Genomic DNA, 144,179 nt, shown 5'->3' with positions numbered 1-144,179 from the left:
GGGCCTCCCTGTCGCTTGCCATTTTAACACTCTACCCTGCTCTCTTGCGCACATGTCTGTCCTTGGCTTGCTGCATTGTTCCAGTAAAGCCCAACGCAAACTGGAGGAACAGCACCTCATCTTCCGACTAGGCACTTTACAGCCTTCTGGGCTGAATATTGAATTCAACAACTTTAGATCTTAAACTCCCTCCCCCCATCCCCACTCCGTTTCTTCCCCCTCCCTTTTGTTTTTTTCAATAATTTATATCGATTTTTCTTTTCCCACCTATTTCCATTATTTTTAAATCTACAACTAATACCTTGTCAGTCTTTCCACCCCACCCCAACTAGAGCTGTACCTTGAGTGTCCTGCCATCCATTCTTAATTAGCACTTTTCTTAGATAATATCACCACCTTCAACACCTCTTTGATCCTTTTGTCTGTGACATCTTTTGATTATCTGCTCCTATCACTGCTTGCTTGTCCCTACAACCACCCCACCCTCAACTTCTCTCCCCCCGCCCCCCACCTTAAACCAGCTTATATTTCACCTCTCTCCTAACTACACTCAGTTCTGTTGAAGGGTCATGTGGACTCGAAACATCAACTCTTTTCTTCTCCACCGATGCTGCCAGACCTGCTGAGTTTTTCCAGGTAATTCTGTTTTTGTTTTATGCTTTCTCTGTAACCTGTTTAGATATAGTACTAGCAAACAAGTGTCATGCAAGTACCAGAGTTTGACGACAGTCTGTCCAGTAACCAAGTACAATGCCTAGAGTCCACAGATAAGCAGGACCATCTCAAAGCATGGTGGCAGCAATGGAGACATTATACATCAGAATTATCGAAGGAACCACAGAGTGAAGGAAAACTCGATAGCAGCTCACACTTACGACTTGACGGAAGAGGCAGCAAACTGGAGAGAGGTAATGACGACTGTACCTGGTGATCAGTCCCTGCCCTTACCCCACCCATTTGGCTGACCGAGGGCCTGCAGAGAGGCCAGCAGTGGGAGTTATGGAAACGCCATTTCCTTTGATATCAAACAGCATTGGGCCATCACGTTAAAGAGCAGAAGCATCAAGTCAGTTCCTGTCTTTATGCTGAGGGTCCAGTAGCAGACAACGCTCTCCTGAGGCAGGAAGTGGAGGAGTCCACTGCAGACTTTGAGACCACTTTCAAAGCCTTTGACATCTATTTTACAGAATCACAGCATTGTTATGGCGCAGAAGGAGGCCATTCAGCCCATTGTGTCTGCACTGGCTCTCCAAATGAGCATTATGACTTAGTGCCATTCTTCTGCTTTCTCCCTGTACCTTGCACACCGTTTCTGTTCAGATAATCATCTATTGCCCTCTTGAATGTCTTGATTGAAGCTGCCTCTAACACACTTACAGGCAGTGCATTCCAGACTCGAATCACTTGCTGTATGAAAAAGTTTTTCTCACATCACATTTGCTTCTTTTAAATCACTTTAAATCTGTGCCCTCTCATTCTCGATCCTTTGATAAGCGGGAACAGTTTCTCCCTGTCTACTCTATCCAGCCCCCTCATGATTTTGAACACCTCTATCAAAGCTCCTCTTAGCCTTCTCCTCTCCAAGGAGAACAGTCCCAACCTCTCCAATCTATCTTTATAACTCAGATTTCTCATCCCTAGAACCATTCTTGTAAACCTCTTCTGCACTCTCTCCGATGTGATCACATCTTTCCTATAATGTGATGCCCAGAACTGTACACAATACTCTAGCTGAGGTCTAACTAGTTTCTCATATAAGCTCAGCATAACCTCCCTGCTCTCGTACTCAATGCCCCTATTAATAAAGTCCAGGGTGCTGTGTGCTTTATTAACTGCTCTCTCCACCTGTCCTGCAACCTTCAGTGATCTATGCACATATACACCCAGGTCCCTCTGCTCCTGCACACCCTTAAGAATTGTATCCCTTATTTTATATTGCCTCTCCATGTTCTTCCTACCAAAATTAATCACCTCATGCTTCTCCACATTGAACTTCATCTGCACCTATTTGCCCACTCCACCAACTAGTCTCCACCAACTAGTCTATGTCCTTTTGAAGTCCTATACTGTCCTCCTCAATGTTTGCAATGCTTCCAAGTTATGTGTCATCCGCAAACTTTGAAATTGTCCCCTGCACACCAAGATCTAGATCATTAATATACATCAGGAAAAGCAAGAGTCCCAATATCAACCTCTGGGGAACCCTACTACAAACCTTCCTCCAGCCTTAAATATATCAATTGACCATTACCCTCTGTTTCCTATTACTCAGCCAATTTTGTATCCATGTTGCTACTGTCCTTATAATTCCATGAGCTATAACTTTCCTCACAAGTTTGTTGTGTGGCACTGTATTGAATGATTTTTGAAGTCCATGTACACCACATCAACAGCATTACCCTCATCAATCTCTCTATTACCTCTTCTAAAAACTCCAGCAAGTTAGTTAAACATGATTTCCCCTTTATAAATCCATGCTGGCTCTTCCTAATCAATGCACATTTTTCCAAGTGACTACTAATTCTATCCCGAATAATTTTCTCTAGGAGCTTCCCCATCACTGAGGTTAAACTGACTGTCTATAATTGCTGGGCTTATCCTTACAACCTTTATTTGAACAATGGCATAATGTTTGAAATTCTCCAGTTCTGTGGCATCTCTTCTGGGTCTAGGGAAGACTGAAAGGTTATGGCCAGTGCCCCTGCAATTTGCACTCTCACTTCCTTCAATACCCTTGGATGCATTTCATCTGGTCCCCGTGCCTTGTTAACCTTAAATACAGGCAGTTTATCCAACACTTCCTCCTTATCAATTTTGAACTCTTCTAGTGACAGAGTTTCCTCCTCTGTCACCGTGGCCTCGGTAGCATCTGCTTCTTTGGTAAAGAAAGATGCAAAGTATTCATTTAACACCTCAGCCATGCCCACTGCCTCCATGTGTAAATCCCCTTTTAGGTCCCTAATTGGCCCTACTCCTCCTTTTACCACCATTTTACTATTTATGTGCCGATAGAAGACTTTGGGATTCCCCTTTATGTTGGCTACCAGTCTTTTCTCATGATCCCTCTTTGCTTCCCTTATTTGCTTTTTCACCTCCCACCTGAACCTTCTGTATTCCACTTGGTGCTCAGTTGTATTTTCAACTTGACAGCGGTCATAAACACACTTTTTCTTCTTTACCTTGATTTCTATCTCCTTTTTCATCCAGGAAGCTCTGGATTTGTTTGCCCTACCTTTCCCTTTTGAAGGAATATACCTTGACTGTGCTCAAACCATTTCTTCTTTGAAGGTGGCCCATTGTTCAGCTACAGTTTTTCCCGTTAGCCTTTGGTTCCAGTCTATTTGGCCCAGCTTTATTTTGCCCCATTGAAGTCGGCTCTCCCTCAGTTAATTATTCTTACTCTGGATTGCCCATTGTTCTTTTCTACCATCATCCTAAACCGTAAGATACAATGCTCACTGTCTCCTAAATATTCCCCACTGACACCTGATCTACTTGGCTCAGTTTATTTCCAACAACCAGGCCCAACAGTGCATTCTTTCTTGTTAGACTGGACACATACTGCTGTAGAAAATTCTCCTGAACACAATCTTGGAACTCTTGCCCCTCTGCTCTTTACACTCCCACTGTCCCAGTCTACATTTGGGTAATTAAAGTCCCCCATTATAACTACTTTATAATGTTTACATCTCTCTGTAATTTCCCTGCAGATTTGTTCTTCTACATCCTTTCCACTAGTTGGTGGTCTATAGACTACACCCAGCAATGTAATTGCATCCTTTTTGTTCCTTAGCTCTAGCTAAATTGATTCTGTCCTTGAACCCTCTGGGACATCCTCTTTCTCCAGCACTGCAATGCTCTCCTTAACCAATATAACCACCCCTCCTACTTTTCTTCCTTTCCTATCTTTTCTGAACATCTTGTACATGGGAATATTTAGCACTCAGTTCTGCCCTTCCTGGAGCCAGGTCTCTGTTTTCGCCACTACATCATATTTCCACATGGCAATCTGCACCTGTAACTCCCCAATCTTATTTACGATAGTCCGGACATTCACATACATGCATAGTAATTGTGATTTAGACTTCATGACTTTCTCCCTCACTCTGACTCCACCTATTAACTTACTATTCTCTATACTAGTGCTATCTGTCTCTCCCAGTATTTTATGCATCCTGGTATTCCTCTCTAATACTCTCTCCTGGTTTCTACACCCATGCCAAGTTAGTCTAAAGCTCCTCCAACAGCATTAGCAAAACGTCCCCCAAGGAACTCAGTCCCAGCTCTGTTCAGGTACAACCCGTTTGGCTTGTACAGGTGCCATCTCCCCCAGAGCCAGTCCCAGTGTCCTAGGAATCTAAAGCCCTCCCTCCTGTACCATCTTTCAAGCCACGCATTCATCTGCCTTATCCTCCTATTTCTCTATTCACTTGCATGTGGCACTGGGAGTAATCTGGAGATTACTACATTTGAGGTCCTGCTTGCTCATTTTTGTCCTAGGTCCCTAAATTCTGATCGCAGGACCACATCCCCCTTCCAACCTAAGTCATAGGTACTAATGTGGAGCACAACCTCTGACTGATCAACCTCCCCCAGAAGAGTGTCCTGCAGCTACTCAGTGACACCCTTGACCCTGGCACCAGGGAGGCAACATAGTATCCTGGAGTCATGTCTACAGCCACAGAAATGCCTGTCTGTTCCTCTAACTAATGAATTCCCCATCACTATTGGTCTTCCAGTCTTCTTCCTCCCCTCCTGTCCAGCTGAGCCGCTCATGGTGCCACAAATTTGGCTATGACTGCACTCTTCTGAGGAACCAACACCCTCACCATATGCAAAATTGAAAACCAATGTGAGAGCGAGATCCCAGGGAACTCCACAACTACCTGGCACTTGGACCACCTGGTGGTCACCCATTCCCTTTCTGCCTGCATGCTCCTAGCCTGCGGTGTGACTACCTCTCTGAACATGCTATCCACGTAGCTCTCAGCCTCGTGGATGTGCCATAGTGACTCCAGCTGCCACTCGAACTTCGAAACCCAGAACTCAAGTTTCCGCAGCTGGTAGCACCTCCTGCATATCTGGTCGTCTAGGACACCAGCAGTGTCCACGACTTCTCACATATTAGAGGACATGCATTCCACACGACTGAGCTGCCTTGCCATGTCTTAACTTTACTTTCCTTATGTTAACTTTAATGTACTTTGGTTTATTTATATCACTTTATTTTACTGGCCCTGACCTAAATTTACTCCCTTATACTGAATGTTTCTTACTTAAATCCAAGTAGCTACTTCTTTAAAGATAATATGCTTTTCTAATTTACAGTTATTTAAAGACACTCATTAACAACTGTTTCTCACCAACCAATGAACCTATGATTTTTCTGTGATATCACTCTTCATTTTCTTTCTTTAAACCCGGAATTCTAGAAGCTGAAGCAGCTGTCTCCTGTGCGTTCTCTAACCATGTTCACTCTCTGCCTCTCTCCTGGGTAAATGTAGGCCCCGAGCTCCACACTCTCTATATATCCTCATTGTCTCCTGTGCGTTCTCCAGTCATGTTCACTCTCTGCCTCTCTCCTTGGTAAATGTAGGCCCCGAGCTCCGCAATCTCTATATATCCTCACTGTCTCCTGTGCATTCTCTAACCATGTTCACTCTCTGCCTCTCTCCTGGGTAAAAGTAGGGCCCAAGTTCCGCTCTCTCTATATATCCTCACTGTCTCCTGTGCGTTCTCCAACCAGGTTCACTCTCTGCCTCTCTCCTTGGTAAATGTGCCCGAAGCAAAACTTAATTACGGAACAAACCCATTTTAACCAAAGGTCCCAACGATCTGGAGACTCAATTGAATTATTTCTAACTGACCTATATCACCTAGCTAGTTTTACTGGATACAGGGTGTTGAAGGATGAGGTAATTCATGATTGCATAGTTGTGGGTGGCTGAGATGAAAACTCTCTGACTTTCTGCAGAACAAAGATGACTTCACTTTGGATCAAGCAGCCCAGTATGCGAGGCAGGCTGAACTTCAAGAATTTAACTGGGCTATAATTTGGCGCGACTCTGAGGCCTCGTGTGACTCCATTGATCGGTTAGGCCCACAGGCAGTGGCCACAATCAGAAGAAAGCCTGCCAAACTGGGCGATAGGGCAGGAAACTCCACGCTGGTAGCCACTTTGAGATGCTTGCGTTGTGGTGCGAAGAACCAACATAGATGCCAGGACAAACCAGCAGTGGGTGGGGGATGTTTACAGTACAGCAATTTTGGAAATTTCAAGCATTTCTGCAAATCCAACAACTTTAATCAAAGTGGAAGACAAGAAAATATTTATGAAACATACCCCATCCAAGAAATTGGGAATCAAAATAAAGACGAAATTACAGAGTTCCTAGAGGAAGTTGATAAATAGTCTTAGTCCAGACTATTGGTCAGTTGCAGTGCAAGTTAAAGACTTTGTTATCACCTTTAAAGTTGATACCGAAGCTGCTGTTAGCGTAATAGCAGGTGATCTCAATGGGCTTCAGCCAATGACCCTTCATCCATTAGATATCAGGTTACAAGGTCAGGCAGCATAGACCTTTTAATTAAAGGCAGGATTATTTTTCTCTTCATTATGAGGGGCAACAGGTCATTGCTTCTCTCTATGTTGTCCACAATCAAAGCACATCCTTATTGAGTGGCGGTGTTGGCATACTTCTAGGAATCCTAAAAAATACAGATGATGCCCAGCATTTGAACAACAACATAATTCATGGAACAATCTTCAAACTTTTATTTAGAACCAGTGGAACTTTAGCCTGCAGTAGCTGAGGAAGTTTATTCAACCAGCAGCAAGTCCCTTTCTTTCATAGACCACCATCCACTCGACCCGAGGCAGAGATTGAAGTTATGAATCTCTCAGTTCTTCATAAAATCTGGCCAGAGGTGGCGGATACAGAAGACACTGTGGCAGACGGTGACCATCTGCTGGATCTGAATTGGCTCTTTCCAGAAGAAAGTGATGAGGAAGAAGCCATCGCAGCAGTGAGTGATCTGTTGGAGGATGAGATCCTAGAGATTGGTCTGTCTTTCCAGGTGACAGTTGCACCATATGAAGTCTCTGTTGTATTTTATGAGAAGTCAGCTATGTTTCTAACAGCTAAGCAGCATTCAGACCTTTGTTCCACTGAGCTTACCAATGTATTGCCTAGTCTATCTCTCATTGTCCATGAAGAGTCTTCCAGGGAGGATGACTTGCCTGATACCATGTCAGTCTATGGAGGATCACACTGCAAAGTTGCTGGTGGCTTCCAGGGGTAAAAGTCAAATGACACCTGTACTTCAGTCCCAACTGAAAGTCTTCCTCCCTCCAGAGCTGGATGTCAGCACAGAAATTGCGGCAGAATCTTTAGCCCTTCTGAAGCTGCAGAATCCTGTACAGAAATCTTGTTTCCAAGTTATCGTCTACAGGAAATTCATCTCATTACAGAAGATGATACTGTCTTGTCTGCATATTTTCAGCAATTCTTCCCATTGCCCAGAGTGGAGCAGCCTCACACAGAGAGAAATATGGTTCTTTTACCATTGCCCACAGAAAGTAGACAGTCCTTCCAAAATATCATCAGGAAATCATCTCTTTTTCTCTCCCTGAAAGGCTTGCAGGAATTTTGTTGTTCTTTTCCATTGTCGTTTAGGTTCATCGAAATCTCAGATCTTTAATACCTTTCCAGTCTTTGATGTGGCAGAGAATGACACGCTGTGACAGTCTTTCCTGGAGTTGAAGATCATTCCTCTTCTGAAGGCCTTTCCCTGTGTGCTTTGAGGGAGCAGCAAGTTCCTCAGAGCCCTGAATTCTTCTCTTCTAGTCCCAGAGAGTCCAAAGGTTGATGCTCTTCAGTCTTCTCTCTTGCATCAGGTTTCCATTGAAAAGTTTTTGTTGTCCTTACAATTCAGTCATCCTAAAACCTAGGCCAGAATTGTCCGGCTGACGTGCAGGTGGCAGAGCCCGCACGTCAGCACTTAAAATGCCGCGTGCCGACGTCAGCGCGCGGCATCGCGATATTTCGGTTGGCTGCCATTTAACTGCCATTAATTGAAGGGCTTGTTAAGGCCCTTAACTTGCCAATTGTCCAGGATTTTGAGAGGCCCGTGCGAATTTCGGGTTGGCGCATGGGCCCAATGGGCAGTCGGGGAGGATATTTTTTAATAAAACTCATGCAATGTCGGGATATGTGGACTCAGAGGGGTTGTTCATGTTTTACACAAAGTTTTAATTGCTGAAAGTGTTTTAAAGTTGCCTGTGTGATTGTTAGCAGTTCTCGTCGATTTCCATGAGCTTTTTGTGTACTTTGAAACCAGTCTGCAGACAGTAATCCTTCTCGAGCCTGCAGCTTTCCGGAGGCCTCCATTTAGCCTGGGGATATGGGTTCTGACCTCTCCACTGGAGGCAGCTCCCCTGAGGAGGAAGGGAGGGAGAGAATAAGGAGGAGGCCAGGACTGGACAATCAGCCTCCAGGGGAGCCACCTTTGGGAGGCCAGGCACAGGCACAAGGGGCCGCAGAAGACGCCACTATCCTGCTGCCAGGGTATACAGGCGACGAAGCAGCTACCTCAATATGCCTGAGGTGCAGTGCCAAAGGAGGCTCCAACTCTCAAGGGAGACAGTCAACTATAAATGCCAGATGATTGGGCCTGAGATCTCCCCTAACTGTGTGGGCGGACACTGCATGCCAGCGGCTCTGAAGCTCCCAGTTGCCCTCCAATTCTATGTCTCTGGCTCCTTCCAGGGCTCGGTGGGTGATCTTTGTGGTGTTTCCCAATCAACTGTCCACACTTGTGTCAAGCAGATTACAGACGCCCTGTTCAGATGGGTATCCACCTTCATCCACTTCCGCTGCGACCAGGCAAGTCAGACACAGCGAGCCAGAGGCTTCGCAGCCATTGCTGGCTTCCCCCGTGTCCAGGGTGCAATAGACTGTACACATGTGGCCATCAAGGCGCCAGCAGGTGATCCCAGTGCCTTCGTCAACAGGAAGGGCTTCCACTCCATGAACGTGCAGATAGTGTGTGATCACAGGATGCTGATTCTACAAGTCTGTGCAAGGTACCCAGGCAGCTCCCATGACGCCTACATCCTCAGACACTCCCAGGTGCCAGGGCTCTTCAGTGTTCTGGCTCGGATGGATGGTTCGCTGCTGGGTGACAAGGGCTGTACCCTGCGAAGGTGGCTCATGACGCCTCTCCACTGTCCAAGAACAGAAGCTTAGTAGCGGTACAATAGGAGCCACGGCACCACAAGGGCTGTGGTGGAGAGAGCCATCGCTCTTCTCAAGATGCGCTTCCATTGCCTGGATCGCTCAGGGGGTGCACTCCAGTATCCCCCAGATTGCGTCTCTCTGCCATGGTGCACTGCCTCAAGCAGGCTGCCTGGCCACTCTTTATCCAGACTGCCCGTTCCCCATTGGAACCATCAGTCTGAGGCCGCCCAACCCCGCGACTATTTTCCCGTTCTCCACAGGAGTCGCTAACCCGCTGGCTGGGCCTTAATTGGCCTGCCTGCGGAAAATGGCGGCACGGCCCTTTTTGCCAGCGGCAATCGGCCGCCCGCCCGCCGTCGAGTCAGTCGGGCCCGCCCAACCAACAAACGGAAAATTCTTGCCCTACTCCCTGCTTCCCAGCAATGCTGATAAATTAATGTCCCATTCTGCTGCTGATGATGATGTCCTCCAAGATGAAGACAAAAACTCACATGTCTCCAAACATCTCCCCTAAGGACCAAGAATACTGTGGGAGATTAAATCCCTCAGGACTGTGACTTGGAGAGGAGAAGAGTAGGAGTTGGAGTTGGGTAGAACCTGTAGTTATAAAAAGAGAGTTACAGAAATGCAGTGTAAATAGTTAAAGATATAGTTTCACATTGCTGAAATTTGGATAGTATGCTTGGGGGGAAGTGTAGTATAAAGGGTTAACAGATGGGCTATGCCAATGTATGATGTAGATGAGGAGGTATCATTAACATCAGTCAGTTATGTGTTACAATCTCGAGAGAGAGGTTGGAAAACCATGCCTAGGGGCAATATCCTACTCTGTAATCTGTTTGGATGTAGTACTAATGAACAAGTGTTAAGTAGATACCAGTGTATGACTTCAGCTTGTCCATTAACCAAATACTACGCCTAGAGTCCACAGATAAGAAGGACCATCTCAAAACACAGATAAGTATATGAGAAGAAAGGAATATAAGGATATGCTGATAGGGTTAGATGAAGAGAGGTGAGAGGATTATTTGGAATATAAACGCCAGCATCGACAAGTTGGGTGAAACGGCCTGCTTCTGTGCGTAAATTCTATGTAATTCAATATAACTGACTTGAAACAGGAGAGGCGATGGTGTAGTGATAATGTCACTGGACTAATAATGCAGAGGAAAAACTCAGCAGGTCTGACAGCATCTGTGGAGAGAAAGACACAGCAATATGTTCTGAAGAAGACTCATATGGACTCAAAACATTAACTCTGTCTTTCTCCACAGATGCTGTCAGACCTGCTGAGATTTTCCAGCAATTTTTGTTTTTGTTCCAGATTTCCAGCATCTGCAGTATTTTGCTTTTATAATAATAATCCACAGGCCCAGGCTACCGCCCTGGGGACTTGGGTTCAAACCCACCATGGCAGCTGGTGGAATTTAAATTCAATTAATAAATTTGGAATTAAAAACTTGTCTCGCTTATAGCGGCCGTGAATGTCGATTGCCATAAAAACCTATTTGGTTCACTAATGTCCTTTAGGAGAGGAAATCTGCTTTCCTCACCTGGTATGGCTTACATGTGACTCCAGACCCACAGCGATGTGGTTGATTCATAAATACCCTCTGAAATGGCCTAGTAAACCACTCAGTTGTGTCAAACCACTATGAGGTTAAACAAAGAATGAAACTGGACGGAGCACTCAGCATTCAACCTAGGCACCAGAAACAACAATGGCACATTCAGCCCTGTCGACACTGCAAAGCCCTCCTAACACTGGGGGCTTGCGCGAAAGTGGGAGAGCTGTCCCACAGACTAGTCAAGCAACAGCCTGACATAGTCATACTCACTGAATCATGCCTTACAAATAATGCCTCAAATACCGCCATTTGGATCAGTGGGACAGGACATGCCCACCAGAGGTAGCAGCACAGTGGTATACATCTCAGGGAGTAGCCCTGGGAGTTCTCAACATTGACTTCAAACACCATGAAGTCTCTTGACATCAGGTCAAACATGGGCAAGCAAAGCTCCTGCTTGTTAGCACCTACCATTCCCCCGCCCCTCAGCTGATGAATCAGTATTCCTCCATGTTGAACACCAATTGGAAGAAACACTGAGGGTGGTAAGGGTACAGAATGTACTCTGGGTGGAGTCTTCCATGTCCATCACCAAAAGTGCCTCTGTAGAACCACTACTGACTGAGCTGGCTAAGTCCTAAAGAACGTAGTTGCTAGATTAGGTCTTCGGGAGGTGATGAGGGAACTGACATGAGGGAGAAAATAACTACTATACCTCGTCTTTCCCAATCTACCTGTCACAGATGCATCGGCCCATGACAGTATTGGCTGGAATGACGACTGCACAGTCCCTGTGGAGACGAAGTTGCGTCTTCACATTGAGGATACCCTTCATCGTGTTGTGTGGCACTACCACCATGCTAGGTTGGGTAGATTTCCAATAGATCCAGTAACTCAAAGCTGGGCTTCCATGAGGCACTGTGGGTCATTAGCAGCAGAAGAATTACATAGTACCACAATCTGTAACATCATGGCCCAGCATATCCCCCAATCTTCCATCATCATCAAGCCGGGGGATCAACTCTGGCTCAATGAAGAGTGCAGGAGGGCATGCCAGGAGCAGCACCAGGCATAACAAAAAATGAGGTGTCAACCTGGTGCAGCTAGAACACGGGACTACTTGCATGCCAAACAGCTTAAGCAGCAAGTGATAGACAGAGCTAAGCGATTCCACAACGAATGGATCAGATCTAAACTCTGCAGTCCTGCCACATCCAGTTGTGAATGGCGGTCAACAATTAAACAGCTCACTGGAGGAGGATGGTCCATAAATATCCCCATCCTCAATGATGGGGGGAGCTCAGCACATCAGTGCAAAAGATAAGGCTGAAGAATTTGCAACCATCTTCAGCCAGAAGTGCCTTATGTATGGTATATTTTGGCCTCCTCCTGAGGCCCCCAGTATCACAGATGCCAGTCTTCAGCCAATTCGATTCACTCCACGTGATATTAAGAAATGGTTTGATGCACTGGACATTGCAAAAGCTATGGGCCCTGACGACATTCTGGCAGTAGAACTGAAGACTTGTGTCCCGAACAAACTGTGCCTCTAGACAAGCTGTTCCAGTACAGCTACAACACTGACATCTACCCAGCAATGTGGAAAACTTCCCAGGTATGTCCTGTGCACAAAATAAAAGGACAAATTCAACGCGGCCAATTACCGCCCTGTCAGTCTACTCTTGATCATCAGCAAATGATGGAATGGGTCATTGACAGTACTATCAAGAGGCACTTACTCAGAAATAACCTCCTCACTGATGTTTAGTTTGGGTTCTGCCAGGGCCATTCAGTTCCTTGGTCATTATTGCCTTGGTCCAAATGTGGACAAAAGAGCTGAACTCAGGAGTTGAAGTGAGAGTGACTGCCCACGACATCAAAGCAGCATTTGACTGAGTGTAGCATCAAGAAACCCTAGCAAAACTGGAGCCAATGGGAATTGGGGTGGGAAAATCTCCACTGGTTGGAATCATTCCTAGCACTAAGGAAAATGGTTGTGGTTATTGGAGCTCAATTATCCCAAGACACTGCTGCTTACAATGCCATCTATTTTAGTGTCATTGGAAAATTTGGATCTGTGGCTTTTTATCCCGTCAGCCAAGTCATTAATAAATACATAAATAGTTGAGACCCCAACACAGATCCTAGCAGCACACCCTCTAGTCACATCCAGCTAATTACAGTAAATGCCCATTATCCCTACTGTCTGGGCAGATGTTCCCCATTTCCAGGATGTTGGGAATGGATGTGGTGCCTGGATGTGAGTGGGCTGCTGCTGGGGAGGTTTCCCAGGAGCAGGCAGGAATGAGGATTGGCTGCCCACTGCAAGGAGGTGGGAAACCAATTTAAATGATTAATGCCTCAATAAGGATGATATAGAAGACCCAGCAGCATTTTGCTGAAGATGAAGTGTCTCCCTACTGTATGCGGAGGCCACCACCTCAATGGAGGAAGCCAGTCTACAGCAGGCTGGCCAGATCATCAGAGCCTGGGGCTCTAACCCCAAGGAAGAGCCCACTGGCAGCAAATTCCACCGCAATGCCCTCGTGTTTTCACCTGCCTGCCTCAGAGCATCCAGCTCCCTCAGTGGGGCCTCCGAGATTCTAGAGCTGCCAGTCCTGTGATTGGGCATGCAGTAGCAGCAGCCTACCCACCATCTTGGGTAGCGAGCTCAGAGGCAGACAATTAGGAGGCCTCCTCTGGGAAAATAGTCCCCCTGGCCTGGTTCCCAGCAAGAGCGGGCTTTGGGAACTGTATTTGGTCATGGCATTGGGGTCCCAAAGCCCGCGGCAAAACCTAGCCTTCTGCCCCCTGACGTTCAGACAATTACTTAACTAGGTCAATATTTTTTTCTTCAATTCCATGAGCTTCAACTTCGGTTCAAAATCGCATAAGAGGGACGTTATCAAATCAAAGTCCATATACATAACATCCATAGACATTCCCCTGTTGACTACTTTAGTCACTGCTTCAAAAGATTCATCAACTTCATCAGGCATGACCTACCCTTTACAAATCCATGTTGGCTCTCCCTGATCAACTGAAAAATTACAAGGCATTCCGACAGCCTTAATTATAGACCCTAGTAATTTCCCAACAATAGATGTTAGTCTAACTGGTCTATAATTCCCTGGTTTCCCTCTCTCATCTCTCTTAAATTGTGGAGTGACATGCACTATTTCCCAGACTAAAGGAACAATCCCTGACTCAAGAGAACTTTGGAAAATTATAGTTAGCACATCTGTAATGTTCTCACTTATTCCTTTAACTCCTGGGACCAAAACCATCTAGACATGGGGATTTGTCACGCTTTAGTGCTATCATTTTCTTCATCACTGACATTCTGCTCATTTTAGTTTTAATAAGTCCTTTACTGTGATTCAATATTAGTTTTCATGGGAGGCCTGGCATGCTAACTTCTTCCTCTACTGAAAAGAATTATTCAGCATGTTCACCATTTTATTATTTTCATTGATAATATCACCATTATCAAATTTCAAGGGACTCAAATTGCTCCTGACCACCCATGCTTTCCTAATGTAATTGTAAAAAATGTTTGTGTTGATTTTGATATTCCTTGCAAGTTTCTCTTCATATTTCCTTTCTGTAGCTCTTAACTGTCTGTTTTGTGACTGTTTGCTGTTCTTTGTATCTTTCCAATTCACCAGGGTCTGTGCTATTGTTTGCATTTTTGTATTTTTTTTAGTTTTATATTGTCTCTTACCTTTTGTTTTCTTTTTGCCCCTTATGGGCTTAAACTGGCTCTGTATCATTTTAAATTATTTTTTGAACACCTCCTACTGACCTTCTGACTTTTATCATAATTTTAACATGAACAGATTTGCTCAGTTTACTGCTGATAGTCACTGTCCCATCTCATTGAAGTCAGTTGTACCTAAATCATAATGGTTCGCATTTTTCTCTTTCAAATGTTGAATTCGATCATATTACGATTGCTGTTAGATAAATGTTCATGCACCATTAATTAAAGCTGGCTCATTACTTCTTACTAGATCTAATATGGTCTGCTTCCTTGTTGATTATGGGATGCATTGTTGCAGAAAGTGTTTTACTGAATTATCTATCTTCTACTTAAACAATGATAAACTCACCTATATGATGAACAATATTGATGTTTCCAGGAAAACTATTTCACTGTCAGATATATTGATGCCTTAGTGTCATGAAAATCTTTAGCTTATTGGGGTAAAATAAATGTTAATTTAGGTTGATTTTGTGACAATATACGAGTTGATAAATGAACAAGAAAATAACATTGGAAAACTTTCTTAGCATGCATGATAGAGTTTGGGGTGCCCCACTGATTCTGCTTAAAATAAGAAGCTATAGTTCAATCAGAAATAAGATAATATATGAGGGTAGATTTTTCAATAACTGTGATAGTGGCATTTTAGAGGCACAAGTCAGAATTCCCTGTTTCCAATAAATAGTGTTAATCTATCAAACAGGATGTAATCAATACTTTCAACTGGTTAGATTGATCATATGATAGTCAAATGAACTTTGGAAAATCAATAAACCACATAATCCTCCAAATATTAAACAGACTTAAAAATGTTTTATTTTTTTGCTGCCCTTTTCTAATCTGATTGGCTGCCTGTGCTATTTAAGATCTGAAGTATATTCACCGAGATTCATGAAAATGCTTACAGGAATATAAATAAACTCTTGTCTGGGAGAACCCAACTTACATTTTCACAAAATTGAACTTCACTTCTTCAGCTCAAATCCCTCATTTAGATTTTCATATTTGGTGCAGTTCGATTCCCAAAAAGCAGATTTAGGTGTTGTTTGCCACAGCACCTGCCTTGTTACCTGAAAGCTGGACAGCTGAAATCTGAATCTCTTAATGTCATGAATTTGTCATTGAGTTTCCCAGTTGGATTTCTAGTCAGAAGAAGCTGATAAGAATTGGTATCACTGAAAGAGTTGGCGGGATACTAAATAGCTAAACGCTGCAATGATAATTTTCAAATCTTGTCAGTCAGCAACTTAGCCCCAACATTTCAGGGTAATTTTTTGAACCTTTTCTGGTGGCTCGGGGCTTGCGACACTGGGGAACAGATTTTCGCCAGGACAGAGAGGTTCTCTGATAAAAGCAAAATACTGCGGATGCTGGAAATCTGAGACGAAAACAGAAAATGCTGGAAAAGCTCAGCAGGTCTGACAGCATCTGTGGGGAGAGAAACAGAGTTGGTGTTTTGAGTCCATATGGTCATAGGTAGCTGTGGGAGTCAGTGAGCTTGTAGTGAATATTGGAACCTTCAAACAACAACTTATATTTGTATAGCGCCTTTAACATAACGAAATGTCCCGAGGCACTTCAAAGAAACATTGTAAAGCAAAGTATGACACTGAACCACATAATGAGGTATTAGGTCAGATGACCAAAAGTGAGGCGGAGGGGTGTAGGGAGGAAATTTCAGAGCTTGGAGCCTAAGCAACTGAAGGCATGGCCACCGATGGTGGAGCAATTATAAAATTAAATGAATGTGGAGCCCGGATGAGCAAGAGTGCTCCTATAGATTGCCACCGCTTCAGGCCACCACCCTTGGCCCTTACCTCCCATATCCAAACAGTTTCTCTCCCATCCTTCCCTGTCTTCTCAAAGCTTAAGAGGCCAACTTCCTGCTCCTTTGATCATTTTCGAACCCAATCACAAACTATTTAACTCCCCCTCCTGGCCCTGCATTTTCGTCCTATGCTTTGGCACCATCCTTCTCCTGTTCAACCTTTGGCCCATGCATGTTGCCTTATCCTTAGTTTTTCTTTCCTCTTTACGATCATTGAGAGTTACCTCCTCCCAACCCTATGGGCAAAATATTGCCGTCAGCATGTGGGGGCAGGCCACTTGCCATGTTTATGTCTCTGCTGTAAGGATATCCATCATAGATGAGTTAAAATTCTCACCAACTTAACGTTAGGAAGATTGAAGCCTTTTCTTAAGTTTCCACCATACCCTCTTATCTCTTGTTGCTGATCCCATTCCCCTCCCTGGGCCATTCACTTAAATTGACCAAATCATATGAAATCTTGGCATTTGGTTTGACCCAGAACTTAGATTCAAATCCCATATTGTATCTATCTTCAAAGATTGTATATGTCTACCTTTGCAATATCTCTTGTCTCCCTCTTTTTTCAAGCTCCCAAACACGCCTGAAATTCTTAGCGAGGAATTTTTATGAATAGGCTTAATTTCTTCAAAGTTCACCTCACTGCCCACCATTGTCGATCTTCCAAACTTAACTGGCCATGTTCTGGTCTGCACTATGTACTACTCACCCATTATTACCATCACTATTGAGATAAATTGGCTCCCAGCCCCAAAGAATTACATTCAAAATTCCCAGCCTTATCTTCAAATCTCTTCTTTACCTTACCCAATCTATCTTTGCAACCTCCTCTCTCTATATACTCTCACAGCCTGGCCTTCTACTGCATCTGTAAGGAAAGGACTAAAGTTATGTCCAGTTTCACTCAAGGTTCAGAATTTCACAGAATCACAGAATTGTTACAGTGCAGAAAGAGGCCATTTGGCCCGTCATGTCTGCACCAGCTCTCCAAATACACAATTAACCTAGTGCCATTCCCTCGCTTTCTCCCCCTAATCCTGAACATTCTTCCTTTTCAGATAACAATCTAATTCCCTCTTAAATGCCTCAATTGAACCCGGTTCCACCACACTCTCAGACAATTCATTCCAGACCTTAACTACTTGCTGCTGTCTCGATTGTTCCTTTTGCTAATTACTTTAAATCTGTGACCTCTTGTTCTCGATCCTTTCACAAGTGGAACAGTTTCTCCCTATCTAATCTGTCCAGTCCCCTCATGATTTTAAATGCCTCTGTCAAATCTCCTCTCAGCCTTCTCCTCTGCAAGGAAACCAGTTCCAACTTCTCCAAGATAAAAGCAAAATACCGCAGATGCTGGAAGTCCAGAACAAAAACAAAAATACCTGGAAAAACTCAGCAGATCTGACAGCATCTGCGCAGAGGGATACAGTTGATGTTTAGAGCCCTTATGACCCTTCATCAGAGCTAAGACATATAGAAATGAGATGAAATATAAACTGGGTTAAGAAGGTGGGATAGGAGAGCTCGATAGGGGGCCAGTGATAGGTGGAGGCCAAGAAGAGACTGCCAAAGATGTCATAGACAAAAGGACAAAGAGGTGTTGATGGTGGTGATATTATCTAATGGATGTGCTAATGGGGACATTGAGGGTAGCAAGCAAGTCAAGCTAGTAGCAGATGGCCCTAGTGGGGGGAAGTGATCGAAATGGGCTAAAAGGTGGAGATGAAACAATAGATCGAAATAAATATAAAAATAGGAGGGAAAAGAAAAATATATACGTAAAAAAAATTATAAATTATTGAAAAAGGGGGGTTCGGAAAGGGGGTGGGGATGGAGGAGAGAGTTCATGATCTGAAGTTGTTGAATTCAATATTAAGTCTGGAAGATTGTAAAGTGCCTAGTCGGAAGATGAGGTGCTGTTCCTCCAGTTTGCATTGAGCTTCACTGGAACATTGCAGCAGGCCAAGGACGGACATATGGGCATGAGAGCAGGGTGGAGTGTTAAAATGGCAAGCAAAAGGGAGGCCTGGGTCATGTTTGCGGTCAGACCGAAGGTGTTCCGCAAAGCGGTCACCCAGTCTGTGTTTGGTCTCTCCAATGTAGAGGAGACCGCATTGGGAGCAGCGAATGCAGTAGACTAAATTGAGGGAAGTGCAAGTGAAATGCTGCTTCACTTGAAAGGAGTGTTTGGGCCCTTGGACGGTGAGGAGGGGGGAAGTAAAAGGACAGGTGTTGCACCTTCTGCGGTTGCATGGGAAGGTGCCATGGGAGGGGGTTGAGGTGCAGGGGGTGATGGAGGAGTGGACCCAAGCATGACCCAGACCTCCCTGTCACTTGCCATTTCAACACTTTTTAGCTCATTTCGATCCCTTACCCCCACCCCACCCCCACTAGGGCCACCTGCCACTAGCTTGCTACCCTTAATGTCCCCTTTAGCACATCCTTTAGATAATATCACCACCATCAACACCCCTTTGCCCTTTTGTCTATGACATCTTTGGCAGTCTCTTCTTGGCCTCCACCTATCACGGCCCCCCTATCGAGCTCCACCTGTCCCACCCCCCTCTACCAGCTTATATTTCATCTCATTTCTATATGTCTTAGTTCTGATGTGGACTCAAAACGTCAACTGTATCCCTCTCCGCAGATGCTGTCAGGCCTGCTGAGTTTTTCCAGGTATTTTTGTTTTTGTTCCAACTTCTCCAATCAATCTTCATAACTGAAGCTCTTCATCCCTGGTACCATTCTCAAGAATCTTTTCTGCATTCTCTCCAACGCATTAACATATTTCCTAAAATTCAGTGCCCAGAACGGGACACAATACGCCAGCTGAGGTCAAAGTAATGGGCAAGATATTTAGGTCAGCAGGCTGGTGTGATCGACGGGTCTGGGATTGGCCAGGAAGACCGCCGACTGTGGCCCCCGACCGCGAATTCATGCTGGCTGCCGATTAATGGCCAGCCAATGTGAAGTGTGCACTGAAATGCTCAGCGCTGCTGGGGTGGGGACGGGAGGAGTGCGGGTGCTGAGGTCAGCGCGGGCATTGTCGAGAGCTCACAGAAAGCTCCCTGAAGGCAAAGAGCTGCCTCAAGGAGCTGAAGACCTGAAGAACCTAAAATAAAGGTCACAGAAACCAGAAAAAAGTGTCCAGGCTCCATAGTCAGGCAGCTGAAAATGTAGGTAATAAAAATGCTGCCCACAGAAATTTATTTTTATTTCAGTTTATCACGGAAACCTCATCCTGCCTGTGGATGAGGCTTTATGAAAAATCCAAAGTCCGCCTGGCCAATTTGCACGCCTGCCAACTGTGACGTTGGATGGGCAATGAAAAATCTCTGTTAACTGCGCTGTTAAAGGGCTTAATTGCCCTCTTAATTGTCAGCGGGCACACTTCTGAGTTCAGTGCGCACCTGCCGACTGAAATTACTTAATGGCCAGCAAGTGTGACACGCGCGCTGAAATGCTCAGCGCTGCTGGGGTGGGGGCGGGAGGAGGGCAGGTGCTGATGTAAGCGTGGGCGTGGGGGAGCGCGGAATGAAAGCTCCCTGAAGCCAGAGATCTGCCTCAGGGAGCTGAAGAATTTAAAAGCAATGAATTAAGATTTCAAAATCCAGAAAAAAATGTCCACGCATCAGAATCAGTCACCTGAACATATAGATGATGATAATTCGGTCCAAACATTTAAAAAAAATTAATAACAGAAGCCTCATCCTGCCCTTGGATGAGGTTTCATCAAAAATGCAAAGTCCACCTGGCAGATTCGCCTGTCCGCCAACCAAAACGTTGGACGGACCATGAAAAAATCAGAGTCAATTGGAACTTTAATGTGCTTAATTGCCCTCTTAACTGTTGGTGGGCAGGCTTCCGACTTTCGCGTGTGCCTGCTGACTGTAATATCGCGCAAGTGCAGGATGGCGTTGGGAAGCTCGCCCGACGTCACCGCGCGCTACTTTACGCTTGAGCGGGTCGGGCGTGCACCCGCACGCCAAGCTAAAACTTCTGTCCCACGTTTCTCTGCAATGAACTTCAGTTGCCATTTGTGCATCCACTCCACCAACTTGTCAATGTCCTTCTGCAGTTCTATATTATCCTCCACACAGTTCACAATGCTTCCAAGTTTGGTATCATCCGCAAATTTTTAAATTTGTGCTCTGCACACCAAGATCTAGGTCATTAATATATCAGGAAGAGTTAAACTAGTGCAAAGAAAATGACACCAGAAATATGATTTACAATAATCACCTAACACGTTTCCATCCAGGTATAGGCAAGAATGCACAGACTCAGTTGCATGGGTAAGGGGGGAAAAACCTGTACTTCAGGAAGTCTTATTTGTGGAGGGCAAATAGGCAGGTATAATTTCCCAGCTTAAAACTAGGGGTAAAATTTTACGTCCCGTGGGTGGGCGTGTGCACGTCCCGATCGGGCGTAAAATAAGGTGCGATGACGACGGGCGAGTGTCCTGATGTCATCGTGCACTCGCCCGATATTTCGGTTGTTGGGTACGCGCAAGAGTCAGCAGCATGCCCTCCGACAATTAAGAGGCCTGTTAAGGCCATTAATCAATTAATTAAAAGCTATTTTTCGCTGGCCGGCCAACCTTACGGTTAGCGGGCGGGTGAATTGACCAGGCGGCCTTCAGGTTTTTTAGGGAACTTCGTCCACAGGTGGGATGAGGTTTCAACAATTAAATAAAAAATAAATATAAATTTTTGGGCAGAATTTTTATTCTGTTTATGTTATTGTGAGTGAGTCCTATTTTGGGACATTTTTATTAGATTTTAAAAATCTTTCTTCTTGATTTCAAAATTGTTCAGCTCCCTGAGGCAGTTCCCTGCCTTCAGGGAGCTTCCTGTGCATGCTCCCCCACGCCTGCCCAGACTTTTGCCCTCGCACTCCTCCCGCCCCCCCACCCCTGCAACGCTGAGCTTCTCAGCGCACCTTTCATGCTGGTTGGCCGTAGGCTGGCTGGCCATTAATTAGCCAGCCTGCGTGAAATCGCGGTCGGGGGCTGATCTCGAGTAGCAGACCATTACCCAGCCCTTCCCGGGCCCATCATTGCACGATGCTTCCCCACCTTTCCATCCCTCTAGTATGGACCTTTACAGCAACCAGTTGGCTACAATCCTGAAATAAAAAAACCAGCAAAATAACCATTCCAAACCAACGTTATCTAAAATCATATCCACATTCTGTACAACACACAGTTAATCACCCCTTGTGCGTTCCCTTTGTGTCTGTCTTGTGGATGCCTCTGTCTGGCCTAGTGCTCCTATGCTGTGCTAACCTTGTGCCTGCAGCATGGCTGATAAAAGGCAGCTCTTGTAGGACACCCTCCAACAGCTCTGGGATGTGAAGTCTGGGTTTTGGACTGCACCACTTCCTTCATCAATCTCACAGTGAATATCTGCAGAGGAGGAGGTGCTGGAGTCTCAGTTTGTTTGATTGCTGGAGACCGGAAGAGGAGGGGGGGTCTCCTTTTTTAAAAAATTTCATTTTATGGGATGTGGCATCGCTGGCGAGGCCAGCATTTATTGCTCATCTCTAATTACCCTTGAGAAGATGTTGTTGAGCTGCCTTCTTGAACTGCTACAGTCCATGTGGTGTAGGTACACCCACAGTGCTGTTAGGGAGAGAGTCCAGGATTTTGACCCAGCAGCAGTGAAGGAATGGCAATATATTCCCAAGTAAGGATGGTGAGTGGCTTGGAGGGGAACCTTCGGGTGGTAGTCTTCCCATAAATCTGCTGCCTTTGTCCATCTGATGGAGGTCTTGGGTTTGGAAGGTGCTGCCTAAGGAGTCCTGGTGAGTTCCTGCAGTGCATCTTGTAGATGGTGCACACTACTGCTACTGTGCATCGGTGGAGGGAGTGAATGTTTGTGGAGGGGTGCCAATCAAGTGGACTGTTTTGTCTTGGGTAGTGTCAAGCTTGATGAGTCTTGTTGGAGCTGCACTCATTTAGGGCAAGTGGAGAGTATTCCTCCACACTCCTGACTTGTGCCTTGTAAATGGTGGATAGGCTTTGGGGAGTTAGGAGGTGAGTTATTCACCACAGGATTCCTAGCCTCTGACCTGTTCTTGTAGCCACAGTATTTACATGGCTAGTCCAGTTCAGTTTCTGGTCAATGGTAATTCCCAGGATGTTGATAGTGGGGGGTTCAGTGATGGTAATACCATTGAACGTCAAGAGGTGATGGTTTGATTCTCTCTTGTTGGTGATGGTTATTGCCTGGCACTTGTGTGGCATGAATGTTACTTGTTACTTATCATCCCAAGCCTGGATGTTGTCCAGGTCTTGCTGCACTTGGGCATGGGCTGCTTCAGTGTCTGAGGAATCGCGAATGGTGCTGAACATTGTGCAATCATTAGTGAACATCCCCACTTCTGACCTTATGATGGAAGGAAGGTCATTGATGAAGCAGCTGAAGAGGGTTGGGTCTAGGACACTACCCTGAGGAACTCCTGCAGTGATGTCCTGGAGCTGAGATGACTGACCTCCAACAACCACAACCATCTTCCTTTGTGCTAGGTATAACTACAACCAGCAGGGGTTTTTCCCCCTGATTCCCATTTACTCCAGTTTTGCTCAGGCTCCTTGATGCCACAGTTGGTCAAATGTGGCCTTGATGTCAAGGAGAAGTCACTCTCACCTCACCTCGGGTGTTCAGCTCTTTTGTCCATGTTTGAACCAAGACTGTACTGAGGTCAGGTGCTGTGGCGGAACCCAAACTGGGCATCAGTGAGCAGGTTATTGCTAAGCATATGCCGCTTGATAGCACTGTTGATGACCCCTTCCATCACTTTACTGATGATGGAAAGGAGACTGATGGGGCGGTATTTGGCCAGGTTGGATTTGTCCTGCTTTTTATGTACAGGACATTCCTGGGTGATTTTCCACATATCCGGGTAGATGCCAGTTTTCAAGCTGTAATGGAACAGTTTGACTAGGAGCATGGCACGTTCTGGAGCACTATTGCTGGAATATTATCAGGGTCCATAGCAGTGCCTTCAGCGTTTCTTGATATTATGTGGAGCGAATCGAATTATCTGAAGACTGGTATCTGTGATGCTGGGGATCTCTGGAAGAGGCTGAGATGGATCATCCACTCACACCTCTGGCTGACAATTGTTGCAAATGCTTCAGCCTTATCTTTTGCACTGATATGCTGGGCTCCCCCATTATTGAGGATAGGGTTATTTGTGGAGCCTCCTCCTCCAGTGAGTTGTTTAATTGCCCACCACCATTCTCGACTGGATGTGGCAGGATTGCAGAGCTTAGATCTGATCCATTGGTTCTGCAATTGCTGAGTTTTGTCTATCACTTGCTGCTTATGCTGTTTGACATGCAAGTAGTCCTGTATTGTTGCTTCACCAGGTTGACACCTCATTTTTAGGTATGCATGGTACTGCTCCTGGCATGCCCTCCTGCACTTTTCATTGAACCAGGGTTGATCCCCTGGCTTGCTGTTAATGGTAGAGAAGGGTATATGCCTGGCCATGAGGTGACAGATTGTGGTTAAGTACAATTCTGCTGTTGCTGATGGCCTACAGTGCCTCATGTTTGCCCAGCCTTGAGCTGCTAGATCTCTTTGAAATCCATCTCATTTAGCACGGCGGTAGTGCCACACATGATGGAGGGTATCTTCAAAGTGAAGACAGGATTTCGTCTCCACAAGGAATGTATGTTGGTCACTCCTATCGATACTGTCATGACAGATGAATCTGTGGTAGGCAGGTTGGTGAGGCTAAGATCAAAATTGTTTTTTCCTCTTGTTGGTTCCCTCACCACCTTCCGCAGACCCAGTCTAGCAGTTATGTCCTTTGGACTCGGCCAGCTTGGTCAGTAGTGGTGCAACCGAGCCACTCTTGGTGATGGACATTGAAGTCCCCCACCCAGAGTACATTCTGTGCCCTTGAAACCCTCAGTGCTTCCTCCAAGTAGTGCTCAACATGGAGGTGTACTGATTCATCAGCTGAAGAGGGGTGGGGGATACGTGGTAGGTTTCATTGCCCACGGTTGACTTCATGCGGTCCGGAGTCGATGTTGAGGACTCTCAGGGCAACTTCCACCCAACTGTATACCACTGTGCTTCCACCTCTGCTGGGTCTGTCCTGCTGGTGGGGCAGGACATACCCAGGGATGGTGATGGTGGTGCCTGTGACATTATCTGTAAGGTATGATTCCATGAGGACGACTATGTCAGGCTGTTGCTTGACTAGCTTGTGAGACAGCTCTCCCAATTTTGGCACAAGCCCCCTGATGTTAGTAAGGGGGACTTGATGGGGTCAACAGGGCTGAGTTTGCTTTTGTCGTTTCCAGTGCCTAGGTCGATGCCAGGTGGTCTGTCTGGTTGCATTCCTTTTAGACTTTTTAGTGGTTTGATACAACTGAGTGGCTTGTTAGGCCATTTCAGAGGGCATTTAAAAGTCAACCACATTTCTGTGGATCTGGAGTCACATGTAGGCCAGACCAGGTAAGGACGGCAGATTTCCTTCCCTAAAGGACATTCGTGAACCAGATGGGTTTTTCTGACAATCGGCAATCGTTTTATGGTCATCATTAGACTTAATTCTAGGTTAGCCACCTGGTGACAGAATTAAATATTACACAGTCACATGGCATACAACACTCAGTTCTGTTGACTTGATCTCAGCAGCCGGTAAAATATGATCATGTGCTTAATGATCAATTAAAACATTCTTATCTTGACTGTTCCAATTCATGTCTTTAGTCTCCCACAGGCCCTTCAAGCATTTCACAGGAGGTATTCCAAGAAGACAACATTTCTCAGAGGAGATCGCTCACTCTGAGGGTGCACCATCATGGGACTCGTCCAGATAATATACCAGCTCAGATACTCACACTTTGTTGGTACTGTGAAGGAAGATAGTTGAGTTTTCACCCAGCGATTCACACATCACAAGTAGCAAGAGCGAGTGGTGGAGGCCGGGACTGCAGTGGAAAATCTGCATTGAAGGCCGCAGGATGCTCCTCTCTGTTCATCTGGACTCAGGTGCTGAATCTCAGGGGCTGTCGACTAAAAGGATACATCTGCAACAACAGCAACAAATATGCAATGTACTGACAAGCTTTCCAGCTGTACTGCATATTTTTGAAGAAAGATTAGAGGAATCCACCTCAAACAGGAGTGGCATGATGATCCAGGAACTTGTGATGATGTCTTCATCCATGGAACCAGTGGCCACCTACATGGAGCATCAAATGTGGCAATCAAACCAGTGCATGCAGGCTTTCACCGATGGTTTGCCCACAATGAATGCCACCTGAGGACTGATGAAACCGTAGCCTTGGCTGTTTCTTGCTCCACTGATCTGCAGCAAAGTTCTCCAAGTTCATAACAGGGAAATGGGAGTAGGTCATGGGAGGGATGATGATGAAAGGGGACATGGAATTGGGGACTCATTCCAAAACACTTTCACTTTTAAGGTTTGAATATCCATTCATGGTGTATATTAGAAACGCCTTGTTTAATGTACAGATTTTTGTTCTCAGTGGGAATCAATAACCAATTGGAAAATTGAGCTATTTTGCTGTGTGGGAATTGTTATTGATGATTTAAATGCTGCATGGCATGATAGCCATGTCCAATAACAAAATAATATTTTACTGCAGTGAATCATCACTTAGCTGGCAGTATTCAGGGAATTGCTGTTCTCTCATTGGATATGAAGACTTTCATAAGTCTCGTATCTGGGATACTCAAACAAATCAGAGCTGAGGAAACTGAAAGAATCTCTTAAGTTTTGGATTGAGTCTCCATTCTAGTGACACACCTACGAAATCCTGAGAGAATGTGAGAAACTGTAAGAAAAAAAACTGTAAAATGTAACAGCACTGTAAGAAAGGCTGTCTTTCAGGTTTGACATTAAACCAAGGCATTACTTGCCTGCTCTGGTTGATTATGTAGCTGTCAAAGCACTGTTTGAAAAAGATAACAAACACCTGCAAAAATCAGTTTAATTGTTCATTCATCTCATTGCTCTGTAGGTGATATTGCTACAACTGTACAAGGCTTGGTGAGGCCGCACCTAGAGTACTGGGTACAGTTTTGGTCTCCTTACTTAAGGAGCGATATACTTGCATTTGAAGCAGTTCAGAGAAAGTTCACTTGGCTGATTCCTGGAATGAAGCGGTTGTCTTTTTATGAGGAGAGGTTGAGCAGGTTAGGCCTATACTCCTTGGAGTTTAGAAAAACGAGAGGTGATCTCATTGAAACATATAAGATCCTGAGGGGGCTTGACAGGGTGGATGCTGAGAGGATGTTTCCCCTTATGGGGGAGTCTAGAACTAGGAGGAACAATTTTAAAATAAGGGGTCTCCTTAGAATTCTCTTCCCCAGCGAGCAGTGGAGGCTGATTCATTGAATATATTCAAGGCTGAGTTGGACAGATTTTTGATCTACAAGGGAGTTAAGGGTTATGGGAGAAGGCAGGAAAGTGGAGTTAAGGCCACAGTTAGATCAGCCCTGATCTTATTGAATGGCAGAGCAGGCTCAAGGGGCTGAATGCTTTTCTCCTGCTCCTATTTCTTGTGGTCTTATGGTCTTATAGTGTCATTTTGGTGAAGACCGTGCCCGTGAAACCCAGGTTGGTTGCATGCTGCTGTTGGAGGGGATCAGGCTAAATCCTCCCTGGAGATTCTGATGGCGATGGAGAGAGCCTGCAGGAACTTTTAATTTCCAGAGAGTAGGAGGAAGAGGCCTGCCAGTAGACTAAGCAGGCATGGCTTGAAGTCACTCGAGAGCTGAGCAACCGTTGTGTAGTGAATAGGATGCGGGACCAGTGCAGGAAGCACTTCAATGACCTTCTGAGGTCTGGCAAGGTGAATAAGATGCAATGGATGCAACACCCTCCTGGCATCCATGAAGTAAATACATGCTGAACTCACCTTTGAGCAGAAAGGCTGCAAGGCAGGCATCGAGTGGGAAAAATTAGGACATGTATGGCCATGTCAACTCTTCATCTGAGGAAAGGGCTCACAGCCACGTAGCTTTTGGAAGATGTAGAGTTAAGCCCATTGATAGTAAGTTGTCACAATAATTATGCATGAATGTGCCTCATGACGCTCTGATGGAAAATATCACAGTCTTAACACCCTTATTTGCATCTTGCAAGAAAAATGAGAACACAACACCCAGGAAAGGAGTTATTCTGGGATTGGAGTGGCCTACCTGGCAATTTTGACTTTGGTGGAGGACTAGCCCCTTGACCTTGGCAGGTTGGCTGCAGAACAGGTAGTCGCTGAGGGAAAAATGGGTATCCAGCAAGGACAGAGTAACTGATGTGTTTGTTCTTCCCCAGAGTCAATGCCAGAACAGCAGCAGGCAATGTTGGCGGCTGTGCCAACCTCAGAGGAAGAGCTGCACTCTGAGGGTTTACAAGAGTCAAGTGCACTCTCCATCACCACAGATATGCACACCTCAGTGGGGCCTCAGGAGTGTTTAGAACAGGTAGCAAAAGGTGACCATCATGTCACATGTTAGCAGGATCAGATAATGGAGGTAGTGGCAGGTGTGCATAGGCCCGATCAGAGGATATTGGACATATATTGGACATATATATATAGCCATATTCACCTAGCCGGAGATGCTGAACCTTGGGGGTCATATACAAACCAGGTGGAGCAGTAAGGGGAAATGTGAGGGAACACAGAGTGATCCTAGGACAGAGTGCTTCCTGGACCGAGTGCTAAACTGGGAATTTGGTGCAGGTGGGAATTCAGTGCAGATGGGGACGGAGGTTTTGCTTTTTACATCTTTATTTAATCTCCAGTAGCTGGAGAGTGTTTTTCTTTCTTCTGCAACCAAGGAAACTGTATCTTACTATTACTTTAGGTGTGTAAATTAATGACTAATTAGCTAGTTAAATAAATGAGGTTGGACAGACATGGCAGGTGTGCTGTGATTGCAGCATGTATTGCAGTCCCGGAAAACCATATCTGCGGTACGTGTCTGCAGTTCGAGCAAATTTCACTCAGAGTTGCTGAACTGAAGTTTGAGTTGCAGGCATTATGGGGAGTCAAAGAGAGGGAGAGTTACCTGGATACTTTGTTCTGGGAGGCACCCCATAGGTTAGCTAGAACTTCAGAGCTGGTCAGTGGTCAGGGACAGGAAACTGTGACTGTGAATCACATGGGTATTGGGATCCAGCATGTAGTAATGGAGGAATCTCATCCCTTGACTATGACCGCTGGTATGAGGTGATTGCTACCTGTGTAGATGAGAACAAGAATTGCTGGGTGAATGAGCAGACTGACAATGGCACCATGATGCATGAAGCAATTCAAGTGGGGAGAGCAAAAAAGAATGTGGTGGTGAGAAGAGACAGCATAGGCAGGGGGATAGATACAGTTCTCTGCAACCATGATCAGAAGTTGCGAAAGCTGCATTGCCTGCCAGGTGCCAGGATTAAGGACATCTCTGTGCAGCTGGAGAGGAACTTGGGGTGGAATTGTCCACTCCCATTTGCTGTTCGTGTCAGGGCAGAGGGGGAAGAACTCGGTGAGAGGGGCAGAAATCGGCTTCATGCTGGCATGAAATCATAGCGGGATCATCCAATGGTGTCCTCCATGGCGGATCGGTGTCCTCCATGGAGGCCAGCATGAACCCAATTTGCATCCCGCTAATGGAATGCAAAGTAAGGCCCAACAGTAATCGCCCCCACCCATGCCAGATTTACTGTTACGACGACAGGAAAACATGCCGGCCCAGAACACATCTGGACAAGCGTGCCGTGCAGAAGTTGGGACTTATCTTTAGGGCCTGTTCAGATCGTGGATATCCGAGGGGAAGAAGATGCTGGAGGCCTACAGCTACCGGACCCTGCAGGAATACGTGCATCACATGCTGGGTGGATCCTCATGCACATAGCGTCACTAAATTTGAGGGCTGCCATCACCTTTGCTACCGGGGCCATCAGCTACGTCCTCTGTGGGTAGCCCTTGGGCCTGAGGGGGAGAACCCTGCAGCCTCTTTAGATGCTGGAAGATGTCAGGGATCTGAGACCTGCTAAGGATGTAGGAGTTGTGGATGCTCCCTGGGAATCCCTGGGATGTGTTTGTGGTGGTCGTACATCAGCTGAACATTCAGTGAGTGCAAGTCCTTGTGGTTGACATAGCTGACTGCTTGTTGTTACGGAGATCTAAGCGCCACTTGAGTGTAGTCGATGGCACCCTGCACCTGTGGAAAACCTGAGATCTGCACAAACCCCAGCGCTCTTGCTTCCTGGCTTTCCTGATCCCAGGCGAAATGCACAAAGTTCTGTGCCTTCGCCAAGGTGGCGTTCAAGACCTCCTGGACCCACTTGTGTGGAGGCTTGTGAGATCCCACACAGGTCACTTGTGGAGCCCTGGAAGGAGCCACTAGCTTAAAAATTGAGTGCTGCTGTCACTGTCACGGCCACTGGAAGTGGATGGTCTCCAAGTCCCCGTGGCACCAAATTGTGCAACAGGTGGCATGTGTGACCGACCAGTTCCCTAAACATGGGCAGCCTTCAGTGACAATGGTTCTCAGTCATCTGCAGGAATGACAGGCACCATCTGGGTCTAGTGAGGCGCCTATGAGTGACGGCTCACTGCGGATCTTCATACGGACATACAAACATAGGAAATAGGAACAGAAGTCGGCCATTCGGTCCCTTGAGCCTGCTCTGCATGCAATAAGATCATGGCTGACCTTTTTGTGCTTTGAATTCCACACTACCTTCTACCCCCGATAACCTTTGATTCCCTTGCCTAACAAGAATCTATATACAAAACAGAAATAAAAATACCTGGAAAAACTCAGCAGGTCTGACAGCATCTGCGGAGAGGAACACAGTTAACGTTTCGAGTCCGTATGACTCTTAGTTCTGTTGAAGAGTCATATGGACTTGAAACGTTAACTGTGCTCCTCTCCGCAGATGCTGTCAGACCTGCTGAGTTTTTCCAGGTACTTTTATTTTTGTTTTGGATTTCAGGCATCTGCAGTTTTTTGCTTTTTGCTAAGAATCTATTTACCTCAGCTTTAAAAATATTCAATGATCCCACCTCCACCGACTTTTGAGACAGTGAGTTCCAAAGTCGCACAACCCTCTGAGAGGAAAGAATTCTCTTCATCCCGGTCCTAAAAGGGCAATCCCTAATTTTAAAACAGTGCCCTATAGTTCTGGACTCACCCACAAGAGGAAATATCCTTTCCACATCCACCTAGTCATTAACGTTCAGGACCTTATATAATTAAGTCAAGTCACCCCTCACTCTTCTAAATGCCTGTGAAAACAAGCCCAGTTTGTCTAAACTTCCCTCATAAGACAACTCGCTCATTCCAAGTATCAATCTAGTAAACCTCCTCTGATCCGCCTCCAACGCATTTACATCCTTAGATAAGGAGACCAAAACTGCACAGAATATTCGAGATGTAATCTCACCCTATATAACCGAATGCCCTATATAACTGAAGCATAACATGCTTACTTTTATGTTCAAATCCTCTCGTAATGAAGGATAGCATTCCATTAGCCTTCTTAATTACTTGCTGTACCTGCATACTAACTTTTTGTGACTCATGCACTAGAATGCCTAGATCCCTCTGCACCTCAGAATTCCGCACCTGTCCTCTATTTAAGTAATACTGTTTTTTTATTCTTCCTGCCAAAGTGAACAACTTCACATTTTGTTATATTATACTCCATCTGCCCAATTTTTTGCCCACTCACTCAATCAATCAAGATCCATCTGCAACCTCCTTATGCCCTCTTGGCAACATATTTTACTACCTATCTTTGTGCCATCTGCAAGTTTAGCTACCATACCTTCACTCCCCTCATCTAAGTCATTGATATAAATTTGAAAAATTTGAGACCACAGCACAGAACTCTGCGGGACTCCACTCATCACATCCTGCCAATCAGAAAAAGAGCCATTGATTCATACTCTCTGTTTGCTGCCAGCAAGTCAATCTTCTATCCATGTTAATATGAAACCCCCTATACCATGAGCTTTTATTTTCCGCAATAACCTTTGATGTGGCACCTTATCAAATGTCTTCTGGAAATCCAAATACAGCAAGTCTACAGGCTCTCCTTTATCCACAACACATGTTACTCCTTCGAAGAACTCCAATAAATTGGTTCAACATGATTTCCCTTTCACAAAACCATGCTGACTCTTCCCAATTACCTTGAGTTTCTCTAAGTGCCCGGCTATAACCTCCTTAATGATCGACTCTAACATCTTCTCCACGACAGACGACAAGCTAACTGGGCTATAGTTCCCTGTTTCCTGCCATCGTCCCTTCTTGAATAGTAGGGTTATATTTACTACTTTCCAGTCTGATGGAAGCTTCCCAGAATCTAGGGGATTTTGGATAACTAACACCAATGCAGCTTTACCTCCTTAATAAGCCACAGATGGATCTTTCTTGCTGAGTTTTTGTTTTTCAATGGAATATATTTTTTGAATATTTTGAATTGTTTCTTTAAATGTTTCCCATTGTTTATATGCTGCCATATTTTTTAGTCTATTTATCCAATCAATCTTAGCCAGGCCTCATACCTACGTAATTAGCATTGTTAAGTTTCTTGTTTGAAACTTCAATATGTCGCTGGATATTCACTCGGTAGAGCACTGTCGACCTCACTGTCAGCACAGGAATGGTCCAGGTCATCACCAGCCATGAATGACTCTATTTTCAAAGTCTGTGAGGCACTTGATGCCAGGCATTCCTCCACCTAGTTTGCAACCTCTCCATTTTGTTGTGTGCCAGCTTGTCCTGCAAGAATACAGATGGAGAGAGTGCAAGCAGGATGCCTGCCAAGCCTGATGAGAAGGATGCTTGGCCTGTGTGGATGGTGAATGGTGCCATAGATGGGATCAGGACACGATCCGCAGGGCAGATGAAGGTGTGTGTGAGAAAGTGAATGGTGATGTCCGTTGAATTAGCAGTGACTGAGATCCCTATGGGTGTGTGATGGGCTTGTGAGTGTGTGAGTTGAGAGTGATGAGAAGAGTGACTTACCCTGGTGGAACAGAGGAGATCATTCATCCTCTTTCGGCACTGGGTGGCTGTCCTCTGTTGCAGGGCATTGGTGCTGATCACAGTGACACTTTCTACCATGCTTGATTTGTCACATTGCTTGCTGGCCTTTGCCCAGATTGGGGGTAGAGGACTTCACGGTGGGACTCCACTGCATCCAATAGGCACCCGAGGGAGGCATTGCTAAATTTGGGGGCAGCATGTTTCCTCCCTTTGGCAGCCATGACTTTCCAGCAGCTTTTGATGTCTTAGAGGGAGCTAGCTCTGTGCAGGGGCACCCTTTAAATATGGTGCCTGGATTGCTGAAGGCCTGAAGTGACTGCGGGGTGTCCGAATCAGAGGCTACCCTGCCAGTGACCCAGCATGTTTCCCAGGAATGCATTATTAATGAGGCCGGGAATGGGACGATACAGTGCGATATGGTGCGAAAAGCCGCCATTGTGGCCGGTGGGTAAAACATCCATTTTCCTGCCCGCTACTGCCATTTTGCAAATCTGGGATGATTCCGGCCTTTGTCTCTGTCTTCACAATAGAAGACACAAGTTACATGCCAAAAAATGGAGGGTAAACTCGGAGCTAAAAAGAGTGGCAAACTTAAGGCAATTAATATCAGTACAGAAAAAGTATTGGAGAAGATTGAGGGACTAAAATCTGACAAATCTCTGGGACCTGATAGCCCATATCTTAGGTTCTACAAGAAATATCTGCAAAGATAGTGGATGCACTGGTTATGATTTTCCAAAATACCCTAAATTCTGGAGCAGTCCCAGCAGATTGGAAGTTACCAAATGTAACCCTGCTATTCAAGAAAGGAGGGAGAGAGAAACAGGGAGCTACGGGCCAGTTAGTTTGGCATCACTCACTGGAAAAGTGCTGGAATCTATTATTAAGGAATTCTTAACGATGCATTTAGAAAACCATAGTCTCATCTGACAGTCAACATGGTTTTACGAAAGGGAAATTGTGTTTGATAAATTCATGTATTAGAGTTTTTTGAGGATGTATCATGCAGGGTTAATAAAGGGGAACGAGTGAACGTAGTATACTTGGATTTCCAAAGGCAATTGATAAGGTGCCACATAAAAGGTTAATACACAAGATAAGGTCTTATTGAGTTATGGGTAATATATTCGCATGGATAGAAGATTTGTTAATGGACACGAAGCAAAGAGTAGGGATAAACAGGGCATTTTCAAGTTGGCAGGCTGTGACTAGTGGAGTGCTGCAAGGATCAGTGCTGGGGCCTCAGCTATTTACAATCCATATTAATGACTTAGATGAAAAGACAGAGAGTAATGTATTTATGTTTGCTGATGATACAATACTAGCCGGGAATGCAAGGAGGATACAAAGAGGCTGCAAAGAGTTATAGACAGGTTAAGTGAATGGGCAACAAGGTGGAAGATAAACTATAATGTGGGGAAGTGTGAGGTTATTTACTTTGGTTGTGAGAATAGAAAACCAGAATAGTTTTCAGAAGGCGTGAAACTTGTAAGTGTTGATTTTCTGACTTGTGTACCCTATTCTGGGGTATCGCTTCCTTAGAGCAGGAGCTCTCTGTCCATCCCCTCTGTCCTGTGGAGTGGCAAGTGACTGGAAAAGGCAATCGCAATTGATGTTGTTGCTGCTGCTTCCGGAGCTGCTTGCGCTGTTGTTTTCAGTGTGGCTTCGGGTGCTGGTGTTGGTGTGGCTGCAACCCTTGTTTCTTGTTTATAGCGGTCCGTGCTATAGCTACATAAGTTGCTGCCATGCTGCAGAGGTGGCTGACAGCAGGGAAGGTCAGATCATGGTGAGTAAAGTCCAAGGTGAAATAACTCCCAAGAAGTTGGAAATCACCCGTGAAGCAGTGAACTCAGGCTCTCAAAACAAGTGCTGTGAGCACAAGCTTTGCACATTGGGAAGGGCAGCAGCTATTAAAGCCCATTAGTTTCATTGATCAATGAATCTCCAGTACGCTATCACCTTGCTGACCCTGGTGAGTTTCACATGGCCTGGGAAACTTGGGCCAGAACTTTCCTGTCCCTGATCAGATGGGAATGGCAAACAAAATGGCCACCAAGCAGCGAGGCCAGAAATCCCAGCTACCTTTCCACCCTCTCCCAATTTCCCAGGTGAGATAGGAAGTGGGCCTTGGAACCTGCCAGCTCCCATTAACAAGGCAATTTAGAACATCGTGGGCTCAGTCCCCAGTATTGTTTTCCAGTTTTCAGCGAGGTGCCCAGAGTTCCACAACTGTCTGGTATCAAGACAATTGGTGAGAAGACGTGGCTGAGGTGGGAAAAGTTTTAAAAATGTCTATTTGCTGCAAACAGTCTTCCATAAATGTAAATTTTGTAAAATGCAGCATTAAAAAGTACAGCTCTCAATTTCTGGGAATGTCATATAATGAAGATGATTAGGTTTAAAAAGTTGCATTTCTTTTGAAGGAACTGTTATTGGAAAACCATGTTCTATAAATTTATTTCCAAATGTCGAGAACAGAATCATGCATTTTCAGGGATTAAGCTCACTATTTTAAATAAGCCTAACTTCTGATCACTCTTTAGAAAACATCCTCTACTTCTTGCTTCCAACATCCATAGTTCTCAAAGGGCTTATCAGCCTTGCTTTCTGACAATAGTGTCCAGTCACATGCACATAGACTCATTGCAAATAGCCCTTACAGAATTAATAGCCTCAGCTTCTGACTCTCCCTAATTATCATTCTCCTCAAAAGAATCTCCATACAGTTCTCAAAGATTTAAACGGAATTATGAATCTCTGTGCATGAGTTCTGAAAAAAAAGCCTCTCAAAATGTAACAGGTGCTAATTCTAATTCTCCCTGTATTGCACTTAGTCTTTGATAACTGAGCAGTTTTAAATTATTCTCCTTGTATCTAGTTCTCAAAGAAATAAATGGTTTCAGTTTGCGGCTTGACAATACTTGACAAGTACAGTCTTTACCCATATATTTTCACTTTGAGTAAAATTTGGGTATCCCATCCTTTGAATCAGAAAATACTAGCATTTTTTCCTTGCTTCATTTTTTGCCTATTTAATTGTAGTTGTAAGATTTTTGGATTGGGGGCCACAGGGACTGAAGATAGGCAGTCGATTATTTGTAAGCAATTTTAAGATAGTTTATTAAGAAGCATCAGTTTAGATAACAGGTATTAATCAATTAGAGAAAAAAAGTTGAGAGCGGTTTACCGATCCCAGAGGACGAACGGATGGTTGGCACAGAGGGTGTTGATCTCAGGAGCTTGTGAAAGCAGCTTTCTGCTCTCCAGTCAAAGTGTTAGGAAATTCTACCCTTGGTCTTCCTCCTCCTTCTCTTCTTCCTCTTCCATCTGAAGAATACACTACCCGACAAGCACTGCCACCCCCCAGCCCTGCCCCCTCACCCTGGATACTTGTTAATATGTCCTTTTTCTGGGGGCTGGAGGCTTACCCAGTGTCAATCATCTATTCAAACTCTACTGACCAATGGAAACAAGACAGGTACCCAAACTACTCAGTTCATCACCCTGCTCAAGGTCAGCTTTTAAGTTTACATCATGCTGAGAGTCATTTCCTGGCCCTCTCTAAACACTTGCATAGATAGGGGTATACAAAAGATCAACTTAGGAATGTCAACAAGGGAGCCTTAACCAAATGACCTTGCCATTTTCAGGGACTGTTTAGAAGTCAAAGTGTTTAGAAATAGAGAGGGAATCAATGCTGTTTAGTTAATTTCATAAAAGTTCTATGCTATGCAGAAAATACCAGATTATTAAAGACCTCAATTACTTATAACTTCGAACGACATATTCTCTCTTCCTCTGGGGATATACCAATCCTGAATTGTTTTTATGTTGTACTGTAAATCGAAGACTACGGGTGGAATTTTCCATGCCCACTGGGGTTGGGTGTTTTCGCTGGTGTGGGTGGACAATATGGTGAGAAAGCCAGAAATCAGTTTCACAATGTTGTGAAACCAGTTTGCGACCGTCCGTTCAACCCGTCGATGGCAGGCCGCGTTTCCCGCCATCGGACATCGGGAACCTCATTGTAATACATCGGCATACCATTATAAGGCCAGCCTGCTGGAATTTTCCCCCCATTGCTGGATCATCCGCCCACATCAATGTGATTGCACGCTGCCGTGTTTCACAACAGCATATATATGGTGTGCATCTGTGGGCTGCACTTTGAAGACAACTCGGAGGTGAGTGCACAGTAACGCTGCGCAGCATTTGTGAGGGTCGCCTTTTGGACTTCAAGGCTGATGTGCCAACTTGTCCTGCATGAATAGAGATAGAGAGAGTGTAAGCAGGACGCCTGCCAGGCCAGATGATAAGTATGCCTGGTATGTGTGGGGGCTGAGTGGTCCCATGGCCTGATTCTGCCCTATGGCTGGGGTTTTCCGGTACTGCCAAGAGCTGGATCGCCAAAGTTTCCCTCCTGCCCACATCCCAGCCTATATAATTTTGCTTTTTGGTAGCTAGCATTGTTGTTTTAGGCCAGATTCTCCGGTCCAGAATCAGGATGGAACAGAGGCGGGCCTTTTAATCTGCCTGCTCCAGGGTCGACCTGCTTCTGTTCCTGTCCTGCATCTGTCTAATTGGATGGTAAACCAGCCTCCTAGCCTGATTAAAGCCTGACCCCTGGAAAATCCCGCTTCCTGACAGGCTTGCAATGGAGGCAGGTTCGTGACAAGGAGTTGAATCCGCCTTCCGATTACCGCCTCGGAAGGGAATTTCTGGCCCTTGGTGCACTGTCTGTTAAAGTCAGAATTCATGGTGAATGACTCTATTAATTAATTATTTAAGTATTTAAATGAATGACCCAACAGCTCCATGGGTAAGATTCCTGCTCAACTCCAAATGTGCCTCAGTAACCCTGGAAGTGGACCGGATCCTGTTAGGTTTCCAACTGGTTGGTATTTTTCAAGCCTTTAAATCCTGCCCTCATTGGCAGTTAAAACCCTGCCCAATGCCTTTAGTCTTTGCAATGGAGGAAATTGCAACTTATCTAAAGCTGAATGTTGGACAAGCTCTCTGATTGCACAGAGGCAATAGAGAGGTCAAGCAAGGGAGTGGCAAGGCACAACTGCATGTCATCAGTGTACATGTGAAAATTGACCACTTGCATGGTAGATCCTTGGAGAAACTCCAGAAGTAATGGTGAGGGAACAGAAGGCACAGGTAGGGGTGCTGTTTATGATCCTGTAGGAAGAATAGAACTAAGCAAAATCAATTCCACCACTGGGCAACAGAGGTGGGGTTTTGGAGGAGGATGGTGTGGTCAACTAGTTTAAAAGCCACAGAGAAGTTGAAAAGGTTGAGGGAGGAGAATTCACTTTGATCATAATCACAGAGGAAGTTGTTTGTGGCTGGTTAGGGCTGTATCATTGGCTGTGATCGGCACAGGAACCTGTTAGAGAAGTTTAGACATGAAGTTGCAGGAAAGAAGGACATGGATTTGGATAGCAATGCCAATTTCAAGGATTTTGAAGAGGATATGAAGATTGAAGATGGGGCAGTAGCTTTCAAGGATAGAAGATTAAAAGCTTGATTCTTCCAGGAGTTTAACACCAACAGTTATCTCTCGACTTAGATTTGGAACTCAATATTCAATTGAAACCAGTGAAATGTAGATACAAGAGGCTACTGCACAGTAACATTATGTTACTGTGCAAAATATTTGTCTATCTTTGACTATTTTGCAAGTACCTCGATGAGTCTGCTGTTAGTGTTAAACGTAGCCAATGCTAGTTATTCCTTGATAGCAACAGATATCCTCAAATATGGCAGTTTATGAAGTAAATTTTCATAATAAGTTATGGGAGATGATGAAACCATCTATTACTGAAGATATGTGTGGTGAATTGGCACAGCAATGTTCTACTTTTTAGATAGCTCAACGAGTCAAACAATTCCAATGTGCATTATTGACATAGCAACAATCTTCAATGAACACAAAATAAAGGAAAGGTGTGAGAACACAGAGTCCATAGTCACGTCATTTTTATTTACAAATGGAAATTAATTTATTTTATGCTTTAACATAGCAAAAAATTGTGAATCATTTTATGGCCACATATGCAATCTTTTAATACAATATTGAATTAATAAATGTTAGCCAATGGAGAGTGGTGCAACTAGGTATATTGCAGATAATTCACTTGGGAAATATTATGTCAAATGCAACACAATAAAATAACTGTACATCAAGTCAGAAAGAGAAAAATTAAGTTAAATAAGTCAGTAAGGCATTCTCACTTCAGGAACAAAGACAAGGCCAGCTAAACCACCAAAGATCACTTAGCGATCTGGATCACCTGATAAATCCAGATTTTGAAGGACTGCCGTGCTGGGGAATGTTGCACTGTGAGATCAACCTCAAAAGCCTAAGCTGTTATCAGTAACAATAATTGCAGTGGGCTGCAAATCTGCTTCTGCTGTGTTTTTTTTTTCATTGGTTTCATTGATTCAACTCCACAATCCTAGCCCAGAAGGTTCTAGTTGACAACCGTTTCATCCAAATACTTGATGAAACTGCTGTCCAAACGTTCACATCAAATCTGTACTCCACTGTCATTTTGGACATTGCCAAATAGCTGGTTTGCTTTCATAATGGAAATTCTACTTTATGTTCCTGATGCCACAGCTCCTTATAATAATTGTTTCACAGTATAAAATTAATCAGTAAAGCTTTAAACATTCTTCTGACTGGCAAGGGAATATTTGATAAATCTCTTAAAACCTTTCATTGTTTTAGTTACATTTTGGCTTATTTAGACCTCCTCTGCAGCAGGCATATACACAGGAAAAAGTTCAAGGCATTTTATGTAGCTTTTAATTCCAAATATAAAAAGGGAAATTTAAGCAATAGAGAAACACTTCAAAAAGTGTTCTCCTAATTAAATGCAATCAAGGCTGTCGAGTAAGATTAATTGAGTGACAGAAACCATACACAAAAATGTCACAGAAGAAACCATCCATCATTGAACAGGTATTCACTTGAATAAGGCTTGTTAGAATCCTTTCAGCTTTGTGCTTGTGAACTAAGCAGGAGTCTATGTCAGACGTCATTCTTTCTATTTAGGCACAAAATTATGAAACATGCGTCCTAATTTAAACCATATTATTTTATTCTCCATGTGTTGCACACTGGAATATTGAAATGCCGTACATACATTTTCTATCCTTTTAATGAATTCCTAATGTTTTTGGATGTGCACTAAAGAAAGACAACGTGAATAAACAACCATCATTTTTATTTACTGTCAAAATAATTTGAGAAATATAGGTGTAATGTTAGTCAGAAACCTGGAATATACTGGAGACACAAATTTTCATAGTCGGGATGAATTACCAGGACTGGATGCAAAGTTGTGGATAACTTTCTGAGTTGCATTCATTTTGGAGCACACTCTGGGGCAAAGCTTGTCTGTACATGAACAAGATGAAAGGAGCCCTCTTTAAATAAGCTGCCATTTCTCCTTCATTTCTTGATACATCAAGCCTCGTTTCATTACTGGGCTCCATTTTTGATAATTAAAATTCAGTGAAAATTTCAAGCAACTTTTTAATAATAAAAAATGAATCCAATGATTTGAACAAAGTGTTTTCTCTGCAGTCTTTACAAGTTGACATTTAAGAATCGTCTCCAAGTAAATGGAGCCCAAATAATCCTTGAAGAACTTGGCAGACCCACTTCTGTATAAAATTAAATGGTTCCTATTCATTGTTAAAGTATATCTGCAAAGTTGGGTGCTTATACCCATGGACACCGCATTTGTGTATATTGTGAATGTACTTGATGACGATGATGAAGATCTATGCTGTTGATCTGTGCAGACCTAATTTATAATAAATTCAAAATTACATATATAGTTCTCTCTCGCATAAAGCCTGTCAAAAGCAGAGCTTCTGCTTTGAGCACAATTGGCAATTCAGGTGCATAGGGTGTTCACAATTGATTTATGGTTCAAGTTTCCACTCAAACAAATTTGCATAAACACAAATGTAAAATCTTCCATGAACCAGTGCAATAGGGCAGTGTTTAGAATGTAATTGTGTATTTTTTCTTGCATTAAAAAGATTCATTATAAAATATATTTAGTGTAGTTTAAATGATATGGGGGAAAATTGATTTATCATGAAAAATAAGCATTTTAATAATCGTTCTGTCTATCACCTGTAAGTAACCCAATTTTAAATGATAATATTTGCAGATGACTTTAACTAACTATATAGAACTCATTAGAGTACAGTAGTCGATTTCCTAGTAAATTAAATATTTCCTCAGTGGTTAAAAGCTTTGAAAAGGTGCTTGTGGTGCCCTTACACTTAAAAAAGAAAGCTTAATTAATTGAAAGCTGGCAAATGGGTAAAATGAGTGGAAGCTTGCGTGGTGATTAATTCTATCCAGGTCATTACCAGTTTTGTGGGTGCGGCCGGCTTCCAGCACAACATTTTTAAACTAGCGAATACGATTTTGGAAATTTGATTTGTGCTGGATGGAACTTGCGCTTGACATTCCTTCATATTTTTGGATTGACTGATTTCCAGCAAATTATGCTACCTCTTAAACCTTGTAAACCTTTAACTTTTAAAAGAAATGCACGTTTGTTCAATGGTTTTCCATTGAGCAGCACTATTTTAAATGAATGCCTGAATTACCTGTCCCCAATTGCCTATCTCCACGATGGCTTGGTTATTATCTATATTCTCTCACTTCGAACTAAGCCATTTGGAGTAACAAGGACTCATGTTTGATCCCTGTACTGAGTAGGGTGCTACAATTAGACTCCACATCTCTGGATTAGCAAGGGGAAAACTCAGCTAGAGTTCCTAATGTTGATTGTTACCCAGTATTCCTACTACAAACCTGTACAAATGTAGATGTTTGGTGAGGATAGAACTGAGTTTGGTTATGATGGCTGAATAGGCTAGTGACATTTTATTAATAGTATGGGAAAGACTTGAAAAATTGGGGCTTTTGCATCAGAACAATACAGATTACAGTGCAATATGATAGAAGTATTTTAAATTAGGGTGGATAGAACTAAACTGTTTCAAGTAGTTGAGGGGTCTAGAATAAGCAGCCAGGTTCAGAATAAGAAACTTAGAACTGAAAGAAATAGAAACACATTTACACAGAGTTGTGGACTGTGAAGTTCATTTTCATGGTTAGTGGTTGAGGCAGAAACATTCAAGGTTCGATTGGATAGGAAGACCGAGGGAAAGGGGATAAATTAATGAAGGGATATGGGAACCAGGCATGTAATTGTGACTAGGACTGCTTGCTATGTGCAGGTTAAACAACCGACCGGGACTTTCCCTGAAATCGGCAAAGTCCGATATCAGGCGGGGAAATCGGTGTTTGACCTACCGATGGCAATGGTGGAATTTCACTCTGTATCGTGTGGAACACTGTGAAAAAAAATCAGAGGCACGGGTTTTGTGTTAGATTGCTGGTGGGCAGCCTCAGATTCGCCTGCCCCACCGTGACCTTAGGCCTTCAGTAATCCGAGTAATTCAATGGCCGCCTCTCCAAGGGATAGGAAGCTGCTGGAAACTGAGGGCTGCCAAAGCTGGAAACATGCTCTCCCCAAATTTAGCGACGCCACCCTCAAGTGCCTACTAGAGGCAGTGGAGGCCCGGCGCCAGGTTAACTATGCTTGCTCTGGGTGAAGACTAGCAAGCGAGGTCACTAATCAAGCATGGGAGACAGTGTCAGCGGTGGTCAGCACTAACGCCCTGCAACAGAGGACAGCCGCCCAGTGGCGAAAGAGGATGAATGATTTCCTCTGTTCCACCAGGGTAAATCATTCTTCTCATCACTCTCAACTCACACACTCACAAACCCATCACACACCCACAGGGATCTCACTCTTTGCCAGCTCAAGGTTTATCACTGCTTACATTCTCACACACACCTTCATCTGACCTGTGGACCGTGTCCTCATCCCATTCATGGCACCATTCATCACCCACACATGCCAGGCATCCCTATCACCTGGCCTGGCAGGCAGCCTGCTTACACTCTTTCCATCTGTCTTCCAGCAGGACAAGCTGGCACACAACAAAAGGGAGAGGTCGCCGACTGGTGGAGGAATGCTTGACCTCAAGGTCCTCACAGACTTTGAAAATAGAGTCATCCAGCTGGCCGGTGAAAATCTGGACAATCCCTGTGTTGATGGTGAGGTCGGCAGTGCTCTACCAAGTGAGGTTCCACCACTGCAACATCCATCAGAAAAACATGCTGTAAGTGATGTGTCCTGTTTCATAGGCCTCTGTCATGCACTAATTATCTCTCCTCTCTTTTGCAGGCACATGTGGGAATCAGCTGAGGGGTTCCACGTGCTAGGTCCTTGACTCCAGCCCCGAAAACACCGTGGAAGAGGAATCCTCAGACACCAACATAGAAGACATGTCACAGCGCTCACCCACACCCTCCATCAGCGCAGAGACACACGCCTCGGTGGGAACTAGTTCTAGAGTAGCCTCACATGAGCACATCACACTTCTGATCCACAGCAGGCAAAGGCAGGGACATCCCAGGGTGCCAATACTCGGAGGGTTACTGGCGGCCAGGAATCTACTGAGTCTGAGTCAGATGAGAAGCCTCTGTACTCGGTCATACCTCAGTTGTTGGAGCCGCAAAGGCAAACTCGGGGACATCGAGGAGGGATGTTTGCTGCACTCCTCAGATTGCAAGGCACGATGGAGGAATCTGTCCTCCTTCAGACCAAAGTGATAGTGCCGGCATGCCAACGCACTGAGGTCAACACTGGTAGGTTGGCGGCTGCTGTGGAGACCTTGGTCCAGGACACTAGCCCTGCACTGCTGCAAGAGCTGCACTCCATCACTGAGGCATCCACAGTCTTTGAAAATAGAGTGTCAATGTGAAAGAGGGAGATGGGGCATCTCAACCTCAATCCAGCTGCCCCTCCCTCTCAAGGAGTCAGCCCGGGGCCATCCACCCAGGTGACTCTGGGAATATCTGGCCCATCCGAATCCCCTCTCCTTATGACCCCAGCAGCTCCAGCTCCACAGGCTGAGGAAAGTGGCACTGCCACACATCAGGACCCTGAAAGAAGGCCGGCACCCTTCAGGTCTCCGCTCTCCAGAGGACGCCCGCCAAGGTCAACATAGATGTAGCAGGTCACCTTCACCTCCTCTGTGGATGTCGGGTATGCACCAAGATGTAGTGGCAGTGTTAGAAAGGTCAAGAAGACGTAGTTGTATAATGTGGACAAAGGTGTTAATCACTTGAACATAATGTTGACATAATGTTGTCAATACGCTCCCAAGAATGTCTCCCTGTCCACGGCTCCTTGATATGATGAACAGTGTTTGACATGATTGACACAATCAGATGAGAGACTTTATTTCCTGCACAAAACAAAGGCTACTATTGTAGTCCAGGGCTGCTCCCCTGTGCCGTGCGTAACCTTTTGAACACAGTGATTGCCTGGCTTCAAAGCCACTCTCCAGATTAGTGATGCATGCACCTCCATGTGGCTTGTGTTTGCTGAAAGAATCTCATACCCAAGTGCCACCAGACTTTGTGATGTTCTCTGGGTGCTTTCAGTACCTTAGCGCAGGGGCTGGCCCTCAATCTCATCAGCATACCTGACAGGTGAAGGTGTGGTGCTGAAGGGAACAGGTGATGAAGCCTGCCAAAGAATCAAGTTATCTTAAAGTACATGTGCTGACTGTATCTCAGCAGAGTCTCCATGATATGAGCCTCTTCACAGAGCGTATGTGCGCTGCCCTCAGCCAGACAGGCGTCAGACATTCCCAGATGCAATGTGAAGTTCTCAGGAGTGTCCTCACTGCATCTCATCATCATCCTTCTGGAATCATGTGGCAATGAGGGCCTCACTAGTACGCCTGCCTCATCTGGCCAGTGCAATGGCCTCATTGCCTCCACGCTCACTTTCCAGGACCTCATCACCCTCATCCCCTTCGAATTCCTCCTCATTGGAGGAGACGTGCAGGTCTTCCATCTCATCATCCAGGTCCTTCCCCCTTTGCATCACCAGGTTGTGTAGTGTACAGCAAGCAACTATGATGCGTGGTGCCCTCTCGGGAGTGTACTGGAGTTCTTCGCCAAATCTATCAAGAACCAAGTGGTGGCAGAACCAGAGCCAGAACCAAAACTCCGGGTTGCGGCATGAGTCTTATTGTACCTTCTCTCACCAGGAGTCTGAGGCCGCTGCACATATAAGAGATATAATTGAAAGGCAATCAGCATGTACTTCCCCATTGAAGGAATTTCTGAGATGCTGGGCTGTAGAGACAAAATGGGGCAAAGTGTTAAATACACCCACAAGGCATCAAGAACTTGCATTGCCTTTAATGTAGTGAAACATTCCAAGGTGCTTCATAGGAGTGCAATCAGAAAACAATTGCCAGTGAGCTACAGAAGGAAACATTAAGACAGGTAATTAAAAGCTTAGTCAAAGAGGTAACTGAAGGAGTACCTTAAAGGAAGAGAGAGAGAGAGATAAAGTGGCATATGGAGGAAATTACACAATTTAAGGGTTAGACAGCTGAAGGCACAGCGACCAATGGTGGCATGAAGGAAGTCAGGGATGCACAAGAGGCTAGAATCAGAGGAATGAAGGGTTTGTGAAGGATTGTAGGCCTGAAGGAGGTGACAGAGCGAGGGAGGGGCCAGGCCCTGGTGGGATTTGAACGCAATGGCCTGAATTTTACCCTAGGCGGACGGGCGTGATTGGCGGGTCTGCGACCAGATGGGAAATGGGCCACCACCTGTAATTGGCCTCTGACTGTGATTTCATGCTGGTTGGCCAATTATGGCCTGCCCAACGTGAAATGTGGCTTTGCAATGGTCGGGATGGGCTGGGTGGAGGCGGGGGCCTGTCAGCCACTGGGCCCAATGGTGACCCGGCAGCCAGATTAGAAACAGCACAGGCAGCTCCTTGAAAGCTGCCAGGGAAGAACGTATTTGCAGCGTTCTGAACACCAAAGTTATGGCCTCAAGTGTGGCTGGAGATGCCAGGCGGGAGGACAGGTTCCGTGGGCACTCGGCCCTGCTGGTTTTCAAACGAGTGCCTCGCGGTCCTCCTGGAGGAGGTGGCTGCCAGGAGGGACACCCTTGTCCCCAAAGATAGAAGGAGGAGGCCACCGCACCTAACAAAAAGAGCTTGGGACGAGGTGGCAGCGCAGGTCAGCAGCCACAACGTTGTGCGGCACACATGGGTGCAGTGCCGCAAAAGGTTTAACGGTCTGCTGTGCTCGGGAAGGGTGAGTACCGTGTTGGCATGGATCAGTGTGGTGAAGTGTGAAGGGCTGGCTCAGAACAGAGAGAAGAACATAAGAAATAGGAGCAGGAGGAGGCCATTTGTCCCCTCAAGCCTGCCCAGTCATTCAAAAGATCATGGCTGATCTGCCCCAGGCCTCAACTCCTCTTTCGTGCCAGTAACAGATGAAGCTGTCAAGTTTAAATAAGCAACCAGCCGCAAGCTATCTCCTAAACTCTTCACAATTCACAATGGCAATGCTGCTGACCCTTTTTATTCTGCCCTTGGATGAGGTTTTGCAAAATGTGGGCTGCCCGCCTGCCCATTTTGCCCGTGCGATGAGTGCGAAATCACATGGGCAACATAAAATTGGGTTCAATTGGGTTTTTAATGGCCTTAAGTAGCCTCTTTATTGATGGCGGGTGCAGCTCTGACACCTGCGCGCACCCGCCGACCAGAAGATTGCGTGCGTGCGGGATGACGTCGGGACGCTCGCCTGATGTTTTCTTGCGCTATTTTAAGCCCGATCGGGTCGGGCTTTTGCCCACCCGCGAGGCATCAAATTCTGCCCAATATGAACATTTCAAATCAAGGCACTTGGGGTCCAGGAGCCAACATGGATCAGTAAACATAGGAATGAGGGGAGGACGCAACTTGGTTTAAGCATGTAATTAATTCCAACTTTGAAACAAAATGCTGGTAAGAATTTGGTATGACCGCATTTAATATGCAATGGAATATTTTAATAAATATTTTATGGTGGAATAAAGAAATTCAAATTTACTCTATATCACAACACATATCTCTGCATTAAAAGCACACACCTCAAAGACAATGAAAATATAAAAAATAAATTTTACAGGAATAACTCACATTTAAGCTGTTGTGAATTTGACCTGTTCCCTCCACCTTGCCAACACCCCACCCCCGCCATTTCTGATCCTCCAATCAGGATGAATCATCCTCCAGTGGATTAACTTTTTCCTGGTTGCTAAGGAATAAAGCCAGTGCATTGTTTTTTTTAACTCATATGAGTGTCTGGAGGAAAATAAACCTACATTAGTCCAAGTTTCAGGATTGTCACACACTTCCCTGTCCTGTCATATGATGGGTGAGTTACATATCTTAAATGGGTTATCCTTTGGGGTAATGAGTAATGACAAAATGCTGTAAGTCTGGGAGAGTTGGAATGAATCCTGCTTTTTACTCTGCAGCAATAACACCAGCCATGCAAAACTCTTTAATTCCATTCTGTTGTGTGTGAAACATGGGGCTGTATGTGGTAATCACTGGGGCAAGGGAGAGGGAAATAATGAGTAATTTTCTATAAAATATGAAATTTGGAAGGTTAGCCAGATAAAACATTTCACGGTAACAAACACTTCTTTAAAGGGCAAGGGAGAGGAAGTGAAACCATAATGTATTAAGCATTTCTCTTAGACAAGTTAAATCGATATGGAGTGATCCCTCTTGGAATTCACTCCATCTGTCAAAACTTAATGACAAAATTCTGGACAGGAGAAAAACCACAAGAAATGGTCAAAAGCATTTTAAAGAGATTTAAAACCAGCCTAGGTAGATCAATGAGAACTCAAGAGATCTTTTAATTAGTGTGAAATTGTCCGTTTGGTTCCATCTGCAAACAAGACCAATAGATTTATAGGAAAACTTACATGCATATCTTAGGTTGCTTAAAACTTGTATATACTCAGAATTCCAGATAAAATCATAGGTACATTTTGCCATGTTAATTACAGCTCTACTTTGCTTTCTTAAAAATAACTTAGGAAGATCTACATCACCAAATTTTCAATGAATCTTCGAATGTTGGTTCTCAAGGCACAAAGAAATATTTTTTTCCACTCACTTTGAAGGTTTTTCAGCATTTTGTTCCTTCAAGTCCTTTTGTGGCAATGTGGCAAATCTATTGTAAAGTGCACAATATTGATCCCTTTGCCTTGTAAGCTCCTGGGTTAATTGCTTTTTTACTTCATGCAGTTTTCCATTTTTCTTCCATCTGACTCAACTGAACAGATATTTTTTGTGACATGAATGCTGACTTCTTTTGCCGGCATTTTGTTGGCATCCCGTTTTTTCTTCTAAGCAAGCAGAAATAGGTTATTAAGTTTAAAAGTGGTTAGAGACATCAAATTACAATGAAGAGCTGAAGAGACATAGCAAAGTGATTGCTGAATGTTGACCAAAGTACCTTTCTAATCTTTTTCTAGGTTTCACATTTATACAGTTGAAGTTCATTGTAGAAAATTGGATGTCAGAGAGCATGTTACAAGAATATGATTTAGTTGAAAAATTGTAATACATCGGAAACCAGAGGTTAGATTTTACGAACAGGCATTGGAAGGGGTGAGGAGTGGGTGAAACTTATCCCTAGCAGTCAGAAGTCTCAGCCATTTCGAGGGCTGGACCTTGTTACCCTGAATGGGCTTCCGACTGCAGCTTGTTGACTACAGGCACAATACAGGGCAGCCTGAAGGCCAAACCAGCAGCCAGGAAGGTTGAACCAGTGGGGGGGATTGCAGAATTGATTTGGCCTGGGGAAGCAGAGGCTCATATTATTTGTGTTCCGCATTACTGCTCCAAGTTATGTCACATGACCTCAATTTGCATGGAAGAATGAGGTCTGATTCAGGTGGAGCGCCCAGCAAAAGTCCCCAATAAATATGGTGACAGAACAGAAACAGTACGGTTATCTGACCAGCTATTTTGACTTCATTACCACCCTGATTTTGACAAGTGAGCTTGGTTAAAATCAGTAATCAGAGGAGCAAGCACAAGTGTCAATCATGAACTAATTCCAGAAAGAGGTTACATGCTGGAACTCATTCAAAGGCATATTTTTGGTGAAATATCTCTTTAATATCTTCTCAGGCTCTTTGTGACCTGAATCTTTCCAGATGACAGCAGACTTTTTGACATTATTACCATGATGCTTTTACAAACAGCTTTGTGACATAGGCAAAAAAAATGTGAACGCATTTGAATTTGTTTTTAATTATGGATAGAGGTGCTGCTTTTGAGATGGTGCTGACTTTTACTTGGCCAACATTGATCCTTCAAAACAAAACAAAAGATCTGATTATTCACTCATTCATTCCTGTACAAAGACTTGCCATCTGGGATTTAAGCAACCTGCCTTGTCATGTTTCCAATGCTGCTTTGTAGTTATTCACTTATGCACAATTTACAGTCATTAAAGAAAATGAAATAACTTGAATTTAAGTGGTGTCTTTCATATCCAGATGTTCCAAAACCGCTTTACAAGTTAATATATTTATTTTGAAGTACAGTCACTGTTATGATGTTAATACACTCAGCAGAGACAACAACAACAACTTGCATTTATATAGGGCAGAATTTTCTGCCTTCCGGGCGGGAGGGCCCGACCCAATCTTCGTCGGGCTGCGAGCCGATCCCCGCCGGACAAGCGGGCCCCGCCGCCATTTTACATGGGCGGGCCAATTAAGGCCCGCCCAGCGTGACATCCGGTGGGAAGCACTATGCGCTCCCTGTGTGGGCAGGGGGAGATTCTCCAAAAACGAGAGTGCGCTCTTTCGCGCATGCGCACTAAAGAGCGCACATCTCCCTGAGGCTACGTGCTGCCTCAGGGAGATCGCTGACAGTTCTAAAAACATTAAAAATAGAAAAATAAAAAATCCTTAACATGTCCCCTTCATGTGACAATGACATGAGATGGGACATGTTCATAATTTACACTAAAACTTTATTAAACTTTTTAAATCCCTACATGAAACCTCATCCCGCTGGTGGATGAGGTTTCATGTTTTTTCTATTCCCCGCCAGGGCTCCTGACCTGCCCGCCAACCTTAAGGTTGGACGGGAAGGTCCTTTAATTGTATTAATGATCTTGTCAATGGCCTCAATTGGCCATTGACAGGTCGGCAGGCCCGCAGCTGATTTTGCTGCGCCCCCGCCTTCCTGAAAATTTAAATGGGGTGGGATGACTTCAGGGGGAACCCCCGACATCATCCTGCATTGGCAAAATTCAGCCCATAATGTTTTTAATGCAGTAGAAATTCCCAAAGCTCTTCACAGGAGAATTATCAATTTGACACTGAGCCACGGAAGGAGATATTAGGGCAAGTGATCTAAGGCTTGGTTAAAGAGATAGGTTTTAAGGAATGTCTTAAAAGAAGAGAGACATAGAAAGATGGAGAGTCTAAACAGGGAATTTCAGATTTTTAGGGCCTCAGCAGCTGAAGGCAAAAGCACAGCGATTAAAAGTAAGGATCCTCAAGATTGTTTGAATAAAAAACACTGGAGAACACTGCTGTTCTTTGAATGAGCAGGCACACACAGCCAACACACCCAAAAATTGCCCATCCTCATAACTATATTGAATAATCCTCATTCTTTTAATTACAGATTCACAAATGCCAGAGTCAGTAATATGTCTGGGAATGAATTACATTTGTTATTGTGTTAAAACATTCAACTTTCAACTGACTACACACATAAGCAGTACATGCCAGGCCTACGTCTAGAAATATTAAATGTAAAGAACACCCCAGAAATTGTAAGCATTTGCCTGTCCAGGCCATTCACGATACATCCCTTGAAGGTAACTAAAGTTCTGAATTGATTTGTTTGGAACCCGCACTTACACCCGTTTTAGCAAACAAGCATCCTCATCATTAACTAACATACTGGACAGAATTTTCTGCTTCTGCCAGCAGCGGGAATTGTGAAAGGCAGGGGGACTTAATTTGGCAGAAGGCAAAAAATCTGCTTCCCAATGGCAGGATAAACTGTTGGACTTTTGTTTGTCTGACTTTCAAGGCAGGTTAAAGGCCGGTTGAGCTTCCCACCAAACAATGTCAGGAACCCCATTTGCATGCGTTAGCATCTCATGCATGCTCATTAAAAGGCCACCTCACCGGAATTAAGCTCCCCCTCCAAATTAAGCTCCTTGCTGGTGAAAATTTGGAATATTCAGTTTTATGACTGCGTGCACCTGGCAAGCTTCACCTCTTCCATGACTTTGAGGTCAGTAAGTGTGCTTTCTCCTTCTTGGGGACCTTACATAACTTCGCTCATATTGAGTACACTGAAGCTGGACAGGGGAGGCAGGCGAAGGCTGGATAGGGGAGGCAGGCCTACTGGAGAAGAGTGGGGAGAGTGTCCAGGGAAGGAGGGGGGAAAATGTCAGGGGAAAAGGAGGGTGAGAACGTCTAAGGAAAGGCAGAGAGAATGTCTGGGGATTGGAGGGGGTGGGGTGGTGAGGGGGAGTGTCCAGGGAAGTGTGGGGGGAAGTGTGCGGGGAAGTGGGGGTGAATGTCCAGGGAAAGGGGGTAGTGTCCAGAGAAGGGGAGTAAGTGTCCGGGGAAGGGGGAAGTGTGCAGGGAATGTATGGGGAACGCCCGGGGAAGGGGAGGGAGTATATTAGAGGGCAGGGTTGCTGCTGTCCACGGTGGGCTCCTGGGTGGAGAACTCGGTACTGGTGATTGGAGGGAACAGTCACAGTCAGAGGGGGGAATAGAATGCAATAGGGTGGCAAGTCCAGGGTGTGAGCCTGGTCGGTGAAGGTCTCATCTGGTGGGTCACGGAGGGGGACAAGACAGGTGGCTTGGATAATGGGAGGCAGCAGGGTCAGGGTGGGCATGGGGATGGTAACGACTGTCGGCTCTTGAGGGGAGGAAAGTCATTTGGAGGTGGATCATGATAGGGTCCAGGGTAATGGGGGAGGTTCAAGGGTGATGAGGGAGGGGGGAGGAATGGTGATATTGGGTGGGTCTATGATGATTGGGGTGGGGTGGGGAGTTGGTGGGTGACAGAGGGAGGGACAATGCAGTGGAGTGAGTTTGAAAGATGACGCGCACCATTTTCCAAACTGATCTTGACTACGCAGTTAGTTGGTCAGTGAGATCTCTGGAGGTGGAAGGAGGGTCTTTTTGGGTGAATGGAGTTCAAGTTCAACACACATGGCTGACTAAAGGGACACCCTAATAATTGAGGCAACTGGGTGTCAAAGCTGCCCACTTATGTTCTCCTGTCTATGGTTAAGCTTGCATTGTAGCGGGGTCTCATAACATTGAGATCCCAGCAGGGTCTGGAGCTGCCGTTCATTCTGTGACATTTGCCATTGGCTGCGGTCTGAGGCAGGATGAAGGGAGGGAGGGAGATGGAATGTCTCCAAGCGGCTGGTGGAGGGCAGCCAACTCGCGACTCCAAACCGCAACCCTCCCAGGTGAATGGTCACGGCTGACAAGTCTTTCTATGCTGCCAAGGCAATGGTCTCGCTATAGAGATTCGGGGGTAGTGGAGACAAACGTCCACTTTAGGTTTCTTGCACATGGCTTTCATCACCCTGGTCAAAAAGCGATGTCTCCAAACGCATTCATGTACGAATGGGAGGAACACCCATCTCTGGTCCTCCAGGGTGTGCTTTACCTGGAAGGGGTGGGGTGGGGATGTCATGACTAGATGGAGGCCAGGTGAAGGGCTTAGCACTGTCCTGCTGGAGATGGAGGGAAACTTATAAAGGACATGCTCACTTAGTGTATCACTTCAATTCATTCACACATCCACTGAGGCGTCGACGATACAGGCTGCAAGCAACCCTGCTTTGGTAAAGGCTCTCATCCAGATGAGGAGAAGGAGGACCCATCGTAGATTGGCACAGGGTCAGGAGGAGTAAGGGCTAGAGCAGCAAAAGGCTGTGGGGCCTTTACAAAGTCAAGAGGCTGGCGAAAATGGAACAATGCAACACGTGCATTGGCCCAACCATGGGTGTATCGCCAGCAATGCCTGAGGCGACCTCGTATGTCCCAAAATGTAGTTGCTCAATCTGCCAACTTCCCCAGTACGAGCTGTGGAGGCAAGGGCTCTGCAGGAGTAATACGGAGCTCCTGGCCTGCAGTTAATGAATGTCTATCCGGGTGTCCTTTAAATATGGCACCAGGACCTTTGACCCCATAAGGTAATGGCGGGGTGGGCCATGAGATTTGTTGAGCTACTTGCAGATGCATAATTAATGAACTAAAAGGTGGAAGATCACACGTGTTTACCAGCCCCGCGCCCAGTGGGAATCACACCGACTTTCCCGCCCGCCCATGGACCTAGTCTCCAGAATGGAAAATTCTACCCATTGCCTAATTCTTGCAGAGTTTTAATGTTATCTTCCTACCCTAATGTTATCTCAGCAAACTTTGCTTCTTATCTTCATTCTTCCTGAGTTACTACTCAACTCAGAAGTGTCATTCTGATCAAAGATAGGATCTGCAAGCACATAATATAAACCAATTCTCATCTACTCAAGTTGTTTAACCATAATTACTACATTAACTGTTCTATCCTTGGTTAAGGCATATCTATATTCTTACATATTACACTGAAATGTCAGACTACATTATCTGTTCAAATCCATACGGAAAGTTTGATGCACAGTTTTCTTCCTTAGAGATAAAAGTTTATTTTAGTTCTATTGTAGCATTCTGGTAACTGCTTTGATGGTCAGTAATAGAGGGAAGGGAAGGTGTGGGACCGTTGTTGAATGCAGAATTGGAGTTGTGTTTATTGGTATTGTAGCCAGATGTGTCAATCATGGATAGACCACCCAGAAAGTTGCTGTGTTGGTTGTTTCCTACCTTCTTCTTTCTCCTTAGCTAGTCGCACCACATGGTTGGTGTCTAGACCACCATGAATCTTGACACATAGTCTGCCAAGTATTACAGGGCTCCACTGCATAAGTGGAAGCTGTTACTTTAGCAGCCTAATGGTCTGCTCTATCACATTTTGTGTAGCAGCATTACTTTTGTTCTATGAATTCTGCCCACATGTGCACTGGATGAGCATTGGAATCATGAACCATGTGCTCAAAGGATAGACCTTGTTTCCCAGTAGTCACTACAATTCTTCCTGGTGGCTCAAATCCAGATGGCCCTACAGAGTGTGGCAGAATACAGGCATCATGATTGCTGCCAAGATACCAGGCATTGGCCACTTGATGCTTTCCCAGTTCTAGCCATTCCTGCCAGAGGCGGGTGAGCAATGCAAGTGGCTATCCACTCACCAGCAGTGGCAATTAAATTAAATGGCTACTTGGGGCCAGATTGGGGATGCTGCTGGGATCATATTGGCGGTGAACAGGCTCCCAGCTGGGGCGAAGCCCAGCAGGTTCCTGGAGGTGGCCTCTAGGCGGTAGATTGGGTGGGGGGGGGTGAGGGCGAGTGGGGGGGGAAGGGGGTGGCGGGTGGGTGGGTAGGGGACACGGGGAGCTGCCAGCAACTCATCCTTTATTTATTCCATTGATTGGATGATTAGGGAGGTGGTCTATTAATTGGCTGCCTCCCATAAGATCTGGCCAGCAGACAAGTGACATTGTTGTGGTTGGGACTGGAAAATGGTTCCATCTCTCTGATAAATATAAGGCGACATGATTCAGTCCAGTGCAGGCCTGCTTGGATGTGGGCATGGGTTCCGGGCCAAAGTCGCACACCATCTGATAAGCGGGTAACTCTTATCACCCAGTAGCCAGCCTTTGACTTGTTTTGGTGGATTAAATACAGGTGGTACAGGGGCAGACTGAAGGAATCATGACTAGTGCAGGGATAACAGGCATTCACCTGCATCATGTGTTGCCTCTGATCATGCACCAGCTGTGCATCGAGGGAGGGGAGCCCATTTCAGTTCATGAAAATAGTTGAGTTCACATAAGGCACGTGCAAGGTAACGTGCCTGCAGGCAATGGCACCCTGCACCATGGGAAGCCTGCAATCTGTGCAAACCCTTGCACTCACTCCATATGCTTTTCTCTGCAACAGGAAATGAAATATCACTGTCTCTCAATGTGTAGAGAGCCTCAATGGCTTCCTTTATATAGCTGGGTACTGCAAACCATGAGATTTGCTTATAGCTCCAACAGCAGCCAGACACATAAAAGTAAAGAGTCACAGTCACCTTGTCACCGCAGGCAATGTTGTCTTTTCCCTGCTTTATGAGTTGTGGCTGCAGCAGTTGTCAGGTTTCAGTTACAATCTACTTGGTGAAACAAAGATGTCTCAAGTATTAGTCCTAGCTGAAGCTGAGATAAGAGAATTGTTCCTTAGAGACACTGGATAGATATGCTTTCTGGCTGAGAGCTCTTCCCTCCCTCCTCCTCCTCCCTCTCCCTATTCTAACGTGTTGTCCTGCTTTGCCTGGCCTCCCTTCATTCTATGAGTCATGCTCAAGTCCCAGAGGAAGACTATCCATTTCTGGAAGCAATTTATTTCAGCACAAGATTTTAAATCAACAAAAAAGTACCTCAACACCAATCACACGACTCCCTGTAGATTATTCAAAAGTATAGGAAAGCTCGAAAAACATTACAATTGCACTAGCAGCCAGAGAAATAATCCAGCAACTAACCTGGAAGTTGTTCATGATCCCTTTAAATAGCGCTGGTGGTGTGGGTGACAGGGCGGGTGTGGGTCCTTCATGCTGTTTAAAGTGCGTTAGCTGTTCAAGGTTAAGACAGGGTTGAGGCTGGAGCATAGAGTTTTAAAATGGCAGTCCTGGCATTAAATCATTGCACACTGACTGACATTATAATCTGCCGGCTCTGCATGGTACCAGCAGTCGTTAGGTTTGTCCGTGCAAACCCCTTTACCAAGGTGCTGCTGGTGCACTTCCCATTTTGAGCATTAGAATACCACACAATGCCTAAAAAAATGGGTGCTAGAGAGCACGATTTCTCCCCCAAATGTTTCTTAGACTTTAGTTTCTTCTCCATTACAAGGGTTCTTAAGGTTTCACCAAAAGAGATTATTGACAAAAATGGAAGTATTGCCGAAAAAAGGGACATTTTTTGTTGAAGCTTTTTGTCAGGAAAAATCGCAAAATACAAAATGTAAAGGGAACAAGAATTTATACTGTTTGAGAAGAGAGTACCGATTGGTTGGCAAGTGGACTTTGATTGGAAGAGGCATTGCCATGGAGAATGCACCAGTTTATGGTGACTGACAGTTAACTGCCAAGCACGGTTTGAAATTTAAACCAGGCAGCTGGTTGGTCAAGGCATTGCCCCGAGGAATGAACCAGCAAATGGCTGTTACTTATTTTGTTTAGCTGAAACAGGTACATTATGTGTACATGTTCTTTCTGTTTGCAAAGAACAGGGCCCTGTGTATTAATATATGTAGCTTCCAGTACACGTAAATGTGCCACACTTCGAGCTCGACTGACAACCTTAAATTGGTTGTCAGTGTAATTCTTAGCACACTGAATGTTATTTAGCAAATTTTGTCCAATCACAGAATCACATCAAATGTGGGACACTGTGTTTTGAGTTTTGCAAGCACGGGCTAGTTGGGTGCGGTCTGTACCATGCCTCTTGTGGACAATGGAAGGGACATGCTGTCTGATGCGATCCTCTGGTCTTTGGGATGTACAGCCTACATACCTAGCATCACACAGACACGGAAATTCATATACCACGTTAGTCATTTATGTGATAGGTAGAGCATTTTTTGGCTTGATGGCGGCATCCTGCTAGTGGCGAATACCACACGTGCTGCTACTGCATAGTATCAGTGTGAAACAGCTAGCTTCACCTGCTTGAATTTTTGAGATACCTTCCCTTCCAGGGTAATCTGAGGTAGACTGGACACTTTTCTGAGCTGAAAGTGCCAGCCTTAGGCCCGTTTATGTGTTTGTGTGATATACAGAGTGAAATGATCTGATCAGGGTAGCCATTATCCCGCAGGATGTCTTTGATGCACCCTATTTCAGCAGCAAACTTGCATGGTGAGCAAATGGCTCAGGCTCTACTTCAGAGATTGCCGATAAGGCCAATCTTATGGTGCGTGGAAAAATGGAAATGACAAAATTGAAAATAACATGGGGTGGTAATCGCTTGGGTGGTACATAGTAAGGAACATAGGAAATAGGAGTAGGCCATTCGGCCCTTCGAGTCTGCTCCACCATTCAATGAGATTATGGCTGATTTTCTACCTCAATGCCATTTTCCCACAATATCCCTATATCCCTTGATATCTTTAATATCTAGAAATAGATAGGAGACAAGGAGTAGAGATAAAAGGAATGGTTTTTGACTGCAGCGATGTTCCCCAGGGACATATACTGGGGCTTCAATTTTTCACCATATACCTATATAAATAACTTGGATGAAGGAATAGAGAGTTGCACATTGAAGTTTGTAGGTAATACTAGGTTAGGATGCACAATAATGTGTGTAGATAACAACAACAACAACTTATATTTATATAACGTCTTTGATGGAACGAAATGCCACAAGGCACTACACAGGAGCATTATAAAACAAAGGATGACACCAAGTCATGTAAGGACATATTAGATCAGATGACTAAAAGCTTGGGAAAAGAGGTAGGTTTTAAGAAGTATCTTAAGGAGAAAAGCAAAATAAAGAAATGTAGAGGCGTAAGGAGGGAATTCCAGAGCTTGGGGCTTAGACAACTGAAGGCATGGTCGCCAATGATGGAGCAACTATGATTGGGAATGCATAAGAGGCCAGAATTAGAGAAGTGCAGGTATCATAAAAGGTTGTGGGGCTGGAGGAGATTATAGAGACAGGGAGCGGCAAGGCCATGGAGGGATTTGAAAACAAGGATGAGAATTTTAAAATCAAGATATTGCTTGACTGGGAGCTAATGAATGTTAACAAGAACAGAGTAGAGAGGGGAATGGGGCTTGCTGCGAGTTAAGACATGGGCAGCAGAGTTTTGGATGACATCAAGTTTGCAAAGATAAGAGAAGGAAGTCACAAAAAACATAGTGGGCAGAATTTTCCGTTTGTTGGTCGGGCAGGCCTGATCGACTCGGCGGTGGGCGGGCAGCCAATTGACGCTGGCGAAATGGGCCGCGCCGCCATTTTCCGCGGGCGGGCCAATTAAGGCCCGCCCAGCGGGTTAGCGACTTCCGTGGAGAACGGGAAAATAGTCGCAGGGGCGGGCAGCCTCAGACTGATGGTTCCGACGGGGAACCAGCAGCCTGTTTAAAGAGTGGCCAGGCAGCCTGCTTGAGGCAGTGCACCATGGCCACTCGGGGAGAGAGAGAGGCAGCGACAGGACAGCAGCATGAGCAGGAAGAGGGGGGCAGGCTGCAGGAGAGGCCAGCGGGGGGACCAGTGTGCCCCTCGATTCTCTGATGCATGCCTTGCTGTCCTCCTCCATGAGGTAACTAGCCGTCGGGATATATTGTATCCGGATGATGGGAGGAGGAGTCATCAGGCAGGAGAAAGTTGGTGACGCTGTAAGCGCCCATGATGATGTGCGGCGCACAGGAACACAGTACCGCAAGAGATTCAATGACTTGCTGCGCTCTGGAAGGGTGAGTACCATGTCAGCCTTGGCCGTTTGACCCAGAAGGTAGGCCTAGCCTTTGAGCGCCCACCCCTCCGCTCCCCTGTTTTGCTGCCGTTACTGCATTGGGCATTTGGCGCATGCTGGGTGGGCAAACGGGGACTGACCATGCTTACATCAGCCTTAGTGGTTGAGGAGAAGATGGGTTCTCCCCACAGCATATGTTGGTGTTTGTGGCATTTGAGTAGTCTAGGGGCAACCTGCAGGGGAGGCAGCTAAACACATATTCAGAACTCCAACACAGGTCATATTGATGGTGATGAGATGGTGGAAGGGGTGCCTCAAGGTGTCGTGGCCAAGAGCCATCTGCTGGCCTCGGCGCCGCACCTAGTTGCGCCTCCTTGCCATGGGCGCTAAGACCCGTGTGTTATTCAAAGTGATGGACGCTGAATGTGTCCAAGGTGGCCGTTGGGGGAGGGGGTTGGGACCAGCCGTACTATCTTCTGGGGATTGATCACAGTAGTGTGGACAGGAGCCTCTGGAGGCCTCAGATGGGCCACTGTGGTTGGGGTGAGGCGTGCACGTGCAGAGTACATGAGCGATCAGTCCCAATAAATCCTCTTCTCTGTTCTGCAGGCAAAAAGTAAACACAATCAGCGGGAGCGCCAGAGGACTGGAGCTCCAGCGCCTCATGACCTTTGAGGAGTAGGCCATGGAGCTGGGGAGGAGGCAGGCGGCCAGGGCAGCAGGTGGCAGTGAGGCTGGGGTCCAGCGGACAGTTATTTGAGGCCCACAGTCCCATCCACTCTGTCTGCCCTCCATCCAAACCACTGATGGCTGCTGCAATCGTTAATGCTGCAACACTGCTCATTCACAGACTGAGACACTCTGACATGTGGGACATACAGGAGGGACCCTCGTCCCCTTGAGGAATCGCGTCTCCAGCACCTTCCAAAGTCACCTTATGCCATTTGCAACCACTATCCCCATGGCCTAACATGCCATAGCATCACTGTTGCACAGCCAAAGACTTATTGCATCTCAGGGGGAGTTTGAACCTCCACCACCCTTTCAGCCAGTGTGCCCCACATTACTCTGCCCAAAAGGTCCTCAACACCTCAGCTGTGAACCTCATGGCACTCAACTTAAATAAATGCCACCACATTACTCATCCCTGTGCCAAGGGGAAATGTTGCCTTCTGCCCACCCGGTCTATGCCCCTCCTAACGGAATGAAGGTCAATAATGTGACCTCTCAACCTCCTGTGATCCACAGCAAATGTCGCAAGTGTTTGGGATGTTTCCTCAGCTCTGCAACTATCCAGGCCAGCATGCATCCAGGTCAGGTATCTCTGCACTCTCCCCACTCCAATGGTACATAACATGCCATGTGGCATTCCTGAGGCCATCTGACCAGCCTGTCTTATGCGCGCCTAATGTTTGGGCCTCCTCTTGACTCTTTTCCACCCCACCAATGTTCGTCTCCTTAGTGTCTTGAAGGCTGAGCAACTTATGAGGCTGGTGGGGAAAGGGATGAAAGGTTTAACTGACTGTACGCTAACTGATGCACTGTCCTTGCTGTTAATTTCAGCATCACCACCAGATCGCTGCGCCCAGAGACACCGCAGCACCCCCTCCACACGTGAGGCCCAAAACTAGCGGCACATCATTTCAGCCAGCTAGGCACCAGCACACACACAAATGCCTCGGTGGGTAATTTACTGTCGGCTAGTGTCCCAGGGCACAGTGGAGGGGGCACTTCACAATCGCTGGAGGAGATGGTTGGGACAGAGAGTGTCGATGGCGCCAGCAGCCGGAGGGCTGCAGGGGACGAGGCACATGCTGAGTCCAGCTGATGACGTGCCTCTGGAGTTGTCACCAATGCAGCAGCTGCAGGACAAGCGGCAGGAAGCACGTTCGCATCTGGCAGGGTTGCATGAGGGTATGATTCAGCTGGTCTCTGCGATGGAGGAGTCCAGGCAGAGTGCACGTGAAGGCATGAACCTCAGGGCAGTGCTTCAGGCTTCCTCCACTGAGAGATTGGCGACTTTCATGGAGAGGGTATTCAATCGGATGGAGAATCTTCTGATTGGGTTAGGCTCTGACCTGCAAGCCCTCACAGCGGCACTGGCCACGGGCGGTCATTCCCAATGTGGGAGATGTTGTGGGCATCAAGCATCGGCGCTCGGTGCCCATGCATTTGCGGTGAGCAAGGAGGTCCAGTGCATGTCAGTGCAGCAGCTGCCTGTTGTCGTTCCGAGCTCCTCTCAGGACGCTCCAGATGAGGGCAGCAGCTCCTCTGCCCCTCTGCCAGTCAACGTTGCTTCCATTGAGGTTGTGACAACTGGGGAGGTGCCAGTTCTGGAACTGGCCACTCCCTCCCAGGCGGGGCCATCACAGGCTCCACAGGCCAGAGGACGCCCGCCAAGGTCATTGACGCCAACAGGACAGCAGAGTCAGCAGGTTGTCTCACAAGCCACTCCGACCGATGGGGCAACACCTAGACTTAGCGCCCGCAAATGAAAGCATAAGGCACGTTAGGCACTCAACGGATTTGTCACTGGTGATTTTGTGTTGGCCTTAGAATAGGGAAAAACATACTTATGTTTGCAATGGAGATGTTTCTGTTATATTTTGGACATAATAAAGTCCATTTTTCTGACCATGGCTGAGGGTGTTTCCTTTGTGCTGCATTTGTCTTTTTCACAGACATATCATGAGTGTTTGAGTGGATATTGATGTTTCAGTACTAAGCCCTTAGTTGCAGCTAATGAGGTGGAAGATGTAGCACCTAAGTGCCACGTGTGGAAGCGCCAGGCAATGCTGGTCCTGCTGATCTATTTGTGTGGAGCTAGCTGAAGGTTTGTTGGATTAAATTGGCCCGGGTGTCCCTGCCTCCTTGGTGTAGTAGCGGGTTGGCGTACTGCCCCATATCATCGCCCTGTGCTTCCTCATCCTCTGAGCCACTGCTGGATTCATCATGTGCAGCCTCATCCAGGGCGTCAAGGTCTTCATCATAAACAGCATCCCCCCTTTCCAGCACAAGATTGTGCAGAGTGCAGCAGACTACCACTATCACAGAGACGCGATCTGGGGGGTACTGGAGTGCGCCCCCTGAGCGGTCCAGGCAACGGAAGAGCATCTTGAGAAGACTGATGGCTCTCTCCACCACAGCCCTTGTAGAGGCATGGCTCCTATTGTAGTGCTGCTCAGCTTCTGTTCTTGGATGGCGTAGTGGCGTCATGAGCCACCTTCTGAGGGGGATAGCCCTTGTCACCCAGCAGCCATCCATCCAGCCGAGCCGGAGCACTGAAGAGCCCCGGCACCTGGGAGTGTCTGAGGATGTAGGCATCATGGGAGCTGCCTGGGTACCTTGCACAGACTTGTAGAATCTGCATCCTGTGGTCACACACTATCTGCACGTTCATGGAGTCGAAGCCCTTCCTGTTGACGAAGGCACCGGGCTCACCTGCTGGCGCCTTGATGCCCACAGTGTGCAGTCTATTGCACCCTGGACACGGGGAAGCCAGCAATGGCAGTGAAGCCTCTGGCTCGTTGTGCCTGACTTGCCTGGTCACAGCGGAAGTGGATAAAGGTCAATACCCGTCTGAACAGAGCATCTGTAACCTGCTTGACACAAGTGTGGACAGCTGATTGGGAGACACTGCAAAGATCACCCACCAAGCCCTGGAAGGAGCCAGAGGCATAGAAGTGGATGGCAACTGTGAGCTTCAGAGCCGCTGGCATGGGGTGTCCACCCATACAGTTAGGAGATATCTCAGGGCCAATCATCTGACAGATATAACTGACTGTCTACCTTGAGAGTCGGAGCCTCCTTTGGCACTGCACCTCAGTCATATTGAGGTAGCTGCTTCGCCGCCTGTATACCCTGGCAGCAGGATAGTGGCGTCTTCTGTGGCCCCTTCCGTCTTGGACAGCCTCTTGGCCCTGCACCCCTTGTGCCTGCACCTGGCCTCCCAAAGGAGGACGCCTGCCTAATGTGCCTTATGCTTTCGTTTGCGGGCGCTAAGTCTAGGTGTCGCCCCATCGGCCGGAGTGGCTTGTGAGACAGCCTGCTGACTCTGCTGTCCTGTTGGTGTCGATGACCTTGGTGGGCATCCTCTGGCCTGTGGAGCCTGTGATGGCCCTTGGAGGCTGATTGTCCAGTCCTGGCCTCCTCCTTATTCTATCCCTCCCTTCCTCCTCAGAGGAGCTGCCTCCAGTGGAGATGTCAGAACCCATACCCCCAGGCTAAATGGAGGCCTCCGGAAAGCTGCAGGCCCGGGAAAGATTACTGTCTGCAGACTGGTTTCAAAGTACACAAGAAGCTCTTGGAAATCAATGTGAACTGCTAACAATCAAACAGGCAACTTTAAAACACTTTCTGCAATTAAAACTTTGTGGAAAACATGAACAACCCCTCTGATTCCACATATCCCACCAGTGCATGAGTTTTATTAAAAAATCTCCTACCCGCCTGCCCGTTGGGCCTGTGCGCCGACCCGAAGTTCACACGGGCCCCTCAAAATTTCTGGACAATTGGCAAGTTAGGGGCCTTAACGAGCCCTTCAATTAATGGCGGGCGCGTGTCCCGCTGCTGTGTTTGCCCGCCGACCGAAATATCGAGATGCTGTGCGCTGACGTTGGGACGCTCGCGCGACGTCAGCGCGTGACATTTTAAGTGCTGACGTGCGGACTCTGTCACCCGCATGTCAGCCAGAAAATTCTGCCCAGTGAGTTGGCAAAACTGTGGCTGAAGGAGCTTAATATGGGCAAGTGTGAGAAAGACACATAAGGATGTTCTTTCTGTTGAGAAACTAGTAGCTGGAGAAGAGAAAAGTGATTTGTGTGACGATGTACAGATATCATGAAAAGCTAGCATACAGGCAAGTTTAAAATTAGAGCTAGCCCATTTAGGAGTGAATCCAAGATGCACTTTTTAAACACTAGTGGGTAATAGGAATCTAGAACTCCTTCCCATAAAAGGCTATCAGTGTCAGCTCAACTGAAAGTTTCAAGATTAATACTGATAGATTTTTATTAAGTATGAGTATCAAGGAATATGGAGCAAAGGCAGGTAAATGAGGTTGAGATGTATATCCACCATGATCGAATTGAATGGAGGAACAGGCTTGATCGAGCTCAATGACCTACTTCTGTTCTTCTCTGCCTCACATGTTTTGAGCTTAATCAATAACCTTTTATCTGGACCTTTATCTAAAACCAGCTGGTACACCTCAGAGTTTATCAGTCCTTTTAGGTTGTCTGTTCCTCAAAGAAGCCAAGGAGATTAGCCATGCAAGCTCTCCCTTTTCTGAATCTATGTTGACTGTTGTTAACTAGATTACATTTATAGAGATGATCCTTGAGTTTACTCCTGATAATGGATTCCATCATTTTACATAGAAGTAAGACTAATAGTTATGCTAAATAATAGAAAAGAGCGAGTAATGGTTAATGGATATTTTTCTGGCTGGAGGAAGGTTTGTTGTGGAGTTCCCCAGGGGTCGGTATTGGGACCCTTGCTTTTCCTGACATATATTAATGATCTAGATCTTGATGTGCAGGGGACAATTTCAAAGTTTGGGGATGACGCAAAACTTGGAAGTATTTGGAAACTTGGAAGTAAACTGTAAGGGGGACAGTGTAGAACTTCAAAAGGGCATAGGCAAGTTGGTGGAGCGGGCATATAGGTGGCAGATGAAGTTCACTGCAGAGAAGTGTGAGGTGATTCATTTTGGTAGGAAGAACATGGAGAGACTATACAAAATAAGGGGGACAACTCTAAAGGGCGTGCAGGAGCAGAGGGATCTGGGTGTATATGTGCATAACACATTAAAGGTAACAGGACAGGTGAAGAGAACAATTAATAAAGTATATTAACATGGGCATAGAGTACAAGAGCAAGGAAGTTATACTGAACTTGTATAGGACACTAGTTAGACCTTAGCTAGAGTCTTGTGTACAGTTCTAGGTGCCACACTTTAAGAAGGATGTGAACGTATTGGAGAGAGTGCAGAAGAGGTTTACAAAAATGGTCCCAGGATTGAGAAACTTCAGTTATGAAGCTAGATTGGAGAAATTGAGACTGTTCTCCTTAGAGAGGAGAAGGCTAAGAGGAGATTTGATAGAGGTGTTTAACATCATGAGAGGGCTTGACAAAGTAGATAGGGAGAAACTAATTCCACTTCTAAAATGATTGAGAACAAGAGGGCACAGATTTAAAGTGATTTGCAAAAGAAGCAAATGCAATGTGAAAAAAAACGTTTTCACACAGCGAATGGCTTGGGTCTTGAATGCACTGCCCGAAAGTTTGGTGGAGGCAGGTTCAATTGAGGCATTCAAGAGGGCATTAGATGAATATTTAAATAGGAACAATATGCAGGGTTAAAAGGCAGGAGAATGGCACTGAGTCATAATGCATCGTGCAGACACCATGGGCCGAATGGCCTCCTGCACCATAACAATTCTGTGATTCTGTGCTATGTAACAGCCTGTGCCTGCTTTCTTAATCTTTTTTTTATTCTCTCATGGGATGTGGGTGTTGCTGGCAAGGCCAACATTTGTCGCCCATCCCTAATTGCCCATGAGAAGGTGGTGTTTAACCTTCTTAATCCACTGCGGTTCATTTGGTGCGGTTACACCTACATTGTTTTGAATATGCGGACTAGCTCAACCTATTTACAAGTTATTGGTATCTCCCCAGTGTCCAGCAACTACTTCACGATGTTGGCAAGTACCTTACAAATCTCCTCCCGGTCTTTTTCAGTGCTTTGGGATAAATATCACCTGTCCATGGAGATTTCCTTTCCAAGCAGTGTTAAAATTCCTGGACAAACTTTTGTTAAGGGAATGATCAAACTGACACAGTGCTCTGGTCTGACCACAGCTTGATTACTGTGCCCAGTTCTGGTCACCAAGAAACACATTCAAATACAGGAGAAAGAACAGAAAAGAGCCATGAAGCTGATCCTAGTGTCAAGCTCCTGAGTTATGAGGAAGGAGCAGAGAACCTGGATACAAGGCATCTGAGAAGGTACATTAGATAGTGAATGGATTGGAAAAAGGCAGCAGATGCGTGGGAACACCGTCACGAGCAACCTCCCCTCCAAGCCATTCACCATCCTGACTTGGAACTACATCACTAAGATAAGAGCAAAATACTGTGGATGCTGGAAATCTAGAACAAAAACAAAAATAGTTGGAAAAACTCAGCAGGTCTGACAGCATCTGCAGAGAGGAATACAGTTAACGTTTCGAGTCTGTATGACTGTTCATCAGAACTAAGGAAATAGAGAAATGAGGTGAAATATAAGCTGGTAGAGGGGCTTATATTTCACCTCATTTCTCTATTTCCTTAGTTCTGATGAAGGGTCATATGGACTCGAAACGTTAACTGTGTTCCTCTCCGCAGACGCGGTCAGACCTGCTGAGTTTTTCCAGCTATTTTTGTTTTTGTTGGAAATATATCACTGTGCCTTCATGTCACTGGGTCAAAATCCTGGAACTCCCTTCCTAACAGCTCTGTGGGTGTACTACACCACATGGACTGCAGCGGTTCAAGAAGGCAGCTCACCACCACCTTCTCAAGGGCTAGTAATCCAGAGACCCAGGGTAATGCTCTGGGGACCTGGGTCCCAATCCCACCATGGCAGATGGTGGAATTTGAATTTCAATAAAAATCTGGAATTAAAAGTCTAATGATGACTATGAAACTATTGTCGATTGTCGGAAAAACCCACCTGGTTCACTAATGTCCTTTAGGGAAAGAAATCTGTCGTCCTTACCTGGTCTAGCCTACACGTGACTCCAGACCCACAGCGATGTGGTTGACTCTTAAGTGACCTCTGCAATGGCCTAGCAAGCCGCTCAGTTGTATTAAAACCGCTACAAAGACATAAAAAGGAAGGAAACCCGACGGCCACCCAGCGTCAACCTAGGCACCGGAGACGACAACAGCGATCACAGCCCTGCCGACCCTGCAAAGTCCTCCTTACTAACATCTGGGGGCTAGTGCCAAAATTGGGAGAGCTGTCTCACAGACTAGTTAAGCAACAGCCTGGCATAGTCATCCCCACAGAATCTTACCTTACAGATAATGTCCCAGACTCCACCCTACACCATCCCTGGATATGTCCTGTCCCACCAGCAGGACAGGCCCAGCAGAGGTGGCGGCACAGTGGTATACAGTCAGGAGGGAGTTGCCCTGGGAGTCCTCGACATCGACTCCGGACCCCATGAAGTCTCATGGCATCAGGTCAAACATGGGCAAGGGAACCTCCTGCTGATTATCACATACCGCCTTCCTTCAGCTGATGAATCAGTACTCCTCCATGTTGAACACCACTTGGAGGAAACACTGAGGGTGGCAAGGGCACAGAATATACTCTGGGTGGGGACTAGCGGGTCACCACTACTAACCAAGCTGGCTGAGTCCTAAAGGACATAGCTGCTAGATTGGATCTGCGGCAGGTGGTGAGGGAACCAACAAGAGGGAAAAACATACTTGACCTCATCCTCACCAACCTGCCTGCCACAGATGTATCTGTCCATGACAGTATCGGTAGGAGTGACCACTGTACAGTCGTTGTGGAAACAAAGTCCCGCCTTCACATTGATTATACCATCCATCATGTTGTGTGGCACTACCACTGTGCTAAATGGGATAGATTTTGAACAGATCTAGCAACTCAAAACTGGTCATCCATGAGATGCTGTGGACCATCAGCAGCAGCAGAATTGCACTTGAACACAATCTGTAACCTCATGGCCCGGCATATCCCCCACTCTACCATTACCATCAAGCCAGGGGATCAACCCAGGTTCATTGAAGAGTGCAGGAGGGCATGCCAGGAACAGCACCAGGCATATTTAAAAATGAGGTGTCAACCTGGTGAAGCTATAACACAGGACAACTTGCGTGCCAAACAGCATAAGCAGCAAGTGATAGACAGGGCTAAGCGATCCCACAACCAACGCATCAGATCTAAGCTCTGCAGTCCTGCCACATCCAGTCGTGAATGGTGGTGGACAATTAAACAACTCATTGGAGGAGGAGGTTCCACAAGTATACCCATCCTCAATGATGGAGGAGCCCAGCACATCAGTGCAAAAGATAAGGCTGAAGTATTTGCTACAATCTTCAGCTAGAAGTGCTGAGTGAATGATCCATCTCGGCCTCCTCTGGAGGTCCCCAGCATCACAGATGCCAGTCTTCAGCCAATTAGATTCACTCCACATGATATCAAGAAACAACTAAAGGCACTGGATACTGCAAAGGCTATGCGCCCTGACAAAATTCCAGCAATAGCAGTGAAGACTTGTGCTCCAGAACTTGCCGCACACTTAGCCAAGCTGTTCCAGTACAGCCACAACACTGGCATCTACCCGGCTATGTAGAAAATTGCCCATGTTTGTCCTGTACATAAAAAGCAGGACAAATCCAACCCAGCCAATTACTGCTCCATCAGTCTACTCTCGATCATCAGTGATGGAAGGGGTCATCAACAGTGCTATCAAGCGGCACTTGCTTAGCAGTAACCTACTCACTGACGCCCAGTTTTGGTTCCGCCAGGGCTGCTCAGCTCCTGACCTCATTACAGTCTTGGTTCAAACATGGACAAAAGAGCTGAACACTCGAGGTGAGGTGAGAGTGACTGCCCTTGACATCAAGGCAGCATTTAACAGTGTGGCATCAAGGAGCCCGAGCAAAACTGGAGTCAATGGGAATCAGGGGGAAAACTCTCCACTGGTTGGAGTCATACATAGCACAAAGGAAGATGGTTGTGGTTGTTGGAGGTCAGTCATCTCAGCTCCAGGACACACTGCAGGAGTTCCTAAGGGTCGTGTCCTCGGCCCAACCATCTTCAGCTGCTTCATCAATGACCTTCCTTCCATCGTAAGGTCAGATGTGGGGACGTTCGCTGATGATTGCACCATGTTCAGCACCATTTGCGACTCCTCAGTTACTGAAGAAGTCCATGTCCAAATGCAGCAAGATCTGAACAATATCCAGGCTTGGGCTGACAAATGGCAAGTAACATTCACAAGTGTCAGGCAATGACCATCTCCAACAAGAGAGAATCCAACCATCGCCCCTTGATGTTCAATAGCATTACCATCACTGAATCCCCCACTATCAACGTACTGGGAGTTACCGTTGACCAGAAACTGAACTGGACTAGCCATATAAACACAGTGGCTACAAGAGCAGGTCAGAGGCTAGGAATCGTGCGATGAGTACCTCACCTCCTGACTCCCCAAAGCCTGTCCACCATCTACGCGGCACACGGCAGGAGTGTGATGGAATACACCTCACTTACCTGGATGAGTGCAGCTCTCACAACACTCATGAAGCTTGATACTGTCCAGGACAAAGCAGCCCACTTGATTGGCACCACATCCACAAATATTCACTCCCTCCACCACCAACACATAGTAGCAGCAGGGTGTACCATCTACAAGACGTACTGCAGGAGCTCACCAAGGCTCCTTAGACAGCACCTTCTAAACCCATGACTGCTACCATCTAGAAGGACAAGGGCAGCAGATACATGGGAACACCACCACCTGGATATTCCCCTCCAAGCCACACACCATCATGATTTGGAAATATATTGCTGTTCCTTCACTTTCGCTGGGTCAAAATCCTGGAACTCCCTCTCTATCAGCACTGTGGGTGTACCTACACCACATGGACCGCAGCGATTCAAGAAGGCAGCTTATCACCACCTTCTCAAGGGCAATTAGGGATGGGGAATAAATGCTGGCCTAGCCAGCGATGCCCACATCCCATGAATGAGTTAAAAGAATAATTCCGTGCTTACACCAAGTGAAATTCAGAGCCTCCCCAGAGGAATCTCCAGAATGGACCCAAAGTAAAATCCAAAGCTTACTCAGAGGAAATCTAGGATTTCAGGACATACACCTTAAACATCTATATAGAATATTTTCCGGATACTTTGGAGAATGGAAACAAGCATATTGGGCTGTAACTTCCGAGCTCCAGGACGTCTTATCTGGACGGTATCCCAAAGATGCACTGGTGAACACCGACCCACCCCCCGTCCCACCCCCACCCCCACCCCAAGAGGTTCCCAAGTAAGGTTTACATGACAATTGCCTGGGAAATCCAAACTTCCCGTGGTTAATTGCCCTCCACTAGGAACCGTCCGAAAACTGTCATTTAAATTGCAAACTTCAGATGGTTCTGACTGTGTTACATCAATAGGTACCCAGAAACAGTTAGAAGAATTAAAACCACTTCTAGCTTCTGGGTAACTATTATACAGTGCCACACCGACCTCACCCATGAGACTCCTGTCACGCTCCCAAACCCCTGGGGGACTCCCCCCACCACTCCCCCAACATGGGACTCCCGCAGCCCTCAACACCCCTCCCCAGTACTTCCCTTCACCCCCTGTCACGGGTCCACCTCCTCCCCAAGAGGACTCCCCCACACACACCCACAGAACTTCACCACCCTTGCCATGGGACATTCCCCAACCCCTGATTACCTCTTCAAATGCCCGGCTTGATTTCCCCTCCCCCACCCACCCCCAAGGCCCAACCCAACCTCTTGCCCCACTCCAGATCCTACCCACTTATCTTATACATTTACCTTGTCAAAGACCTTTAAACCTGGATGGACCTTTAAGCTTTACAGCAGCCAGTGCCGTAAAAAAGGGGGCGTAGCTTACTTACCTTCAATTCTACAGCCCTCAACAATAGGCCCCAGGGACACACTGCCCAGATCCTGCTCAGCCTGAGTTGGAAGGTTGGGCGAGATAGGATCGCCTGGGTTTCAAGGTACGAACTTTCGAGCGAAGTGGCAATCCGACTCAACTGCCACTCCATCGGAAGTTACGGCCCATTAGACTCCGTTCTTTAGTGTATCTCTGTGACATATTACCCTGAAATTGTCAATTAATTCGTGAAAACAGGACAAAAATATGTTTACCAATTAAACTATCTAAACCAAACATATGGCAGCAATTTCATCAATAATGCTTGTTTTCAGAGTTTGTGATTTTGTTGGTCATTGTAAACATACCTCTTCTGTTCTGAACATCCGTCTTCTCTGTCTTGTAGTTGCTGGGACCTGTGTTAGCTGATGTTTTCCACTCTGGGTGTTTGTTCCAATAGTTGATGTCTTTTTATCGGTGCCCACTTTTTCATGCACATTAGAAGACATGGTTACGTGGGCATGAGTTTGAGTTCCTCCTTCCGAAGTATCTGTTCAAAAGAAGATTTTTTTGAAACTGTTGCGTTTTCATTCAGTAAATAAAAATTAGAGTAAGGCAGACAAATGGGCAAAAAGGAGTTCCTTACCCCAACAGCCAAAATTGATCCCACATTGAAACAATGAGCCTTTTGTATACCCTGCAATATTGTTAATAAGCCATCACTATAGCCTGTATGAGTTAGATTGCAAATTCAGCACAAATTTGTACCAATTTGTATAGTGGATCTAGTCCCATTAGGAGCTTCCAACCAGCAGAAGTCATTCTAAAATGTGGTGTGAGAGGGAGAAAGACAGTGAGCTAACTCACATGGAGCACTGCTTTTTGTCTTTTGTTGTGTAGTATTGAAATGTCAATTGTGAAATGCTTTATATTGAAAAAGAATTTCTTGTTTATCAACTGCTCTATACAACAATGATAGTGACTGTCAGATCACAAACATCGGTGGCATACAAAAATGGTGGCCTTTTATAGCTTTAATTCAACAAAGAGATCATCAATTTTGTATTACTAAACCAAAGACCAATTTCATTCGCATTCTATTTTTTAAGGGAGAATTGGACTGATATTTGAAGCAGAGGAAGAGACAGGGTCGTAGGGAGAGAGTAGGACAGTATGGTTGCTTTAGATTGTTCTACAAAAGATATGATGGACTGATTGGCCTGTTCCTCTGTTGTGAACTTCTAATGTCTCAAAGTACCTATCTGCATGCATGGTTGGTGTGAGGCTTGCAACAGGGCTAAATGTGTGAGGGTGAGATAAAGCATATGAATTGAAGAGTTGAGTACTGATTGATAGAGGTTGTTCATAGGTGGGTGATGGGAATGTAGTGAATTGAGCAGTGAGTGAGGTCAGTGATACAGTTGGTAGGATATGGCATTTGAAGATGAACTCATTCACCTTGACAATTCATGTGAGATAATTAAACTTCTTCCTGCACTGTATCCAGGTTCTAGGAGCACCACTGCTACTTGCTCCCTCTGCTTCCTGAGTTGATGCTTGAAAGGCGTGACGAGCATCTCTCCTCCTTTCTGCTTCTTCCACTAATGCCTCCAGTGCAGTTGAGAACTTTGGTGCACACAGCCTCTCATATGTTCATCCATTCCTCAAGGTATCACAGCGGGAATTCAGTTTTCTAATGATTCCTACCATTCCCAATAACCACAATGTGCCTCCCCATTAAGTGGTGCAGGCTGCCTTTAAGTAGTCCTAGTCACTTGCAATATTGGACCCCCTGATGCATGCAGCCAATGAATAGCAAAGGTACACTGGCTGCATGCAGCAATCATGTGCATGCAACCTGCAACGCAATGAATGGGCCTGAGTTTATCCTACATTAGTCGTGGGTTACTCACGATCTCTGTGCCCGTTTCTGTTGTTAACCAATTGCTCACTGACTCAGTAATCAACAGCTTTTTTGTATTAAAATGCCATTCACTAATTAGAACTAAGACCCAGTACTTCAAATTTATTGGGCTATGGAGACACAGGAAAAAAAAATCATTCCTGTATTGGGATAAATTAGTTTGGAGAATTCATAAAATGATACAGTCAGGCAGATAAGTATTTAAAGGTATCAGATGTATTACCATGCAAACATCAGAGTGCTAGTTCAGTTCTCTTTGAGTCAAGTTCTGAATAAGAGGCTATGCTTAGATGAAAGGTAAACATCATCATACACCCCGCTAAAGGAAATGTTTGTTGATAAATGCAACAAAAAACTAGTGATCTTCAACATAGACTAGCCTGATTTGTATAAAAATAACAAACATAGAAAATAGGAGCGGGAGTAGGTCATTCAAGCCTGCTCCACCATTCAATATGATCATTGCTGATCCTCTATCTCAAAGCGATACTCCCTCTCACTCCCCGTATCCCTTGATGCCTTTAGAGTCTAGAAATCTATCTATTTCTTTCTTAAATATATTCAGTGACTTGCCCTCCACAGCCTTCTGTGGTAGAGAATACCAGATTCACTACCCTCTGAGTGAAGAAGTTTCTCCTCATCTCAGTCCGAAATGGCCTACCCCATATGGTGAGACCATGACCCCATGATACAAAACTTGGAAGCATTGTAAACTGTAAGGGGGACAGTGTAGAACTTCACAAAGGCATAGACAAGTTGGTGGAGCGGGCATATAGGTGGCAGATGAAGTTCACTGCAGAGAAGTGTGAGGTGATTCATATTGGTAGGAAGAACATGGAGAGACTAAACAAAATAAGGGGGACAACTCTAAAGGGCCTGCATCCAGTCTGTCCAGCCCTGTCAAAATTTTATATGCTTCAATGAGATCCCCTTTCAGGGGGCCTAGTTGACCCAATCTCTCATACGACAATCCTGTCATCCCAGGAATCAGTCTAGTGAACCTTTGCTGCACTCCCTCTATGGCAAGTATATCCTTTCTTAGGTAGGGAGACCAAAGCTGCACACAATACTCCAGGTGTGGTCTCACCAAGACCCTGTACAGCTGCAGTGAGACATCTTTGCTCCTGTACTCAAATCCTCCTGCAATGAAGGCCAAAATACCATTTTCCTTCCTGACTGCTGACACCCAGCTCCCTTTGTACATCAACATTTCCCAATCTATAACCATTTAAATAATACTCTGCCATTCTGTTTTTCCTACCAGAGTGGATAACTTCACACTTATCCACAATATACTGCATCTGCCATGTATTTGCCCACTCACTCAACTTGTCTAAATTGCCCCTTAACATCCTCCTCACCACTCACATTCCCACCTAGTTTTGTGTCATCAGCAAACTTGAAAATATTACATTTGGTTCCCTCATCCAAATCATTGATATATGTTGTGAATAGCTGGAGCCCAAGCACTGATCTAGGCAGTACCCCACTAGTCCTCCTGCTGCTCCAAAAAGGACCCAATTATTCTTAGTCTATGTTTCCTGTCTGTTAACCAATTCTCAATCCATGCCAATATATTACCCTCAATCCCATGTGCTAATGAAAATCCAAATCCACTGGTCCTCCCTTATCTATTCTGCTAGTTATGTCCTCAAAAAACTCCAGCAGGTTTGTCAAACATGATTTCCCTTTCATAAGTCCACACTGACTTTGTCTAATGCCGTTGATATTTTCTAAGTGTCCTGTTATCACATGTTTTACAGTAGACTCTAGCATTTTCCCTATTATTGATATTAGGCTAACCGGTTTGTAATTCCCTGTTTCCTCCCTCCCTCCCTTTTTAAATAGTGGGGTTACATTTGCCATCCTTCAATCCACCAGAGGTGTTCCAGAATCTGTAGAATTTTGGAAGATGACAACCAATGCATCCACTATTTCCATGGCCCGCTCCTTTAGTCCCCTGGGATATAGATTATTAGGCCCTGGAGATTTATTAGCTTTCAGTCCCATTAATTTCTGCAGCACTGTTCTTTAGTAATACTAATTTCCTTCAACTCCTCCTTCTCACTAGACCCTTGGTTCCCTAAAATGTCTGGGAAGTTTTTTGTGCCTTCATCCGTGAAGTAATGTGCTTAGGTGTATAAGGAAGTTTAAACGTTTAGCCTTCTGGACTGAATATTGAGTTCAACAATTTTAGATCATGACCTCTCTCCTCCATCCCCACCCCCTTTCCGATTCCCCCCCCCTTTTTTTTCCAATAATTTATATAGATTTTTCTTTTCCCACCTATTTCTATTATTTTTAAATGTATTTCCATCCATTGCTTTATCTCTACCTTTTAGCCTTTTTCGATTCCTTCACCCTACCCCACCCCCACTAGGGCTATCTGTACCTTGCTTGTCCTGCTTTCTACCCTTAATTAGCACATTCCTCAGATAATGTCACCACCTTCAACACCTCTTTTTCCTTTTGTCTGTGACATCTTTTGGTTATCTCTACCTATCACTGGCCCTCTATCCAGCTCTACTTGTCCCACCCCCCCTTAAACCAGTTTATATTTCACCTTTCTTCTATTTTGACTTAGTTCTGTTGAAGGGTCATGCGGACTCGAAACGTTAACTGTGTTCCTCTCTGCAGATGCTGCCAGACCTGCTGAGTTTTTCCAGGTGTTTTTGTTTTGTTTTGGATTTCCAGCATCCGCAGTTTTTTGCTTTTATCCAAATAAATACATTGGAACTGTCCCAAGACATTCGTGAAGAGTCCCGGGGAGCAGGGGAATTGCCCATCAGAAATTGAAGCTTCCCAGACAACTCCCATGGAGATCAATGTGTCAGGACTTCCATGGGATCCTAACATGCATCTTAGGTCGTACGTCTGGTCTCCAACGATCTGTAGACTGGAAGATTTGGGTCATTATCTGGTTATTATCGCATTGCTGATTGTTGAAACTTGCTGTGTGCATTTGGCTACTGAATTCCCTACATTACTAGTGACTAGTGGCTGTAAAGCACTTTGGGATGTCTGGTATTCATGAAAGGCACTATATAAATGCAAGTCTTTCTTTCTTTAAATTCAGTATAGCTCCTGAAAATGGTGGGGACTGCACCTGTTGATTGCAATGCAGGCAGCATGCCAATTTTGAGCCAATCAGTCAAGCCAGTACTAACCACACTGTTCATTGACCGCATAAATCAGGAGGCCAATAGTGAGAGTGGCTAGCCATACTATAAACTAGCCTGCACCTCCTAAAGGGGAGATGTATTGTGACTGGAGCAGGTGAAGTAGAAGATCATCCATGATCTTGTTGAATGTCAGAGCAGGCTCGAAGGGTGAAATGGCCTATTTCAGCTCTTATTTCTTACGTTCTTATGTAAGACAATTCAAGACTCGGAGCTTGCAGAGTGCTAGAGCCACTGCAGTGCCTCTGGGTAGACTGAATGTTTTCTCAAACGCATGATCCATGATGTGGTCATCCTCCGTTCCAGAAGGTGCATGAGGTAAGTGAGTAGGTGGTCACCAGCCAATGTAGGAGGAAGTCACAGGGGGTGCAGGAATCCTCCAAGCCAGTGGAACTCATTAACCGGTTTTCAGTTTTGAAAATCAGGGAGCGCAACTACTCTTGGGAGGAATGTAATAGGAATCAACCCTCCAGCATCACAGGAAATTTAATTGTATACAGGGATAAAAAGAGTAGAAATACAAGAGCACAAGAAGACGAGAATTAGGAACAGGAGTAGGCCATTCAGCCCTTTGAGCTTGCTCCGCTATTCGTTAAGGTGGCCTCAACTCCACCTACTTATCTGCCCCAATAACCCATGACTCCCTGTCGATCTTAAATCTATTTGATTCAGCCTTGAATATATTCAATGTCCCAGCTTCCACTGCTCTCTGGGGCAGAGAATCCTTTCAGAGAAAAAATTCTCCTCGTCTCAGTTTTAAATGGAAGGTCTCTAAGTTTTGAACTGAGTCCCTTAATTCTAAACTCCGGCACGAGGGGAAACATCTTCTCAGCATCCACCCTGCCAAGGCCCCTCAGGATCTCATGTGTTTCAATAAGTTCATCTCTCATTCTTTTAAACTCCAATGTGTATAGGCCCAAGCTGCTCAGCCTTTCCTCATAAGCTAACACCTTCATCCCAGGAATGAAGTGAACCTTCTCTGGCCTGCTTTTCATGCAATTTTCCTTTCATATGTAAGGACGCTGTACAACACAGTACTCCAGATGCAGTCTCACTAAGGCCTTGTACAGCTGTGGCAACACTTCCCTACTTTTATATCATCTGGCAAATGGAGTATAATGTGGGCAATATGATTGTCCATTTTGGCAGGAAGTATAAAAAAGAACCATATTATCCGAATGGTGAGAGCTTGCAGAGCTCTGAGATTCAGAGGGATCTGGGTGTCCTAGTGCATGAATCACAAAAGGTTAGTATGCAGGTGCAGCAGGTAATTAGGAAAGCTAATAGAATGTTATTGTTTATTGTGTACAGTATTGGTCACCTTATTTAAGGAAAGATGTAAATGCGTTAGAAGCAGTTCAAAGAAGATTTACTTGGCTAATACCTGGAATAGGTGGGTTGTCTTATTAGGAAAGGTTGGACAAGTTAGGGTTGTATCCACTGGAATTTAGAAGAGTAAGAGGTGACTTGATTGAAACTTTTAAGATCCTGAGGGGTCTTGACAGGGTGGATGTGGAGAGAATGTTTCCTCTCGTGCGAGAATCTAGAACAGTCATGGTTTAAAAATAAGGGGTGGCTCATTTAAGACAGAGAAGAGGAGAATTTTTTTCTCTCAGAGGGTTGAGTTTTTGGAACTCTCTTCCTCAAAAGGCAGTGGAAGCAGAGTCTTTGAATATTTTAAAAGCAGAGCTAGATAGATTTTTGATTAACAAGGGGGTGAAAGGTTATCAGGGGTAGACGGGAGGTTACAGTCTGATCAGCCCATGATCTTATTGAATGGCAGAGCAGGCTTGAAGGGCCGAGTGGCCTACTCCTGCTCCTGGTTCATATTGTATACTAGATTCTCCTTGCAATAAATGCCAACATTCCATTTGCCTTCCTAATCACTTGCTGCACCTCCACACTAACTTTTTGTGATACATATGCCTGGACACCCAGGTCCCTGTGTACTGTAGAGCTCTGCAGTCTTTTTCCATTTAAATAATATACTGCATTTCTATTCTTCTTGCCAAAGTGGACAAGTTCACATTTTCACATATTATACTCCAGCTGCCAACTTTTGTCCACTTACTTAACCTTTCTGAACTGTAGACTCTTTATGATCTCTTGACAACTTATTTTCCTACCTATCTTTGTGTCATCAGCGAATTTAGCTACCATACATTTGGTCCCTTCATCCAAGTGCAGTAGTCCTGGTGGATTCACTAGTTAGTGGCATTTCCAAAACCACAAGCATGATCCTTGAATGGTATAGTGCCTTCCCTGGTGCCAGGGTAAAGGTTACCACTGAAAGGTTGCAAGATACTCTGTGTGGATAAGGACATCATCCAGAAGTCATGGTTTATGCTTGAACTAAGAACATAGGTAGAAAAAGCATTGAGGTCCTTCAGGCAGAGCTTCAGGAGCTAGGAAGAAGATTATAAAATGGGACCTCAAAACTGCAGTCTCAGGATTACTCCCAGTGCCACATCCTGGAAGATAGTGCAGGTAAATGTGGGGCTGGAGGGTGGGTTTTAGATTATTGGGGCATTGGGACTGGTTCTGGGGGAAGGGATACCTAAACAAAGCTGAGACCAATGTTCTCGCTGAAAGGTTAACCACAATGGTTCAGTTGGAGTATGGCAGGGGAGGGGTGGTGCTGGGTGGGGGTGGGGTTGGGGGGAGCGAGGGATTAAACTAATTTGGCAAATGGAAGGGAACCAGTACATAGCAGAGAGGAAAAGAAATGAGATCAGGGGACAAAGAGATAAACAGCAGTAAAATTAGAAATATCCTAAAAATTGCAGAGATCAGATCAAGGAAAATAGCTAAAGTAATGAAGGAGATATTAAGTTGTATGCATGTCAATGTCCATAGTGTAGCTAATAAGGTTAGTGAGGTGCAGGCACATATTACTACATGGGATTATTACATGATTGCATGAACAGTGACGGCTTAAATAAGGTTCTTCATATTCCTGGTTACCAAGTATTCAGGAATGTCTCATGTTAAAGTCATTTCAAAATTTCCTTTTTCCAATTTATGCATTTTACAAGTCATTCTAACCATGTGCACCATTTATATCTTGTGTTTCCTTCCCCTTTCCTTTACTCTGTTTCTTTTTAAACGTCAACTCTTTTCTTCTCCGCTGATGCTGCCAGACCTGCTGAGTTTTTCCAGGTAATTCTGTTTTTATTTTGGATTTCCAGCATCCGCAGTAGTTTTTTGTTTTTATCTTTTTACACCTTGTTCATCTGTATTTTTTCCCAGTTCTGATCAAAGATCTGTATCCACAGATATTGACTGGTGTGTTTCCAGCATTTTCTGTTTTTTATTCAGAGTTATAGCACCTGCAGTATTTTATCTTCTATTTCACACTGAATAACAATCAGAAACAGGAATTCTGACTGAAATTTAGCTTCCCTAACCCACGAGGCCAATTGCAGTTTCCCTACTGCAGCAAATTCAGCACAGGAAACATTTTGGCAACAGTCACAGATATTAGATCACATTTACATATTAGTTACTTAATAATATACAGGTTAGGTAGAATTTCAGAACAGTAATGCACTTGAGGGATTCAAATAACACTGTAAATCGTAAGGTGTATGTAGCTCATACAAATCATTCTGAGATTAGAGCCAGGAAATTACTGTGATATTAGCATACAGAAGGGCACTTGTTGCACGCACATGACATGATTATGTCTGTTATTTGAACAGGCATTGTGGTTTGATGCCTACAATTAAATCAATTAAAACAGTCTACAGATATGCTTAATATTGCCAAAAATAATATATAGCTTTATGTTATTGTCTTTCTTTATTTCACATTGCGTGTCAATTTTGTGATCATTGAAGTGGGATGTGAAATGCTGAGCAATACATCACATTTTTTCAATGTCTGTATTAAACATTGCAAGTTTACAAATAACACAAATGAATTCACTGGCTGTAGGTTGTGAAATATTTTGGGACATCCGAGGACATGACAGATGCTATATCAATGTAATGTTTTTCTTCTAGCTTCACTAAACCTACTGTACCTGAATAATGGGTTGAATTTCTGCCAATCATCTCACTTAAGCTGAAAGTTGGGGTTGTTCACAGACAACTGAAAAAAAGTCTCTTGTCCGTTGTCTGCCTAAGGTCTACATGACTCAATTTTCAAGCAGGCTTCGAAATGGGAAGCCAGTGTACCCATCTTATTTTAATATTTGGATTAGGGTCCTATGGTAGTCATGTGCCCAGATGGCATTTTTTTGTACCAATAGGCAGGGTGGGCAGCACAAATGTTTCATTCATTGGTAGTAGACATTAAGTGGCCTGAAGGGACTACTTCAGGTTATATTTTTATTTAAATGCATTCTTTCATGGAATGTGGGCATCACTGGCTAGGCCAGCATTTATTGTCCATCCCTAATTGCCCTTCAGATGGTGGTGGTGTGCCACCTTCTTGAACCACTGCAATTCATGTGGTGTAAGTACACCCACAGTGCTGTTAGGAAGGGAGTTTCAGGATTTTGCCCCTGCGACAGTGATATATTTCAAATTCAGGATGGTGTGTGGCTTGGAAGGGAACTTGTGGGTGGTGGTGCTCCCATGCATCTGCTGCCCTTGTTCTTCTAGGCGGTCGAAGGTTTGGAAGTTGCTGCCAAAGGAGCTTTGGTGAGTTGCTGCAGTGCATCTTGTAGATGGTACACACTGCTGCTACTGTGCGGTGGAGAGAGTGAATATTTAAGGTGGTGGATGCGGTGCCAGTCCAACTGGCTGCTTTGTCCTGGATATTGTTGAGCTTCTTGATGCTATTGGAACTGCACTCAACCAGGCAAGCGGAGAGTATTCCATCACACTCCTGACTTACAAATCTAAGAGCAATGACAGACAAAAAAAGACCCTTTGGCATATCAAGCATGTCCTACACAACTGTGACACCTTAACAAATACATGTTTCACTCCACACAAAAACCGTGGCGTGAGTTTTCCCGTCGACGATTTGAGGGCGGGGCCCACTTGCCGAGGGGAAAATGACGCGGGATGACATCAGGAGGAACCCCCGACGTCATCCCGGTCCATTTAAATATTGAGGAAGGCGGGCGGACAGCGAAATCAGCTGTCCGCCTGCCGACCTGTCAATGGCCAATTGAGGCCATTGACAGGATAATTAAGGTAGTTAAATTCCCTGCCCGTCCAACCTTAAGGCTGGTGGGCAGGCCAGGAGCCCCAGCAGGCAATAGAAAAAACATAAAACCTCATCCACTGGCGGAAAGAGGTTTCATGTCTGCTTTAAAAATGTGTAATAAATTTTATGTGATATTTATTAACATGTCCCATGAGGGGGACACGTTAATAATTTTTTTATTTTTCTATTCTTTAAGTTTGTAACACTTTCACTGATCTCCCTGAGACAGCACTTAGTGGTGATTGGTCCACCCACTTAAAATGGCGGCGGGGCCCACTTCAGTGGCAGATTTCGGCTGCCCGCCCGCCGCCGAGCCAGTGGGGCCTGCCCGCCAACCTAGGGCAAAATTCTGCCCCATGACATTTCCTGGGAGAAGCGAGAAACTAGATAAAAACTCAGGCCAATTTGGGAAAAACATATCTGAGAAATTCCTCTCTGACCCTTCCAGGTGACTGAAACTAGTCAAGGAGATCACTCTGACCCAATAATTCCTTGCAGTACTCACCTTTTTGTACGCTGGAATCTCTGGGCAGGATTTTCCGCACCCGCCCGCTGCCAGGATCGTCTGGTCCCGCCACACGTCAATGGACTTCTGGCTGGGGCGTCGCCTTGCTTGTGGCTGGAAAATCCCGACCTCTGTCCAGTCAGAAACAGGTCCAGCTCTCGTTTGAAAGAATTCAACGAATCAGTGTCCATTGTGTGAGCCTGTTCCAGAAGTCTGGTATTCTCAGAAAGCTACTTCCTGATATCTAGTCTAGGCCTGGCTTAAAACTTAAAATTGGGATCCAAGTCTTGTCTAACATATTTCATTGGAACAAACTGCCAATTAGAATACAATTCATCATCTAATAAACCTCGATCAGGCCCTTAAGTCTACACTTCTTTAAAGTGTAGAGTCCCAGCTCTCTTAGTTTACTATGTTGATAACTGTGTTGCTTCAAGCTGGAAATGACTAATGTGGCCCCTCTCTGCAGCTTTCCAAGGGCTCAATCACCCACCATGCAAGGAGGCCAAAACTGGACACAATATTCCAAGTGATGCCTGACCACAGTCTCGTACAAAGATAAAAGAGTATTATTTGTCTTATAGTTGATTGTCCTATGAAAGCAACTTCACACCCTATTTGCTCTAGCTGTCACTTCACAGCACTGTTCATGGGCCTTTAGAGATCTATGCACCAGAACACCCAGATAGCTTTCTTTCCCGACCCGCTTTAATGCTCTAATCCCTGACATCTTCAGCATAAGGGTTTTTCATTGTGAATATTAATGCTGGTGACGAACCAGGTAAAATGCACAAAATGTATAATCCATTTACTAAGATTGATTTCAGTTGATGTGGGAAGTGGAATGGGACTACCACAATATGTTGCTAAGAAAATATTACTGTTAATCTATAAATCAGGGGGAGGATTTTCCCCTCATCAGGCTGGCACGGTGGGTGGGCCCGGGAGTGGCCGTGCAATGGTCTGCCTTCTGCGATCGGGCCCCGACTGCAATTTCATGCTGGCTGGCCGATTAACAGCCGGCCAGCGCGAAACGTGTGCTGATAACCTCAGCACTGCCAGGGTGGGGGCAGGAGGAGCGTGAACGCTGAAGTCAGTGCATGCGCGGGGGTGCGCTCAGTGAGAGCTCCCTGAAGGCACAGAGCTGCCTCAGGGAGCTGAAGATTTTAAATATTAAAAATAAAGTTTTCAAAAAAAAGGGGGAAACGTCCCCTCATGTGGCTCTGTCGCTTGGGCAGGGACATGTTGAAAATGAGTTCTAAAAATGTTTAATTTATTTTTAATTAACATCGGAAACCTCATCCCTCCTGTGGATGAGATTTCCTCAAAAATCCAAAGGCCGCTTGGCCTATTCACCCGCCCACCAACCGTAAGGTTGGACAGGCAGTGAAAAATTCTATCTAATTAATTGATTAATGGCCCTCTTAATTGTTGGCGGGCACGGGTGAGAGTCAGCAACGTGCCTGCCGACTGAAATATTGTGCGCGTGCGCGATGATGTCGGGATGCTCAGTTGTTGTCATCGCGCACTATTTTAAGCTAGTGGGTGTCGGGCATGCGCCTGCACACCGAGCTGAAGATCCTGGCCCAGGAGGTCATGATTCAGGGGTACTCATACCTTGTTGTACTACAGTGCATTTATCTGAAAAGAAAACGTGATTCCACATCTTAAATGAGGCCTGTTTAAATTTTATATTTAACAATATGCCCTTTAAAGAACTGCTTTGAAATGATTATGGAATGATTATAGAATCCATTTCTTTAAAGATTCCATTCAGTCCAGCTGGAGTGACGGATATCCCAGCGAGCCCCACCGAATTTGTTATAGTCCCAGGTGGTGCCCTGAAATGTTAGCCAGGTGACAGGAGAAGGAACATTCAGTTGCTTAGTCTGCCAGTGGGAACGATATCAGCCTACACATACCATTTGACTTTTAAATGACAGAAGTTCTACTGTAAATCAAATATTTTAAGGAAGGGCATGAGCATGCACAAGAAAATATTTTCAAAGAGGCTAGAGGAGGGGCCCCTTTAACTAAACAACTCAGAAAATAAAAATAATTGAAATATAGAAATGTAAGTTTTCATGGTTTATTCCACAGTCTTGCACAGAAACATGAATTAACTGTAGGAGAGATTGTGCACACAACTGGATTACTCACAATTGTTTAATTTTTTTTATTTGTTCATGGGATGTGGGCATCTCTGGCTAGGCCAGCATTTATTCCCCATGCCGAATTGCCCTTGGGAAGGTGGTGGTGAGCTGCCTTTTTGAACTGCTGCAGTAAACATGGTGTAGGTGCACCCACAGTGCTGTAGGGAGTAGGGAGTTCTGGAATTTTGACCTAGCGACAGTGATATATTTTCAAGTCACGATGGTGTGTAACTTGAAGTGGAACTTGCAGGTGGCGGTGTTTCTATGTGTCTGCTGCCCTTGTTCTTCTTGGTGGTAGAGCCTGAGGGCTTGGAAGGTGCTTTCAAATGAAGCTTGGCAAGTTGCTGCAGTGCATCTTGTAGATGGGACACACTGCTGCCACTGTGCACTGGTGGCGGAGGGAGTGACTATCTAAAGGTAGTGGGTAAAGTGCCAATTAAGCAGGTTGCTTTGTCCAGAATGGTGTTGAACTTCTTGGTTGTTGTTGGAGCTGCACTCATCCAAGCAAATAAGGAACATTCCATTCCACTCCTGACTCGTAGATGATTGACAGTCTTTAGGGAGTCGGGAGGTGAGTTACTTGCCTCAGAATTCCCAGTCTCGGACCTGCTATTATAGCTACAGTATTTATATGGATAGTCCAGTTAAGTTTCTGATCAATGGTGACGCCACCAGGATGTTGATGACATGGATTCGGCGTTGGCAGGTCAGTAAAAAGTCTGCCCATTAACTCAGTTTCTTTCTCGACAGATGCTGAGTATTTCCAGCATTTTCTGTTTTACAGTGACCTGACCCAGCTTTGTCTACTCTTCTCGAATGCTTTAACATTAACTGCAAAAAATCTTCACTTTTTTCTTTGCAAGTTTAATTTTCATGACATTGTGCTCTTGAAAATGTTACATGCAGAAAGCCCTGAATGATAGCCTCCTTAGCTTCTTTTGTTGACAGACCTCTGTTTATTCCAGGGGCAGAATTTTTCTGCTTGTTGGGCGGGCGGAGTGGGAGTGGGCATGGGCGGGCGCGGACCCGATTGTCGCCTGCGATTGGGTCCGCGCCACCATTTTACGGGGTTGGGCCAATTAAGACCCACCCAGCATGAATCGTGGCTCCCGAGGACAGCGGGGGTGGGCGGGCGGTGTCAGGACTGCAATGACCACTGGGTCCAATGGCGACCCAATGGCCTGTTTTAAAAAGCTGCTGCAGCCTTTCAAAGGTTGCGAATTATGGCCAGTGGAAGGGCTCCCCAGAGCAGGTGAGCAGGCCAGGCAGGAGGGTAGGGCAGGGGGGCACTGTGCCCCTCGTTTTTCTGACGATGGCCTTGCTGCCCTCCTCAAGGGGGGTAGCAGCACGATAGGAGGTCCTCGTACCCCAGGATGGGAGGAGGAGGCCCCCCTGACATGACCAAACGTGCCTGGGAGGAGGTGGCGGGGGTGGTGAGCTCCCGTGACGCGGTGCGGCGCACCTGGATCCAGTGACGCAAACGCTTCAATGGCCTGTTGTGCTCAGGAAGGGTGAGTACCATGTTAGCATTGGTCACTTAACCCAGCTGGTAGGCTTCCCGCCCGCCCCCCAAGTCTGAGTGTAGTGACTGCATTGAATCATTGACGGCATTTGTCCTTTGCTGGGTGGGCCAGCAGATATTGCCCATGCCGAGGTCACCCTGAGAGGGTTCTGCACCACAACAAGTGGTACACTGAGACCCACATTACTGTTTTGGGGGCAACCTGGAGGAGCTGCACCTAGGCGCAATGCTGGAACTCCAGGACATGTCAAAGTCAGGGTGATGACAGGCTGGGAGGGGAGCTTCAAGGTGGCGTTGGCACCGATCAATCTGCTGCCCTCTGCGCTCCACGTGCTTGCACCTCCTTGCTGTGGAAGGTTAGACCGTGTGGTGCCTAATGTGAAGTAGGCAGCATTTGACCAAGGAGGTGGAGGGGTTGGAGGACAGACCTAGCATTTGTGTGAGTGTTCGGCAGCAGTGGGGTGAGGAGACACTGGAACCCCACAGTGTCCACTCTGGTTGGGGTGGGCCATCCGCAAAGAGAGTCCAGGTAAAGTAGCACTAATCAATGCTCAGGAGAAGTATGCACATAATGCCGCCGAGCGGGTGAGGATTGGCGGCGGCCCGGCACAGTTGGCGATTCTCAGCCACTTCAAGCAGGAGGCTCTGGATTTGGAGACGCGCCATGCGCCCAGGTCCACCGGTGTCGGTGAGGCTGGGGTGCCACGGGCAGGTATGTTTGCCCAGCAGTGAGGCCACCATTGTTCTCTCAACAGCCATGGCAGTGCTGAATGTTCAGTGATTGAAGTTTGCAACATGGTTTGACCATTGCTTATAGAAGGATGAGCACATAATGATCCGGGGGTCAGGTATGCACATTGACATTGTCTCCACATTAACTGATCCAGTGTCCTTGTTCTTCCTTTCAGCATCAGTGGAGCAGGGCTGGGAGGAGGAGCAGCAGAGGCCCCCTCTCACACCTCAGGGCTCTGAAGTCTCACCAGCATCACACCATCTCTGCCAGGCAGGCTAGAGCGCAGATACTAGCACCTCAGTGGGAATTAGAACATCGGCTAGTGTCCCGGGACACAGCAGTGAGGGCACTTCACAGTCACTGGAAGAACTGGTAGAGACAGAGAGTGCCCATGGTGCCAGCAGTCGGAGGACTGCAGGGGACCAGGCATATGCTCAGTCGGTGCCTGATGATGTGTCTCTGGATTCGTCTGCGATGCAGCAAACGCAGGAAATGAGGCCAGGTGTGCGGGAGCATCTGGTGGAGACACATGAGGCTACGCTTGGCTTGGTGTCGATGGTGGAGGAGTCTATGTGGACTATCGCCGATGCAATGAGCCTCATGGCCGAGCACCATGCGTCCTCCATGGAGAAAGTGGTGACTCTTGTGTAGCGGCTTCTCCAGGAGACCAATCAGGGCTTCCTGGGGATGCGCTTGGACCAGCAAGCCCTCACATCAGCATTGGCCTCAGCTGGTCATTGCCAATGTGGGAGATGGTCTGGTCACCAAGTTTCCCAGCTCAGTGCCCATCCATCCATGGTGAGCAGAGAGGTCCGAAGCAGCTGCCTGGTGTCTCTGCAGGCTCCTCTTAGGGCACTCCGGATGAGGGCGGCAGCTCCTCCGCCCTTCTGCCAGTGAACATGGCATCCCGTGAGGTTGCAACGGCTGGGGAGATGCCAGCTGTAGAACTGGCCACTCCCTCCCAGGCGAGGCCAGCACAGGCTCCACAGGCCAGAGGATGACTGCCAAGGTCATCGAGGCTAACAGGACAGCAGAGTGAGCAAAAACAGAATTACCTGGAAAAATTCAGCAGGTCTGGCAGCATCAGCGGAGAAGAAAAGAGTTGACGTTTCGAGTCCTCATGACCCTTCAGCAGAACTCCAGTTCTGCTGAAGAGTCATGAGGACTCGAAACATCAACTCTTTTCTTCTCCGCCGATGCTGCCAGACCTGCTGAGTTTTTCCAGGTAATTCTGTTTTTGTTTTGGATTTCCAGCATCCGCAGTAGTTTTTTGTTTTTAACAGCAGAGTGAGCAGGCTGTCTCAGATACCACTCCCAGCGAGGGTTCAGCACCAAGGCATAGCACCCGAAAACGTAATCATAAGGCACCTTAGGCACACCACGGGTTTATCATTGGTGCTTTTGTATTGGCCCACAAAGAGGTCATTATGAGTTGGTGTGATTTTTAACACCTTTGTCATTTTGTTTTCTTAAGTTCCTTTGGTTGTAATATTAAATTCAGACATGTCACCATGGCTGAGGGTGCCTCGTTTCTTCTGCAGGTGGATGGTTACCAAAAATGTTATGAATGTTTTGTGGGACATTCAGCTTTATTAACAAGGACCTTGGTTAATGTTCCTAACCAGGCAGATTTTGCACTTAGTATCGAGTATGAAGCCTACAGTCCAGGCTTATCCTGGTGGTCCATCTGTGGTGTGCTAGCTGAAGGTTCATTGGATTAAAGCATCCCGGGTGTCCCTGCCTCCCTGGTGTATGCCCGGGTCAGCGTCTACCCCCTCAGCATTTCCCTGTGCATGTTTATCCTCGGACTCACTGCTGGACTCATCGTGTGCAGCCGCAGCCACTGCGTCGATGTCTTCATCATCCATAGCGTCTCTGCTTTCCAGCGCAAGATTGTGGAGAGCGCAGCATGCAACCACTATCATCGATACACAATCTGGGGGTATTGGAGTGCGCCCCGAGTAGTCCAGGCATCGGAAGCGCATCTTGAGATGCGCCCGTGCACCGACCTGAAGATTGCATGGGCGCCAAAAAATTGCCATCGATTGCCGCCTCAAGGGCCTTAAGTGGCAGGTTAATTAATGGCAGGTATATCATCGTGTGCCCACCCAACGAAATATTGCGATGGCGCGTGGTGACATCGGGACACTCGCCCGACGTCACCGCTCGTCATATTACGCGCGGGTGTGTGGGGCCTACCCCGGCACAACAACAGGAAAATTCTGCCCCTGCCCTTTCTGCTTCAGTTGAAATGTTGAGTATGCATATGGTATAAAATACTCAGCAGTGTACAAAATGGGCAGATTAAAAGTTGTTGAAAGAGGTGAAATTGATTTTGGCCGATGAGGCACATTTGGAATAACAAATTGGCAGCCATTTTACACCCAACCTGACTAATTTTATCAATGGAAAAAGTATCATTGCCAACTCCCCAGGATTGGCTCGAGGTCTCCAGGAACTGAAGATCAAACACCAGGACCTCGCTGTGTGCAGCCTTGGTGAAAAATCATCAGGACAATAAAAAAAGATTTTTTTTGTAATTCTCTTTACCAGATATAAAAATTTTGAAAATGGGGTGGCGGGGCTGAGAAAGGGACTGTGGCTGACATGTCATTCAATTGGGTAATGAGTCTTTTTGCTTTCCAATTGGCGTCGGAAGGCAGTACGTCACAAGAATGGATGCATTAGCAACTAATGCCAAGACTGTGAGGGCAAGTCACGTGATGAAACCTCCAGGGGCACATTTAATCACAGAAAATACTGGAAAAGCTCAGCAGGTCTGGCAGCATCTGTGGAGAGAGAGACAGAGTTAACATTTCAAGTCTATAATATGACTCCTCATCATGTTCTGAAGAACAGTCATATTAGAATTGAAACGTTGGCCAGGATTTTCCGGTCCCGCCTAAGGCAGGAAAATTTGACCGACTAGCGAAAGGTTTGTTGACTTCAGATGTGAATTTCTGGTCAAATCCCAGCCATTAACTCTGTTTCTCTCTCCACAGATGCTGCCAGACCTGCTGGGTTTTTCCAGCATTTTCTGTCTTTATTTCAGATTTCCAGCATCTGCAGTATTTTGCTTTTATTATACATTTAATCACAGTTGGCAACCCAACATGTGACATGAGAAGTGAGCTGCTGATTCGCTATCAACCGAGACCATTTTCACTCCAGTGTTGTTTGAAAATATTGCCTGATAAAAGGTCACAACCTGAAACATTAACTCTGTTTCTCTTTCCACAGATGCTACCAGACCTGCTGAGTGTTTCCAGCAATTTTTTGTTTTTATTTCAGCTTTCCAGTGTCCACAGTATTTTGCTTTTGAAAATACTGGGATTAGATTTTCAATTTGCTGCCTTGATGTCTTTGCAGAATTACCTCCTGTTACACAAAACACCTGATTCAACGATATGGGACAGTTACTGAGTGGATCACTGTAAAGGGATTTAAATCACTAATCTTATCAAGACAAAACAGTAGTTCTAGAAATTCAAATATTGTCCATGCAAATGTAAAACTCATATGCCAGTAGCTTTTATAAAGTAAGGAATAGCAATTCTGAACATGGATTTATGTTGAAAGGCTTAACGATACAAATCTACATCATCCCAAATGATAATGTGACATGACTGTTGTAATATGGGTTCTTTAGCTCTCTCAATAATGAGATCTTGAGACTTGTATATTTGAACATGAACCCTTTATTGTTAATCTTTAACTATTTACAGATTCCAGGTTACTGTCATGCATAGGGCTGTTACTTCCATCCAGGATGGTTGCAGACTTCTCTGAGTCTATTACTATGTGATTCTCTGTATCATACCATGGGTGGGGCTAGTCTCCAGTCTCACATTAACCCTTGCTCCGCCGAGCACCTTTACATTACATTTCCTTTCCAATGGAGTATAACTAGTTGTAATACAAGTAATCTTTACTTGCTTTCCCTGCTCCCCCATCTCAAGTTTCTGACTTTATAAATTCAGATGGTCTTGAGGCTTGGCAGTTCCTCCACATCTCAGTCTGTCACATTTGGAGTAATGGTACTAGTATTCTGTGTTTCTGGTACTTGGCTATCTATCTCCATTTGATTCGCTTTTTGCACTCCTTTGAGTTGCATTTCTCTTTATTTACAATTTGTCTGCTTCTTTTGGACACTGTGGGTTTGTCCTGTTCCTTCCGAAGAGAACATGCACTCTGTTCATTCCTAGAGTCGACTCAGAACTTACTTTTCCGTGGTGTCTGCCATGTTCTTGCTGGACATATGTGCTTTGCAAATGGAACCTTCATTCCTGCTTGTTTCACAGTCTCAGCCAAACACTCATTTGCTGTTTTATTTTTAAACCGTTTTGCAAGCTTATGATTCTTTTTCATTCAGTTCAGCTTTTTCTTCTTCAAGTGCCTTGCACTTCAGTGTCAAATTTACATTTTCCGATCTTGTTTCTGTCTTTTTTTCCTTTGTCTGCAACAGAGCTTTGTCCTTCTCCTTCATTTTCTTTTCACTGTTGGCCAGGTCTGTCTCTGGCGAAGTCTTAACTTGTTTCAGTTCTGTAATGGTGCAATTCATGGTTTCGTCATCCACTCGCAGCTTGGTCTATGGTTTTTCTTTTCAATGCCTCATCTTTTCCATTCAACTGCTTCTTCAGTTCTTCAACAGAAATACCTGGAAAAACTCAGCAGGTCTGGCAGAATCGGTGGAAAAGAGCACAGTTGACGTTTGGAGTCCTCATGACCCTTCAACAGAACTAAGTAAAAATAGGAAAGGGGTGAAATATAAGCTGGTTTGTGGCGGGGGGGGGGGGGGGGGGGGGGGCGGTGTTGGGACAAGAAGAGTTAGGTAAAGAGCCAGTGATAGGTGGAGATAACCAAAAGATGTCACAGACAAAAGGACAAAGAGGTGTTGAAGGTGGTGATATTATCTAAAGGAATGTGCTAATTAAGGGTAGAAAGCATGACAAACAAGGTACAGATAGCACTAGTGGGGGTGGGGTGGGGTGAAGGAATACTAAAAAGGCTAAAAGGTAGAGATAAAACAATGGGTGGAAAAACATTTAAAAATAATGGAAATAAGTGGGAAAAGAAAAATCTATATAAATTATTGGAAAAAACAAAACGGAGGGGCATTTTACCTTTTTTTTTTATATGATTTTACCTGACTCTTTACCTAGCTCTTCTTGTCCCAACACCCCACCCCCCCTTTAAACCAGCTTATATTTCACTCCTTTCCTTTTTTACTTAGTTCTGTTGAAGGGTCATGAGGACTCCAAACGTCAACTGTGCTCTTCTCCACCGATGCTGCCAGACCTGCTGAGTTTTTCCAGGTATTTCTGTTTTTGTTTTGGATTTCCAGCATCCACAGTTCTTTGCTTTTATCTTCAGTTCTTCAGTCTGTTTCTTGGAGCTTTTGGCTTTCTCCTGGAATATTGAACATTTTTTGCCAAGTCTTCTCTGCCAACTGGTTCTTCAGTTTGTTCAGAGTGATGTCAAATTCATTTCGCTTCTCTTTGTAATTTTCCAGAAGAATAATTTTTGTCCTGAGGGATCCTCATAAATTGTGAAGGTCTTTCAATAGGTTTTCCTTTTTTTTGTGAAGCTCGTTTGTTTCACCTTGAGCTTTCCTGTAATTCAATAGAGTCTCTTCGAGCTTCATCTGCTGTTGAAGACAGTCTTCATTTCTTCATGTTGCTGAATGCTCACACATTCCTTTTGCATTTGCTCTTAAAGGACAATCAGTTGTTCTTTCAACTGTTTATTTTCTTGTTGACCTCTTGCAAACTCACTCTAGACTTCAGTGCATCGATTTGTTACTACTGATAATTCCAACGCAGCTTTTCCTGAAGTAATATTCAACATCCTTTTTAGCTCCTCGTGTTTTCCATGGCTTCATATTGATTCTTCAAGGAGTCTGTCAGGGTCACAGCTTCTTTGCCTTTTCTGCCTGCTGTTTTGCTTGGCTGTACATCTGGTTGAGTTTCCTCTAACTCCTGCTTTGATTTGCCAGCTGTAGAATTGAGGATCATATTTCCTCCTGGTACCTTTGTGTTGTCTGTGAAATTTGTTTGTTCAGATCTCGAACGGCTTGGCTAATTGAAGGCTTCAGTTTATCATGTGTTCTAAGAGGTATTTACTCAGCTTGAATTTTGTGCTTCAAATCTTCCAGTTCAGCTCTGATGCGAACATTTTCCTATAGAGCAACTTCATTTACTTTTTGCATGTTTTGCCTCTTTTGAGTTACCTCAGATAGCTTTCCTTCATTCGTAGCCATCTTCTCACTCTGTACTGCCATCTGTCTCCCTCGCTCTGGGGTCTTTTGGCTTCATCTTTCTGGGGTCTTTTGTTGTCTTCTCTGAGGTATTTTGTTTCCCTCTCTCTGGGGTCCCTTATTGCCCTCCATAGAGTTGGCCTCTCTCTGGAGTCTCTTGTTGCCCTTGGCACTTTATTGCCCTCCTTCTGGGGTCTCTTCTAATTTGCTGCTTTTTTTTGTTGCAGTTACAGCTTTAAATTGTGTTGCCTTTTTAAAACTCAGTGCAGTAACTATTTTTTTCATTTCAGGTTGTCCCTGCAGCTGCCAGTTTTTTGATGTGAGTTTCCCATGCTTTTACAATGTTGACAGGCTCTCCAGTGATTGTGGGCCTTCTTTGTTTAAACTTTTTCAACATTCAAGGTAGAGTTATAGATTCATAGAGGTCTATAGCACAGAAAAAGGCCCTTCGGCCCATCGAGTCAGCGCTGGTCAAACAAGTGCTTAACTATTCTAATCCCATGTTCCAGCACTAGGCCCATAGCCTTGTATGCCTTGGCATCGCAAGTTCACATCCAAACACTTCTTAAATGTTATGAGGGCTTCTGCCTCAATCACCCTGTCAGGCAGTGAGTTCCAGATTGCCACCACCCTCTGGGTGAAAAAATTCTTCCTCACATCCCCTCTAAACCTCCTGCCCCTTACCTTAAATCTGTGCCCCCGGTTATTGATCCCTCCACCAAGGAAAAAAGTTCCTTCCTGTCTGCCCTATCTACGCCCCTTATACACCTCAGTCATGTCTCACCTCAATCTCCTCTGCTGCAGGTAAAATAACCCCAGTCTATCCAATCTCTCCTCATAACTAAAACTCTCCAGCCCAGGCAACACCTGGTAAATCTCCTCTGCACTGTCTCCAGTGCAATCACATCCTTCCTATAATGCGGATTCCAGAACTGCATGCAATACTCTAGCTGTGGCCTAACCAGCGTTTTATGCTGTTCCAGCATAACCTCCCTGCTCTTATATTCTATGCCTCGGCTAACAAAGGCCAGTATCCCATATGCCTTTTTAACCACCTTATCTCCCTGTCCTGTTACCTTAAGGGACCGGTGGACATGCACACCAAGGTCCCTCTGATCCTCGGTACTTCCCAGGGTCCTAACATTCATCTTGTATACCTGTGCAAGTGTCCTGCCCAAGTGCATCACCTCACACTTATCCGGATTAAATTCCATTTGCCACTGATCAGCCCATCTGACCAGCCTGTCTATATCCTCCTGTAATCTAAGGCTATCCTCCTCACTATTTACCACCCCAACAATTTTTGTGTCATCCACGAACTTACTGATCAATCCTCCTACATTCAAGTAAAAATCGTTTATATATACCACAAACAGCAAGGGACCCACCAATCCCTGTGGAATCCCACTGGACTCAGGCATTCAGTCACAAAAACACCACTCGACCATCACCCTCTGCTTCCTGCCGCTCAGCCAATTCTGGATCCAATTTGCCAAATTGCCTTGGATCTCATGAGCTCTTACCTTGGTTATCAGTCTTCCATGCAGGACCTTATCAAAAGCCTTGCTGAAGTCCAAGTAGACTACGTCAAATGCATTGCACTCATCTACACACCTGGTCACCTCTTCGAAAAATTCAATCAAATTGGTCAGACATGACCTCCCCTTAACAAAACCATGCTGACCGTCCTTGAATAATCCCTGCTCTCCAAGTGTAGATTAATTCTGTCTCTCAGAATTGCTTCCAATAGTTTCCCCACCACTGAGGTTAGACTGACTGGCCTGTAGTTCCCTGGTTTATCCCTTCCTCCCTTCTTGAATAACAGTACCACACTGGCTGTCCTCCAGTCCTCTGGCACCTCTCCTGTGGTCAGAGAGGTATTGAAAATTATTGCCAGCGCCCCTGCTATCTCCTCCATTGCCTCACTCAACAGCCTGGGATACATTTCATCTGGGCCTGGAGATTTATCTACTTTTAAGCCTGCCAGACCACCTAGACCCTCCTCCTTTTCTATGCTAATTTCTTTAATTATATCACAGTCTTTCTGCCTGATTTCCATACCCACGTCGTCCCTCTCACTTGTGAACACCGACACAAAGTATTCGTTTAGAACTCTACCTACATCTTCCAGCTACCACTATGGTCCTTAATGGGCCCTACTCTTTCCCTAGTTATCCCCTTACTCTTAATGTACTTATAAAATAACTTTGGATTTTCCTTTATTACCTGCCAATGTTTATTCATGTCCCCTTTGTGCTCTCCTAATTTCCTTTTTAAGTTCCCCCCTATACATTTTATACTCCTCTAGGGCTTCCGCTGTTTTGAGCCATCGGGTATCTGCATTAAGCCTCCCTTTTCCTCTTTATCCAATCCTGTATATCCCTCGACATCCAGGGTTCCCCGGATTTGTTGGTCCCACCCTTTATCTTTACTGGAGTATGGTGGCCCTGTACTCTCCCTAATTCCTTCTTAAATGAGTCTCACTGCTCTGATGCAGATTTACCTAAAAGTAGTTGCTCCCAGTCCACTCTGGCCAAATCGTATCGGAGAAACCTTTATTTTTTACTTGCAGCTCTCTTTCAACTGCCCTCTGGATGCTGAGACTTGGGACTGCCAGCTATTCTATAATGTAAGTACAGCAATTATTTTGTGTAATTTTGCTCACCGTGTTGTGGGCTGATCAGGTTCTTGGTGACTCTGTGCCACCTTGGGTCCTACAATTTTTGTAGTGTTGCTCGCTACCTTATGACCTAACTAAGTGTTTTAACTCAGCATCACTCAGGGGGTCTCGCAATGGATTTCCACTCACTGTGGTGGATTCTTCAACTTCTAAATCTGTAGTGAAGCTTCTTCAACTTTTTCTTCAAGTTTTCTTCTCAGGCATGCAACTCTCTAGTTCGGCTTCTGCTGCTTTCAGTTTTTCATATCTTGGGAAGCTGTTCTGGGTTCATGCATTTAGCCGCCACCTTTCATATCCCTGCAGATCACCATGCCAGACTATGGTACTATCTCTGAAGTGATATCTTTTAGGAGCTTCCACCGCTGCCAACCATGTTGCAATATTGTGCATGGCGGCGTCTCAACGATAGGATTTTGAGGCTTGTATATTTAAACATGAACCCTTTATTGTTAACCTTTATTGTTAGCTATTTGCGGATCCCAGGTTACTGTCATGCATAGTGCTGTTACCCCATGCAGGCTGGTCCCAGAGTGTTCCCTCTGGACTGTTCTCTGCCATGTCTATGCAGCATACCCTGGGCGGGGCTATTCTCCAGTCCCATGTTAACCCTTGCTCTGCTGAGCACCTTTACATTACAGTGGCGTGCAGGTACATACAACATCAACAACAATGACGACTAGGTGATATGCTGCCGTTCAGATCTTACACTCTAAGCCATCAACCAGAGCAACATCAACATTTTCCTTTAAAGGTGTGAAGTTATTCGTCTATGTCTGCGTGAAATGGCATTATTTAAAGACTTGTACCATTCGTAGTCAATTTACCACAGTGATGAAAGGGATTTGTCAAACTCCAGATCGTTTCACCGCCCCCCACTTTAGTATGATACATGACCCGAGTTTGGAACTGAATTAGCCGATACGAAACTATCATTCTTAGCATGTGCCGCAAACTAGCGACTTCTGTTCGTGACAGCGCTGTGTTTAAGGACTGTAGTAATGTTCGGAGCAACATTCGCCTTTACAAGAACCCCTTCGATACAGTGCTGATATGGAAAGGAGCACAGCTTGGCCACCCCTTTCGACACAGCAAACCCCCCGCACCCTCGCCACTTCCAAACTTTCTCTGCATTTACTTTAGAAAAGGGAGGTTAAACTGCTGTGAGCTGGGGAGCCAGCCTAGTGGTGTTGCCATAGCGACCAGACACTTCAAACAAGCTCTATTTGTCCTGGCTTCTTATATTCGTGTTGCAAGGTACACCTCCCTCCCCCACCACCCCCATCTGGCTGTGAATTCAGGCTGCGCGCAGCGCGGAATAACTGGTCCAATGCCTCCTGGAGCGGTCCTGGTGTTACTGTGAATTACTGCACCCTTCCTAACCGCTAGCCAAACACAGTGCTGGGATAAACCGCTGGCAGGAAGGGCAGGCTGTTAACTAAAACCCGGGCACAGTGTTAGATACAGTCACAGCATGTGGAGAAAGGGAAAGGGATGGCAGTAGTCAGCACTAAAGGATGGAGAGAGATTGAGAGAGAGAGATGCTTTGCTGAACCCTAACCCTAAAGCACTCCTGCCGGCTACTCACCCCTCATATCTCTGCTGCCCCTGAATTACTGTGGCGCCAGTGTTTGAAGTAATTTACTGACAGCTGACATGGTGCAAATGTAAATGTAAACAGGTCATTTTCTCAGCATCATTCCCCCCTAGTAAGCACCCCAAACGCAGAGCTATACTTACTGGAATACACATATAGGGTGCCTTTGTCCAATGCACTGGGTTCGCTAGTGTCGTTGGGGCACCGGTTGGAAATGACTGGCAGAGGTGCATCTGTGTCCGTGTTGGTGAGCCACGTTGATTCGGTTTCTCTGGTCCAGCTTTCGTAGTACCTGGGTTCGATAGTATCAGCCCGGCTTCCACCACAGCCCATCCTGCAACCCCTCTGCCTTGCCTCCCTCCCAAACAGACCTTATTCCAGTCTGCAAATCAGCAGCAATTTACCTTCGTCTCTCTTCTCATTTACCAACTACGGCATGGCTCATTTGTCCACTGGAAGAGTCTGCCTCTCTGGGGCTTTTTTTAAAAAAAATAAAAAGACCCTGACAAGTCTTATTTGGCAGGACTCAGCCGAAGGAGCTGCTCGCAAGCTCCTCACACGTTTCTGCTGCTTGTCAGTCTCAGCAGCCTGACGTCAGGAGTTGCGTGCTCACCAGACCAGGCAAGGAGTCATCTTCAATCCTTGGAAATGGTCATCAAACACCTTACTGGGAATTACATTCTTCTGGGGAATTCAGTGATGAATCCCTTCGTGGAAACTGTAACAGTACAATCCATTTCCCGGAAATGATCGTTTCTGTTGTGTAATAAAAGGAACGGCTGCTCGGAGGTCTATTGGGTCTGTAGTCTAACTGCAGGCACTGTTCAGGGCACTTGAAGGATTGATTGGGTGGTTTGGACCTTGTACTTTTTTCCATCATTTTCAGCAGATATGTTGGAATCCAGTTTATTCTCATTTTTTGCAAACTCACATCCTGCACCATAATGCAGCACAGCAGTGTGTGTACCTGTATATGCAGTTACCGAGGACTGCAGTGATGCTTCTGCATTGAAGTAGCAAAATGTCCAGTGTTTAAAAGCTTTTTCAACGATTTACACCAGAAAGCACAGTGGCACAGGGTGTTGAGGCACCAGTATGTGATGGGGCACAAGTCTAATTTCTGTTCTTAGCTCTCAATTTTTGATTGCAGCAATGCTGTTCTGAAGATTCACTGAATGAAGACAATTCACTTCCACAAAGGGGAGGGAGAATGACTTGTGGGTTACTCCCATGTACAACTTAATGGCTGACTTGGAATGATACTGATTGAGTTTTGGAGATGAACAGTCACCTGTCTTCTCAACTGCAGTCAATGATGTCTTGGTGGGATGAAGGGCTACCACAGAGAATAAACCGAAGCATGATGCGATGGAATGTTAGGACATGGGTTCCTGCTTTCAGTTATTCCATCCAATGAGTTGCTGACCTTTGGTGTAGGAATGATGGTGCACTGAATGCAGTCAAGCTCATGCTCATGGGAAAGGAAAGAGAGAGAGGCATCCTCATGGTATACTCATGCTCCTCCTGGAAACTCATTCAGAGTGCCACAGATAAAATACTGGGAGCAGGTCACTTACCCACCTTATACATGTTCCAGGGACAGAAATCAAGAAAACTTGGTGTCAATGCCCTAACATTCTCGTATTTATCATTCAAAAATACTTGGGATCGTTTGACAAGCATTATGATTAGAAAACATATATCTTGGCAGCTTAACTTTTAAAAATTACTAATCAAAAAGTTATTAAACTTTGCTTTTGATGCACTATCTTATGATCACTTCATATTCAACTGGATAATAAAATTATTTAAATTTGTTTAGATTTTTTATATATTACATTCAAATGACTATTAATTGGTTTGCCTTCCCACAAAATAGTAAGTATATTATTATCCCTTTCCCATTACTGTTATCAACCAAATTGTTTCTAAATTAGAGATTGTTTTCCAATGAAACAATAAAATATTAGAGAACCCCTTAGCAGGGCAATCCTGATATGACTAGTGTAGGAAGCATGCAATGTGTTTATAATTGTAATATCATTTACAATGTATTAGCAGCAACAACAATATATATTTATATAGCTCCTTCAACATAGTACAATGTTCCAAGTGGTTTAAAATGGTGGAAGGAATATTAAGCAAGAATTTCTCTTGAAACCTTTGTGTTTGTGATGTATGTACACTGAAGATCCAGGATTGGTAGAGTGGTTGATAGGGTAGTAATCAAACTGCGGGCTCAGTTGGCATCATAAACTACAAAAGCAAAGAGCAGCCATGTATCAATCATCTTTACTCCGGGACTCAAACATCTGTGTCATCATCTGTTAATGCTATCTGCCTTTCTTATCTTATTTAACCACTGCTGCTCTCAATGATTTTTCACTGCTGCTTTGTCTCCACCACCCTCGTTTTGACTCAAAGTGGTGCAGAATCACATAGTGTGCTGCATTCTAAACATAAGCTGAGAAAGGATCTCAGGATATTGGCGTCTTTCAGATAGTGAATTCCAAATGAACTTAACATCGTTATATAATTGCTCTAATAATGACCTTCACTTGTTATGGAAGAAGCAATAAAATGAGTTTTATTGTTGCTACTTAATCATTTGAACTTGCTATTGTGAAAGTAAATAAGTTACTGAACTAAAATCAGAATGTGTTTGCCAGTTAACAATATGAAGCAAGAAAAACCCATTCAAACTTCTCCCTTCCATAGAATATATTCAGTGTAACCAATCATGGGCTCTCTGTCACACAGTTCGTACAAATGCCATTTCATCTCCGAAGGTTATCAACTGAAATGCCAGAATATTTATCCAGCCCAAATCTCTATTTACAGCAGTCCATAGATGATACTCCCAAACCAGCAACACAGGTGCCATAATGTTAGATGAAACATTTAATCATCTCAATATATACCTAGGGGTGCATGTAACAAGGGTAATGCAATAATCATGGAGGGGCTTTAATCTTCATATAGACTGGACAAACCAAGTTTGCTGCAATAATGCGGAGGACAAGTTCATGGAACGTGTACAAGATAGTATTCTACATCAGTATGTCAAAGAACCAACTAGGTTATTTTGAATCCAGTAGAGAAAGGGTTAAGTAATCTTGGGGTAAAAGAGCCTCTACATGATAGAATTTTATATTGAGTTTGAAAGCGTTCTGAAAGTGTTTGAAAGTGTTTTAGTTAAATGCAAAACCAGGCACTTCAATCTAAACAAAGCAAGCGATGTTGAAATGCGGTGGCTAAGGTAGATTGAGAAACTACGTTAAAAGATTTGATGGTAGATGAGCAATGGCTAGCATCTAAAGAGTTAATTTATTAATGGAAACAAATATACATTGCTTTAAGGCAAAAAACCCCACAGAGAAAGTGATTTAACCGTGGCTAACAAGGTAGTCCCCCTGAGGATTGGAAAGATTTTAGAATTTAGCAAAGGAGAGCCAAGAAATTGATACGGTAAGAGAAAAGAGAATTTTCAGTAGACGAGCAAGGGACATAAAATAAATTGTAAATATTTCTATAGGTATGTAAGTAGGGAAAAATAAGTAAATGTGGGCCATCAGAGGAAGAGGCGGGTGAAATAATAATGGGGAATAAGGAAAGGCAGGGACATTAAACAAATACTTTGTATCCGTCTTAAGTAAGATCACAAGATCATAAGAAAAGGGGCAGGATGAGGCCATTCAGCTCCTCAAGCCTCTTCTGCCATTCAATAAAATTATGACTGATATATTTATGGCCTTAACTTCACTTCCCTGCCTGCCCCCATCACCCTTAACTCCCTTGACAATCAAAACCTGTCTAACTCAGCCTTGATGATATTCCATGATCCAGCCTCCATCGCTCTCTGTGGAAGAGAATTCCAAAGTCTAACGACTTTCTGAGAGAAAAAATTTCCTCATCTCCGTCTAAATTAGGAACATCTTATTTTTAAACTGTACCCCTTACTTCTACCACAAGGGGAAACATCCTCCCAGCATCCACCCTGCTAAGTCCCCTCAGAACCTTATACATTTCAATAAGATTACCTCTCATTCTTCTAAACATCAATGAATATAGGCCTAACCTGCTCAACCATTGTATCAACCGGCTGTATCAAACGGCTAAAAAGTCTATATGGAATGAAACAATACAGACCACCCAGAATCGACCTAGGCACTGGAAACAATAGCACACTCAGGCCTGTTGAAGCTGCATAGTCCTCCTTACTAAAATCCAGGGGCTTGTGCAAAAATTAGAAGAACTGTCTCACAGAGTAGTTGAGCAACAGCCTGACATAGTCACACTCATGGAATCGTACCTTACAAACAATGTCCCAGACACCACTATCACCATCCCTGGGTATGTCCTGCCCCACTGTCAGGACAGACCCAGCAGAGGTGGCGGCACAGTGGTATATAGTCGGGAGGGAGTTGCACTGGCAGTCCTCAACATTAACTCTGGACCCCATGAAGTCTCATGGCATCAGGTCAAACATGGGCAAGGAAACCTCCTGCTGGTTACCACATACCATTCACCACCCGCCTACCCCATCCTCAGCTGATAAATCAGTACTCCTACATGCTGAACACTACTTGGAGGAAGCACTGAGGGTGGCAAGGGTGCAGAATGAACTCTGGGTGGGGGACTTCTATGTCCATCACCAAGAGTGGCTCAGAACCACCACTACTGACCGAGGTGGCTGAGTCGTAAAGGACATAGCTGCTAGACTGGGTCTGCGGCAGGTCGCCAGGGAACTAACAAGGGGGAAAAACATACTTGACCTTATCTTCACCAACCTGCCTGCCGCAGATGCATCTGTCCGTGATAGTATTGGTAGGAGTGACCACTGCACAGTCCTTGTGGAGATGAAGTCCCATCTTCACACTGAGGCTACCCTGCATTGTGTTGTGTGGCTCTACCACCGTGCGGAATGGAATAGATTTAGAACAGATCTAGAAACTCAAGACTGGGCATCCATGAGGTGTTTTGAACCATCTCTCTCCATTTTAATATTATTCTGCTTGTGTATTCTTCCTGCCAAGGTGGACAAGCTAACACTTTCCCACATTATACTCCATCTGCCAGATTTTTGCCCATTCACTTAATCTATCTATACCCCTTTGCAGACTCTTTGTATCCTCCTCACAACTTATTTTCCTACCTACCTTTGTGTAAGCAGCAAATTTAGCTACTATATACTTGGTCCCTTCATTCAAGACACAAAAAAATTCTAGAAATAATAAGGAACCAAGAGAATGAGAATGAGGGCCTTAAGAGTCATCATAAGTATAGACATAATACTGAAGAAATTATTGGGACTATGTGGCAACAGATCCCTAGAATCTCATGATCTTCAAGCTAGGGTTTTAAAAGAGTGGCAGTGGGTGCATTGATATTGACCTTCCAGAATTCCTTAAATTCTAGTTCTTAAGAATGGGAAAAAGCAAAATACTGCAGATGCTGGGAATCTGAAACAAAAACAGAAAACACTGGAAAAACTCAGCAGGTCTAACAGCATCTGTAGAGAGAAAGACAGAGTTAACGTTTCGAGTCCATATGATTTTTCTCTGAACAAGAGTCATACAGACTCAAAACGTTAACTCTGTCTTTCTCTCTACAAATGCTGTTAGACCTGCTGAGTTTTTCCAGTATTTTCTGTTTTTGCTCAAGGATGAGAAGGTAGCCCCATTATTTAAGAAAGGAGGAAGAGAGAAAATGCGGAATTATAGGCATCTTAGGCTAACATCAGTAGTGGCAAGATGCCAGAATCTATTATTCAATACACTGTGGCAACAGTGTGTGCTATACAAGATGCACTGCAGCAACTCACCAAAGCTCCTTCAACAGTACCTTCCATCACCTAGATGGACATGGGCAGCAGATACATGGGAACACTACCATCTGCAAGGTCCCTCCAAGCTACACACCACCCTGACTTGGAACCATATCACCATTCCTTCACTGTCGTTGGGTTAAAATCTTGGAACTCCATTCCTAACAGCACTTTGGTATAAGAAGTCAGTCCTGAGACTTACAGATTACGATTCGAGCTTGTGATTTGCGAGAAATTACACAGGACATCCAAGTTCTTTCTTAAAGATTTTATTATCCTTAAGACAGATTCAAAATCCCAATCTCTATTTCTATGAATTCAAGCTGCACACCAATAATGTTACAAGAGATTTATACATACAACCACGCCTTAGATGATCAGTGGGTGGCAGATGTATGGTCAAGGCACCTCTTTCATCTGCAGCGCTGGTATCTTTTCATCACAACTGTATCTTTTATGCAGTTTTTGTTCTGCTCAGTAAATTCCCATCATGTACAGACTGTGAGGAGCGTTCCCCCAAGGTTTGGCTTGAATTGTTTCAGCTGTCAAGGTTTCAAACACACGCATTAGGTGAGTTACTCAGTCACAACACACGTTGTGCGAAACTCAATTAATTATGTCCTGCCTCCTTTCAGTGGCAGATGCCTCGTTTCATAGTGCCATCGGAACTGATTGCATCATTTGAGCTGATTGCATCACTGGGTTTGATTAGCCATCCAAACTGTTGTATTATCTGCACTGATTGCATTCCCTGGCTTTATCTGCCATGTAGAAAATGAAGTTAATGTATCACTTAGCAACACAGCAAGTCTGTCCAAAAGAAATCTACCCATCAGAACTTTCCTCCACAAGTATCATCTAGTGTGAAGGGGTTGAGCTATAAGGAAAGTTTGGAAAGTTGTTTAATTTTGAAAAAAGGGAATTAAAGGGGAACTTCACTGAGTGTACAAAATATTAATTGGTATGGAGCAAACCGAGAATATTAAGTCATGAAGCAGGACCAGAGGGTTTAGATTGAAGCAGATGCAAGAATGCAAGAAGTAAGGAAGAAAGGCAAATAATTTGGGAGAATAGTGCAGATAAATTGTTAGAGATGTTCAAACTGTGATGGGATGTTATAATGGGAGAATTCGAACTATCAAAGCTCATCCTTCTCAAATGCTCATGGCCATTTGTCATCTTTATCTTTTTGTAAGTGCTTTTATCATTCCTTTATCTATATTAAGATATATCTGGCAAATGCCCCGTCCTCCAGCTTAAAAAGTCCAAATCTTTCTGAAAACTATTTCTTTACCTTGAATTAGTGAAATAATTTGATTGTATCAGCATCTCCTATAAATTGGGAAGGATGCAGTCAGCCAGTTAGATTACTTTATTCATGACTATGTAAGATAATACACCCTAGAGATACGTGTAATGCTCTGTTTTTTTGGGAGGGGTGGGGTGATGTTACACGTTTAAAATAAAAGTTAATATATTGGACATAGGATTGTCAATTGAATGTCTATTAATAATGATAACAGAAATTTCTATGCTTATAGAGAGAAATGAATAACATAACTTAAACAGTGTGCCTCAACAGCTTCCATTGGGTCTATGCTTTCTCCAACACACATGATCCCTCTCTGATTTATCTGACAGTGAGAGTAACACAGAGAAAAGACCAATCAAAAGATTATAGATATTACTAAGTAATATGGTACAATATTTTACTTAAGTGTGAAAAATTCTCTGTTGTATTTTGGTACAATAGTTGAATAATCCAAATCTTTAATTTAGAGGAAGTATTGTCCCTAATGAAGATTATTTAATATGAGAAATGATGCCACAGATTTATTGAAATTGCTTCTCTAACTTTTAATGTTTTATATAGTGCAAATACTAAGGATTGGAAAATTGAGTACTAAATTCTTGAGACATTCCCAACTTTTGTATATTTGAATGAGGCAGAACCTAAACTCAAATTCTTGTGCTGTAGCGCCCTCTAATGATGTGACACATGCTATGGTATATATTTTTTATATGCTGACTGGCATAAAAGCATCAGTCAGAAGCAATCATAAAGGATATGGGAAAAGGATATCTCAAACATTTGACATTATTATTTACTGACAACAAAGGCATACTTTGATAAATTATCGGGTAAGTGACATATTTCCCATTAATCCACACACACAACTGCATACTGCAGGACACAACATTTATTTCGTACTAACCAAAGCTGAAAGCTGAAATGCTAACTGCTCTATTCTCTCCACCAATACTGCATGACCTACTGAGTGTTTCCAGTGTTTTTGTTTCTTTTATCAGATTTCCAGCATCTGCAATCTTTTCATTTTTGATAATATTTCCTATTCTTATGTTAGTAACACGACTTACTGTAAAACTTCAGAATTTTTTAGTATCATTTGACCAGTTTCAATAGTTATGTTGCAGCCTGTTATCTTGTTATCCCATTATCATGTGGCCCTGTTACACTACAGAACTTCAGATGACAGCATAATATATGTGACTCCTGGAAATAAAACAACGAAACAACAATGTGGGTTGAAAATGTTCTTTTAGTACAGGTATAACAACAGCTTATGATAACAATATGTTAGCAAAATAAAAACTGATATTTTCAGTATTCTTATCAGTATTATTTTCAAATAATGATTTTTAACATTTAAGTTTTGTCTTCTAACACATACCAATAGAACTTGTAGCAGCAGCCAGACTGACGAAATAAGTGTTCTAAATTAACTCTTGAAAATGTTTCAAATAAACTGTGAGCCTAAACTATAAGAACATAGAAAACAAACTGTGTAATGTAAAATGACTGTGGCATAGGGTGTAAGACCAATTCAGATTTCACGGCATTATATCACCTATGAAGATTAATGAGACTTGCAATTTATGAGATGAAGTACAGCAGTGAAACATTAACAGTTATTACCCTCTCACACATATTATCCTCTTCATTTCTGGCGTTATTGGGTAAGCATTTCTAAAGAATGGCATTATCATTGCATAAATTACACAGATCAGTCTGGAAATACAAATGCAGATTACAAGAGGTGAACAAATCCCAAATATAAATATTGTAACACTTTTGAAAATTGTAACAAGCATATATTATTTTATATTGCTTCATGCTGAGCATAGTATTTTACTCAGTTGCTTATATACTGTATAAATGAGGTTTCTGGAGCTGGAGAAAGGAATATTTTATGCCCTTTTTTCTCGATTGCAGTATTAAGCATTCACAAGGTCAGCTGAAAGATACACTTTACGATGTAAATCATCCAGCAATTTAATTATAAGCAACTTGACATCTGTTCATCTAATTTACTCAATTGTCAGCTTTATTGGACCGGTTCCACTATAAACTGCATCACGCGCTTGTGAAGAGGTGGCCGAGAGGTTAAGGCGATGGACTGCTAATCCATTATGCTTTGCATGCGTGGGTTCATGTCCCACCTTTGTCGTCACTTTATTAACTGGTTCTTCATGAACGCAGTGTTTTTTTAACCACATTTTGGTTTAATGTTTGTAAGTTTCCTTTAAACTTTGTCCTTGGTTTTGCAGCTGACCTGACTTAGGGGCTGTGTTTGCTTTATCCCTTATTTTGTTGATTTAGTTTAATTGGTTGACTCAAAAGAGTTATAAACTGCATCACTGCAAAACAGTTGAGTCTTGTACACACAATATTCATGGGAATTAGCCTTTAACTAATTTGAAGACATATACAAGCAATAAATAGACATTTAAAAATGCACACAAACACACACACACACACACACACACACACACAGAAGTGCTGAAGGTCTGAAATAAGAATGTGCTGGAAATGTAAAATGATCAGCAGCTGAAACATTGCCTATCCCTCTTTTTCACGTCAAACATTTGTTTTCATTTCACAGTACATACAGTATTTTAGAATATTTATGATAGGGCACTGCATCTGCCTGCATTATATTTGGGATACAAACATATGAGCATACAAAGATACAAAATAGGAGCAGAAGTAGACCATTCAGCCCGTCAAGCCTACTCCGCCATTCAATAAGGTCATGGCTGATCTGTTTGTATTACCAATTCCACACTCCTATTTACCCCGATAACCTTTGATTCCATTGCCTAACAAGAATCTATGTACCACCGTCTTAAAGATATTCAATGACCCCGCCTCCACCGCCTTCTGAGGGACAGATTTCCAAAGTTGCACAACCCTCTGAGAGAAAAAAATTATTCTCATCTCTCTCCTAAAAGGGCACCCCCTAGTTTTAAATCAGTGCTCCATAGTTCTGGACTCACCCACAAGAGGAAACATCATTTCTGCATCCACCTGTCATGACTGTTCAGGATCTTTTATACTTAAGTCAAGTCACCCCTCACTCTTCTAAACTCCAGTGGAAACAAACCCAGTTTGTCTAAACTTTCCTCATAAGACAACCCACTCCTTCCACGTATCATCTAGTAAACCTTCTTTGAACCACCTCTAAAGCATTAACATTCTTTGTTAAATAAGGAGACCAAAACTGCACATAGTATTCAAGATGTGATCTCACCAATGCCCTGTATAACTGAAGCATAACATCCTTACTTTTATGTTCAATTCCTCTTGTAATGAAGGATAGCATTCCATTGGCCTTCTTAATTACTTGTTATACCTGTAGATTAACATTTTGTGACTCACGCACGAGAACACCTAGGTCCCTCTGCACCTCAGAATTCAACGGTTGTTTTCCATTTGAGTAATACTCTGCTTTTTTATTCTTCCTGCCAAAGTGAACAACTTCACATTTTGTCACATTGTACTCCATCTGCCAGGTTTTTTGCCCACTCACTCAACCTATCTATACCTGTCTGCAACCTCCTTATGTCCTCTTCATAATGTATTTTCCTACCTATCTTTGTGTCATCTGCAAATGTAGCCACCATGCATTTGCTGCCCTCATCTAAGTCATACAAATTGTAAAAAATTGAGGCCCCAACACAGACCCCTGTGGGACTCTGCTCGTTACATCCTGCCAATCAGAAAATGACCCATTTATGCATACTCTCTCTTTTCTGCCAGCCAGCCAATCTTCTTCCCATGCTAATACGTTATGCCCTACACCATGAACTTTTATTTTCCACAATAACTTTTGACGTGGCAACTTATCGAATGCCTCTGGAAATCCATGTACAGTACATCTACAGGCTCCCCTTTATCCATGGCACAAGTTACTCCTTCAAAGAACTCCAATAAATTGGTTAAACATAATTTCCCTTTCACAAAACCTTGCTGACTCTTCCCAATTACCTTGAGTTTCTCTAAGTGCCTAACTATAACCTCCTTCATGATTGATTCTAGCACCTTCCGCATGACAGATATCACGCTAACTGGCCTATAGTTTCCTATTTTCTGCCCCCCCTCTCTCCTTGAATAAAGGGGTGATATTTGCTACTTTCCAGTCTGATAGAACCTTTCCAGAATCTAACGATTTTTGGAAAATTAACATCACCGCGTCTACAACCACATTAACTACCTCTTCTAAGACCCAGGGATGAAGTCCATCAGGACCTGGAGACTTGTCAGCCTGCAGCTCCAACAGTTTGCTCAGTAAGGCTTCCCTAGTGATTGTAAGTTCACCAAGTTCACCTCTCCCTTCCATCTCTTGATTTGCGGCTATTAAAGGAATATATTTGGTATCTTCTGTCGTGAAGACAGAAGCAAAATAGTTGTTCACATCATCCGCCATTTCCTTATTATCTACCATTAACTCCCCATTGACAATCTCTCTAGAGGACCAACACTCACTTTACCTACTCTTTTCCTGATTAAATACCTATAGAAACTCTTGCTACCTGTTTTCACGTTTCTAGCTAGCTTCCGCTCATACTCCTAATTTATTTCTCTTGATTAACCTTTTAATCATTCTCTGCAGTTCTTTATATTCTGACCAATCGTCTGATCTGCCACTCATCCTTGCGCAGTTATATGCTTTTTCTTTAACTTTGATGCTTTCCCTAACTTCTTCAGTCAACCAAGGATTGTGGCACCTCCCCTTATGAATATTCTGAAATAGCCCTTGAAATGTCTCCCACTGCTCCTCTATTGATCTATCCCCTAGCCCAGTATCCCAGTTCACTTCAGCTGGCTTAGGTTTTATGCCCACATAGTTGCCCTTATTTAAGTTTAAAATACTAGTCTTAGACCTTCTCCCTTTCAAATTGGGTGCAAAATTCAATCATATTGTGGTCGCTGCTACCTAGGGGTGCCTTTACTCTGAGGTCATTAATTATTCCTGTCACATTACACAACACCAAGTCTAATATAACCTGCTCTTTGGTTGGTTCCAGAATGTGCTGCTCTAAGAAACTGTCTCGAAAACATTCTATGAACTCCTCATCCAGGTTACAGCTACCAATCTGATTTTTCCAGTTTATATGCAGATTAGAATCACCCATGATTATTGCCATCCCTTTATCACAAGCACTTAATATTTCTTAACCTAATTGTGGTTAGGGGGGCTTTGGACCACTCCCACTTATTGACTTCTTTCCCCTATTATTCCTCATCTTCACCCAAACCGATTCTACATCCTGATTTCCTGAACCAAGGTCATCTCTAACTATTGCACAAATGCCATCTTTGATTAACAGTGCTACCCCTCCACCATTATCTAGCTTCCTATTCTTTTTGAATGTCATATACCCTTCAATATTCAGGACCCAATCCTTCTCATCCTGCAGCCACATCTGCATAATGGCTATCAGATCATATTTATTTACTTCAATGTGTGCTATCAATTCATTTACTTTGTTATGAATGGGGGGAGTTTTCTCCCCATTGGGGGAGTTGGATTGGAACCAGTGTGGGAGGGCGCGCAGCTGATCGCCGCCCGCAATCGGCTACGCGCCGCCATTTTATGTGGGCGGGCCAATTAAGGCCCACCCAGCGTGACGTGCACCCAGAAGCACTGTGCGCTCTCTGTGTGGGGTGGGGGGGTGTGTGGGGGAGGGGTGAGTAGGCTGAGTCAGGGCCTGCACTTTTTCGCGCATGCATGCGAAAGAGCGCAGAAATCCCCCTGAGGCAAAGAGCTGCCTCAGGGAGATTAATTTGATCTTTAAAAATTTTAATAAAGACTGAAAAAAAATGTTAAATCATGTCCCCTTATGTGACAGTGTCACATGAGCTGGGGCATGTCAATAAATTTTATTGGAAAATTTTATTAAACTTTAAAAACCCTCATTCCACCTTAAGGTTGGACGGGCAGCCCAGTTAAGTATTTTAACTGATATTTAAATGGGCTTAATAGGCCTTTGACAGTTCGGCGGGCATGCAGCCGACCCTGGTGTGCGCCCACCAAACTGAATATCTGAATGATGCGTGGTGACTTCGGGACGCACGCCAGACGACACTGTACGTTATCTTACGTGTTGGCAAGCAGGCCCCGCCCCCACACGCTGACCCAAAGATTCTGCCCAATGTTACGTGCATTCAGATACAGAGCCTTTAGTTTTGCCTTTTTGTTATCTTTGTAACATTTATTCTTGACCGTTGGTGCATACTTGGGTTTTTTTCTCTCTTTCCCTTCCTGCCATTCTCTGATCCTCATTCCCATATTACTATTTTGCTCTCCAGCTTTGACTCTACCTCATGATTTGCAGCGCAAACACTGGTCCTCGCACGGTTCGGGTGTAGACCATCCCAATGGTACCTTCCCCAACATTGATGCCAGCGCCCCACAAACCGGAACCCACAACCTCAAAATTCTTCTTTCATTCATACAGTGCCATTCAAACCCTCAGGAGTTCCCAATGCACTTTACAGCCAATGAAAAACTTTTGAAATGTAGTCGCTGTTGTAATTTGGGAAGCAAAACATCCAATTATGGATAGCAAGCTCCCACAAACAACAATGTGATCATGAACAGAATCTTTCTTCAATGGCTTTGGTTGAGAAATGAATATTGGCTGGTTAGAACTGTCCCATGGCTGATCTTCTACCCCAACTCCACCTTCCTGCATTATCACCATATCCCTCAATTCCCTTAGTACCCAAAAAACTATCGACCTGTGTCTTGAATATGCTCAAGGACTGCACATCCACAGCTCTCTGGGACAGAGAGTTCTAAAGATTCATGAAGTTCCATCTTTCCTGTTTCGAATTCACCCAGGATTACAGATATTTCCGAGACATACAATGTTCCTCGGACTGCTGTTTTCGCCACATCCCTGAGATCCGCACTCAGTGCCGTGCGCCGCCATATGTACACACATGATCTCTCACTCTCCAGCAACACCGACTCACCCTCTTTCAAAGCTACCCTTGTCCCCAGTTCCATTTCATTATTCGTCTCATTCGATGCCTAAACAAGAAATATTTTCTCTTCTTTTCAAGTGTTAAGGGGCGCAAGCTCCAACAACTTATTGGTACCAATTGGTACCCCCAGATCCTTTCTCCCCTTCCCGTCCCTCTAACCCCATCCCTCCTTCAAGTTCCAGCTCTTGTTGTGTATTCACTATACCCTCTGACCTTCCCCTCTCTGATGCTGAATGATCTGTGCCCAGGACTCAGTTTTATCCCCTTACACCCTCACCTCAATGAATTTCGGGCTCACACGATGTTGAACTCTTCTTCCGTCACCTTCATCTCTGTGCTCACTTCTTTGGTCAAGAGTCCTCCCCCCGCTCAATGGACCCTTTCACCTGCCTCCAGTGCTTTCCCTCTATGTGGGCCCCTCCGTCTACATGGGCCCTTTCCTCTATGTGGGCCCCTCCCTCTACATGGGCCCCTCCCTCTGGCCTCTTACCTGCTCTTGATCTTTTCATCGATAACGGTTGGTGTGACATCGGCCATCTCAATTTCTCTGCTCCCCTCACTCACTCTGTCTCCCTCTGAACTTGCTGCACTCAGTTTTCTCAGGTCCAACCCTGACTTTGTTATCAAACCTGCTGACAAGAGTGGTGCTGGTGTTATCTGGTGTACCGACCTCTACTTTGCAAAGGCTGAGATCAACTCTCAGACACTTCTTGCTACCTCCCCTTGAACGATGACCCCACCACAGAACAAGCCATTGTTTCCAGGACTGTCACTGACCTCATCTCCTCTGGAGACCTTCCTTCCACAGCCTCCAACATCATAGTCCCTCATCCCCACATAGCCCACTTCCACCTCCTTCCCAGAAAACAACAAACAGGACTGTCCTAGGAGACCCATCATGTCAGCCTGTTCTTGCCCCACTGAACTCACTTCTTCCTATCTTGACCCTATTTTCTCTCCCCTCTTCCAGTCTCTTTCCACCTATATTCATGATTTCTCTGATACCTTATAACATCTCAACAATTTCCAGTTTCCTGGCCCTAACCACCTGCTCTCCACTATGGATGTCCAATCCCTCTACACCTCCATCCCCCACCAGGATGGTCTGAGAGCTCTCCGCTTCTTCCTTGAGTGGAGGCCCAAACAATCCCCATCCACCACCACTCTCCTCTGCCTGGCTGCTGAACTTGTTTTCTCATTGGACAATTTCTCCTTTAACTTGTCTTACTCCCTCCAAATAAAAGTTGTGGCTATGGGTGGCTGCATGGGCTCTAGTTATGCCTGTCTTTTTGTGGGGTGCGTGGAACATTTTTGTTCCATTCCTACTCAGGCCTCCTCCCACAACTCTTTTCCAGTATATCGATGACTATATCGGTGTCACTTCCTGTTCTCGTCCAGAACTGGAAAAATTAATCAATTTGCTTCCAATTTCCACCCCTCCCTCACCTTCATCGTGTCCATCTCTGACACTTCTCTCCCTTTCTTTGACTTCCCTCTCTCCATTTCTGATGATAGACTGCCCTACTATTCATTACAAGCCCAACTCCCAAATCTACCTCGACTACATCTACTCACACCCTGCTTCCTGTAAGGATGCCATTCCATTCTCCCAGTTTCTCTGCCTCCATCGCATCTGTTCTGATGATGTTACCTTCCACAATGGCGCTTCTGAAATGTCTTCCTTTTTCCTCAGCCAAATATCTCCCTCCAAAATATAGTTGACAAGGCCCTCAACTGTGTCTGACCCATTTCCCACACTTCTGCCTTCACTACTTGCCTCCCAGAACCATGATAGGGTTCCCCTTGTCCTCACTTTCCACCCACCAGCCTCTGTGTTCAAAGGATCATCCTCTGCCATTTCCGACAACTTCAGCCTGATGCCAACACCAAACACATCTTTCCCTCACCTCCCCTGTCAATATCCCAAAGGGACTGATCCTTCCATGACACCCTGGTCCACTCCTCTATCACCCCCAGCATCTCATCCCCTTTCCACAGCACTTTCCCATACAATTGCAGGAGGTGCAACACCTGCCCGTTTACCTCCCCCCTCACCCAAGTCCCCAAACGCTCCTTCCAGGTTCAATTAATTTACTGAATTCGCTGCTCACAATGTGGTCTCCTGTACATTAGGGAGACTAAGCGCAGACTGGGTGACCGCTTTGAGGAGCGCCTTCAATCAGTCTGCAAGCACGACTCCAGCCTTTCTGTTGCCTGCTGTTTCAATTCACCATCTTGCTTTCATGCTCGCAATTCTGTCCTCGGCCTTCTGCAGTGTTCCAGTGAAGCCCAACGCAAGCTGGAGAAACAGCACTTCATCTTCTGATCAGTTAGGTAAAGGTCATGCCATCCCTCTTTCTAAGTATAAAACACTTAAATCATCTGACAAAAGGTCATCAACCTAAATGTTAACTTGGTTCCTCTCTCCACAGACACTGCCAGACTTCCTGAGTATTTCAAACATTTTTTTGTTTTCAGTTTAGATTTCCAGCATCTACAGTATTTTGCATTTGTAAATTATCTGTTATCCTGTTACATCATGCAAAACAATTGTTCTTGCAAATTATTTTAAGTTAGATAAAGTGAATTGAGAGCTACTTGTGTTGGTTCACAGAAAATTAAACAGAAAATAGATATACTTTTAATTAAACAAAGCTGCCTCACTTTTTCGCCCTATGGTGCATTATTCTGAAAACCGACAAGACAATTGGGCAAGTTAAGAAGATAAAAGCCAAATAAAAAAGCATTCCGTGTTGTCCTTGCTGTTAAAACATTATACTATAATTCCACACTGAATTGATCAGGATTATTATAACAGTACCACTGTTATGTTGACACTTCTGTTCCAATGAAGCATAAGTTTGATGACATAAAATGCACTGGCCTGCCTGAATGGTTGATTCATAAACTAGTTTGGAGCCATTTATTAATATTTAACTTTACTCATCTCCAGCTTGTTTTAATCATTACTTACTTCCTACTATCTTCTATAGATCATTCAGATGCAAACTAGGCACATTCCTTTGAAGGGGAAAGTTAGGGCATCCAAAGTTAATGTGTCCTGGGTGACAAAAGAAATAATGGATAAAAATAAAATGAAAAAGGAGGCTTACGATAAATGTCAGGAACAAGGTTCAGTTGTTAACCTGAAAGATTGTGGAAAGTACAGGCGAGAATTGAAAGGTTAATACTGTGGACAAATAGAGGTTATAAAAAAAATTAGCAAACAAAGCTAAATTGAACCTTAAAACATGCTATAAACATATAAAGTGTATGCACTTAACTGGGGAAATATTTGGACCTGTTAATGTCGATGCAAATGACACAGTTAAAGTATGAAATGAGTGTTTTGCTTGTTCTTCACAAAAAAATGGATGACGTAAATGTTAGACTAAAAGAGAGTGGGGCTTGTATATACAGGATAGTAATAGATAAAGAAGACATACTAAAAAAGGTTATCACTATTGACAGTTGGTAAGTCACGTGGCCCAAATGGAAAGCATCCTAAGTTGCTGAAAAAAGCAAAGGTAGAAATAACAGAGGGATTGGTCACAAGCTTTCAATCCTTATTGAGTGCAGATGAATTTGGAGGGCTGGAGCATTGCTAATGTCCTACCACTATTTAAAAACGGGAGATAATTAAACCGGGCAATTACAGGCCAGACAGCCTAACATTAGAGATGGGGAAGTTGTTGGAAACCATTATAGGTCAAAATAAACTTTAATTTGGAAAGGCATGGGTTAACCAAGGATCCCAGAGGTGTACAGTGCAACTGGGGACAACAATGAGAGTGGAGTGAAAACATGAGCAGCATCCATGGTATCAAGGACAGGCACCATAAACATCTCCGTGCTGAGCATTTGGTTTGGCTCCAGATTACTAAACAACTCAAATTCACCTGATTTCGATCAAGTTTGTCAAGGTGACAGGTTAGTGCATGTGTGTCAAAACTGAAAATACCAAACTTTGGATCTTTGAAGAGACTGGAACAAATAGTAGAACTAGAAAGAATTTGAGAGAGACTGGAACTTAAAACTTCAATTGGTGCTATCGGTAGGCAAACACTTGAATTCAATCCAAATTCCTCTGCATTTTTTACTTGAACTAATTTCCATTAAACTAGTGAAGAAGACCTGAATTAAGAGTTTTAACTACTAATATCAAAACTTGAATCTTAGATTTTGAGAATCACAAAAATGTGAAAATGCGAATGAAGTGATGGCTCAGGCTATTTGCATAGAACAGATCTGTTCATTTTTGCCAAATTCCTTAAACCAGAACTTGGCTCAGTGAGTACCATCCTTGACTCTTGGTCAGGAAATTGAGCATTCAAACTACAGACCAGGACTTAAGGCTGATGCCTAGCTCAGTGCTTATGGCTGTGAGTTACAACAAAGCATTTTTTTAACCAGGAAGCAGCTGCAGTGGGAGGAGTGTATCATTGTTCTAGATCAAATGGACCATCTTGAATTGAACCCTTACAAAAAGTTCTGAAATCAAGGAACCCTGTCTTTATTGGACCATGTTCAATGGTGTGTCATCATCAAATCTCCCAATTGAGCATCAGGAATATGGAAAATTATACTTTGCAAAATGTTCAGTTCTAATTTAGTTTTGCCCTAATTTTGCCATCATTTAACTGCTAAGCATTTTGCAAAGATCAGTAAACTAAGTATTTAGTGTTACAAAAATATAATTGCATAGTATAAATACTTGCAGCCTACTCAATTTAAAGATGTTTAGTTTGAATTGAGTTTAAATTCTGTAACAAAAGATCTTTGTGTGGTTTTATTGATCTTATTTGATTCATAGAAAACATAGACATAGAAAATAGAAGCAGAAGTAGGCCATTCGGCCCTTCGAGCCTGCTCTGCCATTCATCATGCTCATGGCTGAGAGTTGATTTGCTGGATTATCCAAATTTATTTTGATAGAAATGAGTGAATAAGTGATGGCTTCTTCCTGCAGTGTTGTTCCAGGGCAGTGAGTCTGCTTCATTCCCTCCACCTCACATTGTATCTTCCCCAAATATTGTGCAAAAGGTCACACACACTGACTAAAATGTTCCTGTGGGCATTATCACCCTGAATAAATCACGGTTTGTTTAGTACCAGGAACTGTGTTACAGATTGGATGCTTGTCAACAGGATTGACTCTCAGTGTTGATAATGGGCTGACCATTTTCTTTTTGCTGCCTTGGAGTTATTGCTGTCTGTTTCTTGCCTCAGTCCCGATCTGTAGACTCTGCTGTATCTTGGTGTTGGAACAGGCAGAAATGTGCACTGGAATGTTTTCAAAAGATGTGCATTTCCCCAGAATACATGGAGCAAAGTTTTAAGTTGACTTCTGAATGTATGTGCACCTTGTCTCTTTAACAGCAGTCTAAGGGACTTTGGTGACTAATCAGGAGCATGAAGCTGAGAATCGATGGACACTCATGGGGATCTCATTGAAACATATAAACTTCTGACAGGGCTGGACAGACTGGGTGCAGTCATGATGTTTCCTTTGGCTGGGAGGTCTAGAAGCAGGGATCACAATCTCAGGATACAGGGTAGGCCATTTAGGACTGGGATGAGGAGAAACTTCTTCACTGAGAGGGTGGTGAACCTGTACATAATTCTCTACTACAGAATGCTGTGGAAGCCAAGTCACTGAATATATTTAAGGAGGAAATAGATAGATTTATAGACTCTAACGGCATCAAGTGGTATGGGGAGAAAGCAGGAGTATGGCGTTGAGACAGAGGATCATCCATGATCATATTGAACGGTGGAGCAAGCTCGAAGGGCTGAATAACCTACTCCTGCTTCTATTTTTCTATGTTTCTATGTTTCTACTTGAGGGAAATAAATTTGCACGGCTACAGGGATCGGGTGGGGGAACAGGACTGATTGGATTGCTTTACAGAGAGCCTGCATTGACTTGATGGGCCAAATGGCCTCCTTCTGTAGCTGTAATAACTCTATGACACTGTGCTGTAAGTTTCATTGGTTTTCTGCATCTCTATGTCTCTTACTTTTTGGCTTTTCTTCAGTGATTCCATGGGAGGTTAAGTTTAATGTGGAGAAATTCCAAAAGATCAAGTGAACCTGCCATCTGTTGGCCAACAAGTATCAGCATGAGATTTCATCATTCCAAGATAATCAGTCACAATTTCACCACACAGTTCATTATCCAAAATTGGCTTTGTCAAGAGTAGACCTGCTGGGATACTTGACATGACCTCTCTCCAAGTTAGCCTGCCTGCATTAACTTGTGGCACTTGCCTATTAATAAACCAGGGTGAGACAGAATGTTCTTTAGGTCTTGCTGTGTCCCACTATAGTGATACCAATATCAATAACAAGGTGTTGTCACTTTCTGTGATTACAGACTTCTGCCCAAAAGTGGTGCAAAATCAACAGAGTAGCAGGCATCGCCTGCCCGAAATCAGTATCGCGAGGCCCGGATCATTTTCAGGCTTAGCCCTTACTTAAATACTGCAGGAGGCGTAGCAGGCCACCATTTGCGTGAGGATCAGAAATTGCCTGACTCCCATGCTGAGGCAGGGCAGCTAACCCCAGGGAAGGTTGACCGCAGATCATCAGCACTTCTGAGGAGTCAGGAAGTGCCCTGATACCACTAAAATCTTTCCAAGGGAATTTCTGGATATTTTTCCTGAAGGCTGCTCTTACTCCTAAATTCCTGCAAAAAAACTGAATCAGGGTCATAAATCTGGTGTGGAACCTGATTTGCACATTGATGCATCCTCCTGCTGGAAGCAAGCAAGCTTGGGCTGCAATAGGATGGCCCTGGTGCCCCCAAGAATTTCAATCATCAGCTGCCATTTTTCAGGCAAGGAGCAAGTGGCAGGCATTTAAAAATCGTCCCCTGTGCACATACGCCTCTGCTGAGGTAAGGGTCTTATTCTAGTTTTACTGCAAAAATAAGCTGGTAGAAGAAAAACCTCCCACAAAATGTAAACACATCACAAAATGCATGTATGATTAGCAGAGCGGCGGCTGCAGAATTCCAACAGAACTTACACATATAAATTCCACAGTTCAACTCAGCAGTCCTGTTTAGATGGAAATGTTTAAAATCAATTGAAGAGGTTGTTACAACCTGGAATCCACTGCCCAAGAAGGTAACAGAAGCAGATTCCCTTGTTACTTCCAAAAAGTAATTGGATATATAATTGAAAAATAAAAATTTGCTGAGTTATTCAGAAAGATCAGGAGTTAGGACGAATTGGATAGCTCTTTTGAATGATCTTCTTATGTGCTCTGTGAAATAATCACTTATAAACTCAAATGCTGCAGCTTCATCAAATGTATTTCTCAGATCACACCACATGCTGTGGACTGATACATCGTTGGTTTGATACGGACTGTAGGGCAGTAGTGAGTGATATGGCACCCCAGATACTTATGGATGTGAATATATAGTTTCTCACGAGTTTGTGCTACATGGAATTTGATATCTTATTAACTGGCTTCGCATATATTCCAATGAAACAGAAAGACACTGGCTTAATGGGGGAAAAAAACAGTAACAATTGGGCAATAAGAATACCAGCCCATTTTACAGTACACAAGACCAGTTCAGAAATTCAGAACGGTGAAATTCAGAGTTTGCATCTGTGTAGCCACATTACATTTCATGGTGCTGTGGGGTCTATGGAGGTCTCAACAGAGACAAAGACTTCCCTGGAGTTGTGAAAAGCTTCCTTCCTATCTCATCCAAATGGAAGAATGAAACTTGCAGGAATTAATTGATGGAGCATTAAAAGACAATCGCCTTGGCTATCACAATGGCTAAGAGGAGTTGTGCCAGACATGTGCTGATCAACTTCCTTTTAGATTGTACATCAGACGTGGAGAGGGTGATACAAGCTTTTGTGTGGATATTTGAATTTGGGTTTTGGCAGAGATATTCTGGCCTTTGAAGTGCAATTGCATTAATAAAAGCCAAAACCAGGCAAATAGTGTTGGAAAGGGTTAGGGTCGGACACAAAGAAGCTAAAAAGGCCGAAACCAGGCCTGTAGAGTTAGAAGAGGTCGAGGACCCATAGAGTTTAAAAAAGGTGAAGGGAGTGACACAGAAATTTGGTTGGTAGACATCTTCATTTCAGAGTTGAATGGGGAGCAGGGAGGCTTCCAAGCAGACAAAGACAGTGAAGGAGATGCCCCACTTAATTGAACAGGCACCTGGGGTCAGTAGTGTTCCAGAGGACAAGGGACAGGTTAGGAGAAAACCCATTCACAAGACAAAAGAGAAAGGGAAGGGAACATACCCCAAAACTAACACTACTTGTGGAGACAAGGGGTACACCAGTGAAATTCATGCAGAGTTATCCACTGGTAAATCAAGTGAACGAATGCAAATCTTAAACCTCAATAAACCCAGCAGTGTAGGTGTAAAGTCCACTAAAGATGAAGTGCCAGAAGCGAGTCCAACCACCTTGCAGGAGCTTGAAAGCAAATTATGACCTATTAACCTCCTAGATATCCGATTTGTCAATATGCCTGAAGCAAAGCTATTACTCTCATGGGTTATAGAAGTGGTAATGTTAAAATATGTCAGAGCAGCCCTGCAACCAGGAACACTTGCATAATATAAACAATTCCTTACAGCAGCTTGTCAGACAACATTGTGACTGAGAGTCAGTAACATGGATGCTAATGGCAAATTGAGGAACCAAAACAACTAGGTCCCTAGCCCAACTGCTAATAAATGTTACCTGGAAAAACTCAGCAGGTCTGGCAGCATCGGCGGAGAAGAAAAGAAATATTTCACTCCTCTCCCAATTTTACTCAGTTCTGTTGAAGGGTCATGAGGACTCGAAACGTCAACTCTTTTCTTCTCCGCCGATGCTGCCAGACCTGCTGAGTTTTTCCAGGTAATTCTGTTTTTGTTTTGGATTTCCAGCATCCGCAGTAGTTTTTTGATTTTACGCTAATGAATGTTCTTGTCCATAGCCCCTAGGTGATACATAATCAGGATTTAAAGAATGGAACAGATACAGCGTTCTGAAACAGTATCATTCCTTACACTGGCTGCAGAAGAAGAAATTCAGAACCCTAATGCAAGACTAATCTTTTCCAATGAAGCTTGTATTTTGTTTTGTAACTACCATCTGAAAGGAAAAAGCAATGTGGCGGCTCATGTCATCCAAATTCTAACTCAGTTTAGAATTACCTGGGCACCAAAACTACAATAAAGCGTAGCAGTAAAGTGAACAAGTGTGCCTGCGTTTTGGTTTTTTTTAATACCTTGTAATGAAACATCCCTACAAGTCATGTTCCATTCCGTGTGATGCAGAGGTGTCACAAAGATGTGCTATGTGAAATTAATTTGACATCTCAACAGCTGGTTTCACATATTAAACTTTTTAAAAGGGATATTTCACTGAAACAGAAATGACTGCCAATTTGCATCTGTGTAGTCATATAGAAACCAGAGAAAAGTTACAACACAGAAGGAGGCCATTCGGCCCATCTTGTCCATGCCAGCCCGAGGACACCCAGGTGCCCTTTCTAATCCCACTTTCCTGCACCCGGCCCATAGCCCTGCAGCTTACAGCACTTAAGGTGCAGATCCAGGTACTGTTTAAAAGAGTTTAGAGTTTCTGCCTCTACCACCAACTTGGGCAGCGAATTCCAGACATCCACTACCCTCTGCATAAAAAAGTTCTTCCTCATGTCCCCTCTACACCTTCTGCCACTTATCTTGAATCTATGTCCCCTGGTTCTAGAATTCTCCACCAAGGGAAACAATTTTATCCTGTCCACTCTATCTATTCCCCTCATAATTTTGTACACCTCAATCAAGTCACCTCTCAGCCTCAGCCTTCTTTGTTCTAAGGGAAATAACCCCAACCTATCCAATCTCTCCTCGTAGCTACACTTTTCTAACCATGACAACATTCTTTTAAACCTCCTCTGCACTCTCTCCAGAGGTATTACGTCCTTCCTGTAATGTGGTGACCAGAACTGCACACAATACTCCAGTTGTGGCCTCACCAGTGTTTTATACAATTCCAACATTATATCCTCACTTTTATATTCGATATCTCTGCCAGTGAAGGACAGCATTCCATTTGCCTTCTTTACAACCTTGTCTACTTGAACTGCTGCCTTCAGGGATCTGCATACTTGTACGCCAAGATCTCTCACTTCATCTACCCCTCTTTGTATTTTCCCATTTATTGTGTAATCCCTGTAACTGTTTGATCTCCCTAAATGTATGACCTCACACTTCTCTATGTTAAAATCCATCTTTACCGCCCACTCCACCAACCCATCTATATCATTTTGGAGATTATGGCTATCCTCTACACTATCCACTACTCAGGGTCTAGATTTGGCAGTACCACTCTTATTTTTGGAGGGGACATGTCTACTTTGTACAATTAGGATCTCGCTTTTTAGTGCTTCCCACTGGTTTTCCACTGTTTTATCCTCCAGCAGTGCTGTCCAGTCCACCTCAGCCAAGTCCCTTCTCATTTCTGCAAAATTTGCCTTCCCCCAGTTCAAGACTTTTACTCCTGCCTTATCTCTGTCCTTTTCCATGTAATGTTAAATCTAACTGAATTGTGATCACTGTCCCCGATATGGTTGCCAACTGTCACTTCACCCACTTGCCCTTCTTCGTTCCCCAAGACTAGGTCTAGAATTGCAGCTCCTCTCATTTGGTTTGTCACTAGTTGGTTGAAAAAATTTTCCTGGACACACTGCATGAATTTTTCTCCCTCAGTGCCCCTTATATTGTTTGAATCCCAGTTGATATTAGAATAGTTGAAGTCTCCTACTACTATTGCCCTCTTGTTCTTACAAGCAGAAATTTGCCTACAAATTTGTTCTTCTATCTCCCTTTCACTATTTGGGGGTCTGTAGTATACTCCCAGTAGTGTGACTGCCCCTTTTTTATTTCTAAGCTCAATCCATAAAGTCTCATTTGTTGACCCATTTACATCCCTTCTCACAACTGGATTTGATTCTTTAACCATTAGTGCTACCCACCCCCGTCCTTTTTTATCTGCTACTCTATTGTGTCTGAAGCCTCTATAACCAGGGATATTAAGCTGTCAGTTTTGTCCCTCCTTTAGCCAGGTCTCCGTTATAGCAATGACATCCTGCTGCCATGTGCCATCTACCTTGTTTGTAATACTCCTTGCATTGAAGTATAAACAGTTTAACCCCATCAATTTCACTTGCTGGACACTTTGTAAACTTTGCTTCTCCTGTAACTCCATGTCTATCACAACGTCCCTAGCTAATGTTCTACCTCCATTTTTCTGATCTGAATCTGACCTATTTGACCCTACTCCTGGGATCCCATCCCCCTGCCACACTAGTTTAAATACTCCCCAACAGAACTAACAAAAGCCCCCGCAAGGACACTGGTCCCAGCTCTGCCTGGGTGCAGCCCGTCCGGTTTGTACAGGTACCACCTTCCCTAGAACCGGTCCCAGTGCCTCAAGAATCTGAATCCCTCCCGGCTACACCATCTCTCCAGCCGTGTGTTCATTTGGTATATCCTCTTATTCCTGCTCTGGCCAGCACATGGAACTGGGAGTAATCCTGAGATTACTACATTTGAGGTCCTGCACTTCAGTTTATCTCCTAACTTCCTGTACTGAGCTTGCAGGTCCTCATTCCTTAGTTTACCTATGTCGTTGGTACCAATGTGTACCACGACCACTGGCTGTTTACCTTCCCTCCCCAGAATGTCCTGCAGCCACACCGTGACATCCTGGACCCTGGCACCAGGGAGGCAACACACCATCCTTGATTCACGTTTGCGGCCACAAAAGCATCTGTCTGTGCCCCTAACTATTGAATCCCCTATCACAATAGCCCTGCCAATTGTTTTCCTCCCGCCCCTCTAAACAGCAGAGCCACCCACGGTGCCATGAACTTGGCTGTTGCTGCTTTCCCCTGAGAGGCCATCCCCCCCAACAGTATCCAAAGCGGTATATCTGTTAGAGAGGGGGATGACCACAGGGGACTCCTGCACTACCTTCCTGAGTCTTTTACTGTTCCTGATGGTCACCCATTCCCTTTCTGCCTGTGTGATCTTCATCTGCGGTGTGACCACCTCGCTAAACGTGCTATCCACGACTTGCTCAGCATCGCGGATGCTCCACAATGAGTCCACCTGCAGCTCCAGCTCCAAAATCCGGTTAGCTAGAAGCTGTATTTGCCTTCCGCACACATGGTCACCAGGGACACGGGAAGCGTCCCTCATTTCCCACATCCTGCAGGAGGAGCATATCACGGGTCTGAGTTCTCCTGCCATGACGTCCCTCTTGATTAAGCTAGTTACTCCCTTAAAAAATACGCTAGCTTGGGGACCTTGTTTCTTGACTAATTATACTTGTATAGTACTACTCTATACTTTTTTTTAGCTCCTACCTCAGTATTAAGCAATGAATTACTTTAATAGATTGAAAAAAAAAATGTTAAAGATGTATACCATTTCTTGGAGATGTAGGATCTATGGAGGCCCAGATACAATCAGCAAATCTTTATTGATTTACCTTTTTACACTTTAACTTGGCCAAGTTGAACATTTGATACCCTGTAAAGTTTTATTTTTCTGCATGCTTGGGTTTTGAGTGTGTGTTTGCACATGTTAATGGGAAGTAGGATTTATTTACACATCTTTAACATTTTTAATATTTTACCTGGGTGGGTTTTGGCACAATAAAATTAACCCTTTATGTGTTTAACTCAAGAACACTTGTCTGGCTTAATTCTTACAAAGCATGCCTAGTCAAGCACATACTGAATTTGCATTACAACATCCTTTTTAAAGTTCAAAACCTCTGCTAGAACCAAACGTGGAGTGGGAAAAAGAGGAAAATCACTCCATCCTCACCTTGTTGTAACAAGTTCCTAAATCATATTGGAATAATATAATAATATAACAGAAAGCTCTTCTGAATGACTTCCTTTTGCGCCCTATGATTCGGTGATGAATTTTAAAATTTAGAAATGACATATAAGTTATGCCAACTTTCTGTTCCCGTTTGTATTCATGTCCACAAGTCAATGAGAGAGCTGCCTAACTCCAGTAATGCACGTGGGGAGGAACTGGACTTGGCACTCAATATAGTGGCTTTGTGAGTATATTCTGTTTGAACTTGTTTACTACGGAAGGGATTTTCCTCTCATTGCACTAAGTGCGGCAGCGAGTGTCACAAGTGGTGTTTTTCCTGCTGGTGTGCCGTGTTGTCCGCTTCCCGTCGCATTAATTATGCACCTGCGGGAAGCACGCCAGGTCGCTGAATCGCGCACCCTGCCATGAGCTCACCACTTCCTCATCTGAGTGCTACATTTAAATGGCACCCGTGCACAGCATTTTTAATGTCTGCAGCCCAGGACTGCTCCGTGGAAGACGTGGGATAGATTTTTACGTCCCACGGGTGGGAACCCGCCCCACTCACTTGGGCATAAAATAGCGTGCAATGATGTCAGGTAAGTGTCCCGACGGCATCGCGTACCGGCATGATATTTCGATCAGTGGGCACATGCGAGAGTCATCAGCGCGCCCGCCAACAATTGAGAGGCCTATTAAGGCTATTAAAGTTTTAATTAACAGTGATTTTTCGCTGCCCATCCAACAGTTGGCATGTGGGCAAATCGGCCAGGCGGCCTTTGCATTTTTGAGAAAACCTCATCCACAGGTTTCTAACATTAATTTTTTAAAAAGTTTTGACATAATTATGCTTGATGGGGGAGGCGATGGCGTAGTGGTATTGTCGCTGGACTAGTAATCCAGAGACCAGAGCCTGGGAACCTAGGCTCAAACCCTGCCATGGCAGATGGTGGAATTTGAATTCAATAAAATTTGGGAATTAAAAGTCTAATGATGACCATCAAACCATTGTTGATTGGTGTGAAAACCCATCCGGTTCACTAATGTCCTTTAGGGAAGGAAATCTGTCGTCCTTACCTGGTCTGGCCTACGTGTCACTTCAGACCCACAGCAATGTGGTTGACTCTTAAATGCCCTCTGAACAAAGGCAATTAGGGGTGGGCAATAAATGCTGGCCTAGCCAGCGACACCCACATCCCATGAATGAATAGTAAATAAATATGTTTCTGTTCATGTGAGTGAGTCCGATGTGGGGACATGATTTTCTGATTTTCAAAATCTTTATTTTTGATTTTAAAACTCTTCAGCTCCCTGCCTTCAGGGAGCTTTCAGCGTGCGCTCCCCTGCATATGCAAACACTTCTGCGCTCGGCCTCCTCCCGCCCTGGCAGCTCTGAGCTTCTCAGCGCACCTTTCACGCCGTTAATTGGCTGGCCAGCATGAAATTGCAGTCGGAGGCCAATTTCGGGTGGTGGACCGTTTCCCAGCCACTCCTGGGCCTGCCCGCCATGCCCGCCTGTCGACCCGAAAATCCTGCCCATGGCTCCCAAAGGGAAGAAGCATGCTGCTCCAAAATTCAGTGACTTCCCACTGGAAAGCCTGCAGGATGCAGTCGAGCTCACCACAATGTCCTCTATCCCCATGATGGCTGGAGAAGGTCCGTCAACCTTACCACTCCAGCTTGGCAGGCGCTGGCAGCGCAAGTCAGTGCCAATGCAACACAGGTGAAGTCAACCATCCAGTGCAGAAAGAGGATGAATAATCTGATCCATGCCGCCAGGGTAAGTCAACCATCTCATCACTCTCAACTCATACTCACCAGCCCATCACACATTCACTGGCATCTCACATGCTGTCACCTCAAGGTACATCACCACTCACTCTCTCACACACAACTTTACATATCCACCTGACCTCATATCCTCTGCAGTTTGCGTCCTTATCCCGTCCATGGCTGCACTCACCACCCACATTTGGCAGGCATCTTTATCATCTGCCCTGGCATGTGTCCTACTCACACTCTCCATCTGTCTTTATGCAGGATGAGTTCACACACAATCGAAGGGAGAGGTCTCAGACCGGGGGTGGGTGGAGGGGCTGAAATCAAGGTCCTCACTTCCTACGAGATTTGAGCCATTGAGCTGGTTGGAGAGGACATGCACTGCACCAATGATGAGGTGGTCAGCACACACCCAAATGAGGATTTTGTACCAGTTCATTCCCCATACACCTATACTGTGAGTGCATTGTCCAATTTTAGAGTCGCTGTCATGCACTAATTGTCTCTCCTTTCTTTCATAGGCACCTCTGGAAAGTGCCCAAGGGTATCCATAAGCCAGGCTCTCAGCTCCAGCCTCAACAACACCTCAGATGAGGAACCAGAGGAGAGCAGAATAGAAGACCCATCACAGCTCTCACCCACACCCTCCAGCAGCGCAGAGACACACTCCTCGGTGGGACCGCGTTCTAGAGCAGCCTCTGGATCACAATCTGGTGAGTGCAGCAGGCAATCTGGTTCACAGCAGGCGGAGGCAGGGACATCCAAGATTGCCAGCACTTGGAGGACTGCTGGAAGCCAAGAATCTGCTGAGTCCAAGTCAGATGACAAACCTCTGGACTCGGTCTTAAATCAGTTGGTGGAGCTACAGTGACAATCATGGAAACATCAGGAAGGGATGTCAGCTGTATTCCTCAGATTGCAACAGATGATGGAGGAGTCTGTCCACCTTCAGTCTGAGGTGATAGCGCCGGCATGCCAATGCACCGAGGCCAACGCTGGTAGGATGACAGCCGCCATGGAGACCTTGGTCCAGAACATCGATCCTGCACTGGTGCAGAGCTGCAATCCATCACACTGGTGGCATCTATCAGTGGCTACGCGAGAGGGGGTTGAGGCACCTAGATCTCATTCCAGCTGCCCCTTCTCCTCAATGAGTCAGTCAGAGGCCCTCGGGCACCCATAGGGAGGAGGAGCAGCAGGTGTACCTCCCCGGGCCACCCAAGTGAATCCAGGACTCTCCGGCTAATCCCAACCTCCTCTTCCTGTGACCCCACCACCTCCAATGCCACAGGGCGAGGAGGGTGTACCTGCCCACAGCAGGATGCCCAAAGCAGGCTGGGGTGCTCCAGGTCTCAGTCCTGCAGATGATGCCCGCCAAAATCAACACAGACAACAGGGCGTAACAGTCAGCAGGCTGCCTCCATCTTTGCTGTGAATATTGGGGATGCAACCGGATGTAGCGGCAGGGTTAGGAAAAGTAAAAAAAATTTAGGAGCACAATGGTGGCATGGGTGCTCACAACATGTATATAATGTTCACAACTGTAAATAGAATCGTACCCATTTCACATCTCTTGTGTATGCCTCCTTTTTATGATAAGCTGTGTTGCTGCCAATCAGGTGTGATCCTATGGTCTCTCCTCCCACTTCGCTACCATGGGCCTCTAGTTTATGTAGTGTGCTTCCATATCACCACAGTGTGTGACTCTTTTTCAGATCATTCTCAACATCAATGATGCCTCAGACTTAATGTTAAGTGTGCTTGTGGAACAAACCTCATTCGCATGCTTTGTGGGATCAGATCATGTTTATTCTTGGCTGTGTAAGGTTGAGGCAGAGGTGTTCTCCTATCTCGCCTGCATTCTTGAAAGGTGAAGGTGCAGTGTACAAGGAGAGATGTGTTAACGCTTGGAGAAGGGTCATATATTGTACAACTCCATGTGCTCTCTGTCATCGGACAGGATTTTCATTCCGTGGGCCCATACTCAGAGCTCGTGTGAGCTCCTGTCTGCCAACCGCATTCCGACTTTCTCAGTGTACATCCGCTAAGCTGACCGATAAATGGGGGCACCTTTAGCCACCTCAAGGTGCCGAAGCTCTGCCCCTCAGCCACATTATTGCCCTGGTGCTCGAACCTACAACCTTGATCGTTTCTCACCCTGTAATTATCTGGATTGTGGCCACAATGCTCTTGTCACAATGTTGGGCAGCAGCGCTGTGCGTCCCATCACCTAAACATTCACTGTGACAAGTGATGTGTGTTGCAAATGGTGATATTTGGCGGCCAGTAGAGACTTTGAACATGATCTGGAAGCTCACATTGTCGCTTTAGTCAATGTTGAGGGGAGAAATGGGATAGGACCGAGGACGCTGAAGCTGAAGTCTGCTCTTTATTAGCAACGACTCGTGACCTTGAGGACTTCATGGTGTCTGAGAATTTTGGAGTTTGCAAAGGCCAGGCTGGCCATGAGGGCAGAATGTGTGTCTTAAAAAGGAGGCATTTTAATGTCTGGCATGCATTTTAATGTCTGGTTAAACGTCATCATCCTCAGGTGGTCCACATGAAGAGTAAGGTGAGGATAAAAGCAGGTCAGCATCCCTAACTGGGAGTGCTGGATGTTAATGTGATGGAGAAGAAGGTGACACAGAGGATTGAGTCACCTCGGAACAGATGCACATCCACGGAACATCCCCGGCTGCCTTGGCCCAAGTGTCACCTATAAGTTTCACCATCGAGGTCACACAGAATGTGTTGTCTCATTGCTGGAGATGGATCTCCTTGAGGAGCTTTGTCACATTGAAGGTGTACAGCTACAAGGCCACTGAGGATAGTGGAACAGCTCCTGAGTCTTGTTGGCTGCTGCTGTGACTGGGATGCTGGAGAGACACTTGAAGAGGCAGCACCTCCTGACGTCTGACGCCGGGACTCCCTCCTCCAGTTAGCACCTCACCTCAGCAAGGTCACTGGTGATAACGTTGGCCCATGTTGGAGAGCACTTGTCCAAGAGGGTACTCACTGCACCTCATCATCCTCCTCATGGAATCTGGTGGCAATGAAAGCCTCACATACATGCCTGCCTCGTCTGGCCTTTGCTATGGCCTCTTCCCCTCAGCCTTGGCTTCCTCCATCTCAATGCTCTCATTCCCCTTGATGTCCTCCTCATTGCAGCACCTCCATGTTGACATCCGGCAAGTCCTCCCCCCATTGCAGCACCAGGTTGTGGAGTGTACAGTAGGACACAATGATCTGTGAGACCCTCTGGGGAGTGCACTGGATCTATCCAGGCATTAGAATCGCATTTTTAGAATCACTAGGATGTGCTCCACCAATGTTCAGCTAGCGGCATGAGCCTTGTTGTACCTCCTCTCTGCAGGAGTCTAAGGTTACTGCATGGATGTCATCAGCCATGTCCTTTGCGGGCATCCTTTGTCATCAAGGAGCCAGACCTGGATCCTGTGTGGTCCCTCAGTGTCCCAGATCTGCAACCTACTCAAGATATATGAGTCATGGACGCTTTGTGAGTATCTGGCGCAAACCTGCATGACAAATTTCTTATGGTCGCAGACCAGCTGTACATTGAGCGAGTGGTAGCCTTTCCTGTTTATGTATTGGAGTGCCTGTAGCCAGGGAGCTTTTATAGGCACATGAACGTAGCCAATGCACCTGTGGGAATGTGAAAATTGCTGCAAAGCCCTGTGCTCTGGTGTCCTGGATTGCTTGATCTCTGTCAATGTCGATGAAATTGTGGGCCTTGGCAAAATGGGCATTTGTGACCTCATGAATGCATTTACGCTTGGACACTTGAGAGATCCCACAGAGGTCCCCAGTGGGGCTCTGGAATGAGCAACTGGTGTAGAAGTTGAGTGCGGCCGTTACTTTCAGAGCCATTCAGAGTCATCCCTCCCAGTCCCTGTGGAGCCAATTTCTGGAGAATGTGGCAAATATGAGTCACCAGATTCCTGGACATGGGGAGGCTTTGGCAACACTGGTTCTCGTTCATCTGCAGTTAAGCCATTTGAGTTCTGTACACCCTGGTTCTTGCGAGCTGCCTTCACACCATGTTTCTTTAAGCATCATCCTCTGTCCGGAGGGGGCACTGCTGGCCCTTGGTCTTGAGGGTTTAGCTCCTCCCTTTAGTGAGCCAGGCGTCTCCATCGCAATCTTCTCCTTCTTCTGTGCGCGATTATGCAGGCAATGATAAATCCAGCCTCCATCTTCCTGATGGTCTTCTGTCTGCAGTATCAGCGAGAAACAGATAAGAGTCAGCATTAGTCTCCAAAGGTCCCCTTTCTGTCAATGACTCGTGAGTGAATATGGGTTCAAAGGCTTTGTTCCTGTGTCTGCAATAACTCGCCCCTGAAATGATGGCCGGTGCGGGGTGTGTATCAAGGTGCTCCTCCCCTCCTCCCTCTTTACATGACCGACTGCTATGAGATTGCTTTGGCCAGCCGCTTGGATGTGCTGCTTTCAGCCCAGGCTCTGGGATCATCATTCATTGCACTCTGAAATGACACTCCTTGGAATAAACATGAGGGTAAATGTTTTGTCAGGAGGTGAGATTATTTGAGGGCGGCTTGAGGCTTCTCTCCTGTGAACCATTCAGCGCCACGATTCTGACATGCTTCTGAAGCTCATCTAGTCACCCAATTGCTATGGAGTTCATTCTTACTCTGAGGAATTTCCACGTTGTGAACAAGGGGTTGAAACAAGGAGACTGATTAGTGCCACTTTGCAGGATTAGTCTCCTTCGAATGCACATCATTACTTTACTTTCTTGATTCACTGCATTGTCATTGCAAGGCTCCTAACATGTCTCAGCTGTGCCTCTCTCCTCATTTGGGAATGCACAATTCAGTTGGGTGCTCCTTTAACTGAACCCCTGCCTGCACACCCCTCAATACACGCACCTCTCCTCCAATCGGCCCTTAGAGCTTCTCCCATTTTAATCTTGTACAGCGCCATCGCTGCAGGTTAGAAGATGGTAGTGCTGAGCTCTCACTGCCAGACCAGCTTGGACCCTCCCTGTGTGAGGGTGTAAACCCCTCCCATCATCCAGGAGGAGCTTAATGTTCAGAGCTCTCAACCCTCCCTCTGTATTCCTTGATCCCATCGTGATTGTGGTGAATATCTGTTTGTCAGCCCTGAACATTTTTTAGAAGTTAATTTATGGGATATGGGCATCTGCTCAATCCCCCCCACCGCCTCAACCACCCCCCCCACCCCCACCCCCCCCTCCCGCCCCCCCACTCCCCGCACCACCGCGCCCCCCACCCCCCCCCTCCCCGCCCCCCCCACTGCCACAACCCCCCCCAACAGTGCAGCACTAACACTGCAGCTCATTAAAAGGCACCCTCGACTTACGGCTGGCCTGGTAGGTACAGACTTGCCTCTGACCACCCTGAAAGTGATGTGGTGCTGCCTGTGAAGCCTGGCGCTGTTGAACCATGAACGCTGTGTGATGCAAAGTAGGTGAATGAACCTTGAAGTCACAAGCAAGGTGCAGGTCGCCAGGTGCAGGTGGTTTATATACCGCTGTGAAACACGTCGTTCTAATTGCACGCTGCATTCTCTGATCATCCAACGTGGGGGCATGATTCTGGCGAGCAGTCCTTATAATGAGATACAAATATATTGAAATTATGTTCCCAACGTGCCATGGTGGGAAATGTGGCCTGCCACTGAAGGCTGCAGCGCACAATCGCGAATTGGCTTTACAATGGCGTAAAACCGATTTTTTGGCCTTCTCCCGCCTGCCTTGACACCCGCTGTGATTGGGAGAGCGAAATTCCGGCCTATGTCTTTACACATAGTATCCAAATGTTGCTTTTTTATTGAACCAGGTAACATTGTTGATTGGAGTCTAATTCAAATTTAGGACCAAGTAACAATGCTTTATCAGTTCTTTAATAAAGCAGTAACGAACTTCTTTAAAGGGTGGTTAATATGAACAGAATCACAGAATGGTTGCAGCACAGAAAGAGGCCATTTGGCCTATCGTGTCAATGCCAGCTCTCTGCAAGAGTAATTCATTTAGTCTCACTCCCCTGCTTTTTCCCCATAACCCCACAAGATTTTTTTATCTTCAAATAGAAGCCCAATTCTTTTTTTGAAAGCCATGGCTGAATCTGCCCTTTAACGTAATTGAAAACAAATGTCTCTCTCTACCTGCAATGGTTCCTCTATTTTTCTCCTACCCTAGTTGTTGTTGCCTCCCTCTTTGGGTCTCTTTCACTTTTGTTATCATCTCCCTAACTCTATCCTCACCATTTTTCCAATCATTTCTCCTTGCCTCTTTCTGTAAATAAAAAGTTCATATAACTCACTGTAACCTTGTCTACATTGTAACTTATTGTAACCTGGTTGCCATAGCAGCAGCTATGGCTCCTGGATAATTTGCTTCCCAGCCACAAAAAAACTAACTGAGCTAATGAATATTCACATCACGATAAGGCTTACTGGATACTTATGTAACAGGACTTAAAAATAACTCGAGTTAACAATGAAGCTGCTTTTCTTGCTAAAGCCACTATTTTGACTGAATGCATCTTCCAAAAAAGGGGCTGAATCTGGTTAGACACTTGATTGACTCTTGGCTCGATATTGGGCTCCATTGAAACAAAAGGAATATTGAGTCAAGTAAGGTTAAACTGGGGTTTAAGTTTAAATGTAAAGATGGGAGATGGGGTATCTACAGGAGTTAGGCTAGGTTAAGTGATCTATAGGGGTCTTCTACGTTAAAATTGTATAGCCCATTGTCAGAACATTAGAAGGTATTTGACATATGATAAATTGCCCATTAACACTCGACATGCATTCACCCTTAATTGCGTCTAAGATCACGAGTGATTCATAGTGCCACCTTCAGAGACCTTTAAAATTGTATGAAAAATGCAGGATTTGTTGTAGCTTTTAATTCTGATGAAAGACCTGAACTTAGTGTTTGAATTACGATTTGTATAAGATTCAATTTTGAAGTTTGAAAAAGACTGAGTCATCCAAAAATCCAATCATTTATCTGGGCTCTGTGTCAATTACTGTAAGATTTTTTTGTCTTGTACAGGCACAAGAGGGCGAGAGGCCTCATGATCAGGTACGAGGGAGCCTTTGGTGAGCATAAGTGATGGTGCTCCTGCGTCCTTCACTGTACAGACATTGATCCGAATCCCAGCTGGTTCTAGATGCTCACTTTTGGAAGGGCAAAACCCTGCGATCTTTCTGTTCTTTCACACCTGTCAACCACAAGATCAGAGAGCTGCCATCTCCAGCGGACAGTTGTCCACCTCTGAGGGTGCAGTGTCACATCATTTTCCTGCAACCTCCACCAGTGCAGATACTTTACCGTCAGGGGATATGTGTTTGTGCTTAGATGTGAGGTCACAACTCTGTGACAGCATCACACAAGTGCTGTTGGAGGCTGTATATTGGTCTCCTTATTTAAGGAAGGATGTACATGCATTGGAATCAGTTCAGAGAAGGCTTACTAAACTAATACCTGCAAAGGGCAGGTTGTCTTATGAGGAAAGGCTGGATAGGCTAGATTTGTATCCGCTGGAATTTAGAACAGTAAGAGGCAACTTGATTGAAACATATAAGATCCTGAGGGGTCTTGAAAGGATTGATGTGGAGAGGCTGTTTCCTCCTGTGGGGGAATCTAGTACTAGGGGCTATTGTTTAAAAATAAGGAGTCACCCATTTCGGAAAGAGATGAGGAGCAATTTTTTCTCTCAGAGGGTTGTGAGTTTTTGGAACTCTCTTCCTCAAAAGGTGGTGGAAGCAGAGTCTTTGAATATTGTTAAGGCAGAAGTAGATAGATTCTTGATAAGCAAGGGGGTGAAAGTTATCGGGGGTAGGTAGGAAGGTGGAGCTGATGTTACAATGGTCATTATCACATTTTGCTTTCCACTCTTAATGTCACAATTAGCACCTCCTTTAGCCAGCACCACTACCATTAACAACCCTTTGACCTTTTGTTCATGACATCTTTTGCAATCTCTCCTTTGCCTCCACCTATCGCTGGCCTTCTATCCAGCTTCATCGGTTCCACCGCCCTTAATCAGTATATATTTTCACCACATTTCTACTTCTCTTTAGCTCTGAAGAAGAGTCATACGGACTTGAAACGTTAACTCTGTCATTCTCTCCACAGATGCTGTCAGACCTGCTGTGTTATTCCAGCATTTCTTGTTTTTGTTGTTGTAGTATGTTCCTATGTTTGACAGCTGAGGTCACTGACAGTTAGGGAAGAATTTTCTGCCTGTCGGCCGAGCGGGTGCGGGGGTGGTCCCGATTGTCACCCGCGATTGGGTCTGTGCCGCCATTTTATGCGGGCGGGCCAATTAAGGCCCGCCCAGAGTGAATCGCGGCTCCTGAAGACAGCGGAAGTAGGCGGTCAGTGGCGGGATGGCAATGGCCGCCAGGTCCAATGGCGACCAGGAAGCCTGTTTTAAAAAGCCGCTGGAGCCTTTCAAAGGCTGTGAATCATGACCAGTGGAAGGGTTCACCAGAGCATTGCTGGTGAGCAGGCCAGGCAGGAGGGTAGGGCAAGGGGGCACTGTGCCCCTCGTTTTCCTGACAATTGTCTTGCTGCCCTCCTTGAGGAGGTGGCAGCACGGCAAGAGGTCCTGGTACCCCAGGATGGGAGGAGGAGGCCCCCCCACATGACCAAACGTACCTGGGAGGAGGTGGTGGAGGCGGTGAGTTCCCGCGACGTGGTGCGGCGCACCTGGATCCAGTGACGCAAGCGCTACAGCGATTTGTTGCTTAGGAAGGATGAGTACCATGTTGGCATTGGTCACTTAATCCAGCAGGTAGGCTTTCCTCCCTGGTGCCCCTTCAACCCCACCACCCCCAAGCCTGAGTGTAGTGACTGCATTGAATCATTGACGGCATGTGTCCTTCGCTGGGTGGGCCAGCAGATTTTGCCCATGCCGAGGTCACCCTGAGAGGGTGGTGAAGAGATGGGTTCTACACCCGCAGCACGTGGTACACTGAGACCCACATGACTGTTTTGGGGACAACCTGGAGGAGCTGCACCTTGGTGCAATGCTGGAACTCCAGGACATGTCAAAGTCAGGGTGATGACATGCTGGGAGGGGGAGCTTCAAGGTGGCGTTGGCACTGATCGATCTGCTGCCCTCTGCGCTCCATGTGCTTGCGCCTCCTTGCTGTGGAAGGTTAGACCGTGAGGTGCCTAATGTGATGGAGGCAGCATTTGGCCAAGGGGGCGGAGAGGTGGTGGGGGGGCAGGCCTAGCATCTTTGTGTGAGTGTTTGGCAGCAGCGGGGTGAGGAGGCACTGAAGCCCTGTAATGTCCCACTCTGGCTGGGGTGGGCCGTCCGTGAAGAGAATCCAGGTACAAGTAGCACTAATCAATGCTCTTCTCCCCTTTCCAGGAAAAGAATGCACATAATGCCACCGAGTGGGTGAGGACTGGCGGAGGGCCGGCCCAGGTGGGGATTTTCAGCCGCTTCAAGCAGCAGGCCCTAGATTTGGAGAGGCGCCATGCACCCAGGTCCACTGGTATTGGTGAGGCTGGGGTGCCACGGGCAGGTATGTTTGCCCAGCAGTGAGGTCACCATTGTTTTCCCAACAGCCATGGCAGTGCTGAATGTTCAGTGATTGAAGTTTGCAACTTGGCTTGACCATTGCTTATGGAAGGATGAGCGCATAATGATTCGGGGGACAGGGATGCACATTGACATTGTCTCCACGTTAACTGATCCAATGTCCTTGTTCTTCCTTTCAGCATCAGCAGAGCAGGGCCGGGGAGAGGAGCAGCAGAGGCCCCTTCTCACAGCTGAGGACCCTGAAGTCACGGACTCACCAGCGTCACACCATCTCTGCCAGGCAGGTGCTAGGGCAGATACTAGCACCTCGGTCAGAATTAGAACTTCAGCTAGTGTCCCGGGGCACAGTGGTGAGGGCACTTCACAGTTACTAGAGGAGCTGGCAGAGACAGAGAGTGTCCATAATGCTAGCAGTCGGAGGACTGCAGGGGACCAGGCACATGCTCAGTTGGTGCCTCTGGAGTTGTCCGCGATGCAGCAAACGCAGGAAATGCGGCCGGGTGTGTGGGAGCATCTGGTGCAGATACATGAGGCTATGCTTGGCTTGGCGTCCGTGGCGGAGGAGTCTATGTGGACTATCGCAAAAGCAATGAGCCTCATGTCCGAGCACCATGTGTCCTCCATGGAGAGAGTGGTGACTCTCGTGTAGAGGCTTTTCCAGGAGACCAATCAGGGCTTCCTGGGAATGTGCTCGGACCAGCAAGCCCTCACCTCGGCATTGACCTCAGCTGGTCATTGCCAGTGTGGGAGATGGTCTGGTCACCAAGTTTCCCAGCTTGGTGCCCATCCATCCAAGGTGACCTCACGTTGGCGCAGCAGCTGCCTGTCATCTCTGTGGGCTCCTCTTAGGGCACTCCGGATGAGGGTGGCAGCACCTCCGCCCCTCTGCCAGTGACTGTTGCATCCAATGAGGCTGCAATGACTGGGGAGATGCCAGTTGTGGAACAGAGGATGACCGCCAAGGTCATTGAGGCCAACAGGACAGCAGAGTGAGCAGGCTGTCTCAGATGCCACTCCCAACGAGGGGTCAGCACCAAGACGTAGCACCCAAAAACGTAAACCTTAGGCACACCACGGGTTTATCACTGGTGCTTTTGTGTTGGCCCGCAATGAGGTCTTTATGAGTTGGTGTGATTTTTAACACCTTTGTCATTTTGTTTTCTTAAGTTCCTTTGGTTGTAATATTAAATTCAGACATGTCACCATGGCTGAGGGTGCCTCTTTTCTTCTGCAGGTGGATGGTTTCCAATAATGTTATGAGTGATTTTGGGACATACAGCTTTATTAACAAGGCCCTTAGTTAATGTCCCAATCCATGCAGATTCTGTACTTAGATATTGAGTATGGAGCCTGCAGCCCAGGCTTGTCCTAGAGGCCCATATGTGGTGTGCTATTTGAAAGTTCGTTGGATTAAAGCCTCCCGGGTGTCACTGCCTCCCTGGAGTATGCCCGGGTCAGCATCTACTCCCTTAGCATTTCCCTGCGCATGCTCATCCTCGGACTCCCTGCTGAACTCATCGTGTGCAGCCACAGCCACTGCGTCTACATCTTCGTCGTACATTGCGTTTCCCCTTTCCAGCACAAGATTGTGGAGAGAGCAGCCCGCAACCACTATCACCGAGACACAACCTGGGGGGGTATTGGAGTGCGCCCCTGAGTGGTCCAGGCATCGGAAGCGCATCTTGAGAAGACCGATGGCTCTCTCCACCACAGCCCTTGTGGAGGCAACGCTCCTATTGTCCTGCTGCTCAGCTTCTGTTCTTGGATGATGGAGAGGCGTCATGAGCCACTTTCTGAGGGGATAGCCCTTGTCACCCAGCGGCCATCCATCCAGCCGGGCTGGAGCACTGAAGAGCCCTGGCACCTGCGAGTGTCTGAGGATGTAGGCATCATGGGAGCTGCCTGGGTACCTTGCACAGACTTGTAGAATCAGCATCCTGTGATCACACACTATCTGCACGTTCATGGAGTGGAAGCCTTTCCTGTTGACAAAGGCACCGGGCTCACCTGTTGGCACCTTGATGGTCACATGTGTGCAGTCTATTGCACCCTGGACGTGGGGGAAGCCAGCAATGGCCGCGAAGCCTCTGGCTCCCTGTGTCTGGCTTGCCTGGTCCCAACGGTAGTGGGTGAAGGTCAATGCACGCCTGAACAGAGCATCTGTAACCTGCTTGACACAAATGTGGACAGCTGATTGGGAGACACTGCAAAGATCACCCACCCTTGGAAAGAGCCAGAGGCATAGAAGTTGAGGGCAGCTGTGACCTTCAGAGCCACTGGCATGGGGTGTCCACCCACACAGTTCACAGAGATCTCAGGCCTAATCATCTGTCAGATATAGTTAACTGTCTCCCCTGAGAGATGGAACCTCCTTCGGCACTGCATCTCAGACATATTGAGGTAGCTGCTTCGCTGCCTGTATACCCTGGCAGCAGGATAGTGGCATCTTCTCAGGCCCCTTCTGCCTTGGACTACCCCTTGGCCCTGCATCCTTGCACTCTTGTGTCTGCCCCTGTCCTCCCAAAGGTGGCTCCCCTGGAAGCTGAATGTGCACTCCTGGCCTCCTCCTTCTTCTAGCCCTCCCTTCCTCCTCAGAGGAGGTGCCTCCAGTGGACAGGTCAGCTCCCATTCCCAGGCTAAGGGAAGGCTTCCTGAAACCTGCAGGCCCAAAAAAGATTCCTCACTGCAGGGGCCGACCTGAAGCTTGTGAGTCCAGACCAAGCAGCTGGTATATGTTTTGAAGTATTGCAGATTACACAGGCAGGTATCAGTAAGTTTGAAAAATCAATATTTGACAGAGCACACTCGCGACCCCACTGAGCCCTCCTATCCCGCCCATACAAACGTGTCCTACCTGCCTGCCTGTTATGCCCGTGCGTCAACCCAAAAATCACAGGGCTCCGAAAAATCGCCGTCGATTGGTGCCTCAGGGGCCTTAAGTGGCCGGTCAATTAATGGCAGGCGCGCATTGGACATCATTGCGCACTCACCCAATGAAATATCACGATGGCCTGCGGCGACGTCAGGATGCTTGTCTGACGTCACCGCGCGTTATTTTACGCGCAGGTGTTCGGGGCCCGCTCCCACATGCCAACGGAAAAATTCTGGCCTTATAGAAGTATGGGAGGCCACGCTGTTACTGAGCCCTTGCCTTTGGAGTCACCTGTAAAGCAGCAGGTACTGGAAGTTCAGTGTGAGGTACATGAAGGTCGGGTGGAGAATTAAGAAAATTCACAAGATGCACTTGGGCTTCATGAGTGAACAGATACTTAAAACTGTTACTGCTTGTGTGTGTCAATGTTTGTAATAAAAATGTTGGGCCTGAACTTCCTCTGAGTGGCAATCAGCATCTGATTGCCACTTCTTCCCAATTAGTTAACCTCAATTCTTTCTCAATCCTCTCTCACCTGACCTTCCGGCTCAGGCCGGGTGAGATCCAAGCAGTGCAGCACGTCCCCGGGGCCCAGCATCAAAGGACAACAGAGTTGAATTGAAGGGGGCTACGCCCCTTTTTTACGGCGCGTAAACCAGGTAAATTTAAAAGTCCATTGAAATTTAAAGATCTTTGACAGGCCAGGGAGAAGGTAAATGTAGTAATTATGGTTTTGTTTAGTGTGTAAAGTACCTTTAAGAATAATATTTGTTCAGGAAGATCACATGATTTCTAATAACCAATAGGAGAGTAGGGTGGGCTACCTCAGCAGTCAGTGTAGGGATAGAGTTGGAGTTGAAAGTACACGTGTAGTTGCTTCTGAGTATATTGTAAATAAACTTAAAGTTTCCACCCAAGCAGTGTCTGTAGATCAACTCTACCATTAACAGCATAACTCGTCCACACTGGGGGGGTGGTGGTGGTGGTGGGGGGGGGTTGTGGAGGGCGTGTGGGGGGGTGGGGGGTTTGTGGGGGGGGTGGGGGGTTCTTGGGGGGGTGTGATAATGAGAGATGGGCCCAACATCTCTCTTGGGAGGGTGTGAGGAGTCCCATGCAGCTGGGGGGCATCCCATGGTTTCGGGGGGGGGGTGTCTTCTAGGGGTGGTGGGGGAAATTCCTTGGTTGGGGTAGTCAGGGTGGGGTGAGGTCCCTTGGGATGGTCAGGGTGGTTAGGGAGTCCCGTGGGGAGGGGGGATTAGATGGGGGTAGTCTGCTGGGGGGGGGGGGGGGGGGGGGGGAGCTGTGGCGGGTTGTGTCGTGGAGGGGGGAGTTTGCCTGGGTCTGTACAATAGTTACCCAGAAGTTACAAGTGATTTTAATCCTTCTAATGTTTTTTGGGTAATTATTGGTGTAACCCAGTAGGAATCATCTGAAGACTGTGATCTAAATCGCATTTTCGATGGTTCTCAGTGCAGGGCAAATGCGCAAGGGAAGTTTGAACTTCTCGGCAATTGCCATGCAAACCTCACCTGGGAACATCCGAAGGGGATTTCCCAGTGCATCTTTGGGGTGCTCTCCCAATAGGACGCGAGGGATCTTGGAAGTTATGGCCTATTATTTATTTTCTTGACAATTGCATTTATTGTTGGAGGCCCTCTGGAATTGCAGGAGTACCATGGCCCAGCATGTGAAGTGATTTTATTATGTAGAAGTGCCTAGTGGCACTGGACAAAGGAGCCTGGGCTTGTATGTCCTTTTGTAGAAAACAAATGTCTTACTTTAAAAGCTCAATATGTCCATAAGTAATTTGGGGAAAGGGTTCGTCGTCATGACAAAGGCCACTGGTTGGCCAGTGGGACCCTTGATGGCCACGTGTGTGCAGTTTATCACACCTTGCACTTGGGGTCTCCAGCGATGGCTCTGAATGCTTTGGCTCTCTCAGACTGACTGTCCAAATCCGTCTGATTTTGGATGAATTGATTGGCCTTCCTGAAAAGGGCATCTGTTTTGATGCAGTGAAGTGCCAGTCACACATGGCCCACTGGAATAAAGGCATAAGAATCAAGGTCCATAGTAACTCTCACTGCCACTGGTATCAGGTGATCACCAGCTCATTTTCCATCATGGCACAAAGATCTGTAATGTCCTCTCAGGAGAGTTGCAGTCTTCAGTAACACCTGCAGGTCGCTCCTTTCTGTATGTAGACCCTTACCAGAGAGTATCTTCTTCTCTGCATTGGAGCCTGCTTGCAGTCTCCTTTGTGGCCTTCTCCTGTTTCCCCACCCGAAAACTCCCTCTGCAGGTGGCCATGAGGTTGCTGTTGTCCAGATCCCTCTGAGCCCTCTCAGGTTCTCCTCCTTGCTGGAGCACCCACCTCTTGAGTGGACGATGCCCATGGCAGGTGAGCACTGCTGACCTGAAGGGCCACTCTCCCAGACTCTTTCTCCAATTGCCCCACCCTAACTCCTTTAGCTCCCTTTCAATGCACCCACTTGCCAGCAGCCAGATGGCACTGTGAAGGCTCAACCCCATGGCCCTGGCATCTGAACTCCTTACCCTGTCTTGCAATATGGCCTGGCTATGCTGCCCCAGCCTTCCTGTGATGGCACACTGCCTCACCCGGCATCTGACAAATTGAGAAATGCTCTGCTGCTGCTTTAATTTACCTGCTGGGGCTATGGCACCTCATGGCACCGTGAACCTCTGGAAAATTAGGATGGGTCCATAAAATACTGGCCATTTGGCAGTTTAATTACCTTAACTACCTTTTAAATGCTCTTTGATTGAAACTGCCTGCCATTCCCGCTTGACATGGCATCCACTCGGACTCTGGCATGGAATCCCAACTCCACCCCATCACCTCCAAGGCTGTCTGCAAGGAGCTCCTGGCCTTTGTCCGCTAAAAGATTGATTAGGAACTGGAGGAGATATAATATAAAATAATCAATTTGCATAATACAACAAAATGATACTCGGATATTCTGTGTAACATGATCAGATGGTTTTCAGAATAAATCTAATTAGTGTATCTGACATGTTCCAATGGTTCATGCAGCCTGGTATCACTCCCTTTGTGGAATACCCTGTCAGGTTGTCAAAGAAGATTTGATTAACCAGTGTCTCTGGGGATTGTTGAATATTAAATTCACTACAGCATAATGATCGTCTGGCTGGTTTTGCAGACAGTGAATCAGCATTAACTTCCTGACAGATGGTGACGTTTGTGATGTATTTGTCAGTTGCTATGGAACAGACAATGCTGATAATGCATATCTCAGGATGATAGTTACTGTGGTTGGGCTCAAGTTGGCAGAATACACCAGGCTTCAGGGGCAGACATATTGTAACTAGTTGGATTCAAAGCTTTTACTCTGCCAGTTTCTGTTAAAAGGTGGACATTATGGCTGCAATAGGACAGGCTTTTGTTCACTTCTATAGAAATGTCATTGTTGTAGCAGGTGTTGGTACTCAGATGGATCAATTGTTCAAAATGATCATGGTATTATTTCTGACTTGAAGACCAAGATAATGTCAATAGAAACTTGTTTTCGTCTTAAGCCAGCTGGTTCACATTCCAAACTGGCATCTCGCTAGTTAAATGGTTGATGTTGCACTATTTCAGCAAGAATGATCATATCACCAGCTTAGCAGAAATCATAGGCACTAGTGAAATTGATGTGAGTTATAGCCACTGATCCAGCAACTATTGATACTGTAATTCTATTCCTAACGGCATTGGAGAGTTTCAGGGCCATGGTGCATCCTTCATGAGCTTGTGACTTGCTTTGAAATGTAGCTTTTGTTTAGTTTCCAAAACAAATACTGTTAGTGATGTCATTGTACAACAGTTTAAATATTTGCTGGCTCTTTGCTGGTAAACTCAAGTTGGCCAACAGTAGAAAGAAAGCATCATTTGCCAGAATCAAATGTTTTTTCATGTTTATTGAGATCTATAGAAATTCCGGCACTTGCCTACAGAAGACTGATTGCATAAAACATGAAAATATCTATATATTTATTTGAATTTGTAAAAATTCACGAACTACTAAGCTGAGATATAAAATAATTTCTTTATGCTAGACATCTCCCTAAATTGCTTCCCTGTACAGGTCTGCTCCTCTATCTGAGTTCATGACCTTTGTTACATTACCCAGCTTCCTTTGTACCTGAGCTTGAAGCTCACAAGTAGCACACTTGCAGAGTTCACCAGTGTCATTCTGCGCATGTTATACAAGTGGACTACAATTCCCTTATCCCTGGAACCATTCTGGTAAATCTCCTCTGCAGCTTCTCAAGGACCCTCACATCCTTCCTGAAGTTTGGTGACCAGAACTAGATGCAATACTCTACATCTGCCATTAGTCTGCCCATTTTGCTAGTGTATCCCTGCCCTGTTGCAATCGAATGGTATTATCTTTGCTGTTTGGTATCATTGGCAAATTTTGAAATTTTACTCTGTATTCCAACATGCAAATCTATCCATAATATGGCAGATTAAATTCAATACAGAAAAGTATGAAGTGATACAATTTTGTAGAAAGAATGAGGAGAGGCAAAATAAAATAAAGGGTACAATCCTAATGGCGGTGCAGAAACAGAGAGATGTGGGTGTGCATGTATACAAATCGCTGAAGGTGGCAGGGTAGGTTAAGAAAGTCGTTAAAGAGAGGGATAGTACAAAAGCAAGGAGGTTATGATGAACCATGAGGAAGCACTGGTTTGGCCTCAGCTGGAGTATTGTGTCCAATTCTGGGCACTATACTTTAGGAAGGATGTGAAGGCTTCAAAGAGGGTGCAGAAAAGATTTCTGGGAATGGTTCCAGAGATGAGGGACTTCAGTTATGAAAATAGATTGGAGAAACTGGGGTTCTTCTCTTTGGAGAAGATTGAGAAGAGATTTGATAGAGGCGTTCGAAATCATGAGGGATCTAAACAGGGTAGATAGCGAGAAACTGATTTAAGGTGATTGTCAAAAGAGCTAACAATGATATGGGGTAAAACATCTCTACACAGCAAGTGGTTAGGATCTGGAATGCACTTCCTGAGAGCGTGACGGAGGCAGATTCAACCGTGGATTTCAAAAGGGAATTGGATATGCTTCTGAAGAGAAAAAAGTTGCAAGATTACAGGGAAAGTATGGGGGTGGAAGTTGCTCCTGCAGAAAGCCAGCAAGAACACGATGGGTTAAATGGCCTCCTTCTGCTCTGTAACCATTCTATGGTTCAATTTTTATAGAATCCTACAGCACAGGGGGCCATTCGGCTCATAGTTTTGAAAAAGATATATAATTAGACCATTACCCTTACCCCATAGCCATTAAAATTGTCTCTTCAACTACCTATCCAATTCCCTTTTGAAAGCTATTATTGAATATATCTCCCTTTCAGGCATTTCATATTATCCTAACCTGCTGTATAAAAAAAATCTCAACTTGCCTCTGGTCCTTATTACCTAAAATCTGTGTCCCCTAGTTACTGACTCAACAGCCAGTTGCAACAGCTTCTCCTTATTTAATGTATCAAAATCTTCCATCAAGTTTCCCCTTAGCCTTCTCGGCTGTAAGGAAAATGGCGCCAGCTTCTTTGGTCTTTCCACATAACTGAAGTCCTGATACTCTGCTTGTAAATCTCCTGCGAACCCTTCTCATCTAATGAAAAAAATCTTTCTTTGTATTTCTATTTCCTCAAATGGCATCAAGCAAACCTCAAAGCTGATTCAAAAATAATAAAGTTTAAGAAGGTAGCTAAGGAAAGAGTATGGCTAATTAGAAACCAAAAAGGGAACCTGTGTAGGAAGGAGGAAGATGTGGGCATGGTTCTTCATGAATACATTGTTTTCATAAAAGAGGGTGATGGCACAAACATTGTAATTAAGGAGGAGGAATATGAAATATTGGGATGGATAAACACAGACAGAAAATATTAAGGGACTTAGCATCTTTAAGTAGATAGATCACCAGGACCAGATTAAATGTATCCCAGGCTGCCAGGAGAAGCAAGGGAAAAAAATTGCAGAGGTTCTGACCATCATTTTGCAATCTTCATTCGTTTGGGGTGAAAATTTGACCAAGTTTTTTGTTGGTACCTTGTAACTTGTTTCAGTCATATCTTGGTGATATTGGTCTGAGGGTATTTTTTTCTTAAGGTTTCAGGACAGGGTGTAGTGTTTTGCCTGTGTTTTTGTAAGCTTTAACCGAGTCGTGGTGACTTTGTGTCAGGTACTGGGAATAGGTTGTTTTAAATTTGGGGTTTTGTACTGTGGGGTTGTGGGTGATTCAATGAAGCAATTGTGAATTATCAGAAGAAACTTGTCTCACTGTTAGGAATGGAGTTCTAGGATTTTGACCCAATGACAGCGAAGGAACAGCGATAAAGTTCCAAGTCAAGGTAGTATATGTCTTGGAGGGGAATTTGCAGATGGTGGTGTTGCAGTATCTTATGACTGAGATGATTGACCTCTAACAACCAAAACCATCTTCTTTCATGCTCGGTATGATTCCAACCAGTGGAAAATTTTCTACCTTGACTTCAGTTTTGCTAGGGCTCATTGATGCCACGTTCAATCAAATGATGTCTTGATGTCAAGGGCAGTCACTTGCACCTTGAGTTCAGTTCTTTTGTCCATGTTTGGATCAAGGCTGCAATGAGGTGTGGAGCAGAGTGGCCCTGGCCGAGACAATGCTGAGGACTGGTGGGTCTCTCTTGCCAGTGGGACAGTACATACCCAGGGATTATGATGGTGGTGTCTGGGAAATTGTAAGGTATGAGTTAGTGAGTATGTCAAGCTATTGCTTGACTAGTCTGTGAGACAGCTCTCCCAATTTTCACACAATCCCACAGTTAGTACGGAGGACTTTGCAGGGTCAACAAGGCTGTGTTTGCTCTTGTCATTTCCTGTTCCTAGGTCAATGCCGGATGGTCTGCCCGGTTTCATTCAGTTTAGACTTATTGCAGTTTGAAACAACTGAATGGCTTGCTAGGCCATTTCAGAGGGAAGTCAAGAGTCAAGCACATTGCTGTGGGACTGGAGACACATGTAGGCCAAATCAGATATGGATGTCAGATTTTCTTTCCTAAAGGATGGGTTTTTATAACAACTTATGACAGTTTCATGGTCACCATTACTGAGACTAGCTTTATATTCCAGATTTATTAATTGAATTTAAATTCCACCAGTTGCTGTGGTGGGATTTTAACCCATGTTCCCAGAGGATTAGCCTGGGCCTCTGGATTACTAGCCCAGTGATATTACCACAATACCATCGCCACCTAATATTGAAAAGAAAGCTGTAGCAGGAAAGTAGAAATGGACTGGTCGGGAAGGCAGAAAAATAGCAAATTGAATTTGATCTGGAGAAGTGCGAAGCAATGCGCTTGGGGAAGGCAAACAAGGCAAGGAAATACACAAATGATAGGATACTGAGATATGATACTGAGATCCGTAGAGGAACAGAGCCACATTGGAATGTATGTCCACAGATCCCTGAAAGTAGCAAGACAGATAGGAGAGCTTGCTTAAGAAGGTATATTTTTCTTTATTAATCAAGGTATGGAATATAAGAGCAGGGAAGTTATGCTAGAAATGTATAAAACACTTGTTAGGTT

The 144,179-nt window shown here is 45.1% G+C and overlaps 1 protein-coding gene and 1 non-coding gene across 2 annotated transcripts; one reads left to right on the top strand and one right to left on the bottom strand.

Annotated features, from left to right (window-relative positions):
* Nucleotides 1-46,662: 46,662 nt before the first annotated feature.
* LOC144679560 (brain and acute leukemia cytoplasmic protein-like) lies at nt 46,663-95,949 on the bottom strand. Its single transcript, XM_078540060.1, is given in 4 exon segments — nt 46,663-47,692; nt 47,695-47,778; nt 70,030-70,211; nt 95,511-95,949. Coding segments are annotated over 4 exon segments (606 nt in total). The 5' UTR covers nt 95,701-95,949; the 3' UTR covers nt 46,663-47,542.
* Nucleotides 95,950-104,582: 8,633 nt separating this feature from the next.
* On the top strand, nt 104,583-104,664 carry trnas-gcu (transfer RNA serine (anticodon GCU)). The gene has a single exon. It is a non-coding gene; the product is annotated as a tRNA-Ser (tRNA).
* Nucleotides 104,665-144,179: the final 39,515 nt, after the last annotated feature.

The sequence above is a fragment of the Cetorhinus maximus genome, chromosome 4 (genome assembly GCF_964194155.1).
Source record: "Cetorhinus maximus chromosome 4, sCetMax3.hap1.1, whole genome shotgun sequence".
Lineage (NCBI taxonomy): Eukaryota > Metazoa > Chordata > Chondrichthyes > Lamniformes > Cetorhinidae > Cetorhinus > Cetorhinus maximus.
This window is presented reverse-complemented; position numbering and strand designations above follow the sequence as displayed.